This window comes from Hevea brasiliensis, chromosome 9 (assembly GCF_030052815.1).
Source record: "Hevea brasiliensis isolate MT/VB/25A 57/8 chromosome 9, ASM3005281v1, whole genome shotgun sequence".
Lineage (NCBI taxonomy): Eukaryota > Viridiplantae > Streptophyta > Magnoliopsida > Malpighiales > Euphorbiaceae > Hevea > Hevea brasiliensis.
In genome coordinates this window covers 92,828,479-92,968,157 of record NC_079501.1, presented here as the reverse complement: position 1 = coordinate 92,968,157, position 139,679 = coordinate 92,828,479, and the positions used below count along the sequence as shown (strand labels likewise).

The window sequence follows — 139,679 nt, the reverse complement described above, 5'->3', positions numbered from 1 at the left end:
CAAATGTGTGATTGAGATAAATTGGAACCCAACACTACCTATCAACATATAGTTTGGAAAGCCATTCATTTCTTTCCAACCTATGCTTCACAACAAACTCATTCCAATTTCTCTCAAACATCTCGATGGTTAAGCTATCATATATTAAAGCTTTAAACTCAAGGCATGCACTGTCATAATCAATAACACCCCTAAACTTCTCAGGTACTTTGCATAATATATGCCACAAGCAAAATCTGTGTCTAGTATTAGGCATCACCTCCCTAATGGCTTTCCTCATGCTCTCACATTGATCTGTAATAATAGAATTAGGATGAAAATCACCCATTCCTTCAAGCCACGTTATGAACAACCACTTAAAAGTGTTTACATCTTCATGTGAGATCAAGGCGCATCCTAATAAAATAGATTGCCTATGATGATTTACTCCAATAATGGTGGCAAATGGCAACTTGTATCGATTAACAAGGTAAGTATTGTCAAAACTGACAACATCATTTTCTAGTCCACCTGCTTGAACTTCAAGCAACCTAATGCTTTTTGTGGCTCTTATGCCAGTTATATTGTTTGCCTCCAATCTCCTCTTCATATCCATATTCAGTGACTTATGAGCAACCATCAATCTAGACATGAAGGTTCCAATTCATGATTGTGACTTGAAATAACTTTTGAAATCTGCCACATTCCATTTTCTCTTAGGATTGCATTAATCTTTACAGGACAATTTATCCTCTTTGATGATTTTGCAGTAATTGCTTTCCTTCCTTTATCGCAATTAATTATTTGATATTTATGAGATCCACCCCGTACATTATCTGCTGATCTTTTGAAAACACTAAAACCTTTCAATTTAGCATGTTCTTTATAGAAGTTGAACATAGTGCTGAGACAAGGGAATAACATCCCTGTCAGAGGACCCTCTTCAATAGCATCAGTGTTTGCTACTGCTCCAATGCCTCCTTCATTCATATCTTGATCACAAGCTGATTCATCTTCCTCCACATCTTTAGCGAATAAACTATCATCTTTACTAAAATCAAATATCTCATCAAAAAGTTGCCTACGGTATGACTTTCCCTCATTTAACCCCACCATCATAAAATCAAAAAAACAGAGAGAATGAATCAACTTTAAAAATAAAAACAAAGAATGAAAACACTTTAAGAAAGGCAAAAACAGAGAATGAATTAGCCTTCTTCTTTGTAATCTAATCCATTACATTAGCTCATCACTGCTGCATGTGTTAGCTCATATGTGCATACATTAATGCAATAGACACACTCCTCGAATCATCAGTTCTTGAATGGTGTACATGGCTGCAAGCAATAATAGCTTGTTGCATGCACGCTTTCCTTTGCATGAGCCATGAAATGAGCTACCTCACTAACTCCAAGCTTTGAAGCCATTTTTAAGCTGTTTCCTCTTTTTCTTTGAAGGGTATAATAGTAAAATTAAATGTATTAGTACCATTTGAGCTAGCTCAAATTGAGCTATTTAGCAGTGCTCTCTCTCTCTCTCTCTCTCTCTCTCTCTCTCTCTCTCTCTCTCTCTCTCTCTCTCTCTCTCTCTCTCTCTCTCTCTCTCTCTATATATATATATATATATATAATTTGAACATCCTTGCAAAGTGTGAAGTTTCTTTCTGTACCATATGAGCTCAAAGGCCTTGTTTGGTTGGGAATAAGTGAGTTAGGAAATTTCAATTTTTCAAGAAGTGTGAAAAATTGACTTGTTTGATTGGGAGTAAATGTCCTCTTCTAGAAAAGTGAAAGGCTATCTCTAGGAGAAGAGCAAAAAAAAATTTTTGAGGGAACCAACATTATTAATTCAATACATTATTTAATTACACTTATTCCCTACATATTTCTTATTCACTATATATTTTGAATGATTAATATTGTATATTCAAAAATATCATAATAGAGTGTAATTAAGTTATAATTTTTTTCAAGAGTGCTAATACTTTAGAAAATTTTTGAATATCTTAATAAAATAATATAATTATTTTTTTTTTGAAAGGCCAATAGCTAAAATAAAATAATTTTACTTAAAATAAATTAATTTTTTCTCTAAATATATATTTGTATACAGGGAAAATTTTAAAGGGTTGGGAGGCCAAGGCTCCCCCTAGTCCCCTCCTCCCTCTGCCTTGGCTATCTCAATTTCTCAGGAAGTAAGTTACATACCTTAAATTAGTAACTTACTTCCTAGAAAGTGGAGTTCTCATAAAATAGTTCATTTAAACCAAACAACGCCAAAGTTTAGTAGCTTAGGAAAAGTGCGTAGAAATTAAAGATCTATTTGATATCATTGTTAAAATCATTGTTGAGAAAAAAAATATTTTCTTTAATATAATTAAAGAGTATTAAAAATTAATTTAAAATTAAGTTTAATAAATTTTAATTATAATAGTATCAAAGTAATAAAATTATTTTTTTAAATTATTTTTTTATTAATATTGTGATTTTTTTTTCTAAAAAGCGTTTTTTTACCCTCAAATTATAATTCCAAACGGATCGTAAATCCATACATTTTGAACTGCTTAAGGTTGTTAACTTCACACTACTAGGAATTTGCATATTTAATAAATTAACATTAATAAAAATTCAATTAAAAAATGTTATGAATGAACTAAAATTTTAAAAAATATATATATATATAATTAAAACTTTGCATCTTTTTCATCATTTAATTTTAAAATTAAAATAGCAAGCAATTAAACTATATTTTATAAATGTTGAACTTTTTTTTTATATATGGCATGGTATTTTTGACAACACTTAAAAATTAATAAAGAGAAGTTATTTTTTTCATTTAATTTTGATTAATATTCAAAATTATGATATTGTAATATTGAAAAAGATTTCAATATTAATGAATTAAGACTGCTTTTTATTATTATAGAGGAGCTACCTATATGCAAAATATGAGAGAAATAAGGGACTAATTTTACGAGAACGTGTGTTTGTGCTTGTTCTCATTGCATAAATGTTTGAATAAAAGTACTATTAAGAATAACAATTAAATAAAACAATTAAATTATTGGGAATATTCAAGTATTAAAATTTTCACTTCGAAAAGAGTTCGATCAATGAAAGACATATAAATAGAAAGGACCTTTAAATTCATTGTCTTAAGATTTTATGTTAGATGTGATATTAAGTTCATGAGTGTGTTCTTTCATAAGGCTTGTGAAAAAGAATTCTCCTTATAAGTTTTGAGCTTCCTAGATCTCTAACAAATAGTATCAGAACCGATGGTTCAATAAGAACAAATATGGTGACGGTGATTGGTAATTCCCATAGTGTTTTGACATGTGGATGGAAGAGTCGAGAGACTCCTAATGTAACACCCCAAAATTTTAAATTTTATTATTTTATGAGTATTATTGATATTCTAATTTTATTTAAATTTTAAGAAATTATTTGAGATTTTTCGGATTTTAAAAATCGGGTTCGATTTTCCGAAAATATAAACTTTGATGATTTTTAAAAATTTATTTAAAGACCACGTGGCAAAACTAAAAATATATTTGGAGTCTAAGAATTTTTTTGAGTTTTCTGGAATTTTTTCGAAATTTTTGGACCTCGTTTTCGATCTCGAGGCAGAGTAAAAATTCAAAATTTTGTATCCTGAATCGAACCGACCGAATCGAACCGGACCGGATCGGACCGGTCGAATCGAACCGGTCTTCTTTTCTTTTTCTTCCTCCTCCCAGCGTCCGGCCCTCTCTCCCTTTTTCTCTTTTCTCTCTCCTCCTCCTTGCCGCGCCGCCACCTCCTCGCCGCCTCAGCCGCCGGCGCCGCTTCTCCCCACGGCCGGCCGCCTCCTGGAACGCCGAAAAACGGCGCCCGAAGTGCAGCGACGTGCGTGCGCGACCGTTCGTCTTCCCGGCCAAAATCCGGCCGATCCGACCGTCAATCGGACCAGGTCTTGTGTCTAAACTCATCTACTCGTCGAGAGCTTTCCATAGACACCAAGAACACCGAAATCCATTGAGCGGTTTGTCCAATTTTTGCCCGGGAAGTTTTAGCCCATTTTGACTTTCGGACTAGATTTCTCGCAAACCGTGAACCCCACGAGAAAACAGAGAGTACCAGAGCGCTCCACTAGTCGAGAGCTTCGTGGGGATATAAATTTCAAAATTTTCCGACACCATTTTTCGGTGGGTCCCACAGAACTTCGCAGTATTTTTTCGAGCATTAAATGAGCTTAGAAAATTTCGAAAAATTTATGTACTAACCCTCGTGTTGTGGGTTTCATGTAGGTATCCTCACTTCGCGGAAATTCGGCGCTTGTCCGGTTCGTGAATTTCCTAGAACAGCACTTATCTAAAAGTCTCCGAATTGGACCGAGATTTTAGCTACCCTCCCATTGTTAGATGTCCTGAGCGCGTCCCCGAAGTTGGAATCGGCAAAGGTAAACCCGAACCTCGCTTTTTCGTAATTTTCTAGTGTTTAAATAGGATTAAAAATCCATAAAATATTTGTGGTAGCTCAGAAAATTATGATTCTTTTTGCAATAGCCTAGTAATATTGCTAAGGACCGCGGGGCAAAATTTTAGAATTTTTAGAGCTTGTTTGGGTAGTTTTTGCAAAAATGATCAATTATAAGGACTAAATTAAAATTTTATATATTGTGATGGATGATTGATTTGATGGGCCCAGGAGGGGCTGTGTGATGAGATTGAGTTGTGGATATATGGGTTGTGAATATAGAAGTGTGTTTTGAGCCCTTTTGCAGGTTGGGTAGGTCTAGGTATAGGGAGACTCACGATTTTCGGCACGACTTAGGACGTATTTGGTCTTTTCTTGATTTGTATCGAGTCAATTGTATTAAATAATTGTAATGTAATTGTCAGGTGAGCCGGGACAGCCTTCTTCCTCTGCCCAGCCGCCACAGTGATCGTTGTCAAGTCTGTGAGTAAAATATTAATTTTAATTGTAATTTCACTACTATTATATGTTCAAGCATGCCCATGCATCACTTATATGCATATATTTATGTAGTTAAACTCTAGGCACGATTTATGTTGCATTCATAACTGTGAAAGTGCCATGTATGTTGTTGTGGTAATTTGGAGCAGTGTGCGTGCGTTGGCGTGCGTGTGATGTGGTGTAGATTATGGATAGGATGGGTAGTCACGGCTTGAGTTCTTCACTGGGACCCGATCCTTCGGGGGTAGTCACGGCTTGAGTTCTTCGCTGGGACCCCGATTTGGTTTATTAAGCGAAAGTCTAGCTTGAGTTCTTCGCTGGCACCAGGTTGGATTTAAGAGAGCTGTATAGGGGATCAGCTCTCATATATTATAATTGATATTATTGGGTGTGTGAGTGCTCCAAATTACCTTTTTGATGTTATGATGTGAAATTATTGCTGGTGTTGCATTTCACTCTACAGGGTGCATTAGTTTTAGATAGTTATAGAGATTATGGTTAAAATTGATATTTTACTCTCTGAGTCGAACGCTCACTCCTGTTCAATATTTTTCCAGGCCACAGGAGGATATTTTTGAGGTTAACCTGCTTTCTCCCTCGCAGGTCGATTATTAATGTTTGTATAAACTTGTTAAATCTTAGAATTTTCGCATGTGTTAGAAATGTTTATTTGATTTGGGTCTGTAAACTAAATTGTTATTTTGGACCTGTAAACTTAATATTCTATGCATGTTTGATGGATTGGATGAGGGAGCTTGTGACACCCCTTACCCGACTACAGTGTAGCCGAGCAAGTTATGCCACTCAGTGTGCCGGAGCACTCTATTTTATCTTAATTCATTTTTATCATAGTTTTGAATATAACTTGTGAAATATAATTCATTTTAAGCCATTTATCGAAATTATTATTTATTTGAGGTTCCGAAAATTTTATATAAAATCAGGCAGAGTACCGGCTAAAAATGGAGAAACTGCTCTTCTAACTCGTGGAAAAACACTTCCTATATTCATATTCAATCATCTCAACTCCATTTGTTATAATCTCAACATTTTTCAACCATTCATTTCTCAATCATTCATCTCATTTGATCCATTTGCATCACATCAATTTACAACAATTTCTTAACAATTCCTCTATTTGTCCTTCATTCATTTCACATCATCATTAGACTCAAATCATAAATAAATTCTCACATGTGATTTATAATCACAATTTACAAGTACTTACATTAATACAAAATTATATTACATTTGTTTCAAATACACATGATAAAATAAGAGTTTAATTATAAAATTTACAAAAAACATAAAATACAAAATGGGACCTAGTGTCCTACCAATGCATCAGAGTCTGTGAGGTGACACGGACACTATGCAAAATCAGTGAACCGCCTTACCGAACTGGGTCTCACTGGGCCCTCTGTCCAAATCTTGACCTCCACGTTGCAAAGCGACGCTAAGCATAAAGCTTAGTGGTGCCAATAATACAAGAAAATATAATATGCAAATAAAGATAATAATTTCCTTGCTATTGTGTTCATAATAAATGAATAATTACTAACTTATTGTTTAGTTGAGGGCTATTCATGTTTTATGATATTAACTTCTTCATGCATTTCGTTAATTATTTTCTTCATGATCTTGAGCTTCTTTGTATTTTTGGTAATCATTCCTGATACTTAATTTTCGTATTTTCTTTAATGATCGGTTCAATCACGCTTATACTTTTCCATGCCCAAGTAACCTATCTTCGACGATCGGATCGATAACGTCGTTGGCACCGACACCGCGGTGCCTCGCCGTCATACCATGGGACGCAGAACGCCTACCACGTATGCAACAAGATGGCTAAAAGCCATGATATCACATAATCGCATAAAAGCCATGAATACGTGCATAAAAGCCAGAATACGGGCATAAAGCCATGAACACAGCATAAAGCCTTTCGCGATCGCTAAAACAATACCCTATTGGCATGCCAAACTATCCAAACCAATCACATTAGGCCTACTAGGCATTTTGCATTTTTAAGTTTCACAATTTTTGAATTTCAAGTTTTCATGTCACTATTCATTTCATTAGTCAACTAAAATGTTGACTTTTGCATAAACAATAGGTACATTGGTTTTAATACTCCCAACATACCACATTTTGTATTCAAAACTTGTTAGTTTTGGTCACTTTCTCAAAGCTTAGGTCATTTTGGCAAAATTACCAATTTTTGGTTTTGGTGTCACTATTCACCTCATTGGTCAACAAAAATGTTGACTTTTGGATAGAAAATAGGTGTATTGGTTTTAACACCCCAAACATACCACATTTTATATTTAAAACTTGTTGGTATTGGTTGCCAATACCATTTCTAAGCTTAATGCTAATTGAACAAAATTTTCAGATTTGGTGCTTCTTCTTTATTGTTCCATTTGATATTTCTACAGTGGGAATTTGAGGAAATGGTAAACATGAAAGTTGTTCCTTATTTTGTCTAGTTGAATTTCCTTTTTTGAATCACTCCATTTGGAGTTTTGTAACTCCAGATATGGTCCAAAAACCACAGCTGGCCGGATTTCCAAAACTGCAGAGTTACCATATCTGATAACATGAGAACAAAGGATCGTGATTGCATTTTTGAATTGGTTCTGGCCATAATTTGGGGAACATTTCTTCATGAAAGTTGTTTGTCTATGTCTTAACTTGTTGCTGTAAAAATTTCAGGTCAATTGACCATTTCTACAGTGAGTTATGGCCAAATGAACAGTTCATTTGGTCAATTCTGCAGGGGTTGTTGCAGGGTGTCCGGATTGGGGCCAAGTTTTGGTCCTCTTGCTTTGGTCTTTTGGGCATGGTTTCTTCAGCAAAAATGTGTCATTATAAGCCTAGTTTCATGTTCAATTGGCCAAACACCAATTGGACCAACACAGCCCAAGTTATGGCAGTGCAAGTGGACTGAATTTTCATCCCTCTCATCTAGGCACTGCAACTTCACTTTGAAATCCTATTTTTCAGTCCATTTTATGGTCAACTTACCTAAGATGGTCACTAATTTACCATTAAAATGTGCTCTAACAATTTCCTAAGCCAAGTCAATTTTCACTCCCCAAAACCCTAGCTTCACATTAGGTTTTCTACAAAATGCCTTAGTTAGCATACCAACTTATTATTCTTATGTTTATAAACTTCCTACATGATTCTAGTTCACTTCAAGCTCATCAAAAACACTCCTTCCTATTCCTTCACTAAGGCAGCCAAAACTCATGTACACATACACATGAATTTTGTTCATTTAAATTACATTTTCTTACTAAATTCAAGTTCCATTTCATGAAATTAAAGAGTTTTAGGTATATAGTGCACTAACCTTGAATAGGGTAGTTTTTTCCCCAACTCAAACTTCTCTTTCTTTCCTCTTCTTGGCTGCCAAAAGCTTGTTTAAGGTGTAGGGTAAAATTTTAATGAAGTGGGGTTAGGGTTTTATGGTGAAACAAGGTAAGAAATTAAGCTTGCTTGATTGAACATCAATGGAGGGAGGAAGAAGAGAAACTCACGTTTTTGGCTGAAGAGAAGGCAGCTGGTTTTTGGTCTTCCTTGGTCTTTATTTAGCTCTTTTATTAGTTAGTCAAATGGTTACTTAATGGTGATTGGTTGGCAATTTTAAATGACATCACAATGATGTCATAAATAAGCTTTTTCTTCACTTTCTTTTCTTTCCTCCACTACTCATCTTCAATTTAATTTCTAGTAATGTTTATCCATATTTTATGTCATATTAATTATTTACTCAACTGGACAAGTCGGCCAAAAATCACCTCTGAAGGCGAAATGACCAAAATGCCCTCCGTTTGGCTTAACGGGTCAAAATTATCTGTACCGATTGAAAATTTTTTCTAAATATTTTCTTGGCATTCTAATGCCATAGGAACCTCAATGACCCTTCTCTGGAGTCCCAAAAATTATTTTATGAATTTTTCCCCCGGGTCTAGGGCTCCTCGTTGCGAGAACCGCAACTTCCCTCTGGTTACCCATCGCTTGGGCACCGGCTCATTTGATTTAGTTGTATTTTATTTCTAACATTTTTACTAAATTTTTCTTATTAATATTTGAGTTAATTATGGTTCCTCGCTTTAGTTTAAATATTTTTTCGGAAGTTCTAGCTATCCGGACTAACACCGTCACCTAAGTGATCTGTGCGTAATTGCTACCGGAGGATGTTCTGGTGAGCTCCCATTTATTTTTATGCTGATGAGTATGTAGAGGGTGAGCTGAGCTCCCCAATTGAGTATTTATTGTGTTCATAGGTCGGGTGAGTCAAAAACTCCCCATTGAAAGGTCTATTTTATGGCCGGACTCTGTCCGGTTGATTTCTTGAAATTGGGCCCAAATGGGCCTTAGAGTTGGGTTAGTGAATAGTTAGGCTTACTACGGGCCTCGGGGGCTTTAGGTCGCCTGTGTCCTAGTCTTGGTCCGCCCATAGGTTGGGTCATGACAAATGTGGTATCAGAGCTTAGGCTCCAGATTCATAGGGAAAAATTGTTTAAGTGTTGGGAAGAGTCTACTAGGAGTCACATGCGGAAAATAGGGTCCACATTCGTCTTGCATTGTCATCTTTACTTCTAGTTTCCGCTTCATATATTGTGTGTAAGTATGAGTCTATAGAGCTGTGTAATGAGTAATTTTGAATTTTGTGGGCTAATGCTGCTGAATTTCAGGAAAATGCATAGAAGCAGGAGAGCTGCCACTGCACCAGAACCAGATGTGCCTGACGAGGTGTTGGCATAGGATGAGGCGCCTGCCCCGAGGAGGCGGGGTAGGAGGCCAAGAGCTGCTCAAGTAGAAGAGCAACGCCACTGCTCAGATCAGTCTTTCATGGCACAGGGTCCCATGGACCCCATGGCAGCTACTCTAGCTGGGTTACAGAGAACCATCGATATGATGGCGCAGTATATGGTCCACCCTCCACAGCAACAGCAGTCCACCGCACCAAGAGGGGAACCTTACAAACAGATCATAAATTTCAAGAAGTTGGTGCCTGGTACTTATGATGTGTCAGAGGATGCATATCAGTTTTTGGATTCCTACAGCATGTGCAGAATGCATTGCAGCTTGATCGATAAAAGACTAATAGAGTGTATGCAGCATGTCATGGGGCCTATGCTTAGACAGTGGATGAATGACTACATATTACCTCGGATGGAGGGTTTGTCGTGGACTCAGTTTGTGGAACTGTTCATCAATCAGTTTGTGCCAGAAAGCTTCAGGGATCAAAAGTAGTGGGCCTTTGATGCCTTAAGATAGAATGGCAGGTCTGTAGATGAATATGCTACAGAATTTCTGAAACTGAGCAGGTATGCCCCTACAGCAATAGCCACAGAAACTATGAAGGTGAAGAGGTTCCTAAAGGGGCTTGACAGGAGGTATGCAAACCTGGCCATGATGTCTGATCAGTCTTTTGATGTGGTAGTTGATCGAGCCAGACAGATAGAGATTAGCTATGCTGTGGATGACAGCGGAAGAGCAAAGAAAAACAAAGCAGAGGGTTCTTCAGGTGCTCCCCATATGGGTGCTCCAGATAGTGGTGGCCAGAGTAATTACAGAGGAAAAAGTAGGAACAAGAAGAGTGGTTTTAGACGCAAACCTCGAGGGTTCGCACTGTGGTACGGATCCAGAAAGGGTCAGTCAGGTACAGCAGCTGGGTCGAGTTCAGATCCTCCTTGGCACCTTGTGCATAGTGTGGAAGAGGACATTCAGATCTTGTATGATGGGTTCAGAGTATGCTTGTGTGTGGCCAACTGTGTCACTTTGCTAGGAATGCCCCATGTTCAACGAGCCACGATGGGGTCACAGTGGTTCTCATGCAAATGTTCCTCGTCATTGTATCCGGTGCTTCCAAAGATGGGAGGCCGATTCATGGCCAACAGGGCCGAGGACAAGGGGGACGTGGATTTGGAAGTAGATCAAGAGGTAGAAGTCAGTATCAGGGTTTTGCCACTCAGGGTAGGGGTCAAGCTCGGGTTTTCACCCTGACCCATCAGATGCTCAGCTTCAAATGCGGTTGTGGTGTATTCTTCTGGTCTGTTCCTATGAGGCTCATGTTTTAATAGATCCGGGTGCTACGCACTCATTTGTCTCCCCTGTGTTTGCCATGAGATTGGGTAGGAACCCTACAACCTTAGAATGCCCTTTGTCGGTAGCTACCCCACTTAGTGACAACATAGATGTAGATATGATTTTTCCGGGTAGCCCAGTCGTAGTGGATGGAAAGATTTTCCCAGCAGACTTGGTTCCTCTACCAGTAATGGATTTCGATGTAATCTTGGGGATGGATTGGTTGGCAACTCATTGTGCCACTTTAGATTGCAGGAACAAGAAGGTGTATTTCCACATACCCAGTGTGGAAGAGTTTAGCTTTGATGGTGACAGGAGCGTGGCTCCATATAACTTGGTGTCAGCAATTAGTGCTAGAAAGATGTTGAGGCGTGGATGTCAAGGGTATTTGGCATTGGTGAGAGACACCTCTGTAGGAGGTGTCAACATGGAAAATGTTCCTGTTGTCAGAGAATTTATGGATGTCTTCCCTGAGGAACTTCCAGGGTTGCCACCAGGAAGGGAAATAGAGTTTTGCATTGATGTTGTGCCGGGTACAAGCCCTATATCAATGCCGCCTTACAGGATGGCACCAGCAGAATTGAAAGAGCTGAAGGAGCAATTACAGGAGCTTTTGGATGAGGGTTTCATACGTCCGATCACTTCACCCTGGGGTGCTCCTGTTCTATTTGTGAGAAAGAAGGATGGGTCATTGAGGTTGTGTATTGATTATAGACAGCTGAACAAGGTAACTGTGAAGAACAAGTATCCACTTCCTCGGATCGATGATCTGTTTGATCAGCTCCAAGGGGCTAGATTCTTTTCCAAGATAGACTGCGATCGGGCTACCATCGCTGAGAATCGTGAATGAGGACGTGTCCAAAACGGCATTCAGGACAAGATATGGTCATTATGAGTTCTTAGTGATGTCTTTTGGACTCACTAATGCACCAGCAGCCTTCATGGATTTGATGAACAGGGTGTTCAAGCCATTTTTGGACTGTTTTGTCATCGTATTCATAGATAACATTTTGGTATACTCTCGGACCGAGGAAGAACACGTGTGGCACTTGAGGATGGTGTTGCAGACTTTGAGGGAGCACCAGCTATATGCCAAATTTTCAAAATGTGAATTTTGGCTAGAAAGCATCTCATTCTTGGGACACGTGGTTTCTAGTGACGACATTCAAGTGGATCCCAAGAAAATTGAAGCTGTAACTGATTGGCTTAGGCCTACAACAGTCACTGAGGTGCGAAGTTTTCTGGGTCTAGCTAGTTACTATAGGCATTTTATGCAAGATTTTTCCAAGATAGCGGCTCCCCTAACTAAGTTAACTCGGAAGAATGTTCCATTCATTTGGACAGATGACTGTGAGAAGAGCTTCCAGAAGTTTAAGGAGTTTCTAACCACCGCCCCTGTGTTGACACTACCTATGAGTGGTGAAGGATACACTGCATCGTGACGCCTCTAGAGTTGGCCTAGGGTGTGTTTTGATGCAGAATGGAAAGGTAGTGGCTTATGCTTCAAGACAGCTGAAGAGGCATGAGCAGAACTACCCCACCCATGATTTGGAAATGGCGGCTGTAGTCTTTGCACTAAAAATCTGGAGACACTACCTGTATGGTGAAGTGTGCGAGATATACACCGATCACAAGAGTTTGAAGTACATCTTCCAACAGAGGGATTTAAACTTGAGACAGAGGAGATGGATGGAGCTTCTGAAAGATTATGATTGCACTATCCAGTACCACCCTGGGAAGGCCAATGTGGTAGCAGATGCTTTGAGTAGAAAATCTTCTGGCAGTTTGGCGCACATTTCAGTAGAGAAGAGACCGTTAATTCAGGCAATATATGAGTTGATGGATCAAGGTTTAATCCTAGATCTTTCAGATGAGGGGGTATTATTGGCTCATTTTTCAGTGAGGCCAGACTTGCGAGACAGAGTTAGAGTTTCCCAGCACAGAGACCAACAATTGATGAAAATCATAGAAAGAGTACAGCAAGGTGAAGGTGGTGAGTTTGGTTTACAATGATAGCGCCCTTATGCAAGGTTCTAGGATATGTGTGCCCGAGGTGGACAATCTCAGAAATGAAATCATGCAAGAGGCACACTATACACTGTACAATGTCCACCCAGGCTCCACCAAGATATACCATGATGTGAAGGATAGCTATTGGTGGAATGGCATGAAGAGAGACATAGCAGACTTTGTGTCCAAGTGCTTGACTTGTCAGAAGGTGAAATTTGAACATCAGAGACCGTCAGGGAAGCTGCAAGAGCTCCCTATCCCAGAATGGAAGTGGGAAATGATTATTATGGATTTTATGACTGGGTTGCCTCGTACCACGCGAGGATATGATTCGATATGGGTAATTATAGACCGTCTAACCAAATCAGCTCACTTCTTGCCTGTGAAGACTACATATTCTGTGGCACAGTACGCCCGACTCTACATTCGAGAAATAGTCAGATTGCATGGAATTCCGGCTTCCATAATATCTGATAGAGGGCCCCGCCACTTCTCGCTTTGGAGAAAGTTGCAGAGGCACCGGCACACAGCTGAACTTTAGTATTGCTTTCCACCCTCGCATGCATTTGACAAATCAGAAGGACAATCCAAACACTTGAAGACATGCTTCGCATGAGTGTTTTAGATTTTGGAGGTCAATGGGATGACCAGCTAGCTTTGGTGGAGTTTGCCTACAATAATAGTTACCATTCTAGCATAGGAGTAGCACCCTATGAGGCACTATATGGAAGAAAGTGTAGGTCCCCTCTGTGTTGGACGGAAATGGGAGAGGCAAAGGTGCATGATGTAGACCTAGTGCGGTACACTTCAGAGGTAGTTCCTTTAATCAGGGAACGACAAAAACTTTTCAAAGAGGCAGAAGAGTTATGCAAACCCCAGACGGAGGGATGTGGAGTTTGCAGTAGGCGACTATGTATTTCTGAAGGTTTCTTCAATGAAGGGAGTCATGAGATTTGGAAAGAAGGGCAAGTTGGCACCTCGGTATATCGGACCTTTTGAGGTTACTGATAGAGTTGGAGCAGTTGCCTATCGGTTGGAGCTACCACCCAACCTTTCTCATGTTCATCCTGTTTTTCACATCTCCATGCTCAGGAAATACATTCCAGATCCTTCTCATGTACTACATCCGGATGTAATAGAGTTAAAAGAGAACTTGACATTTGAAGAGCAACCTGTAGCCATAGTGGACTACCAAGTAAAACAGCTAAGATCAAAACAGATCCCTATGGTTAAGATTTTGTGGAGGAGTCAGACAGTGGAAGAGTGCACCTGGGAGTAAGAACGGGACATGCGTAGCAAATACCCTTATCTGTTCAATGTGTAATCTTATACCTTATTCTGCATTGTGTAAAATTCGAGGACGAATTTTCTGTAAGGGGGGACGAATGTAACACCCCAAAATTTTAAATTTTATTATTTTATGAGTATTATTGATATTTTAATTTTATTTAAATTTTAAGAAATTATTTGAGATTTTTCAGATTTTAAAAATAGGGTTTGATTTTTCGAAAATATAAATTATGATTTTTGAAAATTTATTTAAAGACCACGTGGCAAAACTAAAAATATATTTGGAGTCTACGAATTTTTCTGAGTTTTCTGAAATTTTTTCGAAATTTTTGAACCTCGCTTGGCCCCGAGGCGAGTAAAAATTCAAAATTTTGTATCTAAATCGAACCGACCGAATCGGACCGACGGATCGACCTGGACCGGTCTTCTTTTCTTTTTCTTCCTCCTCCGCGTCAGGCCCCTCTCCCCTTTTCTCTCTTTTTCTCCTCCTCCTCCTCCTGCCGCGCCACCTCCCTCGCCGCCTCGCCACACACGCCGCCTCTCCCCACGGCCGCCGCTCGAACGCCAAAAACGGCGGCGGTGCGACTGCAGCACGCATCGCTCGTCTTCCCGCCAAAATCCGCCGATCCGCCACCAATCAGACCGGGTCTTGTGTCTAAATTCATCTAATCGTCGAGGGCTTTCCATAGACACCAAGAACACCGAAATCCATCGAGCGGTTTGTCCAATTTTTACCTAGGAAGTTTTAGCCCATTTTGACTTTCGGACTAGATTTCTCGCAAACCGTGAACCCCACGAGAAAACCGAGAGTACCAGAGCGCTCCACTCGTCGAGAGCTTCGTGGGGATATAAATTTCAAAATTTTTCGACGCCGTTTTTCGGTGGGTCCCACAGAACTTTGCAGTATTTTTCCGAGCATTAAATGAGCTTAGAAAATTTCAAAAAATTTATGTACTAACCCTCGTGTTGTGGGCTTCGTGTAGGTATCCTCACTTCGCGGAAATTCGACAGTTGTCCGGGTCTGTGAATTTCCTACGCATGCACTGCTACGTAAAAGTCTCTGAATTGGATCGAGGTTTTAGCTACCCTCCCATTGTCAGATGTCCCGAGCGCGTCCCCGAAGTTGGAATCGGCAAAGGTAAACCCGAACCTCGTTTTTTCGTAATTTTCTAGTGTTTAAATAGGATTAAAAATCAATAAAATATTCATGGTAGCTCAGAAAATTATGATTCTTTTTGCAATAGCCTAGTAATATTGCTAAGGACCGCGGGGCAAAGTTTTAGAATTTTTAGAGCTTGTTTGGATAGTTTTTGCAAAAATGATCAATTATAAGGACTAAATTAAAATTTTATATATTGTGATGGATGATTGATTTGATGGGCCCAGGAGGGGCTGTGTGATGAGATTGAGTTGTGGATATATGGGTTGTGAATATAGAAGTGTGTTTTGAGCCCTTTTGCAGGTTGGGTAGGTCCTAGGTATAGGGGAGACTCTGCCGGATTTTCGGCACTACTTATGACGTATTTGGTCTTTTCTTGATTTGTATCGAGTCACTTGTATTAAATAATTGTAATGTAATTGTCAGGTGAGCCGAGACAGCCTTCTTCCTCTGCCCAGCCACCACAGTGACCGTTGTCAAGTCTGTAAGTAAAATATTAATTTTAATTGTAATTTCACTATTATTATATGTTCACACATGCCCATGCATCACTTATATGCATATATTTATGTAGTTAAACTCTAGGCACGATTTATGTTGCATTCATAACTGTGAAAGTGCCATGTATGTTGTTATGGTAATTTGGAGCAGCGTGCATGCGTTGGCGTGCGTATGATGTGGTGTGGACTATGGATAGGACGGGTAGTCACGGCTTGAGTTCTTCGCTGGGACCCGATCATTCGGGGGTAGTCACGGCTTGAGTTCTTCGCTGGGACCCCGATTTAGTTTATTAAGCGAAAGTCTGACTTGAGTTCTTCACTGGCACCAGGTTGGATTTAAGAGAGCTGTATAGGGGATTAGCTCCCATATATTATGATTGATATTATTGGGTGTGTGAGTGCTCCAAATTACCTTTTTGATGTTATGATGTGAAATTATTGCTGGCGTTGCATTTCACTCTACAGGGTGCATTAGTTTTAGATAGTTATAGAGATTATGGTTAAAATTGATATTTTACTCTCTGAGTCGAACGCTCACTCCTGTTCAATATTTTTTCCATGCCACAGGAGGATATTTTTGAGGTTAACCTGCTTTCTTTCTCGCAGGTCGATTATTAATGTTTGTATAAACTTGTTAAATCTTAGAATTTCTGCATGTGTTAGAAATGTTTATTTGATTTGGGTCTGTAAACTAAATTGTTATTTTGGACCTGTAAACTTAATATTCCATGCATGTTTGATGGATTGGATGAGGGAGCTGAGCTCCCATTTATTTTTATGCTGATGAGTATGTGGAGGGTGAGCTGAGCTCTCCAATTGAGTATTTATTGTGTTCACAGGCCGGGTGAGTCAAAAACTCCCCGTTGAAAGGTCCATTTTATGGCCGGACTCTGTCCGATTGATTTCTTGAAATTGGGCCCAAATGGGCCTTAGAGTTGGGTTAGTGAATAGTTAGGCTTACTACGGGCCTCGGGGGCTTTAGGCTGGCCCAGGTCCTAGTGCCGGTCCGGCCCATAGGTTGGGTCGTGACACCTAATAGGTCCAATAGAGCAGAAAAGTACTCTTCTTAAGAAGAGCGACCGATAGAGTACAGAATCTTGATACATGTGATGGCTCTAGCATGGCTCTTAAAAGTGTACACTTAAGTGGAGTTAGAGGAGTAATTGGACTCTTGATAACGCCATAGTACTCGAGTTAAGAAAAGGCTTTCGTTTGAGGCAATTTGAGGGAAAGCAAGCCTGTATGGAATCTCAAGCACTTTAGACTCTCCGAATCTTTAACAAAAATATATATACTAATTGAATTTATTTTTATTCATTATTGTCTCCCATAAAAAATCCTTATTCTACACGTATTATTTATTATAATTTTAATTTTTTATTATCTTAAAATATGAATAAAATTACTAATTTTATTGGATTTTAACATGCAAATATAAATTATATAAACAAAAATAAATCATAAATTTATCGGTATTAGGCTTCATATACAACTGCAAGAAAAAAATTTTCTCCAATTTTCATTTTTATAACAGAATATTTGAAAAAAGCGCAGACTTTTAAAAAATAAAATCCAACTGATTAAATATTGACTATCGCTTTTGTTTAATTTTTACCTTAAAAATTAATCTTTTAAAAATAGCGATTATTTTTGTAAAATTTTGTACATCTACTTTTTAATTAATGTTCCCTAATTGCAATATATATATATATATATTTACAATGTATCTTAATAAAATTATTATTACAAATGTTATTTGTATCATTTATTTTTCTTTATAAAAAATATAAATATATATCACAACAAATTTTCTAAAAACATTTATTTCCTCTATATCTACATGACATTTGAAAGGTATCATTTCTATATATAAAAAAAAACTGTTAGACTCACCATTTAATAAAATTATTATTTTCATTTATTACATATTTGAATAAAATGTCCATTATAATAACGTTTTCAATGTTCATTGACACACTTCTACTTGCTTATAATTCCTTTTCCTCAATCGGTGAAGCATGATGGGATAATTTGGTAACAATATATATAGAGACATATTAAAAAATAATATATATATATATATATATATATATATATATATATATATATTATTTTTTAATATGTCTCTCCACTTTTATAAATAATTTAAATTTCACACCAAAGTAATAATTTGTTTTTGCATACAATAGTCCATCTATTTTGACTTGCTTCTTCTAATGATATCAAGTTAACTTTGATGCTGTGGTTAGTAAGAGGGAAAGATTGAGATCTCTTGCAGCTGATCGTGAGGATCATTATGGCTTTCACATAGATAAATCCTTTGATTTTGAAAAGCCTTGCCTGTCGAGAAACTTTATTTGTTGTTAGAGATAAAGGGTTTCAAAATGTCATTGTTGATGAGGATTTAGAGGTAGTCATTAAGGTTCTCCAAAGAAGTGAATGTTTAGATCTTACAAAAGTACCAAGGATCCCTTGATTTTGAAAAGCCTTGCTTGTCAAGAAGCTTTTTTTGTTGTTAGAGATAAAGGGTTCCAAAACATCATTGTTGATGAGGATTTATAAGTAGTCATTAAGGTTCTCCAAAGAGGTGCTACTTCCTCCACCCCCCTCCCTCCAACCCTAAAGCATGCAAGTATCTAAGGATTTATTTGAATGAGAGTGAAATAGGAGTAAACAAAGGTAAGGGATGGAGAGTAACCGATACATATATTTTTGTTTAAAAATGAGTAAATTAATAGAGAGTAAAGGTAAACAAAGATAAATTTTATCCTCCCTTTATTTAACAAATTTTTCTTAATTTGTAATTCTTTAAAACAAGTGCTATTATTCTCTATGCCTCTATGCCAGATAGTTTTGTTTCGCTTTCCTATTGTTTTCATCTTTAAAAAAAAAAAAAAAAAAAAAAAAAAAAAAAAAAAAAAAAAACTTTAATTGGATTCTGGACCCAAACCCACGGTGGCGAAGTCTAGCCATGGCTAAAACCAAAGCCAAAATGAGAAGGGAATAGCCATCGGCCAAGGCCAGACTAAAGTAGAAGCTGGTGGTTATGGCATATAAAGAAAAAGGAGAGAAGAGAATAGAACCCAAGAACTATGGTTGTTGGGGTCCATCACACTTCACACGCACACAGGACAAACTTTAACCAGGTTGGTTAAGTTTTGATCATGCACTTGAGTTTAGGACCGTTTGCGAAAGGTACGCTGACGGTCAAATAAAACTACAGAGATAAGAGATAGAGCTTCTTAGTTTCCACTTCCCTATGAACACATTACACACACTCTCTCTCTCTCTCTCTCCTGTTTTACATATACGGTGTAAAATACACATATATAACATAAAAGCTAAATTATTTCACCACAAGCAGAAGCCTCCTGTTAAAAAAAAAAAAAAGCAGACGCCTCCACTACACCTACCGTCACTCTCTCCTATTATTGTCTAGAATTCTCCATTCCCCACATTAGCCCATTTCATCTCTCTCTCTCTCTCTCTCTCTCTCTGTTTTCTTGCCTGATTTCAAGTTCTCCACTCTTGTGTACAGTTAATTGCTCGTCTTTTTTGCCATAATCTTTGTATAATCATGGCTGTTTTAGTGTATTTGGTGCTTTTACTGGCACTTGCTGGCCATTCAAGTAAGCTTTTGGGTTATTATTGTTCTTTTTTTTTTTTGAGATGGATTCTTGATCTTCTCTCTTTAATAACTTGGGTTTTTTTCTTTTAGTATGATTTAGCTGAAAGTAAGAGAGTTAAGAGAGTTCTTCTCCTTTTCTTTCTTCATCTGAGGAAAATTTCTCACCTAAAGTTTGTTTCTTTTCTTCATTTTTTTTAAGAAATTTGGGAGATGAATCCTCCTTATTGAGAAAAGAGATTCAGAAGAAGAGACATTTGATTTTTTGAGAACTAAACTGTCCATTTTCTTGATTTGTGCTTGTAGGTGCTGCTACTTACTGCTTATGTAAGGATGGGTTAAGTGATGCAGCACTGCAAAAATCCCTGGATTATGCTTGTGGAGCTGGAGCTGACTGCACTCCAATCCTTCAAAATGGTGCTTGTTACCAACCCAACACCGTAAAAGATCACTGCAACTATGCTGTTAACAGTTATTTCCAGAAGAAGGGTCAAGCTGTTGGGAGCTGTGATTTTTCAGGAACTGCTACTACTAGTGCTAATCCCCCTTCAAGTAAGTCCTGTTACCTCTCCCCCTGTGTTTTAATCAACCATCCATCCATCATCCACATGTTAAGTAACTAATTAATTTTCTCCTTCTTCTACCTTCTTGTAATTTGCAGGTGTAGCTTCTGGGTGTGTGTATCCTACAAGGTACCCCCTTTTTTGTTTTTCCCCATCTGAAGAGAAATTTCTCACCATTAAAGCTTAGATTCTCTTTGAAAACAAGAAAAAGAAACTTTTAATCTGTCTACAAAGTTCATTTTTCTGGTGACGGGGAATCAACAAACTGATGAATTTACCAAGAATCTGATTCCTTTCATCTCATCTGTTACTTTCTTACCATAAACACCAATAATTTGTTTTGGTTTGCTTAGGTGAGTCCTGGTTGGTAGAACTGCCAAATTTCCTTCATTTGTGTGTGAAAATTATTGAACTTTGAACCCCCACATGTTAGATTTGAAGCGGGTTTATCTTGCATCATTAACATGTGTGTGTTTTTTAACCTTTTCTTTTTCTTAGAAGCATAAAGTAGATCCAAACCCTGCATTGATATTTTCATAGGCCAGGAGGGGTGGGGGGTCTTTATAGCTGTGAGCTGTCATGATGTTGATCTTTCATAAGTTGTTTGTCCTTTTTCTTGTCAATTTCTTTCTGATTCCTTATCTCAGCTTGACATCTGTTCTCCACAATCTCACATTTGATTCCATATGTTATGATTTCCATATGTTATGATTTCCTGAAATTCATGTATTCATTACATGCCCTGAATCCTGATAAAGTATTTTGATAAATGGATACAGGATAATTTGCTTGTATGATCAAATATTATGCTGAGTTTTTCTTTCTTCTTTACAGCAATACAGGGACAGGCACCACTGCCCCAACAACTAGCACGGGCACGGGCACTGGCACTGGGACAGGAACTGGAACGAGCACAGGCACAGGCACAGGCACAACAGGAATAACTCCAACTTTTGGTTTGGGCCCAGCAGGAAGTGGTACAAGCATTGACAGTAATGGTGGTGTGGCTCCCATTGAAGGCACTAGCATGTTCTTGGCTTCACTGAGCCTCTGGTTTTCAGGCCTGTTTTTGTTGTTTTGAGAATGAAAGCTAAAAAAATAGCAGGGTGGGGCTTGATGTGTGGAAGAGATTTTGCCGTGGCATGGATGGGGCATGTAATTTTACAATGGGAGGATCAGCAAGAGGCAAAACCCCCACTTGGGTTTTAGGTTTCTTTCCTCTCTGTTTAAAAAGCTGGGAATTTTGATTTCCTAATTTTTTTTTTTTTTTTGTTCTTTTGTATATCTAGAGAGGCAGTAGTATTTTTTTTTTTCTTAATGAAAAACTGGTACTCATCTACCTTATTATGTTAATTTATTCTAAATAGAAAAGTTCAAATTTATTAGAGAGAGAATGGGGGAATCTGTGAATGCTTGCTCAATGGGACAAGTTGGCAGGTAGATCAATGGATTCCTTGGCGTGCATGGCTGTGAAATTTTCAATCAATGATGTATTGATAATTTTTTTGTTCAACATTTTAGCACAAGAGATGAAGAAGACTGCTGAGCTGCTTACCAACTAGAGAGCTAATTTGGCAATGGGATATAATTTGGTTTACCATTTATCTGAAATTTTAATATATTGAATAATTTAATATTTATTTGTAATTAAAATTATAAAAATTAAATTATTTTATATGATAAAATTAAAGAAAATAAATAATTTATTTGTTAAAAGTTAAAAATTTAATGGAATATGGTTTACCATTTATCCGTAATTTTAATATATTGAATAATTTAAAATTTATTTGTTAAAGCATAGTATACTATAAAATTGAAAAATTAAATAATTGATTTTTTAAAATTTAAGGGTTAAAATGTAATATAAAATAAAGTATAGGGATCAAATTATAAATTTTTCATTAGCAATATATATCACTTGATAATGATTTGTGGGTAAATTTAATTTCAAGGGAACAATAATTACTATGATTTGATGAATCTTAGATAAATCAAACATTTAACTTGTAATTCTGGGAAGCTATGAATTGAAATATTTTCTATCTGAAAGCATCATCAGTCCAAAGAAAGAAAAGACTCTTCCCATTTGTATTTTTCTATTTAAAACTATATTATGACTAACTATAAATATTATACTAAGTTTATCTCCCTAGTGTTCAGTTACAAATCACTAACATAGGAACTGAAAGTCTTCCAAATTGAAGGATTATTTTATTTTATTTTTTTATTTTAAAAAATATATTAATTAGTCTCTGTATTTTTATTTCATTTTACTCTTTAATTAATATATTTAATGAAAATAGAAATTACTGTTATGAGAACTAAATAGTTTAGGACTTTAGAAAATAGAATGATTATATAATTGTATTTTTCAAATTATAGGGATTGAATAAAAGGTTTCTTGGAAAACATTTTTAGCATTTTCTAATATTTAGTGCATTCAGAAAAATTAGTCAATGAAAAAATATTTTCCATTAAAAATATTTTTCATATATAAATTATTTTTCGTAAAATAAACGGAGTTTATCACGGAAAATAATTTGTATATAAAAAATATTTTTCATTGAAAATAAAAATATTTTCTGTTTGTTTGGTTTACAATGTTAAGTTAATTATATATATTTATTTTATTTGTATATAAATGTGTTTATATTTTAATAAGATTATCAAAGTTTATAAAATGAAAAATGACTTGTTTTTTTGAAAAATAAAAGTTATTTTCCTTAAAAATGACTTAATTTTCTCTTTGATCAGGAAAATATTTGCCATTGACCAATTTTTCAGAGTGTCCCAAATGCCAGAAAATACAAAAAATATTTTTCAAGAAAATATTTTTTGAGAAACAAATGGAGTTTAAGTAGTTAATTTAATTAAAACAGAGAGATAAATAGTAATTTTTCCATAAGAAAAAGAAAAATTGATTTACCAAAGTAAAACATGACTCGATCAAATAATAAAAGAGAGTCCAGTGGTCAATTTGCATTTCTTGATGATGTCTTCTATACTCTGAAAAGGATGGAAATCCAGTGGTCAATTAATGAGTTACTTTTCTTTTCTAAGTATGAGAAAGAAAAGAAGATCAGTTGATTCCCCTAAATCTCTCTAAATCTCTCTACATGAACTTTTCTGGTGGCAAAACTTGGAAAACATTTTTTCAATTCTTGGAAGAGAAAAGAGATTAGCACATATTCATACCAACTAGAATTTCAAAGCTCAAGCATTTAAATAACTAATCAGAATTGAATTTCTCATTTGGACAAGAGTACAGACTTGAATTTCTCATTACCATATCACAATCATTATAAGCAACTTGAATTTCAAAGCTCAGAGATTTGACTAACCAATGTAATCTGTATGCATGTGATAATTACAAAAAAACAATTGATTAGAATTGAATTTCTCATCTTGGCTAACAATATAAAGGCCAAAATGCAGGCTTTGCAAGAGCAGCAGAGTTCCTATAGAATCCTATATCCCAACCATATCATCAAGTCTGTGATTGGATTCAAAATTCAGTGTAAAAATAAGCCATAAATAAAATTAATCAAACCAAAGTGCAGACCTTCTCTACCGAGGAATGGTTTGCGCATCTTCATAACAAGCTTCTCTAACAAATTCAATGATCAATTTTGCAACAGAATCAGGCTTTTCCACATGAGGAATATGACCACACTCTGGTATCTGTCGTATGATTGCATTTGGAAGTTCGGAGTGCAATCTCTGTAAATGTAAATTCGTTAATTTAAATTTACAAATGTGGTGCATGACAAAATTTTCAATTAACTGAATGTCAAATAAGTTAGTTGAACAGAAGAAATTTCACACTAATATGTCCATTCTACCAATTGCCTAACATCCATATTTCTAAAGCATTCTGCATAAATTGTTCCAAGTTCTTCACCTTCAAACATATACATAAGAAGAAGTTCTGTGAATACTAACCACTGCTAGTTTGTTGCTAATAATTTGGTCATCCTCACCCCAAATTATAAGTGTCCTCTTCTTAACCTGTAGAAATCAATAAGTAGTACTTAGTTGAGATATTTCGATGCAATCAAGGGCTCATAGAAGTTTGTAGGTATTAGGGCATGCCAAGATATTCGCTTTCTCTAAATTTCACTTGCATATTCTCTACATGTTTCTTTAAACACTAAAGTTTTGTTTGGAATAAATCATTTGTCAAAAAAGAATTCAATTGAATTTCCATACAATTATGCTTGATTTCTATTTTTTTGAAAATGAGATCTTTTTAAAGTCAAAAAGAATTGAATTCTTTCATTTCAAGCATGAGAATTAGCAAAAAAAAAAAAAAATCAATTGAATTGAATTCTTGCAAAATTCTAAATTCCAAACAAGAGGTAAATGCATTTGGACAAGAAATTCTGTAGAGAGAACATAAGAGGCTTCTTCAAATGAAAAGTATCAGACTTGGCATGGTATCCCCCCAAAAAGCCCAACAAAATTCAGCAATATTGTAGGCCATGGCATATACGTAGGTAAGCAACGCAGACGCTATATAATATGGTTGAAGGACTGACAGTTCATGCAGTTTGAAGGACATCAAATAACTTGCTGCCTTTTGACAATTGACAAACTAAAATTTTGCAGGTACCTTCTCTATCTGAGCATTGACATTATAACCGCCGCTAATCATAAAATTCACAGTTGCATCCTCCCACCAAGGATATAAACAGTGTAGGCGGCCCACCTATAAACAATCAAAGGGATAATGGCACAATTATTTCCACCTTCACTCTTGCAAAACTCTAAATAACAGGAATATAACATAGGTTAAATCTACCCCAATTTTTTTTTGTCATCCTAACGTGCAATAGAACCCTTACTTTTCATTTTGTTCAGTTGTATAACTTTATTTTTGAACAAATAGACCCCCATCTGAGAACAAAATAATATATACAGAAATATAATATATGTGTGTGTGTTTGTGTGTGATGATGCAAAAATATTTACTTTAATATTGTTAGTATCAATAAAATTTGTTTACTGACTCATTAAAAAGAAAAAAAAAATCAATTTTCTGTTTGGCTGCCGGGAAATAGAATTTTTCTAGCAAAACTCATTTCTCTCCACTTCCTCAGCAACCAACATTTTGAGAAGTGGAATATTTGGTTAAAGTATAGTGCTTCCTAATGCATTTGAGCTATAACATACAATAACAAGATGGCTTCACTTTTAGCAAGTCTATTATGAGAAGAAACACTTGTGTTCATCCAATTTATGAGAAGAACCACTTACATTCATCCAGTCAATGCTGGTGCTTAAAGATATACCATTGAAGGCCAGAAAATTAACATACAAGCGGAGGGGGACACTCTTCAATAAATAAACCTGAATAGAAAAGAGTACTTGTGGTAATTGCAATAATCTAAAATACAATTCAAAAGAGCTAAAGGAGGGGCAGAGAGGCATGGGGGAGAAAAAAGAAAGAAAAAGAGGTATGTTTGTTGGGTTCTGGGTGAGGAATGGGGAGGTCCACACAGTAGGACCTGAAATTCAGGCAAAATGTGTTTATCATTCTTTTTCTCAAAATGGAGTGCTGCATATACTTGATAAAGGAGATGGACTGAATGGACTTCAGTGGACAGATAACTTATGCAGAAAAAGAAATTACTGGGGATTCAAGACCCATTAATTGAATAGAACTCATACCCCAGCGTATGCTAATGCTCTTGGTAACTTGGCTAGGTCTCCTGTGCCTTCAGCATACACACTTGCATCAATGAAAACCAGTTTCTCTACCTGAAAAGATAACCCAAAAAATATCAGCTTATGGCCATCAGATGCAATATAACTTTTATCACTTTCTTAAAATATTTACATTCTTTAGGCACAAATGTAAATGCTCAGTTACTGATAATGTATTCAATATTTACAGCTTCTGGATGGTTGACAGCAAAGTCAATTGCAACAGCAGCACCAAGGCTTGGTCCAACCAAGATGATGGGCCTCCTTATGTGGGACCTCCAAAACTGCAGTCAGTATGAAGTGAGCCAAGTCAATCTTAGAACACTGTAAAAAAAGTGAAAATAATAATAAATTGTTCAAATACTCGCTGCTTTAAGCCTTGATCCCCATCCCGACTTCATCGAGGGAAAAACAAGGACAAAGTCACAATTTGGAAACTCCATGACAGAGCATCAAATGTCATTCTATTTATTGCATGGTAAATTTGATAGCATATAAGCTGATATATTGTGGAGTATGTTTCTATGTTATGGTCTGACCTTGACATAAAATTAAACAGTTTCCTTAGATATATTAGCCAAGAATATGAGAAATTTTGCTTCATATATCCAAGTCAAGACTCAAAATGATGAGAAAAATTAGACGAAGTACCTGGTACAAGTGATTGCGCTTAGACGCAACATCACATGAGGGCAGTCTTTCTGGAAACCATAGGGGGAAAAGGGGTTATAATTTGGGCCAAGGAAGAAAGAAAGATATATGTAGAATTTCAACCACATGAAAACGTGCTAAGGCATGCACAACAAACCTAAATCAGAGAAACCCCAACCAAGAATGTCAACAGCCCAAGTCTCCATGCCAGCCTCCTCAAGCAGTGGAAATGTATATCTCCATTCTAAACAAGAACTGAATTATAACATGTAGTGAACTCTAGAGACACATTAATCAGCTACTCTTTTTCTTTTCTATTTTTGGTGAAACAAATTGCAATATTGAATACATTATTAGAGACCTGTCAAAACCATGGAGCAGAACCATTGGACTTGTCTTGCTTTGTACCAAAGGCTTGACACAACTGCTCATGATACATCTCTCTGAGAAACTAACCTACATTTTGAGCAAGAATACTGATGTTAATGAAGATACCCAATTTGAGATGTCTTCCGAATTAGAAGTAAGCAAGATGAAACTTGAGACCACAGAATCATGGCAGACTGGAAATAGGTGAAATTTTGTTCAGATTCACAAACTCTGATTAGATAATAGACAGCCAAAAAGACCAAGAAATTTGTTACGTAAAAATTAAACACAAATGTTACGTTATGTCAATTTTCATCAAAGTCTCCTACTAAACAAAAAAATCCAAGTCCCAGCTTTTAAAAACCTCAAAAAATCGACATCCTTATTAATTGCAATCAAAACCCATAAAACTATAGCCTGAGACATTCAAGTTAAATCATTTCATCTATCTACTGGAACCAAAACTAAATCATTGGCAAGGCTTGGAAGTTGGAACAGTAATAAAAGCAAAGGCTATTACACACAAGTCAAGGAGAAATGGATTTCTGTCCTCTGGCATTACTGAGTATATTTATTCTGAATTCTATCGCATCCAACTACCTTATCAGTAACCTTTTACAGGCCAATACTCAAATCTCAGAGACAAAAGAACATGCATCCAAAGACCGAAAAATCTGAGAAGCTATCAGATAAACTAATCACTAAAGAAAGAGCTAACAACGAAAAAAAATATAAAAAGAAAAATGAGTGTACAGGTAGCCTTTCGATTCTTGAGGCTAGCTTTCTTGCAAAAGGGTCTTTGATATTCTCAACTTCACTGGGCAGAAAAGAAGGAAAATTTTGAGCGAAAACTGCCAAACGCTTTCGGGCTCTGCATTTTCTGGGCATTAACAATGCAGGAGTAGCTATAAGGGCGAACATTTTCTTGGCACCCGGGGTTTCTCTATCCCTCCATCGTATATTACAGGCTCTACGAGAACAGAGAAGTGAGATAAGTCGTCTGAGAACCAGTGCCGTTTGGCCCATTCCAGTGGACTGCGTTTTGCCTTATCGAGTATCTTTGAACGCTATAATTCATCCCTTCTCACGCTATTTAGCGGCGCGTGTGTTAACCATGCTTAAAATTCTTGGAGCCATATAGCTGATTCCAACAATCACAGCACAAAAACACTGTTGGGGTTGCGTGATATTTGACTTTAACTCTTTTAAAATAAGTTAGTTAAGGCAATTTATTCAATAAAATGACTATATTAGCATATTTTATTAAGCTAATTGGGACTATTTTTTTATTTATATATTATAATTAATATAATTAAATGAGAGATTGATACAATTACTCGATAAGAAAGTGACCATTTATAATTAATTGATGACTGTTCATTAAATGATTTTAAACACAAATGAATATCAAGACATCATTATATATAATCATCATATTTTTTATGAATTAACTAGCTTATAGTTATTTTTATTTAAATTAATTTAAAAATTTTAATTTAAGTTTAATTTAATTAAGGTTTAATAATTTTGTAAATTGAGAAAATTTAATTAAATTTTTGATGTGGAATATTTTTTGAGTTGTTAAAGTGTAAATCAGAACACCATTTTCCAAATTCCTTTCTTCGTTGAAGCAGCGAATATTAATGATACATACAACGAAGACCCCACGAAACGACTAGGGTGTTTCCGAGCCTATTTTACATTCCATCCAACGGTCACGATTCAATAATACGGGATGTATCAATCCATCCGATTTCTATATTAGTGCTCCATCTCCATTTTGACAGAGGAACTTTTACCCTCCATGGATCAACAACACGCTACAGCAGCTGCAGCTCCACAGGCTCGTCCGCCGCCTCCCAACGGCGACTTCTCTCCCATTCTCACCGTTTTTGTCCTCTTTCTCGCTGTCCTCTCTGTGGTAATCTCTTCCTCTGTTGCCATACTCTCTGTGTGCTTAATAATATTACACTTATTCAGTGCTTGTTGTATTCCCCTTTTTGAGTAATCCAGTTGTGATTAAACTCTTCTTCATTGGCTAGTTCCTTTCTAGGGCTTATATGTTCTCATGACTGGATATTATGTGGGTTATTTCATCTTTTAAGTGTAGCAATATGATGTTCTTTGTACAGTTTGATGGGTGATGATACTATAATCCTGTGGTTTATTACTTGGATATTGCCTCAATTTTGCACTGTTTTTGTTTCATTGCTGTTTCTGGATTTATCATAGCCCAAAATCATTCTTAGAAATGTATAATTTCTGAAAAGTGATTACTTTATCGCTTCAAATATGCCCTCTTTAGGTCTTAGTTCGGGTTGTCATTTCATTGCAGTTTTCACAAAGAACATTTTCTAGAGCCTTGAATGAAGCTTTTGGATTTTATATGACCAATACGTTATTCATGGATGAACTTTTGGTGACTCAAATTTCCAATTTATTGATGCCTGGGGCCTTCAGCATACATCAATGTTATTACATAATGATAATCTCATTGCAACATTACCATTTATTGCTTTGATCATGGATGCTATATTCCTGTTTGCTCTTGGAACAAAATATCTATCGTTCTGGACTTTTGTTGATTGCTTTTTTTCTTTTATTTATTTTCTATGGGACGAAAGACCAGAGTGTCATGAGGCCAACTATACTGTTGGACTTAGAAATAAATTGACCGGGAGTTTGGAGCTAAGAAAATAGTAAATTGGCGCTGACATCTTTGCGGCATTGGCTTTTAGTTTTAGCACTTGAGATGCCATGAAAATTGAATTTGTTCTTTCTTAATTTGCTGGTTTCTTTCTGGTTTATGAAAATCTGGATAATTTAATTGTAGAAATGTGTTGAATTCTTATAAGTTGGATTGCTGGAATATCTGTTCTGGAAATTTGTAATGTTTTATGGTAACATCCCAGATGATAATTCCATCATCGTCAAGTATTAAAAATAGCTTATCCATCTTGCACCAAGTCCCAGAAGGTCATGTTGGGGTGTATTGGAGAGGAGGTGCCCTTCTAAAAACAATTACAGAGCCAGGTATGAATGTGTACACTCTTTATTTAGGATTTGCTTTCTGTAGTTTATAGCATTATGATCATGGACTCATAATTTAGTTTTCAGGTTTTCATCTAAAACTGCCTCTGATAACTCAATATGAGCCTGTTCAAGTGACACTTCAGACAGATCAAGTAAACTTTGATTTCCAATTTATGATGACCAAAGATTCTATTGCCACAATGATAATTGAATCCTTCTTGTGTCTTAATATGCAGGTGAGGGATATTCCATGTGGTACTAAAGGGGGTGTCATGATTAACTTTGAAAAGATAGAGGTAAGAACAATGATATACTCATATGCAGTGTCATAAAAAGCTCAAGGCTTGACGTTTTAACCTTATGTGCACTCAATGATATCATAATTCAGGTTGTTAACCGGCTTCGTAAGGATTATGTATATGAGACACTGCTCAACTATGGTGTGCAGTATGACAACACATGGATATATGACAAGATTCATCATGAAATCAATCAGTTCTGCAGCTCTCACTCTCTCCAACAAGTCTACATTGATGTGTTTGACCAGGTGTGAAAGATTGCTAAATGAAGCATAATTGTAAAATCTAAGATTAATTTATAGTGTTGATTAGCATGCAATTGTATGTTGCATACTCTTTGCTTCTATTTTTGTGATGTAACTTGGCATATGGAAGGAATCCCACTGGCACGGTGGTTAAATTTTATATTTTGTTCTTTTGCTCCATTATACTTTTTAGATAGGCCATGTACCTTTTGGTAATATCTGCATCATGAAAAAGCAATACTTGTGAACATCTTGTTGCTTCATTCGTGCCATCTGTATGCTTGTGCTTTGCTAGAGATAGAAATCATATATGCATTCTAACTGCAAATTGTCATGGTTCGATGAACTGTGTTTTATTCCAAGCAGTGTTATTAAGGTGAGAGGTGACACTAAGGTGGGTGAGAGGAGAGGCGAGGTGAGGGCCTTTTAGAAGTGAGGCACTTAGCCTATATATATATATATATATATATATATATATAACACAAAAATATCATACTTTTAACAAGTTTAATAAGTAAAAAAGCATTGAAAAGAAAAAAAAATATATTATTTGCCCTACATGTAACATAAGAGAAATAGAAAGCAAAAAATAATAAGGTTATAGAAAGGAAATGAAATTTGAAGAAAAATTAATTAACTCCACTTTATTAGGGTTTAGGGAGAAATAGGAGAGGAGAAGAGGAGAGGAGAGAAGAGGAGAAAAGGAGAAGAAAAGAAGAGAGAAATACCTGGTCTGGTGGAGTTCTTCCAACTGAAGAAAAAATAAACCCTAAAAAATAATAAATAATAAAAAAACGTTACTTTGAAAGAGGCCTTGCCTCTCTTGCCTGGTGCCTTAGCACCTAGGAAGAGAGGCACTCGCCTCTTGGGACTAGGGTGCACCTCAATTGCCTCACCCAGTGCCTTTAATAACACTGATTCCAAGTTGCTTTAAGCTTATTCTCTCTTTTTTCTTTTCTTCCCTTATTCTTGTTTTATTTATATTGATAAAAGTGTCAATTTCAATTTTTTCAGATTGATGAAAAGATGAAAGATGCTCTTCAAGTTGATTGCACACGTTATGCTCCTGGAATTGAAATTATAAGTGTGCGTGTCACAAAGCCTACCATTCCAGAAAGCATAAGAAGGAATTTTGAGCAGATGGAAGAAGAGCGCACTAAGGTATAGTTACGCTGTTCCTGAAGTCTAATCAAATTAGTTCATTCTTCATTATACTTTTCCTTAGATGATCAAGTTGGTTACTAGGACGTGTTAAATGTGATCTAAGGTTTTATTGAATATGAGGTTTGACTCTCTCTCTCTCTCTCTCTCTCTCTCTCTCTCTCTCTCTCTCTCGCCCCTTGTCTCAGATATTGGTTATGTATTCTATGTTGGAAGTTTTTCTAGAGATGTATTGTGGTTTTAGAAGATTTGCTTGTATTTGAATATTACATTACCCTATCCGACTAGGCAACTTGGATGCTATGGGGGCATTCAATTTTACATTCCCAAGTCTGTCTATTCTGAAAGAGTGATTTCACATGTGTTTATGAGAAGTCATGCTTGTAAATGCATAAGCAGTCTTTTACTTCTTCTTGTGTATTACTGTACAGGTTTTGATTGCTATTGAGAGGCAGAAAGTAATCGAGAAAGAGGCAGAGACAACAAAGAAGATGGCTATAAGTGAAGCTGAGAAGAATGCCAATGTGAGCAAGATCCTAATGGAGCAGAAATTGATGGAGAAAGACAGTGCAAGGAGACAACAAGAAATTGAGAATCAAATGTATATGGCTCAGGAAAAAAGCCTGGCTGATGCTTCCTTTTACCGGTGAATCCACTTAGATTGGTTTTTCTTTCTTTATGTTTTTAAGCATTTTTAAAATGATTTTATGAAGGCAATAATTCACTGCTTGCTCTCTATTTTCAGCGTGATGAAAGAAGCTGAAGCAAACAAGTTAAAGCTTACTCCTGAATTTCTTGAACTGAAATTTATTGAAGCTATATCTGATAATACAAAAATTTTCTTTGGGGATAAGGTTTTGATCCTTCTATCTCAAAATTTAACATAAAATTTATCGAGGCTATATCTTAAATTAGCTGGGTATCTTCTTTTTTGCAGGTGCCAAATATGGTTCTTGACCAGAGACTGCTAGGCAATTTCCTGCAAAGGGTTTCTGGAGGGATGGCTAGAGAGGGAAACTTGGAAGAGGGACCAACAGAGAGATAAGAAGCTTAGACTAAATTCAGTAATCCGTCCATGTTTTGTGTGTGTTTGAGTTGATGTTTTGGGTGATCCCTTATGTTTTTTGGCCATTACTGATTTCTTTTTTTCTTTTGAAGATACCAGTACAACGTGTATATCACAACAAATTATAATTATAAAAATAATTTTTTCCCTCCGAAGATAAGAGTGCATGAGTCCTGATATACATTGTACAAGACAAAGTAATCAAGTAATGGATATGTAATTTGTAACTTTTGATTTTGGCAGCTATTGTTGATGCTTATAACTATGATACTGGTTATTGGATTGAACATATGCAAGTCTTCTCTTCTCTTTCTCCCATTTAGATGTATTTGTATTGTGTTAGATCCCCCATTCTTCTGTGGTAATTGCATTTAAGTGAAAGTTAGTGATGCGTAGAGTTGAGAACGTTGCAAGCTTTATGGAAACAAACAATAGAGTATCAACCATGTGAAAAATGAACAGAGCTTGTCAAATTATTGTGTTATTTTTTTAAGAAAAAAAATTTTCATGAAGTGGCAAAATTATACCCAAAATTAGTTCATTCAAATTGGTTTTTTTTTTTCTTCTTTAGGAAAACTCCAATTTTTATATAACTATTCATAATAATTAAAATAAAATTTAACTTGTTCTTCACAAGCTCTGAACTTCCAAGGCATCAATTTCTTTGAAAATATTTATTGAATCATTTTCTTTTATAAGCAAACTGCATGTAATATTGCTGATGTTTCAAGTGAAGAACAATTTTGTGCCGCTTTGACATCCTTGGAATATCAATTAATGACTATATATAATTATTTTTATAAGAATTACAATAGCAATGTTATACATAGAGACTTGGCAGTAAAGCAATGTTGAACATCATTCTATGTTCTCTTTTCTATCTAATATTCTTTGTTCTTTATCACACTATTAAGAAATGACAGTGTTGTGAAAAATCACACCCACATTAAATAAAAAAAACAAAATTTAAAGTGGTTTGACGTAAGCCTACTCTACTAAACAAATTCACTATAAAGGAAAATATAATTATAATCACTAATTATTTTTTTCACTCTCAAAATTACTCAAATAAAACTCACGGAATTCAACACAACTCTCCACTTTATGGGCTCTCTGCAATATATTTCATATAATGGTCAACTAACTATTCATATATATAGACCACTAAAACCTAGTCCTTTTAGAACTCTAATTATTAAATTTCATAATTTAAATTCTACTAAATTTCCTAAATAATTATACTTCATAAATTAATCATACTTTTTAATTCCAATTGGACTTGGACTCTAACAATCTCCACCTCCAAGTCAAATGAAATTAGTCTTCACAATTTCTGCAAAAATCAATTTTCTCTTTGGTATTTCCTTGCACTCTTAATTTTTGATGTTGTCTCTTGCTTCCACTTGCATTCTTTCAATCAATGTGCTTCCTTCCAATTTGTAGATTCTTTATACCAATCTTCTTACCCTTTATGATCACAAGAGCATATCAGCTAACTCTCATGACTCCATCATGAATCGAACACCCATAACTCAAAGAATCAAATTTATCGAAGGAAATGAAGTTCCTTTCAAATTTAGGAACATATCTCACTTTATCGAACACTTTTACTTGATCAAATTTACTTGATTTTCACTCTTCCAATACCTTCAACTTCTACCTTGTTCCCATTGGTTAGCTTCACCTTTTCTCCTTTCTTTTCTTCAATCACATCAAACCATTCATTTTTTGAGCAAATATTGAATGGGCAAGTAGAATCCATTAACCGCTCATCTTATAATGGATCTTTTGCCTTTTCCTTATCATCATCCACATTCAAACATTCACTATCAATACCATCATCCATTGCAATTGTAACAGTTCCTTCTTTTTCTTTTCCGCGACTCCTTTTGAATTGTTTAAACTCTCCAAGATCTTCCTTCATCTTCATACAATGGTATTGAATGTGGCCCTTCTCATGACAGTAGTAGCATTCTCTATCCTTATGGTCTACTCGTGGTCTCGAACTCAATCTACTATTCCTTCTCCAATTGTTTCCACGTGAATTGCTTCTTCTACGATTAGAACCGGTAACAAAAACTCCATCTTCATTGCTACTACCTGTCTTCTTAAACTTTTCATCATCCAAGATGACTGCGGTAACCTCCTTCACCTTCAAAGTCTCTTTCCCAACTGTTAGAGCTGTCACCAAGCTTTTATATGAGTGTGAGAGAGAGGTTACAAGCAAGAGGACTTTATTTTCTTCATCAACCTTCATATCAACACTAGCCAATTGGGTAATTAATTTATTAAAAATATTAAGATGATTAATCACATCAGTACCCTCATCCATTCTGAGTTGGTACAATTCCTTCTTCAAGTATAAACATTTTGTGAGTGATTTTGACATGTACAGCTCTCCAATTTCTTCTACAAAACAACAAAGTGAGGTCTCCTCCAATACATTGTACTTTATATCTAGGGCTAACGTCAATCTAACAGTACTCACAGCCCTTTGTTGAAACTCCTCCCAATCATCATCTTTCATGGTCGTTGATTTCTTCTCATTTAATGCTTTAATTAATCTTTGTTGTACAATGACATCTTTCACAGTGCTTTGCCATAAACCAAAATTATTTTTCTCATCGAACGGCTCCAACTCAAATTTTGTGCTCGCCATATTTGACATCTCTTACCACAGCTCTGATACCACTTATTGTGAAAAATCACACTCACACAAAATAAAGAACACAAAATTTAACGTGGTTCGGCGTAAGCCTATTTCACTAAATAAATTCACTATCAAGGAAAAATAATTACAACCACTAATTATTTTTCTCACCCTCAAAATCACTCAAACAAAACTTACGAAATTCAACACATCTCTCCACTTTATGGGCTCTTTGCAATACATTTCATATAATGGTCAACTAACTATTCATACATATAGACCACTAAAACCTAGTCCTTTTAGGACTCTAATTATTAAATTTCATAATTTAAATTCTACTAAACTTCCTAAATAATTATACTTTCTAAATTAATTATACTTCCTAATTCCAATTGGACTTGGACTCTAACAGACAGTTGAACGTCTGACCTTGGATACACAAAGTGAGCCTGATCTGTTCCCTGAAGGTACTCTTTAAGCATCTCAGGATGGTACTCCAAATTATCTAACTCTCTTATGTCATCTTTTGTCAATTTCCTCTTCTCAAATTGAAACTCGAGCTTTGATATTGGTTGTCTTGATGGTTCAGGCTCTTAACTCCATCAATTGAACCTCTTCCTTCTTCATTGGCTACTTGTCTAAAGAATGCATCTGTTTCTCATTTATAAATGCCATATTTAATGTCTAGGGAGTAGCTTCTTCATCTGCTTCCCCACTCTTAATACTCTCCTCATAACCTTAACTCTACTCGTATGAAGCTTCATCTATGTCACTAACTTGATCTGTGAAGTTTATGCCAACCTGTGTAGATGATGGTTTCTCTTTCCTATACAAGTCCCTTGAAGGAACTATGCTGCTATCAGATTCCAAGACAATGGCATGCAGCCTCTTCTGTTTATTTTCAAGTGCTGCCTCTAGTTCTATAATGCGTGCTCTGAGTCTTGATTCAATTACCTTGTGAAGACGCAAGCTCAGCTCCTGAGGTGAAAGAACACCGCTTGCTGTTTGAGTGTGAGCAGAGGAGGTTCCACTTACATCATGGTCTGATTCAGATAAATTGAAAGGTTTCTCGTTGGCCTTGTCTGGATCAAAATCTTCAAAGTTAGAATCCTTCTGTAAGCAATAATAAAAGCAGATCAATCTAGTTAATCTCATGGACAGATAAATAAAGTCTTACAATCACAGCCATGGTGTGTCATCTGATCTAATGATGTTACCTGAAAAATACTCCCCATGCTACTTCTTTTCATGTTTAGTTCCAATCTCTCTAGTTCAGCTTCAAGCTCTGCCTCAATTTTACTCATTGCTTCAGAGTTCTTCATCTTCTCATTCTGTAGTTCTCTGCTGTCAAATTTTGTATATTTATCTGGTTCCTGGTTTTTGGAAGATGCAGTAGGTGTGCTACAGGAGGAATGTTCATTGGATTTCGAGCCCTCGTTGGCGTTGGCAAGCTCTTTCCAAGTTAACTGATCTTTCGTTTCGAGTTCCTCATGCAATTCATGAATCAAGTTCTCAGTCTGCTTCAGCAGTTCACATAATTTGTCTATTTCTCTGCTGTTATCACCAATGTTTGACATCATGCCCATGGTTATCCCCAGGAACAAAAAAAGCATACCATCACTGGAAGACCCTGAAGGAAATAAAACTATAGGCATAATTTTCAAGTTCTCACAACTTATTTCTGAACATGTTCACTAACAGAAGAAATCCTTGCATTATTTTCAGGTATCTAAACACAGATCTATGAAACAAAAGAGATTAGTACAGAAAACAACCTCGAAGACTTCTACTTGACCTGCTCAATCTAGTCTGTCCCATTCCAATATGCTGCTTCGATTTTCTTGGAATCAACTGTTGAGTTTGTGTTTCTAAATCCATCTCTTTTCCAGTAGCATGGCTACCTCTGGTTATCAGATATGTTTCTGCTGATGGAAGTGGATTATACACATACTCTTCTGATCTGCTTTGCTCCCTGTACAATTCAGCAGCATGATAACACTTCAAAAAATTAAGTTGTTTCATGATATACCCATTAGAACTTCCTTTTGTTGCCTATCTTTTGGTAATCTTTGAAAAGAACCCACTTCTTCTATTAGAAATTCAGGTAATGATTCATTAGACAAGTTGAAGACGTCACTCCTCCTTTTATTATTCCCATAATTCTGTAACAGCAGTTCACCATCAGTAATGCTTCGACCTGCAGCTCTTGTATAATCTCTCTGTAAAGGAAAATTTGTTGCTGTTTCTTTAAGGGAGGGAAGTCTGCATAAGGGGCAAGTTCTGTCACGAATTTGCTGCAGTAAGTTCCAGGGATGGGAGTGGCTGTGACTGTGATTGTGAACCTCAAAAGAACAAGTTTTCAATGAGCTCTCTGTTATTCTTGATGTAGAATTCTTCAAGTAATTAGCTTTAGCTACATATCCAACACCAGCAGTTGCTGCAACTACCCATAAATCCATAGTCTTTCTTCCTTGACTAAGAAAACGAAACAGAGCAGTTATGGTTACCTTGTAAAGTAGACACAATTGAATACAAGTTCAAGGGAAAATCCATCAGGAGAAAGGAAAAACAAAAAGGTTTGTAAAAGATGCTGCTCAACGTCAGAGCTGCAGCTTCAAGAAGTTGAAAGCCGGGGCACAAAATGCATACAAGATTTGTCCCACAGACTGAAAACTCCATATTTGGCAGTATAGATCATTTCTGTTATTCCAAACCACTTAAATTGCTATTTATCCAAAATATGAAATAATAAAATATGAAAATACCATATTTCTAAAAATACCATATTTATAAAAATATAAGGCATGAAAAATTAAAAGTAATATATTATTTTGAAATATATAATTTGTATTTTAGAAATAAAAATAATTCAAATTTGACCACCTTACAAATATTAATTTCAATAATTTAGTATATATTAGGTTAAAACTCCAAAAATAAATTATTTTTTTTATTTTCTTTTTTTATTTCTTTATTTTTTATATTTTTAGTATATAACTCTTTAAAATTATAAACAAAATTCCATCTTAAATTTTTTATTGCATAAACCAATCCTTAGTGTCTATTTTAATTTTTTTTCTGAAATTTCTTAAAAAAAATTTGACATTTAAAAAAAAGAGGAAGTTCTGAGATTATATATTGAAAAAAAAAATTGAAATAACTAGTTTATTATTTTAAAATTACAATATATTAAATATAAACTAAAATTTAAAATTTCTGAAAAATATTTTTAAAATAATTTTTAATTAATAATTTTATACATATCTATGTGAAAGCTAGAACTTAGAAAATGATTTATAAAATACAAAATCATTTCTTATTTATTCCCAATAAAATCTCTAATTTGTTGATTTATAGTAATATAATTAATTTTATAAGCCCCATAAATTTTGAAAGTGTTCATAGCTTTTCATTGGATAATTAAATTTTCAAAACTGATAAAATTTTTAAAATTTTAAAGATCCTTTTTATAGCGATTACAAATTGATCAAAATTTCAATTGTTATTAATGGCATAAATTTTCAATAATTTACATAGTAAGTTATTTAAAAAATTTAAAATATTATAAAAAAAATTTATAAATACTGAGATATATAAAAAATCCAAATTTAGAAAAACAAAAATCTTGAAAAAGACAATTAGCAGAGAAAAAAAATAATATCATTACTAGAAAATGATTATGACTTTTTATATTTTTTAAATTATTTTCTAAATATGAGTATAATATTTAAGATAATATCTTTAGGCATACTTTTTTTTAAAAAAAATTAACATATTTATTATTATATTTGTTAATATAGATATATCTTTTAAATCATATATGTTTTTTTTTAATTGAACTTATATTATAAAGATATTATGTTATTATATTTCTATAAAAGAATATTTAGAAGAATTAATTAATAATCATCAGAGAAATAAAATTTTAATTTGATTTAAAGAGATATATAATTATTCAAAATTTAATATAAATTTAAATTATATATACCATATTTAACAAAATAATATGATTTTAAAATATATAATATTAAATTATATTATTACGGACAAATGGATATCACGACATTGCTCATGGCTGATCAACAGTCAATTGCGTCTCAAACAGGTCCTTCGCCAACTACAGATTCTATCAGCGACACTACAGGCCCTACCACTGGGTCTCTCCAAGCCCAAAATTCACATGTGAAAATCCCAGAAGATGACCCAATCCTGGATGATAATTACCTAGGAGCCCAATGCAATGTGCCGGCAAAATGAGTACCTAATTTAATGAAAATACTTAAAAAATTTCCACATGGCATATTAAAAATTATAAAATTATACAACCTAACTTAATAAGGATATTTAAAAAATTACTATTTGACATATTAAAAAAACCAAAATTATTATAATTTTAAAAAATAATAGAAATAATTTGTTATTAATTTATTTCAAAATTTAAAATAAATGCTATATATATTTATATTTTTTTATCAAATATAAAATTGTATCAACTTATTAAAAAATTTATTTATTGACACTTAAAATCAAATTTAATGTTATTTTTCTTAAATACTGGATATAGAGATTATTAAAATTTCCATCCTTTTTCACTTATTAAAATTTCAAATAGAAGAACAAAATAAAAATCTCAAAAAAAGCAAGAAAAAAAAAGATTATAAATTGAAAATGATCATGACTTTTTATATTTTTTATTATTTTTTAAATATTAGCATTTTATTTAAGATAATATCTTTGAAATATTTATTATTTTTAATCATAAATAATTTTTTTAATTGTAATTACACTGTAAAGATATTATATTATTATATTTTTACGAAAGAATATTTAATGAATAAATAATAATCATTTAAAAATAAAAATTTAATTTAATTTTAATAGGTATATAATTATTCAAAATTTTTAATATAAATTTAATTATAATTTTCATTTTTAATTAAGAATTTTCTCATTAATAAATTTGATAGTATATTTTTAAAAATATATAATATAAAAAATAAATATTAAATTATATATATTATTAAAATAAAATAATAAACACACAATGTCAGTGAAATTTCCTGATAAAGCTTAATTCTCCACCTCCAATGACAATACCGAATTATTAATTCTCAAAATTAAAATAAAAATTATTTAAAAAGTAAAAAATAAAACAAATACCATATATTTCAACAATTATAACTAATTTCAAATCATCAAAAATCAAAACTAACAAATCATTATTATTAAAATAATATATATTAATATATAAATTAATATAATAATTAAAATTTTTATCATAAAAAATAAATAATTTAATCTGTTTAAATTAATTTAATTTATGCTAAATAAAAATTAAAATATATATATATTTCAGTGCAATGAGCGATGAATGAGTAGTAATAATATAAAACTGACTCTAAAGGGATCGATTCTGATTCACTCTGCAATTTTATATTTTTGGCGAATCTCTATTTGCAATATTTTAAGCTTTTAGGAAGATTCATTGATACAAAACACTTGCACCTCGTTCTTCTTTTCTTTAAACAAAAAAACAAAAAAATTCGGTTGGTGCTTTGATTTTTCTTGCATATATATATATATATATATATATATATATATATATATATATATTATGTCATCGTAGAATTTATTGAATATAGTGAATGATTAATGTTAAAGAGCATCTGGGTTTCTGGGTTTGTGCTTCAGAAACTGAATATGGTATGCTTTTTCTTCATGTACTTCAGTGTTTGAGTTTTTGTTGAATAGATATTGGATGCTATTTATGTTCTTCAGATGTATATTTCTGATTCTTTATGCTTTATTCTGTAGTATTATTGTGCTTCAAGATTCCTATTTTCTCATCTGTTTTCTATTGTTCTTTTAGTTGGATATTCGTTCTTGTATAATTTTTGAAGACACTATGAAAAATTACGATGCTTCTTTTTCAATGGATTCTTAAATTTTTCAATTTTTTGTTTTCAAAGCAACTTCACATTCCTTTCTTCCTCAACGAATGATGGGTTTGCTTAATTTGGCCACCAGAAGGCCCCATGATGTATGAATTCTTAACTGCTTGTTGGGTTTGCATTTGCAGGAGTTTTTAGGAATACCCACTTTGATTACTCTTCCAATTGAGAAGATTGTCTCTGGTGGGTTGAAAATGTACCTGGTGGAGAGCAAAGGAGGAGCCATAATATGCATGCTGCTGTCTTTGTTCTTCTTAGGGACATGGCCTGCTATTTTTACTCTGCTAGAAAGACGAGGTCGTCTTCCTCAGCATACTTACCTGGATTATTCCATCACAAATCTCCTGGCTGCTTTATTTTTTGCTTTAACTTTTGGTGAGATAGGGAAGAGCACACCAGAGAAACCAAATTTTATAACCCAACTTTCTCAGCTGAGTGTATGTTGAGCCAATTACTTTCACAATTTCATCTTTTGTTGATTGTTCCATGCTTTTTTGTTTTTTTGCAATGGCATAACACCACTTGAATGTGATATTTGAATCTTCTTGTGTGATTGATGCAGGAAAATTGGCCTTCAGTCATGTTTGCAGTGGGTGGTGGTGTGGTGCTTAGCATTGGAAATTTATGCACACAGTATGCTTTGGCTTTTGCTGGTTTATCAGTGACAGAAGTGATTACTGCTAGCATGACTGTTGTAATAGGTTTGTCTGTGTCCACATGGTGAAAGAATTGTATCTATTTAAGTTTACAGTTTGTCAATTGACTAATTTTTTATTCCCTTTTTAATCTTTGGTTTGGTTATAACAGGCACAACCTTGAATTATTTCTTAGATGAAAAAATTAACAAGGCCGAGATTCTTTTCCCTGGTGTTGGATGCTTCTTGATTGCAGTCTGTCTTGCTTCAGCTGTTCACTCATCCAATACAGCTGATAATATAGCAAAGCTCAGCAGTTTGTCAAGTGATTACAATCTTGGAACAGAATATGCCTTTTCTAATTTCCCTCTTTATCTCCTATTAAATTTCTGATGGTTAAGAAATAATTCGTTTATTGATCCATGTATTTTGTGAATGTTGCAATGTTGCTTATAGTTTATTGTAGTGCTTGCAAAGAATGAACCAGTAGTAGCACTTACATGATATATGAATTTCATATCAGAAATTGTTACACTTTCTTTAGGTACAGAGGATCTGGAAACTGGAAATGATACTGCAGAGAATGTGAAATTTGGAACGGCAGACTTCCTTGTAGAGCTTGAGAAAAGACGAGCGATTAAGGTTGGTGACCTACATTTATTTTATGGTATTAACTTGAGAATTTATGTCTTTGACCTTCTGTTTGCTGCATGCAATTCTCTTAATTTGGTAAACTACAATATTATCTCACAGCTAAAGCTGTCATATTCTTGCAACTAACACTGTATTTGGGTTAAGTACAGCATGGTTTATTAATGCATCGTATCATACTGTACTTTATTGCATTGTATAGTTTTTATTGTTAACATGTTTGGAAAGATAATATGGTACGGAATGATTTAATAACATTTTCTTGTTTGGTTATATGCTATGGTATGGTATAATAAGTATGAAGATTAGTAATATACCCTTATTGCTATTTTAAATATATAAAAAAGTTGTTTTAAACTTTGCTTGTACTGTTTTAAAAATGATGAATTTTTTCCAGAACCAAAAAGTTCAATGTTGATTACCCAATTGACAAAATAGGCAAAATAGCCTAGCTATACAAAATGAAATCACTCACTAACAAACAAGAAAATAAATTCTAGAGCCAGGTAATAAAAGAATCAGAAAACCAAACCCAACAATCAAACAGGAACAAAAAAGGATAATTACTAATAAAAACTCACACTGTTATAAGTTTGGACTATATCCACACCCAAAATTGACGGCTAAAGTAAGAGTAGAGAGGGGAATTGAAGCCTAATTGCAGACCTACCAAAACTTGAGAAGGGGCTGTGTAGGAGACCTATGATATGAGAGACGATGGAGGACTGACGTATGTGAGAGACTGAAGATTTTTTGTAGAAAAGAGAGATTGAAGATTTTTTATGGACTAATTGTAGACATACCAAAGCTTGAGAATGGGCTATGGAGGAGACCTGTAATGTGAGAGACGATGGAGGATTGACGTATGTGAGCGACTGAAGATTTTTTATAGAAGGGAGAGACTGAAGATTTTTTATGGAAGGGAGAGACTGAAGATGTGGAATAAGAAATGTTTATAAATAAAAAGAATAGGGTATAATTAGAATTTTATAAATTGTGTGAGTATAAAATTGGAATAAAAAAATTTTAAATCATCTAAAATCACCGATTTGGTGGTTTAAAAATATGTGGTAAAATCATGGTTAATGAATTATCACTTTACAACCCAAAACCACCATTCTCCAAGAACAATCTTTACAAACAAGTAGCATTATCATACCATATATTATGAAACCATAGGAAACTATCATCCAAACAAGGGGTAAATATTGATGTCTCTACATTATAAGAACATTCCTTATTTCCTTTGTCTTTACTTGCAGGTTTTTGGGAAGAGCACTTTGTCTGGACTTAGCATAGCCTTCTTTGCTGGTGTTTGCTTCTCATTGTTCTCACCAGCTTTTAACTTGGCAACAAATGATCAATGGCACGCCTTGAAGAAAGGGGTTGCTAAGTTGGTTGTCTACACTGCATTTTTTTGGTTTTCAGTCTCTTGTTTTGCACTTGCCATCATTCTCAATGTTATCTTCCTTTATCGCCCATTGCTGAATTTACCCAGATCATCAGTGAAGTCTTATCTGAAAGACTGGAATGGCAGAGGTTGGGCGTTTTTGGCTGGTCTCCTTTGTGGTTTTGGAAATGGTCTCCAATTTATGGGTGGTGAAGCTGCAGGATATGCAGCTGCAGATGCAGTTCAGGTTTGTTCTAGTGCATGCACAAATGAAATAATCATTTTGCTGATGATTCTGAAAATTGTTTATAACTTCATTTAGTCAGTGACAATCTTGATTTTCACGTAATTATGTTCAACGTAGAGCTGAATGACGAAAAATGATTTATATAGGTACTCCAACTAATTTAAAATTAAGGCTTAATTGTTGTTATGTGTTTAACAAAGAGAGATTAGGTTTCATTTGACTTATAGTTTCACCAAAACTTTCAATTTTGTGGTGGTCATTTCAGGCACTACCACTTGTTTCCACTTTTTGGGGCATAGTTTTGTTTGGAGAGTACCAGAGATCATCAAGAAGAACATATGTATTACTAGCCAGCATGTTGTTAATGTTTATTGTAGCTGTTGCAATTCTAATGGCATCAGCAGGGCATCGAAAGTGAGCTCAGAACGTCATAACATGCCTGGAAACTGTACAGAAAATAGATTATTAAGCAGTTCCATGGTTGATCAGACAGTCAATAAAAGAAGTCACGTAAAATTTGTTAATACACCCATTGGAAGGGAGCTGCTTCCTAATTCAAGAAAAGAATCCTGGATTTCTGTCTATGAAATTATAATAAAGCAATAGTAACAGATTGGTTTTTGGAGGGAGAAAGGTAGACAAGAACACTAATATTGGAATTCTTGAAGGATCTTCTGTCAGGAGTTGGTTTGTCTTGATTTATTTAATAAATCCTTGAGTAGAGCCCATTACTGTGATGCTTGTACTGGTTTAATCTTGTTTTCTTCATTTTCATCTCTCTTTTACATCACCATCATCACTTCTATGCTTCTCAAGAACAGGAGATTCAAATGTTCTTAAAAAATTTGAAACGAAAAGACAAACATGGGAATTCTCTTTATTTATTTGTCATGTTCTTAAGAAGATGAGCTGTGGCATGGAAAATATTTAATGAATGGGATGGCTGTTTGTATTACAAAATAAACATTGGTATTGCGTACAATCTTATGACTAGTAGCTGGAGCTGAGTGTTCAGTTAATCAATCTGAAATAAATCAAGTGAAAATTCACAATTTATCAAAATTTTTAGGTTTTTTTTATACATTTAATTTCCATTTGAGTTTGAACTCGAAATAATACAGTCTTTAAAATAAATTTAATTGCAGAAATCTTTAATTTTAGCAATTAATAGTTAGAGAAAATAATTATTTAAATCATAAAAATTAAAGAAGTAATGGCAATAAGAAGATAATTAATTACTTTACATAAAAAATAGTAACTATTAATGATAAGGCAAAATCTTTTTATAAAAAGCGTCACCTGTTAGCATCATTCTAAAATTTACTTGTTATATATATATATATATATATATATATATATATATATATATATATATATATATATATGTAAGAATTATTTTTGCCCATGACTAATAATAATTTTAATATATAAAATATTTTTAATTTATATATATATATTTTAAATTTAATATATGAAAATAAAATAATGCTTTAATTTTATTATTAATTATTCCATACTATATTTGTATTGCTTTTATGCAAACTAAATTTTTCAGTGCAGATTTTATAATAAAAATAATAAAAAAATATAATAATATAATAAAAATATTGATTAAAATATAAAATAATTTGAGATTCATTAAATTATATAATCATTTTCATCAACTCAACTCAACTAAGCTTTTATTCAAAAAATTTGGGGTCGGCTATATGGATTCGCTTTTTCCACTCTGAACAATTTTGGGTTAAATTCTCAGAAATGTGTAATGCTTTTAAGTCGTGTTGTACTACTCTCCTCCAACTCAATTTAGGTCTACCCCTTTTTTTCTTTCTATCCTCTAACATAATGTGCTCTACTTGTCTAACTGGAGGCTCTGTATATCTACGTTTCACATGACCAAACCACCTCAATCTCCCTTCTCTCAACTTATCTTCAATTGGCACCATCCTACCTTTTCTCTAATACTCTCATTACGGATTTTATCTAGTCTAGTATGGTCACTCATCCACCTTAACATTCTCATCTCTCCAACTCTTATCTTATATGCATACGACTCTTTCAATACCCAACACTTACTACCATATAACATAGCCGGTCGTATGGCTGTACGGTAAAATTTTCCTTTCAATTTATTGGGAATCTTACGATCACATAAAACTCCCGTGGCACGTCTCCACTTCAACCATCCGGCTTTAATCCTATGACTAACATTTTCCTCACATCCCCCCATCTACTTGAAGGACTGAGCCTAAATATTTAAAGTGATTACTTTGTAACAGTACCACTCCATTCAAACTAACTCCTTCCTTATCACCAGTTTAGCCTTCACTGAACTTGCATTTTCATCACTTTAAAATATTAAAAAAATTTATATCCTCTTAATATATTAAAGAAATATAATATATTTAAATATTATTTTTATTTAATAATATTAATATTATTCTAAAAAACAATATTAATAATTTAAAAAGTAAAAAGATAATAAAAAAAAAGAATTTTATGCATGTACTATATAAAATTATAGGTATACACAATAAATATATATTAATATATTATAATTTACCTAATAATAATGGTTACATAATTTGAAAATTAATAACTTAATTATAGTTGAAAGCAATTAAATAACTAATTAACTGAAAATAGAGAGAATTCAATGAAAATTAAATAAATTATTTTTTATAAATAATATAAAACTATATGTCTTATTAAAATAAAACTGAAAATATATCTCTATTAATTACATATTAAAAAAAATAAAAATAAAATAATATTAATAAACCAAATCAACCTAATTGAATTAAACCAACAAAAAATTTTCAGCAAGTCAAAACAAACCGAATAAATTTGATTTGATTTAAAATTCACCTTGAATTTTTTTGAACTTATTTCAGGTTCGATTCAATTATGTTTGGCATTTTTAACTATAATTTAAGTCTAATAAAAATTAATTAAAAAATATTTTTAATTTTGTTTAATTCAATTAATTTTTTCCTCAAAAATCAAATTAAATTAAATTAATTAAATTTCTTAAAATTAAAACTGAACTACACAGTATTATAAGAAGACAAAATTAAAATTCTAAATTAAATCAGTTGGGTCGATTTTAATTTCTAGGGTTTAATATTCCAACAAGAAACCTATTATTCATCCTACTAATGGCAATCAACTACTAATTAATCACAATAAGGGGCTAGAGTTGACCCGCAATCCCACATTCGTGTACACATAATAAAGGAGGTAATCTTGCATTGCACGTCTAAACCATCTTGACAATATACATGATACCATAAATTTTAAATTAATAAATAAATTAACATTTTAATTATACTTAAAAAGTCTAATAATATTCTCAATTTTTATTTTAATTTTTAAGCCTTTTATTTCATTAATATGATCCTTTAATTAAATAAATTTTATATTTAATCTATATAAAAATAAAAATCTAAGCATTTAAAAATGAAATAAAAATTTAAAGTGATGCTGAATTTTTCAATGAAAATATATTATATAAAAGAATTCAATTAAATTTTTATAAAATTATGTTTGATTTTTATTTTTTAAAATTAAAAAAATTTATTTATTTTATTTTAAATATTAAATTAATTAAAAAGAATTTAATTAAATTAAATTATTATAAAATTCTACGTTAAAAAAGGAAAATGATAAACCATAAAAGGCAAATCTTGGATGGATTTCAATCAGGAAGTACTTATCAATATTTTGTATGATATTCACTGTATTTACTAAATGTCATTTTCCATTTTATATTTTTCAATTTCAAGACATTTTTTTTTTTTTGCTGATAAGACATTTTGTTTTATTTATGATACTTAATTAAATGAAATACCAATTGATATAATAAAAATTTAAAGTAAAAATTTTGACCATTTCCTATTAAAAATAATTAATTACGTTGAAAGTAATAATAATTTACTCATATAAATATAAAATTTAATTTTTATAATTTAAAAAAAATCTCATGTATATATAAATAGATTAGATTCAAAATTAGAATTAGATTGATTTAATTTTAAATCAAACTGAAATTGAATGATTTGATTTTGAATTTAAATAATTTTTTAAAAGATTAAAAATAATAATAAATCCTCTGTTTCTTTTAATTTATAGAAAATTTCAGTGTTTAGAGGTAATAAAAAAATTTAGTCAATAAAAAATATTTTTTAAATTAAAAAAATAATTTTTTAAATTTTAATAATATATAAAAATATTTATATAAATATGTTTCATTAATTTAAAATTATAATTAAATAATAAAAAATATTTTTATGAAAAATATTTCTTAAAAAAATAATTTTCATGAAAAATTTTTTTATGTATAAATTAATTTTTTATGTGAGTGCAGTGTAGAATTTGCCGCGAGTATCTGATCGCACGCGTTGACTTAAAAGACGTAGGAGCCAATAGCCAATATGAGCAGCAAGTAGCCAGCACGGACCGGCGACGCAAAGAAAATGCACTTCCCCAGCAAAAGGTCGCACTTTTCCGTCTATCTCACTTTTCCGTCTATCTTTTATCTTGCAGCTGTTTTCAACATTTGAAGATCCCCTTCTCTTATATTGTCCTCTAAAATTATTAATTAAAATTTTATTTATAAATTTTTGTGTATTTTTTTATTTAATTAGAAAAATATTTTTTTATTAATTTATTTTTTTAATATTTAAAATTTTAAAAAATATTTTTATGAAACAAATAGAGCTTAAATGTCATTTTTTATTTTAAGACATATTTATTTTATTTAAATGGAATGATGCGTAATCAAATGAAAGAGCAATTGATATTACAAATATTTTATCAAAAATTCTTAAATACATTCAGAATAATAGAAATTTACTTCCATTGTATTAAAAAAATAAAATTCTCATAGCTCTGGTCAAAAATTGATTCAGAATAAGAATTAAATTATTATGAAATTGGTTTAATTTAAAATCAGACTAAAATCAATATGAATCATATTGAAATCGATTGATTTAGTTTCAGACCTAAATCAATTTTTTTTTCTCAATAAAATAAAAATTTTTGAAAAATAAAACGGTTGAATTTAATCAAATCAAAATAAAAAATGTAATTTTAATCCTTTTAAACTTTGAATCGAAATAATCAATTTTAGTCTGGCTCAATTCACAGATTTTTTTTTATAAATAAAAACTTTAAAAATTTAAATAGTTGGATCTAATCAAATCAAAATCAAAATTGTGATTTCAATCTTTTTAAAATTTGAATGGAAACAATCAATTCTAGTCTGATTCAATTTATAGGCGATTCCTATATATAAATATGAGTAGCACTATTTTTTTAGTTTACTGAAAATATTTAATAATTTATTTAGCTAGGTTAATCTAGTTAGGGTTGAGCAGAATTTAGTTCAAATCGAAAAATCAAACCAAATCGAGTTAATTAGATTCAATTTGTTCAGTTTTAAAATTCAATCAGTTTGATTCGGTTTTACATTATAAAAATTTCAGTTATTTTGATTCGATTTGATTTTGAAGAGAAAAAAATTTGTTAAACCGAACCGAACCGAATAGCAATTTATATATTCAAATCGAATCAAATCGAATAGAATTGATTTTTGAATTGATTTATTTTTATGAGAAATTTATGAATTATATTTAATTATATATATATATATATATTAATTATATATATATATATTAATTATTTAATTTTATTGATTAATAATTATGAGGTTCAAATCAAAGTCAAAATTAGATCAAATAACATGAAATCAAGTCTAAATTAAAAAATCAATCAAAATCAAAACTGATCGATTTAAACCGAACCAAAATAGAACGGTTCGGTTCGATTTGAATTTTCATCCATTTCTATTCGATTCGATTTTTAAAATTTAAAATTTAATTTTTATAATTTAATTCAGTTCGATTTGGTTCGATTCGATTCGAACAGAATGCTCACCCCTAAATCTAATTAGTAAAAATGGAAAAAACCTCTTTTATTAATTAAAGTTTGACTTTACTTTATCCAACTTAATATAGTCTAACGACAGAAAGTATGTTATTTAATAGACTCAAATTCGAGTCTTTACTCATCCAATTTCTTGCTAAAAAATGTTTGGCTTTACTAAAAAAAATTTTAAAATTATTTATCAGGAAAGAAATATTTTATTGTTCCAAGTAAAAATTAAATTATTTTATATTTTTAAATTTTTATAATTTTATTAAAATTTAAAAACACATATATAAATAAACTCATTTTATTAACATTATAAATAAATAGTGAAAAAAATTTTTAAAATTAAAATTTTTTTTAAAAATATTTTTTATATAAATTATTTTCTATAAAATAAATAAAGTTTAAAAAATTTAATTTTAATGTGCAAAAATTTATCGTCTCCGACTGTAATTAAAAAAGGAAAATCTAATAAGGTCACAATAATTGAAATGGTTGCGCCAGGTGCGGACGTATCTTTTGAAGATGTTGGCGGTAGGCAGTAGGAAGCAGATTATCGTAGCACGTTTGACTTGGAAAACGTAGGAGCCAATAGCCAATAGGAGCTTATGAGCGGCAAGCAGCCTGCCCAGACCGGCAACGCAAAACGTTAAAAACTGCATCTAACACAGGCATTTAGAAGAAGAAAATGCACTTCCCCAGCAAACTCTCCCTCTTTTCCGTCTATTTCTTATCTTGCTGTTGTTTTCAACGTTTGAATATCAACTTATCAGAATGTCTCTCAGTGTCAGACTCTTATTTAAATGATTCCAAATTCATACTCAACCAGAATCAGAATCTGTATCTTAATCACGGGCTGCTGGTTTACTCAGATTTCCCACATAGTTTCTTTAATTTTGTATTGCTCTTTGGTGCATTTCTCTTCTTCGAATCACATCATTGGTATGTTGTTGTTTTGCTTGTTTGTTTGGACATGCCGACCAACTGGGTTCTTTCATTCAATTGCAACTATTTTTCTTTTGTTTTTCTTGGATGGTGTTGCCTTCTTTTGATTCTGTGATTTCTTTTTCTTTCTTCTTTAATTTGTTTTTCTGCGCATCCTCTCTTTTCTTGTTTATTATATAGGATCTATTCACGCCTAATTTTCATATCATGAACACGTTAATTGGGTCTCCATAAGTGTGGAATAATGATTTTTGCTTCTCATTGATGTGATTTGACTCCAGTATCTTTTTTTCAAGCAAGAAAATTCAGTGGTCTGGGTTGGTCTGATTTTCAGTGGTTTATATATTAAGAAAATTTAATGGTCTGGGTTGGTCTGATTTTCAGTGGTTTATATATTAACAAGCCACCCGATTTGCTGCTTTTATAATTGGAAATTTCGTCTATTTTGCAGGATTTTTCAGGGATATATGCTGTTTTACCAGGCAGAGAGGATTATCTGTCTCTGAAGATGTATCTAGTGGAGAGCAAAGGTGGAGCCATAGTATGCATGCTATTTTCTCTGTTTTTCTTAGGCACATGGCCTGCTATTATGACTCTGCTAGAAAGACGAGGTCGACTTCCTCAGCATACTTACCTTGATTATTCCATCACCAATCTCTTGGCCGCTGTAATTATAGCTTTCTCTTTTGGTGAGATTGGCAAGAGCACACCTGAGTCACCGAATTTTCTAACCCAACTTTCTCAGGTATTAGTAATTTAGAGCATAAAGATTAAGCAAAAAGTTATGCTATTCTGCTTAATCTTTACTAGTAAGTGGTTACTGGGTAGTGCTAAATTGAGCCAATTAGTGTGCTAATTCTATTATTTTATATTATTATTGATTTGAATTCTGCTAAGGTGATTAGTGTAGGCTCTACGAATATATGTTAACTTACAATTTGATTCTCCAGGATAATTGGCCCTCTGTTATGTTTGCAATGGCTGGTGGAGTGGTGCTTAGCATTGGAAACTTATCCACACAGTATGCTTGGGCTTTTGTTGGTTTGTCAGTGGTGGAAGTCATCACTTCTAGCATAACTGTTGTTATAGGTCTGTGTATTGAAATAACTTTGACACTTTTATTACATTAAGGCTTTAATTTTTCTTACCCTTCTGTTGTTCTTTATTTTTTTTGTGACAGGAACAACCTTGAATTACTTCTTGGATGACAAAATTAATAGGGCTGAGATTCTTTTTCCTGGGGTTGGTTGCTTCTTGATTGCTGTTTGTCTTGGTTCAGCTGTTCATTCTTCCAATGCAGCTGATAATAAAACAAAGCTCAAGAATTTATCAAATGACAACAAACTTGAAACGGTGTATGTATTTTTCTTGCTTTGAAATACATAAATCAAAACATTTGATGGTTTGGAATGGATTTCTAATTTTTCCTTTCGGTATGTTCCATGTCTAGTAGACCTGGCCCAAGGGCTGGTTTGGGCCGAAACCGGCCTAAACCGGATTGCAGGGTCCTCGGCCAGTTCAATTCCGGTTTTGATCAAATCTAACAGTTGATTCTTTTTTTTAACATTTTTTCAATTTTCATTTAAAAAAAAAAAAAAACTTTTTGGGAGAGACTTTGGTTAGTGCTGGTTGAGATTTTATGGGGAAAAAATGTTCTGTAACCTCATTTTTTCTGTTACTCATTGGTTGATGATATCGAGCTGATGCCACCATGGAATTTTAACCTTCTTCCAGGGACACAGGTTCTTCCACAACCAAGGAAGAATTTCCAAACAATGGTATGGAGTTTGATGGAATTCTACCGCAATTTCTTTTTGGCTTATTCTGTTAGTTTGACACTGAAAATGCTCTTTTTATTGTTATTATTGCTCAGGAGCAAAGGATCTGGAGAATGGAAATGCTCCTTCAGGGAAGGCAAAAGCTGGAACTGCAGCTTTCCTCATAGAGCTTGAAAACAGAAGATCAATCAAGGTTTATTGCTCAATTTGATTATTTCTGTTAATTTAGTGTCCCATCACCCTTAACTATTGCATTACACAAAATTGAGGGTTTGGCTTTAATTGCAGGTGTTTGGGAAGGGTACTTTGATTGGACTGGCTATAACTTTCTTTGCTGGTTTTGCTTCTCACTCTTCTCACCAGCTTTCAACTTAGCTACAAATGATCAATGGCACGCCTTGAAGAAAGGGGTTCCTAAATTAGTTGTCTACACTGCATTTTTCTGGTTCTCAGTCTCCTGTTTTGTACTTGCCATAATTTTAAATGTCATTTTCCTTTATCGGCCTGTACTGAACCTACCCAAATCAACATTGAGGGCTTATGTTAATGATTGGAATGGCAGAGGCTGGGCCTTCCTGGCTGGATTATTATGTGGGTTTGGGAATGGCCTTCAATTTATGGGTGGTCAAGCTGCAGGATATGCAGCAGCAGATGCTGTTCAGGTTAGTGTCTTTATCTTTTATGAACACGTAAGTGTTTGTTTTGCAGATTGCTGATGTCTATCTTGGAAAACAATAACGAGTGACCCAATGCATGAAGCATCTCACATGTTTGGGATTTAGGAAAGGTTGATGTATGCAACCTTACTCCTGCTTTCCAGAGAGGCTATTTTCATCGCTCCAAACTGTGACTTCTTATCTTGAAAACCAATGTTCATGCTTAAGTGTCTTGTAATTACCTACCAAATTGATGTAATCATCTGACATGAGGTGTTAATTTCAGGCACTCCCACTTGTGAGCACATTTTGGGGCATAGTAATCTTCAAAGAGTACAGAAAATCATCAAGAAGAACATATATTTTGCTGACAAGTATGTTGTCCATGTTTATTGTGGCTGTTGGGGTTCTCATGGCTTCTTCAGGCCACCGGAAATGAGTACTCAGTCGTAATGTTATCTTCTGGGGAGTACATAAAGCTTAGATTATTGAAATGGTTGATAGGGTAGTCTAAAGCAGGCAAAGGCTGAACCAGCTTGGTCAATGTTTATGTCAGCAAATCCATTGTTTGGGAGATCCTTCCCGATATTTAATACACGGATCCTGTGTTGCTTTGTGATTGTAATAACTGGAAATTGAAATGATTGATGTACATATCTCAGATAACATTAGCATTGTCCACTAATTTAAAATTAAATTTAATATGTTTTTCTCTTTGTAATTCCTTTCATCCTATTTTTCTTTAATATAACTTGCCTTAGACCTTTTTAATTATCGTTAAATATTTAATTTAAATTTCTTGATTTCTTAATTTAAACCCTAAAATTAAGAAATTTAATTTCTTATTTTTCTTAATTTTTAGATTAAATTGAGTGTAAATTAAAATTTCTCGATTAAAGTAGACAAAATAAAAAATGGGCCAATAAAGCTCTAGAGTGAATTAGATAAAAACTGAAAATAGACTAATTGAAGTTTCCCAATAAATCCCAACTTATCTGAAGATCCACTGAAATGAGTCTTTAACCTAGGATTTATCTAAATTCTTGCAAAAATTTTAGTCGATATAGGTTGGGTTTGTGCTGTTCTTTGGTGTCAATTGAAGAGATGACGATAGTTATTAAAAGAAAATAACTGTACTATGTAACTAACATATTGCTATAGTTACTTGATTTTATACAAAATTATAAAAAATGAAATGATTTAATAAAATTTTATAATTGATATTATGAAATTTTTGTAGCTGATAATATTTTCTATAAAATAATTAATTATGAAAAATTTATTAACTTGACAGAAAAAAAAATTCTCACTAAAAACATATATAATATTTTTGTAATATTAAAAAATATTAATTATAGATAATATTAAATAAAGTATAATTATCTAGAATTTTTAATTAAAATTTAAAATGTTACAAAAAATATAATTATTTATATATTTTTTATTTGAAAAAAAATTATTTTTTTTGTTTTAGTAATTTTTTTTAATTAATTATTTTATGAAAATAATATTATTTTACAAAAATTTCATGAAATAAATGGGAAAATTTTGTTAAACTATTTATTTTTCGTAATTATAATATGACTTAGTAAATATAGAATACAATTAATTTTAAAGTTAAATGTGTCATTTTAAATAGTTGAAAACTTTTTTAGATAAAAAAAAATTTAAGAATTTATTTGACTTTTGGACAATAATTTAAAAGTCAAAATAGACTTTAAGTACTACTTTGTAATTCATTATACAAAATTAGTTTAGTTAATAAAAATAAGAATTTATTTTTTAATCAATTAAAGCTTAATTTTATTAAATAATATTTTAAAATTATTTATTAAAAATATATTAAATCAATAGAAAAAGGTGCACCGCAAAATCAATTAGAGAGAGTTTAATTTTAATGGGTAAAAATTTATTCAATAAAATCTCCGACGATATTAAAAAAAAAGTTAAATATCTAATAAGCTTATATTTGTCAATAAAAATTTTCTAAGTAAAACTAAAAACACAATAATTGAAATAATAGGGTGTAGTTGGGACATACTTTTTAAAGATGTTAGTGGCAGCAAGCAAGTGGAAATTATAAAGGATGTGTTTGGTATTTCTGTTTAGAATTATTTTTAACAAAAATATTTTTTTAAATATATCAGTTAAAATATATAAAAAAATAATTTAAAAATAAATTTGATAAATTTTAATGATAAGAATATTAAAATAATAAAATAACTTTTATAAATTATTTTTTATAATAGCATCTAAATGATTTTTTTTTAAATAGTTTTAACCATCTAATCTCAATACTAAACAGATATTTCGTTTGACTTATAAATTAGTCAAATGTAAAATGTCATAAGTAAATTAATATTTAATTTGACTTATAAGTTAAAAAAAATTTTAAATAAATCAGAAGTTATAAATAAAATATTTTTACTTATGACTTATTTACTTATTTTAAAATTATTTTTTAACAAAATAAAAAATTATATTATCCTAATAATTTTAAAAAAATATCAATACAATACTTGTTTTAACAATCACAATACTTAATGATATATCTTTTTTAGTCATTTTAATAAATTAAGTTCTTTTTAAATAATTTTTAATTAAACACTTAAATTATTTAAAAGCTAATTTTAAAATTTTTATAAAATAATTAACTATTTATTTTTAAATTAATGTATAAATTAAAAAATATATTTTAAATAAAAAAATTAAAAGTAAGTCAAAATATACAAGAGTATTAAATTTTAGTATTTTTTAATGCTCACATAGATTTTTTTTTTTTTTGTCACACATGGCTCAGTGATGGTGGCTTATTAAAATCATGACAATTTTAACAATGTCCTTATTTCCATATAAGCTACACACATATTATAATCAATGTAGAATCCCAAAGAACTAGCTCCTAAGCATGTCTGATCTACTTGCAAACCTCAATCAAAGCCACACCAGTACACTTTGTGATACCCCTTACCCATCTACTGTATAGCAGAGTAAGATATGTCACACAGTGTACCGGAATACCTTATTTTAATTCAACTATTTTTATTCTTCCTAATTTATTTCTTTCATAGTTATGAAGTATAATTCGTGAAATATCATTTATTTAAGTCATTTATTGAAATTATAATATATTTGAGATTCTGCAAATTTTATAAAAAATCCGGCAAAATGTTAGCTAAAAATGGATAAAACAGTTCTTCGGAATCTATGAAAAACACTTTCAAAATTTTCAATCAATCCCAAACTCCATTTCATCAATAAAATCCCAATATTTCTCATATATACTCCCATTGTCATTCATTCATTTCATATGAAATTCATATAAAAGTCACAAATAAATATTCACTTATTCATTCATAAACACAATTTCCATAATTAAAATCAATACTAAAATATATTACATAAGTCTTAATTACATATGAGAAAATAAAAGTTAATTACAAAATACCAAAATAAAACCTAGTGTCCTACCAATGCACTGATGACAGTGAGGTGACACGGATACTATGCAAAGCTGCAGAAGATCTCACCCAGTCTGTGGTCACTGGGCTCTCGGTTGGTCTCTCCAAAACCTACGCGTGGCAAAAAACAACGCGCTAAGCAATAATGCTTAGTGGTGCCAATAATAAAATAAAAAGAAATAACATAAAATAAATATGCAGTGTATGTCCTGATGTCTTATGCAGACAATTTTTTCGATTATTATTAGTAATCTTATTTATTTTGTACTTGTTATATTTATAATTTTATTAAATTTATTTACTTTTATTTTTGGTTGCCCAAGTAACCTATACCGGATGACTGAACTGGATAAATGGGTAAACTAGCACTGGATATCTAGTACCTCGGGCCATCACACCATCGGTCACATATGCATCTCCCGGTGTGCAATAGAACAGCTAATAAGCTGTAATAACATTAGGCACAAGGCCAAGTATCAACACAATGTCAGAATGGCTAAAAGCCATAAAATCACAGAATGGCATAATGCCATGTGTAGTACTGCTAACTGAACCCTATTGGCATGCCAACCTATCCAAACCAATCTTGCTAGGTATATTAGGGCATGTTACACTTTTAAATTGTACAATTCTTGAAATTTAAGTTTATGTGTTACTATTCATTTCATTTGTCAACTAAAATATTGACTTTTGCATAGACAATAGGTACATTGGTTCTAATACTCTCAACATAGCACATTTTGCATTCTAAAATTGTTGGTATTAGTTGTCAATACCATTTCTAAGCTTAGTGTTAGTTATTCAAAATTTTCAGATTTCAAGCCTCATATTTTCTATTCCATTGGTCATTTATACAGTAGGAATTTGGCAAAATTGTCTTCATGAAAGTTGTTCCTTATTTTGTCTAGTTACATTTCCTTTTTTGAATCACTCCATTTGGAGTTTTGTAGCTCAAGTTATGGCCTAAACACCATAACTGGCTGGATTGAACAGAATCCAAAATTCTGGGCAAAACTAGTTCTGTCAGATTTGATAACATAAGTTTGATTGGCAATTTGACTAAATTATGATCAAAATTTGGATTTGTGTTCTTCATAAAAGTTGTAGTTATATGTCTCAGCTTTCTGCTGGTAAAATTTCAGGTCAATTGGACCTTTCTACACTGAGTTATGACCAAATGAATAGACACTATTTATTTGGTCATTTTGCCCAGGCAGAATGTAAGTCACCCGAATTGGGGCAATTTTTAGGCTAACTTAGTTTGGTTTTCTGGGAAGGGTTTTTTCACCAAAGTGGTGCCATTATGTGTCTAGTTTCATGTCGAATTGGCTTTGCACCAATTGAACCTATACAACTCTATTTATGGCTGTCCAAACCTACTGGACTCACAACCAATCCTGCAGGTCACCAAGGGCAGCATGCCTAAGGTTAACTTCGTTATCCTTACTCACTTCAATTCCTTCTCACACACATTCAAATGGTCACTAATTGACCATTATAACATCATTTTGTGTCCAATTATATCTACTCACATATTTGAGTTTCAAACCCTAACCCTAACATTCTAGAGTTATATTTTCTTGCACTAAACTCATTAACTAATGTTTTAAGTGATACAATCATATCAAGGGCAGCCCATTCACTCATTTAATCCAAAGAAACCATCAAGACCACAAACATGTTTATCTTCAATAAACTTACACATATCCTAACTCAAATTTGCATTCTAACAAAAATTTAAAGGAAAGAATCAAAGATTTGGTCACTAACCTCTTTTGCTAACTATTCCAAGTCTTCAAAACTTCCTTCTTTCTTCTTCTTTTTGCTGGCTAGAGGTTGTTCAAAATGTAAGATCACTTTTTTGTGAAGCAAGGTAGTGATTTCAAGGTGATTTGATGGGTGGTTCCAAGCTTACCTTAAGCTTTCATGGAGGTTGGGTTGAGGAAATGGGTTATGGCTGAAATGTTGAGGAAGAGAGGAGCATATTGCTTTTCCAATTTTTGGTCTCATTTATCCTCTTTTATTAGTTAATTAAGTGGTTATCTAATGGGGATTGATGGGTAAGTGTTTAATGACATCATATGATATCATAATTAGCATTTTCTTTCATTTTCTTTTCTTCTCTTCTCTACTCATTTTCAATTTAATTTTTAGTAATATTTATTCACATTTTATGTCATAATAATTATTTACTTAATTGGACAAATCGGTCAAAAATCACATCTGAAGGCGAAATGACCAAAATGCCCTTCGTTTGGCTCAACAAACTAAAATTGTCTGTACCGATTGAAAAATTTTTCAAAGAATTTCTTGACATTCTAATACTATAAAATCCTCAATTACTCTTCTTTGGAGTCCCAAAAATTATTTTATGAATTTTCTCCTGGGTCTAGGGCTCTTAGTTGCGAGAACCACAACTTCCCACTCGGTTACCCATCGCTAGGGCATCGGCTCATTTAACCTGTTTGTATTTTATTTCTAAAATTTATCTTAAATTTTTCTTATTAATATTTGAGTTAATTATGGTTCCTCACTTTAATTTAACTATTTTTCTAGACGTTCTAACTGTTCGAACCGACACCAATCACTGAAACAATAGAATATATAAAATTGGTACAGCGAGAGTGTTACACACTTAGTCATACCTTTTATCTTCATTCAGAGCCACACCAGGACACTTAGTCATACCTTTTATCTTCATTCAAGATCACCCTTTTTTTTTTTTTTCCTAGAGTACTCTTATAGATTGGAATCCTTTCATCGATAATGAAAAATAAATCCCACGTTTATGTGGATGAGATAATAAATGCTCCAAGTCGTTGAATTTGCCACAAGCAAGTTATCGTGAGCACTTTAACTTGAGAGACGTAGGATCCAATAGCCAGTATGAGTAGCAAAGTAGCCAGCGCTGACAGCCAACGCAGAACGTTAAAAACTGAATCCAACCCTGGCATTTAGATCCCAGGAAAATGCACTTCCCCAACAAACTATCCCACTTTTCCGTCCATCTTTTCTAGTGCTGTTGTTTTCAACATGTGGAGATCCCATTGTCAGAAGGTCTCTATGCGTCAGACTCTTATTTAAATGATTCAGATTCATACTCAATCAGAATCAGAATCAGAATCAGAATCAGAATCTGCATCTGAATCACAGGCTGCTGGTTTACTCAGATTTCCCACATATATAGTTTCTTCAATTTTGCATTGCTCTTTGGTACATTTCTCTTCTTCAAATCCCGTCATTGGTATGTTGTTATTTTGCTTGTTTGTTTGGATATGGCAACCGCCGATCAACTGGGTTCTTTCATTCAATTGCAACAATTTTTCTTTTGTTTTTCTTGGACGGTGTTGCCTACTTGTTCTTTCTTTCTTCTTTAATTTGTTTTTCATGTTTATCATATGGGATTTGTTCTTGCCTAATTGTCATATCATGAACACGTTAATGGTGTCTTCATAAGTGTGGAATAACGATTCTTGCTTCTCATTGATGGGATTTGACTCTATTATCTTTCTTTTAAGCAAGAAAATTCAGTGGTGGTCTGTATTGGTCTGAGTTTCAGTGGTTTAAACATTAACAAGTCACCTGATTTGCTGCTTTTCTTTTAACATATTAAAGGACCATGAGAAAATCAATAATTGTAAATTTCTTCTATTTTGCGGGATTTTTCAGGAATATATACTATTTTACAAGGCAGAGAGAATTATCTGTCTCCAAAGATGTATCTAGTGGAGAGCAAAGGTGGAGCCATAGTATGCATGCTATTTTCTTTGTTTTTCTTAGGCACATGGCCTGCTATTATGAATCTGCTAGAAAGACGAGGTCGCCTTCCTCAGCATACTTACCTTGATTATTCTATCACCAATCTCTTGGCTGCTGTAATTATAGCTTTCTCTTTTGGTGAGATTGGCAAGAGCACACCTGAGTCACCAAATTTTCTAACCCAACTTTCTCAGGTAATAGTAATTTCAAGCATAAAGATTAAGGAAGAAATTATGCAACTTGGCTTAATCTTTACTAGTAAGTGGGTAGTGCTAAATTGAGCCAATTAGTGTGCTAACTCTATTATTTTGTATTATTATTGGTTTGGATTCTGCTAAGGTGATTAGTGTAGGCATATATAGTATCTTATAATTTGATTACTGCAGGATAATTGGCCCTCTGTTATGTTTGCAATGGCTGGTGGAGTGGCCCTTAGCATTGGAAACTTGTCCACACAGTATGCTTGGGCTTTTGTTGGTTTGTCAGTGGTGGAGGTCATCTCTTCTAGCTTAATTGTTGTTATAGGTCTGCGTATTGAAGGAACTTTGACACTTTTATGTGTACTTGTAATTGTAAGGCTTTAATTTTTTTACCCTTCTGTTGTTCTTTATTTTTGGTGACAGGAACAATCATGAACTACTTCTTGGATAACAAAATTAATAGGGCTGAGATTCTTTTTCCTGGGGTTGGTTGCTTCTTGATTGCTGTTTGTCTTGGTTCAGCTGTTCATTCTTCCAATTCAGCTGATAATAAAGCAAAGCTCAAGAATTTATCAAATGATTGTCAACTCAAAACAGTGTATGTATCTTTCTTGCTTTGAAAGACATCAAAGCATTTGATGGTTTGGAATGGAATTTTCATTTTTCCTTTAAAATATATTCCATGTCTAGTAGACCTGGCCAAAGGGGTGGTCTGGGCTGACACCTGCGATTAGGAGAGCTGAAACTGGATTGCAGGGTCCTCAGTCAGTTCAATTACGATTTTGATCAAATCTAACAGTTGAAATTTTTTTAACATTTTTTCAATTTCTTTTTTTTTTCAACCTTCTCCCAGGGACACAGGTTCTTCCACAACCAAGGAAGAAGAATTTCCAAACAATGGTGTGGAGATTGATGGAATTCTACAACAATTTCTTTTTAGCTCATTCTGTTTGTATGACACTGAATTTTGTATGTTCTTATTATTATTGTGATTGCTCAGGAGCAAAAGATCTGGAGAATGGAAATGCTCCTTCAGAAAAGGCAAAAGCTGGAACTGCAGCTTTCCTCATAGAGCTTGAAAACAGAAGATCAATCAAGGCTTGTTGCTCAGTTTGGTTATTTATGTTAATTTTGTGTCCCATCACACTTAATTATCGCATTACCAAAAAATTGTGGGTGTGGCTTTAATTGCAGGTGTTTGGGAAGAGCACTTTGATTGGACTGGCTATAACTTTCTTTGCTGGTTTTTCCTTCTCACTCTTCTCACCAGCTATCAATTTAGCTACAAATGATCAATGGCACACCTTGAAGAAAGGGGTTCCTAAATTAATTGTCTATACTGCATTTTTCTGGTTCTCAGTCTCCTGTTTTGTGCTTGCCATAATTTTAAATGTCACTTTCCTTTACCGGCCTGTACTGAACTTACCCAAATCAACATTGAAGGCTTATGTTAATGATTGGAATGGCAGAGGCTGGGCCTTCCTGGCTGGATTATTATGTGGGTTTGGGAATGGCCTTCAATTTATGGGAGGTCAAGCTGCAGGATATGCAGCAGCAGATGCTGTTCAGGTTAGTATCTTTACCTTTTATGCACACTAGTAGTAGTATTTGTCTTGCATATTGCCAAATGCATGAAGCATTCCATACGCTTTGGGGATGGTTGATGTAAGCAGCCTTACCCTTGCTTTGCAGAGAGGCTGTTTCCATAGCTACAGACCACTAAAGCCACCTGTTATCTTGAAAACCAATGTTCATGCTTAAATGTCTTGTTATGACCAACCAAATTGATGTATTCATATGACAATGGATGTTAATTTCAGGCACTCCCACTTGTGAGCACATTTTGGGGCATAGTGATCTTCAAAGAGTATCGAAAATCCTCAAGAAGAACATATATTTTGCTTACAAGTATGCTGTCCATGTTTATTGTGGCTGTTGGGGTTCTCATGGCTTCTTCAGGCCACCGGAAATGAGTACTCAGTCGCAATGTTATCTTCTGGGAATTACGTAAAGCTTAGATTATTGAAATGGTTGATAGGGTAGTCTAAAGCAGGCAAAGGCTGAACCAGCTTGGTCAATGTTTGTCAGTAAATCCATTGTTTGGGAGATCCTTCCCAATATTTAACACTTATCCTTTGTTGCTTTGTGATTGCAATAACTGGGAAATGAAATGATAAACGCATATATCTCAGATATCATGAGCGTTGTCCACTTTGGTCCTTCTTCTCTTCAAGAGGTCTTAAACGTTCCGGTTGGCATTTTAATAACTGAAAAACCTTCTTAAATATTAAACTTGCAGTTTAATTCTTATATTTTAAAAATTAAGAAATTTAATATACAATTTATTTTTTACCGTTAAAATTATGTTAAATTACCATTAATTTTATAAAAAATATTAGAATGCCCTTATCTTTATTTTCAATTTGAAAATAATTTTATTTTTAAAATTTTATTTTATTAATAATATAGTTCTTGTATTTTTAAAATTTGGATTCCATTAAATTAAAAAATCTTAAATTTAAATTATTAAAATATAAATTAATTACTTTGGTTTTTAACAAATCATCTATATATTTTATAAATTGATCCTTAAATATCATAATTATATACAAATAAGTCCTTATAATTTTATAAAATTTTACTAACCATAAAATTTTAATATTAGAAATTAACTTATAAGTTTATTAAAATGTCAATGACTAAATTTCTTGATTTTAAAGCCATAGGGACTAATTTATACGTTTAACCAAATGTCAAAAACTAAATTATTTAATGATTTAGGGATGACAACGAGTAGGATACATGTGAAAATCATCGTACCCGAATACGAAACTGATTAATATTATCAAAATCCGAATCCATCCCAAACTTGATTAAGATTTATTTTTAACTATCCGAAACCGTCTCAAGCCAGATTATTATTATTAGAAAAAAAATTCAAACTTGTTTAATTTTATTTTTTTTAATTAATATTTTGCATAAAAAATTATTTTGATTAATAATTTATATTTTAAAAATTTAATAATTTCATAAAATATTTGAATTCCATTTTATATAAAATAAAATATATAAAAATTTATAAATATTATTATAAAAATATATATTTTATATTTAATTAAATATTTATATAAACGAGTTCGGGTAACGGATACCCAACATGTAAACCCCGAACCCTCACGGGTATTATTTTTCAAATTCAAACCAGTCCCAAATCCAATTATATAATACCCAAAAATATCTTATTAAGGTTTAGTCGGATCGGATACCTGCAAAAACTCGACCCCTTGCCATTCCTAATATGATTATTTTGTGATTATTTTATTATTATATAATTTTCAAATTATTTATTATATTAAAATATATTTTAATCAATAAAATTAATTTTTAATATAAAATTTCAAATAAAAATAAATGTAAATTATAAATATATTTTATATAATAAATAAATAATATTTAAATATAAAATTTAAATCAATAAATTATTTTATTAATTAAATAAAAAGTTAAAAATTATATTGTAATTTATCATTATTTTCTCAAATTTAATTTAGTCATTATGACTACAATTATGACAACTAAATAAGTTTTGGTTATAAGATAAACAAAAAAATTTTTTGACTACAATGATAAAAAGTCTAAAAATTTTAAATTTTTTTTATTTAATAGACCATAAAAAAAATTTATAAGATATTAGTAATAAGTTTGAAAATTAAATAATTTTTTAATAATAGCATTTCATTAAAAAAAAAATTCACATACTAATAACAACAGTTAAGGTTATGAAGACTAAAGCATTCATATTGGACATCTTCTGAAAAAAAAAAATATATTGGATAATTTTGCACACAACAGTTATTCAACATTCTTTTGGCACATGTCTAACATGCATTCATATATATAAGAAATATTATAATATAGACATTGATGGTGGAAAACATATTTTAATCTCTAATATTTATTTAAAAAGTTTATTAGTATCTAAATTTTAAAAATGCTTTTATCTCATACTTTAATTTAAAAAAAAATAAGAGAAAATTATTAGAAAAATCATGTAGTTTCAATTCTTTTGCAATTATACTTTATATTAATTAAATTATCAATTAAAACCTATACTTTTTAATTTTTATTAATTATATCCCATCATCGCTTATACCGTTAATTCACCAAAGGAACTATCATATAAATGTCATGGTGCCAATAATAGGTATAACTAGTATAATGTTCACACTATGCATGAATAATTTATAATTTTTATTTTTAATTATATTTTAAATAAGATAAATTATTATTATTAAATTAATTTTAAATTAAAATTTTTATTTTATTTTATTTAATTTGAATAAATTTTTACTTGTTATAATAATAAAATTTTAATTAATTTACAATATAATTAATTAAAATGCCTATTTAATTTCTTTTATACATATATTAAGAGTAATTTTCATGATTATTTCGTTTAAAATATAATAAAAATACTTTATTTAAAAATTAGTTTAAATTTTATAAAATTTTTATATTTTATCTCATAATTTATGTAAATTAATATTTATTTTTTATAAATTATAGAAAATATATTAAATTAATAAGAAAGTAATATTATTTTAAAAATATATAAATATAATATTTTTTTGTTATTAATGTAATAAAAAAATTAAATTACTAATAATGAATTGAATTATTTAATTTTAATAATAATGAAAATATATAACATTATTATTAATTAAAAATAACATTCTATTATATTATTTTTAAAAAATATTATATCTAAGTGTAAATTCTTTTTTTATTAATCTGATATATTTTTTATAAAATAATTCTTTAATAAAAATGGTTATCACTTTACATAAATTTGTAATATAAAATAAATATATTTAATAAAAATTAAAATTTTAAATTATTGTCATTTTATATTAATATAATAAATATTAAAAATACATACTATTTTTTAAAAAAAAATAGATTCTATAATTTTAATACTTTAACTTTAATTGTTTTTAATTGTTTTAATTTATAGGTAAATTTTTTATGTAATTATATTTGTAATTTATTTTTAAAATTCCACTTCTATATAAAAATATAGTGTAGAGATCATTTATTCATAAAAATATAGATATTAATTAAAATTTAAAAATAATTCTATTGAAAATTAATTATAATAAAATATATATAATCAAAATATTAATTATCATTGCATTCAATATATAATTATAATGAAATAAAATATTCAAAAGTTTATGAAATGTTAAATAATAAATTTATAAAAAATTAATAATTAAATAAATATTAATTAAATATATTTAAATAAATAAATTTTAAGAATGATAATTGACTCTTGAAAGAAATAATAAAAAAATAATACAAGTCAAAAAAATAAATTTAAGAGCATTTAGGTGAAATAAAAATACTTGGTGAGAAAAGAGTACCTAATATGTATTAAATATCTAATATGACATACTATATATTGATAAATAAATGAAAATCATTTAAATAAAAATTAATTTATAATTAAATATTATTTAATTAAAAAAGGTAATAAATGTTCAAATTTAATTTTTATAATAGTAAAGTATTTCCTATTTATTTAACCATTTCAATTAAATAGTCATAAGTTGGCTATAATGATAATAATAATAAGTATTAATTAATCTTAGAAGTAAAATAAAAAAATATTAAATTATTAATATAAAAAATAATACATACTAATTATAAATAAGTCAAATCTCTATATTTTATTTTTATAACTTTTTATATAAACTACACATTTTATCTGTTAAATTTTTTAATTAAAATTTCATAATAAAAATAATAGAAAATAAAACAATATAATAGCAATATTTGTTAAAGATACAATATAATTTAAGATTTATTAAATTATATGATACTTTATTATGAGATCACAGATTAATAATTAATTTTCTTTAAACTAATGGTCATCAATTATCTTTTATTATTATTATTATTATTATTATAAAAGGTAACATATGGTAAATAATATTTTTGTATAAATGAATTTATAAGAAAATAATATAATAATTTTTAAACATCATATTTAATCATAAAAAAGTCTTAATTTTTAAAATTAAATTTTAAAAAAAATAATAATTTAAATCATAAATATTAAGTTAATATTATAAATAATAATAAAAATTAAAGGAGAAATAAAAAAATAATAATTAATATTTATAAAATAATACAAGCAATTTTTAAATATTATATTTAATTACAAAATGTTTTAATTTTTAAAAATTAAATTTTAAAGAAAATAATTTAAATTATAAATATTAAGTTAGTATCGTCAATAATAATGATAATTAAAAGAAAAATAAAAAAATTAAATAATAATTAGTACAAGTGAGAATATTTATGATTGATTATAAGATTACAAATTAATGATTAATTTTTTTTAAATTAATGCTATCAATGACTTTATTATTATTATTATTATTATTATTATTATTATTATTATTATTATTAAGAGTAATATGTGGTAAATAATATTTTTGCATAAATGAATTTATAAAAAAAATATAAATAATTTTTAAATATTATATTTAATTATAAAAGGTCTTAATTTTAAAAAAATTAAATTTTAAAGAAAATAATAATTTAATTCATAAATGTTAAGGTAACATTATAAATAATAATGATAATCAAAAGAAAAATAAAAAAATTAAATAATAATTAGTATAAAAGAGAATAATTATCAAAAGTAACTTTTGATAAACTTTTCAAAAAAAGTGTCACGTATTATTTTCTTGAGAATACTGTATATATTAGAAAAAGTTGAAAAGTTGTAAGATTTTATTGATAATTTAATTAGCATATGACATAATTATTTTTTTTTATAATTTCTCCTAAAATTACTAGTAGTTTATTTTAATTTATGTGAAATTTCAAATTATTTTTTAAAATTGAAAGTTTATTAACAATTTAATTTTGACTAATCTGATTGACTTGAAAATGCTCCTATGTGATAATCAAAGAAAATTCTCTACACTTTAGCAACGGAATAAAAAAATCTATTACTAATTTTCCAATGGATTTAAACTCCATTACTAAATTTGACATGTTAATAAAAGAAAAGTATCTATAATTTAGCAACAAAATAAAAAAAAAATGTTGCTATTAAAAGAAAAGCATCTACGATTTAGAAAAGGAAATAAAAATTCCTTACTAATTTATCAACAAAATGAAAATTCGTTACTAAATGTAACAACAAAATTTAAATTTATTAATAGTTGGAAAATCTCAACAAATAAGCAATGAAACTAAAAATCCATTGGTCTATTTAACAATGGAATTACAGCCTGTTTGGCATTGAGTTTTAAAGGCTGAAATTATTTTTCTAAATAAATGCATCATTTTAAATGCTATTGAAAAAAATAGTTTAGAAAAAATTATTTTATTATTTTAGTATTCTTATAATTAAAACTGATCAAATTTAATTTTTAATTATTTTTTAATACTCTCTGACTAATATATTTAAAAAAGTGATTTTCTTTACAGCAGTTTCAACAGTAATATCAAATGGGCCCTTAAACTCTTTACTAAATTAGTAATATATTTTTATTTCCATTAATAATTCGAAAGCGTCAATTATTTAACAAAAGGAACAAATCTATTAATTTCTATTGCTAATATGGATATTTCTTGTAGTGCATAATCAAATTTAACAAACACAAAATCAAAAATGAAATCGATTCAATAAAATCAGAATCAAAACTAAAATTGATTGATCAAATCCCTAATCAAATTTTAAAATTTTAACAAATTGAGAATCAAAACTCTCAAATAACTCTATTTTATCCTTTTAAGTTTGTTTTATACGAGGGTAGAAAAGTAATTTCATTTTTTTTAATTGATGCCATCGTAGCAAAATAATCGAGAAACCAATTATTTTTATCCCAAAAAATCATATATTTATTTCTATATCTTTTTAGAGATAAATAATTATTTGTCTCATTTATTGTTGTCAATAAATATAATTAGATAAATTTATATTTGACATTAATTTAATTTTAAAAAAAAAATATATTGGATAATTTTTCACACAACAGTTGTTCAACATTCTTTTGGCACATGTCTAACATGCATTCATATATATAAGAAATATTATAATATAGACATTGATGGTGGAAAACATATTTTAATCTCTAATATTTATTTAAAAAGTTTATTAGTATCTAAATTTTAAAAATGCTTTTATCTCATACTTTAATTTAAAAAAAAAAAGAAAATTATTAGAAAAATCATGTAGTTTCAATTCTTTTGCAATTATACTTTATATTAATCAAATTATCAATTAAAACCTATACTTTTTCATTTTTATTAATTATATCCCATCATCACTTATACTGTTAATTCACCAAAGGAACTGTCATATAAATGTCATGGTGCCAATAATAGGTATAACTAGTATAATGCTCAAACTATGAATGCATAATTTATAATTTTTATTTTTAATTATATTTTAAATAAGATAAATTATTATTATTAAATTAATTTTAAATTAAAATTTCTCTTTTATTCAATTTAATTTGAATAAATTTTTTATTGTTATAATAATAAATTTTTAATTAATTTATAATATAATTAATTAAAATATCTATTTAATTTCTTTTATACATATATTAATAGTAGTTTTCATGATTATTTCATTTAAAATGTAATAAAAATACTTTATTCAAAAAATAATTTAAATTTTATAAAATTTTTATATTTTATCTCATAATTTATGTAAATTAATATTTATTTTTTATAAATTACAGAAAATATATTAAATTAATAAGAAAGTAATATTATTTTAAAAATATATAAATATAATATTTTTTTGTTATTAATGTAATAAAAAAATTAAATTACTAATAATGAATTGAATTATTTAATTTTAATAATAATGAAAATATATAACATTATTATTAATTAAAAATAACATTCTATTATATTATTTTTAAAAAATATTATATCTAAGTGTAAATTCTTTTTTTATTAATCTGATATATTTTTTATAAAATAATTCTTTAATAAAAATGGTTATCACTTTACATAAATTTGTAATATAAAATAAATATATTTAATAAAAATTAAAAATTTAAATTATTGTCATTTTATATTAATATAATAAATATTAAAAATACATACTATTTAAAAAAAAAATAGATTCTATAATTTTAATACTTTAACTTTAATTGTTTTTAATTGTTTTAATTTATAGGTAAATTTTTTATGTAATTATATTTGTAATTTATTTTTAAAATTCTACTTCTATATAAAAATATAGTGTAGAGATCATTTATTCATAAAAATATAGATATTAATTAAAATTTAAAAATAATTCTATTGAAAATTAATTATAATAAAATATATATAATCAAAATATTAATTATCATTGCATTCAATATATAATTATAATGAAATAAAATATTCAAAAGTTTATGAAATGTTAAATAATAAATTTATAAAAAATTAATAATTAAATAAATATTAATTAAATATATTTAAATAAATAAATTTTAAGAATGATAATTGACTTTTGAAAGAAATAATAAAAAAATAATACAAGTCAAAAAAATAAATTTAAGAGCATTTAGGTGAAATAAAAATACTTGGTGAGAAAAGAGTACCTAATGTGTATTAAATATCTAATATGACATACTATATATTGATAAATAAATGAAAATCATTTAAATAAAAATTAATTTATAATTAAATATTATTTAATTAAAAAAGGTAATAAATGTTCAAATTTAATTTTTATAATAGTAAAGTATTTCCTATTTATTTAACCATTTCAATTAAATAGTCATAAGTTGGCTATAATGATAATAATAATAAGTATTAATTAATCTTAGAAGTAAAATAAAAAAATATTAAATTATTAATATAAAAAATAATACATACTAATTATAAATAAGTCAAATCTCTATATTTTATTTTTATAACTTTTTATATAAACTACACATTTTATCTGTTAAATTTTTTAATTAAAATTTCATAATAAAAATAATAGAAAATAAAACAATGTAATAGCAATATTTGTTAAAGATACAATATAATTTAAGATTTATTAAATTATATGATACTTTATTATGAGATCACAGATTAATAATTAATTTTCTTTAAACTAATGGTCATCAATTATCTTTTATTATTATTATTATTATAAAAGGTAACATATGGTAAATAATATTTTTGTATAAATGAATTTATAAGAAAATAATATAATAATTTTTAAACATCATATTTAATCATAAAAAAGTCTTAATTTTTAAAATTAAATTTTAAAGAAAATAATAATTTAAATCATAAATATTAAGTTAATATTATAAATAATAATAAAAATTAAAGGAGAAATAAAAAAATAATAATTAATATTTATAAAATAATACAAGCAATTTTTAAATATTATATTTAATTACAAAATGTTTTAATTTTTAAAAATTAAATTTTAAAGAAAATAATTTAAATTATAAATATTAAGTTAGTATCGTAAATAATAATGATAATTAAAAGAAAAATAAAAAAATTAAATAATAATTAGTACAAGTGAGAATATTTATGATTGATTATAAGATTACAAATTAATGATTAATTTTTTTTAAATTAATGCTATCAATGACTTTATTATTATTATTATTATTATTATTATTATTATTATTATTATTAATAATTAATATTTATAAAATAATACAAGCAATTTTTAAATATTATATTTAATTACAAAATGTTTTAATTTTTAAAAATTAAATTTTAAAGAAAATAATTTAAATTATAAATATTAAGTTAGTATCGTAAATAATAATGATAATTAAAAGAAAAATAAAAAAATTAAATAATAATTAGTACAAGTGAGAATATTTATGATTGATTATAAGATTACAAATTAATGATTAATTTTTTTTAAATTAATGCTATCAATGACTTTATTATTATTATTATTATTATTATTATTATTATTATTAAGAGTAATATGTGGTAAATAATATTTTTGCATAAATGAATTTATAAAAAAAATATAAATAATTTTTAAATATTATATTTAATTATAAAAGGTCTTAATTTTAAAAAAATTAAATTTTAAAGAAAATAATAATTTAATTCATAAATGTTAAGGTAACATTATAAATAATAATGATAATGAAAAGAAAAATAAAAAAATTAAATAATAATTAGTATAAAAGAGAATAATTATCAAAAGTAACTTTTGATAAACTTTTCAAAAAAAGTGTCACGTATTATTTTCTTGAGAATACTGTATATATTAGAAAAAGTTGAAAAGTTGTAAGATTTTATTGATAATTTAATTAGCATATGATATAATATATTTTTTTTATAATTTCTCCTAAAATTACTAATAATTTATTTTAATTTATGTGAAATTTCAAATTATTTTTAAAATTGAAAGTTTATTAACAATTTAATTTTGATTAATCTGATTGACTTGAAAATGCTTCTATGTGATAATCAAAGAAAATTCTCTACACTTTAGCAATGGAATAAAAAAATCTATTACTAATTTTCCAATGGATTTAAACTCCATTACTAAATTTGACATGTTAATAAAAGAAAAGTATCTATAATTTAGCAACAAAATAAAAAAAAAATGTTGCTATTAAAAGAAAAGCATCTACGTTTATCAACAAAATTAAAACTCGATACTAAATGTAATAACAAATTTTAAATTTATTAATAGTTGGAAAATCTCAACAAATAAGCAGTGCAACTGAAAATCCATTGGTCTATTTAGCAATGGAATTACAGTCTGTTTGGCATTGAGTTTTAAAGGCTGAAACTGTTTTTCTAAATAAAAGCATCATTTTAGATGCTATTGAAAAAAACAGTTTGGAAAAAACTATTTTATTATTTTAGTATTCTTATGATTAAAACTGATCAAATTTAATTTTTATTTATTTTTTAATACTCTCTAACTAGTATATTTAAAAAAATAATTTTCTTTACAGCAGTTTTAACAGTAATACCAAATGGGACCTTAAATTCGTTACGAAATTAATAATATATTTTTATTTTCATTAATAATTTGAAAGTGTCAATTATTTAACAAAGGAAACAAATCTTTTAATTTCTATTGCTAATTTGGATATTTCTTGTAGTGCATAATCAAATTTAACAAACACAAAATCAAAAATGAAATCGATTCAATAAAATCAGAATCAAAACTAAAATTGATTGATCAAATCCCCAATCAAATTTTAAAATTTTAACAAATTGAGAATCAAAACTCTCAAATAACTCTATTTTATCCTTTTAAGTTTGTTTTATATGAGGGTAGAAAAGTAATTTCCTTTTTTTTAAAAAAAAAATTGATGCCATCGTAGCAAAATAATCGAGAAATCGGTTATTTTTATTTCAAAAAATTATATATTTATCTCTATATCTTTTTAGAAACAAATAATTATTTATCTCATTTTTTACCGTCGGTAAATATAATTAGTAACAAATGCCAAAATAAATAAATTTATATTTGACACTAATTTAATTTTAAAAAATAAATATATTTATCTCTAAAAATAACTTTTATGTATAAAAAATTTGTCTCTTTTCATATTTTTACAAACCATATTATTTGCCCCTAAAATTACTTTTAGAGAAAATTTTTTTTCTTTTAAATTTATTTTTAAAATAAAATAAATTTTTCTCTAATAATTTTTTTTTATAAATGATTTTTTCCTTCTTATATTAATTCCTCCATATTTCTAACTATTAATAACAACATATTTATTTATTTTTATTAATATATCATTAATTTTAATTTAAAAATAATTTAAACTAAAAATATATTTAAAATAAATATAATTTAATTAAAAATAATTATTAATGGCCCACAAAATTAAAATCCCACTTATTAGTATTTTGAAGTGAGAAGAAAGGAGGCATCCTTTTAAAGGAACAGCCAACTCCTCCCCCACCTCTGTGAAAATGAAGTGAAACAGATCTATCTAGGGGTGTGCAAACGGAACCGAACCGAACCGATAAAATCGAAAATCAAAAATAAAAAATTTTAAAAACCGAACCGAACCGATTGATAAGAGAAAACCGAACCGAATCGAACCGATAAATATCGGTTCGGTTCGGTTTTAAACCGATCAAACCGAAATTTATAAAATTTCATATTTTTAACATTAAATCTAAATAATAAAAAAATAAAAAAAAATTAGAAATCAAAACTCAAAAATCTTAAGGTTCGGTTTTCTTTGATTTCAGTTAGGTTCGATTCAATTTGATTCGATTTTTTTTATTTCCTATATATATTAATAATTTCGGTTCGGTTCGATTTTTTTGATTTTTTTATGAAAATAACCGAACCGAACCGAACCGATTAATATGAAATTATCAAAATTATAAACCGAACTGAACCGATTAAATTTTAAAACCGAACCGATTGAACAGAATTAATCGGTTCGGTTCGGTTTTTTGGTTTAAACCGATAACCGCACACCCCTAGATCTATCATGCATAAAGACTAATTTACCCTCATAGTTTATGTTATCTTACCTTCTTAAAAATATGTTATTTCTACTCTTTTTTTTTTTTTTATGCATCTTCTTAAAAATCTATTGTCTTCTCTTCTCTTAAATCCATACATATTTATGTTTTCTTTGATTTTTCACTTCTGAGTTCTTCTCTATCAACTCATTGCTCAACCTAAAAGTCACAATTTCTTTCATTTTCACTTGTGGGTCTTCAATCTGAGGTGTGAAAAGCAACCCCAATATTAAAGTAAGGATTTTAGAATTTTTATAAACCTTTAAAAATTTTCATTTTTCAATATTAATAGATTGGAAAGATTTTCATTTTAAAATCTCTAAATACTTTTAAATTTTTTTTTATTTCCTCTTATATAATAAAAAAAAATTATAAAAATTCAAAGTTGATGAAAAACTTTGTTTTAATGAATCTTACTTTATTTTATATTCTCCAAACAGAGTGTTAGTTTTAGCTTTATCAAAAATCAATTAATAAAAACTTAAAAAAAAATAATCTAAATTTTAATAAGCAAAAAAACTAATTATAGAAAGAAAAATTAATAAAACTTGAAAATTTATATGAATATGTATTTTAATTTGATCACTAACATTCTTATAATCCTAACTAATTTACTTGTGAAAAATTGAAATATTTTTTTAATTTTTTTAAAAAATGAAAATTAAAATTTTTTCCTTATATGTGCCATTTAAAAAAAAAACTGAAAAACTATAATTTTTGTGTCATAGTAGTTCAAATTTAATTTAAATTAAAAAAATTCCTTATATATTATCAGAAAAAGAACATACTTTCAAAGAGCCTATATTTAATTTTTTTTAAAAATTATACTAATTAATTAATAAATCTTAAAGTATTCTGAAAATTTATTTTTTTTTTCTTAAAGATTAATATATTATATAAAAAATTAAGATGCCTATAAATTAACGAAGGCTATAATATATGCATGTATATACACAATTAATCTTAGATTGAAACTCAAGACATACAAATGTAATTATCTAGATTATAATAATATATATTATCTATAAAGCCAGCCTTAATTCTTTGTTTATTGCATATATTTTATATAATAAAAATTAATAAAAATTGAAATAACATAAATTATCTAGGATATAATAATTTATCACTAAAAACATATAAAAAAATTTCTTTACATTGAAAAAGTAAATTATTAAACTAATTTCTTTATATCGATAATTAAATAGAGTAGTATTAATTATGTTTAAATATAAATACAAAAATAATATTAAATAGGAATAAAGACTTTACTTATATTAAAATATTTAAATAAACTATATATAAACTACACATACGCGACATTACTATAATATTATCTTTTAGAGACATATCTTGAAACAAATAAAATATTTATTGCTAATAATATTAAATAAAAACATTTTCTAATAGGAATAAAGACTTTACTTATATTAAAATATTTAAATAAACTATATATGGACTACACATACGCGATATTACTATAATATTATCTTTTAGAGACACATATCTTGAGATAAATAAAATATTTATTGCTAATAATTATTATTTAATATAAAATTTTATTAGTCTCTAAATATTATATTATTTGTTTCTAATTACTCTTGAGACAAAAACTTATTAGCTTCTAAATTGTTTCTAATAATAAATTTTTTGAGGTAAAAACTTATTAGTCTCTAAATGTACAATTATTTATTTGAAATAATTAATTTTTGAGGCAAAATTTATTAGTATTTAAATATTATATTATTTTTTTCTAATAATTAATTTTTTAAGACAAAACTTATTAGTCTCTAAATATTATATTATTTATTTCTAATTCATTAACTTTATTTATATAAGAAGTTTTATGATTTTTATTTTAATTTATCACTAAAAAATTTTTTTTTTTCATATTAAAAAATTTTAATAACTAATTAAACTCTCTCATAATTAAATAAAAAAGTGACTTTTAAAAATTAAACATGTAAATACTGACGCATGTATACTCATATTATATTATGTTTGTGTGTGTATATATATATATATAATCAATGGCTTCAAATTCCTCTACTTTATCATTATTTTTTTTTCTATTTTTTAATTACCCACTTATTTTGGCTAATCATCTGTTAACATTATGATAATTAGACCCGACCATGATCCCGTTTATACTTAAAATCAGACCAAAACTAGCCTAGTCCAATTCAAACAAAAATCAAAAGTCTAAACTAAAATGGAATATTTTCTCTCTCCTCTTGAATCCAATCTGAACCAAACTAAAAACTGATTCAATTTAATTCAACTCAACATTTTCTTTAAAAAAAATTGAAAAGAATTCAATCATCGAGTTAGATCAAACTGAAACCGAAACTAAGATAGATGCTGTAAACCAATCTCGAGCCCTCGATTCTGGGTATCAAACTTACGGTTCTAGACCAGCCTGGCCCGCTGGCCAGTTCAAATGGCAAAACATATGGTCAACAAGGTTAATCGGCAGAAAATATTTTCTTTAAAATATTTTTCATATTTTTTAATATTTAAAATACTTAAAAAATAGCCAATAAAAATATTTTTATAATCAAAAGTAAAAATAAATTATTTTTGAGAAAAATAATATTTTTTAAATAAAAAATTATTTTCTGAATTTAATAATTTTATTAAAATAAAAAAATACTTACACATATATGACATAAATATATATTATTAATTTAATATTACAATCAATGGAAGATATTTTCATGAAAAATATTTTTTAAGAAAATAATTTATATTAAAAATATTTTATATGTATATTTACGAAATAAATAAAACCTTGAATGAATTTTTTTTTCTCTTGTAAATAAGAAATGGACTAATGATTCAATTTCTTTACTGCAAATTTAGTTGTTCTCTCGCGTAACTAAGTTCACCAACCTAAGTGAAGAATAAAAAAGAAAGCCGTTAAATTCATCTATAGTTACTATAGTTACCAAAGATTGCTGGCTGATAACTCTTCTATTATCGTGGGATAAATTTTAACAATTGTCTCTGAATTTATCTAGTTGTAATATTACAGTCCCTCAACTTAAAAAAATAACATAAAACCTCATCAACTTTCAAATTTTGCATAATAAAATCTTTCTAACCTCCAATTACCAGTTTTTCAGTTAGACGCTAATCTGAACAGTTCCAGCATTGAACTTAGTTAGTATTTCTCTTTTCTCTCTCAAGCGATATGTAAATTGAATCATTTTTCTCTCTATAAACAGAATAATTTTTTATGCGTAAAGAGAATAATTTTACACTTTGCATAAGAGAGGAGAGAGAAATGTTGACTAAGTGTCATGCGAGAGCTATTCACATTAGTTTTTAACTGAAAAATCAATAATTGAAAGTCAGAAGGATTTTACTGTGTAAAATTTTAAAGTTTAGAGGGTTTTATGTTACATTTTAAAGTTGAAGGATTGTAATGTTACAACTATATAAATTCAGGGACAGTTATTAAAATTTATCCTATTATTGTGTCTAGTTTTTGAAAACCCCTTTTCAATTGGTCATCATATCACCTGATAAAAAGAAGTTGCAGGCCTCTGAATCTGATGGCGCAAGAGACTTGTAGCATGTCAAAGAAAACATTACAATGATACAGAAAAAGGCCAAACCTGAAGCTGCTATAGCATGACTTAAAATTTCATCGTTGGTTTCTTGTATGGTAGTGGAAGCTAAGACTATGCCAGGAAGCAAAGGCAGAGTTACAATTGTAAAATTATTGAATACATCTGGTGCATTAATTACTAGTATCATGTTTGTCTCACCAGAATTTTAGACTTGCTTTCCATAGATAAAAACTTCAAACTAACCCTTCAAGAAAATCTGCCTGCATAAGTTTCTCTTGCCTGCCTAATAAAAGAGATGCTCAATTACCTTTTGCTTCAATCATTCAAAGCATAACATTTCTCAGAGAAATCCAGTTCTATCAACATTTTGTTTTCTAACTCATAGACTATAATTTCAAAGGAGCTATAAAAACTACTGGCAGTAAAATCACACAATCATAGAAGGGCTGGTGCCTTTCTACCAGAAACAGCAAAACAGTATTCGCATCAGGTGATTCACTTCCACTGGTAATGTCACGTTAGCGATTTTAAATCAATGTTATAAGCATAGAAAAAAATACATAGGATTCCTGTTGGATAGCAACATTATGCAGAATTGTGACAGCTCTTTTTTTCATTTCCCCTTTTCTCTTACTCATCAATAAACTTACACTACCTGGGAAAAGGCACCATAGCAGTAATGAATTCAAAATGAATAACCTGATATTGTTAAGTATATAAAAAAAATAATAAAATAATACTCAACTCAACTCAATTAAGCCTTTATCCCAAGAATTTGGGTCGGCTATATGGATTCTCTTTCTCCATTCTAAACGATTTTGGGTTAAATTCTAAGAAATGTGTAATACTTCTAGGTTATATTGTACTACTCTTCTCCAAGTCACAAAAAAATAATAAAATAATAAAAAAACAGTAACATGCGACTATAATGCCAACAATTAGAAATTAATCAGCATGTTTTCAGTTAAAATTAAGGAAGCATTTAGTACAAGGTTAAAAAATTGAAAATTAAGTATTATTCTTGTAAATTTTAAAGGAGTAATTATTAAAGGGGTAAAAAATAATTAATGGTATAATAATTAACGATGCTTGCTAGGAAGTTAATAAAAAACTTAAAATAAAGTGTTACTTTGTTAACCAAGTCTCCCAGGGTTAACATATTTAACTCTTAAAGAGGAGTTAAATGTTAAGGAGGTTAAAAGTTAACCTATTCTTTTATAGCTTCCAAACGAACATTAATGAGAGATTAAAAGTTAACCCTCATTAACCCCCTACCAAATACCCCATAAGTAGAAACTTGGAAGCTTAAATTAGCTACTCCAGCCGAACTTGTCATCACATTACAATATTTGAATAGAGTAAATATTACAACCATGCCCCTACCGTTTGTGATCAGTTTCATTTTAAATTCCAAACTTTAAACCAGTGCAATACCTTAATCTTCATCAACTACTGCAATACCAACGATATAACCTTTATAAACAGTCGCAATATGAGGAGCCACAGAATTTTTCTCCTTGTAATTCCTTCATCCCATTTTTCTTCAATCTAACTAGCCTAGACCTATAATTATCAGAAATATTTAATCTAATACATATAGTTTGCATGAAACAGTTGATAATGTGTAAAATCCTAAAGAGAAGTTTAATCTAAGACTAAATCTTTTTATTTTTGATTTGCCTAGCAATAGTTGTTGCCTGTAAAACTGAATCCAATGCTTCTTTTATTCATAGAGCATTTTTCTTTGACATATTATTTGGAATGTTCCCTGGAAAAATGAATGAAAAATTCAAAGAGTAAAGGAAATAGGTATCTTAATGGTTTTTAGATAACAAGAACACATTACAACAATTTAAAGGTTGTGGTTTAAAATGATATCAACCCCAAAACTCAAGGACCTAGGGGCAATTTTTCCATTCATTTATATTCTCACAATTACTAGTGCCAAAAAGAAAATTTGTCAACCAAGTTTTTGAACTTGTTGGATCTAAGGTTTACATTCTTGTTCTGGTTTCTAGCTTAGAATATCAATACTTATACCACTGTGATTTACTGACCAAGGCAATTCATATAAATACGAGAGCTGCCAGGGTGCAGATACAAATTCTTGTTGGTGAAAGTATCATCGGTTTTTTTCACAAATGGTTCCATAAATCGATCCCTTACCATCCTACTCAACATGAATAAATGATATCAATCTAAGAATCCACAATAAAGGTAGGTGAGGGTACCTAGTCAACCTTATCGTCCGAAGGCCCATAGTAAAGGTAGGTAAGGGTACCTAGTCAACCTTATCATCTGAAGGCCCACATATCCAATTTGCCTTCCAAATGATGGAATGGGAAAGAAGGCGTTCTGTTTTCCAACCTGATAAACTTAACTGCCAGATTCAAAAGGAGGAAAAACAAAATGGACATCAGAATTAAAAACGGTAGAAAAATGCTAATCTCACAAAAGCAAGGAACTTGAAAAAATACCTTTTGAAGGAAATCTTTGTAATGTTTATCCATCCATGATTGGCTCTCCAAATGCACAGATGTATTTTCTTCCATAAGTTTTTCCATAACCAGTGCATGAATAAACGATTGCAAGACATCTGAAGATGTTGAATTTTTGTGCATCAAAATGCTGATGCTTGTCTTCCTCTCCACTAGCAAGTACTTTGCTAGAAAGACAAAAAGAGACGACTAAAATGAGTTTACAGCTTTCAGCTTCAAAATTCAATTGCTAAAAAGTAGCGACTAGGACTTAACCTTTCCGATGAGATCCTGCAGAACGTAACAGCTCCGTCCTGTTTAAGAATGTTTTCAAATTGTCAGCTTTATAGACATGAATAAAACTAATTAAAAGCAAATACTTTTTAGGTGCCAGTTCAAAGGAGCCCAATTGCAGACATGCCAGGAGTTGAGCCATGGTCGTGTCTGAAAAATGAATTAAAGTATTGTAACCTGTGATCTATCTTTTCAGGTGTTATTCACAACAATTTTCATGGAAGTACTGCCAAAAAATACCACTATAACATAATGTGATTCTGCAAACGTCTTTGACCATATATCTCATTCAGGAAAAATGAAGTGGGTGTGCATTGCAAATGGCTAATGAAGCCTCATGCCAGTGAAAACTTGATCAGCTAAACAAAAATGAAACTCACATTTCCTGGTGATCAAGTGAAGAAACTCTCACACCCAAGTGTACTTGCTTATGCAACAATTTAACATTCTTTGAGCTCCAAAACGTGGTCCATTTGGGTAAAATATGTTCCATCCTAGAGACCTGTTCAGGGGAGAGAGCTGGCAACAAATTCAGATGTTAGCATTAAAATCAAAGTAGCAAGATAAACGAATTAGGATAAGAACTAAAATGTATTCAGGTATTGTAAAATGGACATGAAACCTCAGCCCTTGCACAACATGCTAATTATTTTGCCTTTGGCTTGCAAAAGAATAAAATGAAGCATGTGAATGGTATAGAATGACCATTTCCCAAGCTTTTTTTTTTTGTTTTCCTTCATTCTACAAAGTTAACATCTAAGCAAACTGGATGATTGTGCTCAGGTCTGCCTAGGACATTCCCTTGGATGCTTCACCCATTACAGAGGACTGTTTCAAATTGTAGTCATCACTTACCTTGGCCTGTCTCCATGAAATGCTGCAAAAGAATTGAGCTCCTTTGCATATTTAAAGATGTCAGTACAAGGCACCGAACAGCCCTGTAGTTTGCTGCACATAAGGAAAACAAATCAATATACACTGTCAGCTGTATCATAAATTATACATGTTACCACTTTACATCTAAATACTGTAATTAAGCAAAAGGGTGAACATAATATACATAAGAGTTGGTAACTGAGTAAAACTACTTGTTTTTCCTTTAGAATTATGGAGAAGTTTGTTTTCCATCTAATTCTGCGTTAGGCAATCAGATTTAGAGACACAAGAAATGTTTAGTTCTTGCTAGTCCTTTCAGTGTATGTCTCACCTATTTTGCTTACAAAAACTACTATCTTGTAAGACAAGGCTGGATTCTTTCCAATAAAAACTCACATATAAATTTACTCATCATGGACTGGAAAAGTAAATTTATTCATGCATCCAATTTTCCTAATGGAACCTGGAAGGTAAATGCCAGGTTCCTTGGCTAGAAATACTTTTCCATATAAAAAACAATAGCAGCAGAAATTTACCATACATATGGAACAAGGTGAGAGAAAGAAACGAAAACCAGATAGCTAAGGGGTGTCCAATTGTTATGCGAGCAAGGAGCATCCCCAATGCCATGCCAGTCATTGTTGCCAGTGTTTCTTGACTTCCTTCCTATCAATATACTGGAAACAAGTTAGCAGTCACACTAACAAAAACAAAGAAAATTTGTTGAAGGCTTACATCCCAGAGTCCCAAGGAATACAATGGTACCTTGGCAGATATATCTGCTGCATTATTCTCGAGAGCAAAATGCTGTGTCAACGCAGCTCTAGTTGCACCACTGGCAACACCAGCTAATTAAAGAAACAGCACAACGAAAAAAAGAAGATTCAGTTAAATAATGATAGTGAAGGAGCATCGTTACTTGAATTATGGTATTTCTATCTAGAAAAAGTTAAGAAAAAAATTAAATTCCATTGACCGCTTCAAATTTTACAAGAGTTGTGCTGTAACTGAATGAGAAAAGATAAATAATCAATTCATCAACATACAAATGACCTGAACATCTTTGCTTATACACTTACAAAGCATAAACAAACTACAGAATTCTCCAACAAAAAATTGTCAAAATCTATTAGCAGTTTTCAGTTTGTTCCTATAGGACCTTGCACAAAAAATTTACATATTTGGAGACTTACTGAATGATCTTGATAGGCTCCCTAAGCAAACTACCAATACAAATGCTGAAGGAAACAAAGGAGATACGAGGTCCATCAACATTCCTGCAACCAATATGAGCTTTCTTGAGAACAATAACAAACTAAATGTGACTATCCAGTACCAACTGCATAGAAACTAGCATCACTAGAAATAGATTGGTAGAAGCCAATTTGGTATCAATCTGTAAGTATTACTCTGAAACTTTGAATGTGCATGCTATGAGAGAGAAAAAGAAGGAAAAAGAGAGTTGAGGACGCACCAAGATCATTCATAAGATCTGCAACCAAACGCCACATTTTGGCATTGCTATCCAGATTTGAGCCCTGAGAAGTATAGAATTTTCCAGTTTCACAGTCTAAAGAAGGATCAATTTCAATATATATATATATATATATATATATATATATATAATTTTGATACCATCAGATGAGAATGACCATATGAAGGTATTAAGTAGACATTAATATTAAAAGTGAAAGCCAGAAAATGTCTTTCATCCAAGTGCAACAAATAAAAAGCTTAAACACCTTATCTGTAAAGTTTTAGGATAAACTCTATAGATTAATGAAAGACAGAGAATACAAAAACAAAAGCATATAATAGCAGACCTGGTAAAATGTGAATAGTATCCCTCCAAGCATTCCAGTCAAGTCCCTCAAAAACCACTGTAGCAATTTCAATAAAAAAGTATTACAATTTACAAGCTTTAATTCAACAAACAAAAAGATATTTCAAGGTTTAAACTACTTTAATTCAATCATAGAAAAACCCATAAGGCATAAAAGCATTCAACCACAGATATTCCACACGAAACAGAGGTACAAGCAATCCTATACCTGAAATGTGGCGCCAATGACAGTCGCTGATTTCTCTCCAACCCCAATTGCACTTAAGAGAGCCTTGCAATGACAATTAAAAAAAAGTTAAAAAAAAAAAAAAAAGAGTTTAGACCCACCATGCCAAAACTGAGAAAACTTAAAAACGTTAACCCAATTTGAACTCACTTGTGTAGAAAGCATGGTCCTTATGTAAGTCGAAAGACCCTATAAAAATTAAAACTACCAACCACAGTTAGCAAGGATCATTACTGCCAAATCCCATCCCTTGGCAAAGTTAAGCCTGCTTATGTACATAATTAATTGCTATTGTTACCTGCAACGAATCCCACACTTGAAAAGGGACATAATCTGATGTTACACTGCTTGGAAAACCCTGCGTTTAATCACAGAATACAAATAAATAACGAAAATTTTAAAAAAAAAAATTGCCTAAAGAAATCAACAAACAGACTTGCCTCAGGTACAAATGCTTGAAGGACGCGTCTCCAAACGTGATCAAAACGGCTACCAGATCTGCAAATCATTAAATTCAAGAATGTAGAACATAAAAAAAGAGAAAGAAAATGGAAACGATTGATAATAGGGAGATAAAAGAATCGACCTTTGGATGGAAAGAGAAGGAGAAGCGGTGATAGTAGCAGTTTTAGAGAGCTTGGTTGAAGAAGAGCCATTCCATTCTTCGACTATAACGATCTCCCCTTTTGCTTCGCCTGATACACCTTCCACGGCTGACGCTCTCACCATTGGATCGTCCTCTGAAGTCTGGACTTGGAAGTCTTCAATAGTTGGGGATAATTGCACCCTGCTCCTTTAACTTTTTTTATTTTAAGTACAACGTTACAATTTTTTAGAAATTATAATTACAATAATATAGAAATATAAAAAATAATTAAATTTAAATTTAGTTATCATTAATATTTTTTTGTTAACATTAATTTATATCAAAATCAAATAGCATTTCTTTTAAATTGTATTTTAGCTATTTCTTATATTATTATTATTTTTTATTATTTAATTATTGATTTCATCTAAGTGTCTTCTATGATTATTTATTGCATGCTATTTTATCATGAAAAATAACATAATTTTACATAAATTTATGATTTATCTTATAAAATTTTTATAAAATAATTATTTTTTTCATAAAATAGTTAATTATGAAAATTTTATTAACTTAATGAAAAAAAAAATTCATGTAAAAAAATACATATGATATTTTTTAAAAATTCAATAAATAATATTTAATAAACCTAAACTTGTTCTTGTAATTTTTTAACAAAATTTACTATATATAATTCATCCCTTAATTTTTTTTTAAAATTTTTATTTGTGTTTTTTACAATTAAGAAATTTTTTTCATTAAGTTAATAAAATTTTCATAATTAATTATTTTATGAAAAAAATAATATTTTACAAAAATTTTATAAGATAAATTATAAATTTATATAAAATTATTATATTTTCTGTAATAAAGTAATTAGATTTCGTATGAAATCAAATAATAATAGAATTTCTAGCGTAATTTAATTTAGTTTATAATATATTTTATTGCTTTTTAAATTTTATTTATAAAATATTTTTTATTATATGATATTTATTTGTGCATTATTGGGAACAAATCTCTTATTTAGTAAATTACAACAAATTAATTAGTATAATATATTAATACATAATCTATATAATATATAAATATGTGAAAGGGAAACATTAGTTTTGATCAAATTATTCGTTATTATTTATAATATTTATAATTATATTTTTTAATATTTAATTTAATTTTAATTTTAAAATGATGTATTATTAAAAGTTTAAAAATATTAATGCATATATATATATATATATATATATATATATATATATATATATATATATATATATATATATATATATATATTAGTTTTTTAATACTATAATATTATCCTAACTTAGTAAATATTGAATACAGAAAAAAAGAATTAAAAAGCATCATTTGAATATAGAATTATTATTTTAATTTAATAAATTTATATTTAAATATAAATATAAATTAATAATTTGATAAAAAAGTTATAATTTTTGTATGAATATAACTATTGCATCATTTAATAGAATTTTTATTTATTTTGATTCAACAACTTCTTTTATTAAAATTTAAAGTTTACTCTTAAAAAAATAATTATAAAAAATTTAATTTAAAAATATATTATAAGTTAATTTGATAAAATATTTTACTGTACACTAAATAATTGTCTATATATTTTTTATTATAATCATTTCAATTATTAATAATATATTAATATTAGTGTATTTTATCCTATTAGCATTGTTTTTTTTTATTTTTTTACACAAAAAGAATATTTTAGTTATTAATTTATTATTTATAAATAATTTATTAGTATTAATATATTTTTCAATATTATTTTAAAAAATTTTCTCCATATTATAAAAAAAACAAAGTTATATAAAAATAATGTATATCAAATAAAAATTAATAATATTGATACTTATTAGCATAGATATGTATAATTAATTTTGTTAAATAATTAAAAATTAAATTAAAAATAATTAGAAATAAGAAAATAGCATTATGTGAAATTATATTAAATTAAATTTAATTTATTATTATGTGTATAAACTCTTAAACAGTATTGAAAAAAGTTTAGATTTTTTATGTTAATTATATATGTTTTATAAAAGTTATAAAATAGTAAAAATTAATTAGTCTTAGTAAACTCAACATTTATAAACTAATAAAATAACAAATAGCTAAATTTATATATTTATAAATCACTTATAATTATAAAATTATATTATAATAATAAATTTTTTATTATAAATTTTATCTCTACAATTTCTTATTTTCATTAATATATTTTCATTTTTATTAATTTAATCTAAAAATAATAAGTTATATATTATATAAATATCATAAAAAATAAAAAATTTATTATAGTATTATAATAATTAATATATTATAATAATTATATATTATATAAAAAATAAATAAAAAATAATATATAAAAATATTAAATTACGAATACAATGAGTATATAAAACATATAATACAAGTAATATAATATATGTGTTGCTAATAATAGTACAAAATGATCGTTTAATCTTAAATTACTATATAAATATATGTAAAAAGTAGAATCAAATAAATCATAATCTATATAAATAATAGAACCAAATAGGATATTTTAAAAAGATATATATAGTATAATATATTTAAAACTAAACGGATAAAAGATTTTAAAAATATAAATCAAATTTAATAATAAATAAATAGATTTAATTAATTATTAAAAATTAATATATTATTAAAAAACTAAAAATTTATATATAAAAAATTAAATTACAGATACATATAATGTGTAACATAATATTTTAAAAAATAATTTATTGTAAAAGATTAAATAAATAAGTTATTATAATATAAAATTTTTATTATACTAATTAATGTTAGATTATTATTATTATTATTATTATTATTATTATTATTAAATTCGTTCAACTAAAATATATAAAATTTAAAATAATTTAATATCATGAGCAAAATCACATACAATATTAATTTATCATTTTAACTTTTGAACAATAAATTCAACTATTCATACTTTTTTAAACATATATATTATTTTATTTTTATTATATTTAATTTAATAATTAGAATAATTATAATATATTTTGATAAAAATATCACTAATTAAAAATATAATAATTTTTAAGTCTTCTTTAGAAAAATCTTCTAAAAAAAAATTGAAATTAATAAATATTTTTATTCATAAAAATAATTAAATGATTATAATATTTAATATTATATATGCAATAATTACAAAGTATAACCTTCAAAACCCTGCTGCTGAGAATCGCAGAGACTTCGAATCTGCAAACCATTGATCACAGAATGCGGAGAAGAGCTGTCGCCTTCTTTCCACAGAGACGTTTCTTCTCCTCTACCTCTGAGAATCCTACCTTATACTCCTTCTTGCAACCCTCCGTCTTTGCACTGAAAAAATCTCCAGCGGCAAGCACAGTCCCTACCGGTACCTTTCCTGACCCACCAATACCAACGCCACGCACTTTATCCCTAGACTGCATAAACACCCTGGAATCCACCATCCATAAGTCTGTCCTCACCGGCGACACTGATGTGGCTTGGAAATCCTTCAAGTCTCTCACCGCTAATTCTGCTTTCCCTTCCAAACCTCTCACTAACTCCCTAATCACTCATCTCTCCTCTCCTGGTGACACCCTCAATCTCAAAAGGGCGTTTGCTGCTGTTGTCTATGTCATGGAGAAGAACCCGGAGCTGTTAGATTTTGAAACGGTCCAAATGGTTCTTCGTTCGATGAAATGTGCCAACACTGCTGCTCCTGCTTTTGCTTTAGTCAAGTGTATGTTTAAGAACAGGTATTTCGTGCCTTTTGGATTGTGGGGTGGTTTGCTTGTTGAAATTAGTAGGAAGAGTGGTCAATTCGTTGCGTTTTTAAGGGTTTTTGAAGAGAGTTGTAGGATTGCCATTGATGAGAAGTTGGATTTTATGAAACCTGACTTGGTTGCTTGTAATGTGGCTTTAGAGTGTTGTTGTCGCAAACTTGAGTCTGTTACTGATGCTGAAAATGTGATTGAGACAATGTCTGTTTTGGTTATTAGGCCTGATGAATGGAGTTTTGGGTTTCTTGGTTACTTGTATGCATTGAAAGGACTTAAAGATAAGATAAACGAGTTAAAGGGTTTAATGGATGGGTTTTGTTTTTCCAACAAAAGGTTGTTTTATAGTAATTTGATTATTGGCTATGTAAAGTCTGGGAATTTGGATTCCGTTTCAACAACTGTTCTATATATCTTGAGGGAAGAAGATGTGGAGAATTTAGATTTCAGTGAGGAAACTTATTGTGAAGTGATAAAGGGGTTTCTTAAAGATGGAAGTCTCAAGGATTTAGCGCATTTGATCATTGAAGCTCAAAAAATGGAGCCAGCAACTATTGTGATTGATAAATCATTTGGATTTGGTATAATTAATGCTTGTGTTAATCTTGGATTATCTGATAAGGCACATAGCATTCTTGATGAAATGAATGCTCAAGGTGGTTCAGTTGGTCTTGGGGTCTATGTGCCAATCTTGAAGGCATATTGCAAAGAGAACAGGACAGCTGAAGCTACTCAACTGGTTATGGAGATTAGCAACTCGGGGCTTCAGTTAGATGAAGGAAGCTATGATGCTCTGATTGAAGCATCCATGACCAGCCAGGATTTTCAGTCAGCTTTTACTTTGTTTAGGGACATGAGAGAGGCAAGAATACCTGACTTGAAGGGGAGCTATTTAACCATAATGACAGGATTGATGGAGAGCCATCGACCTGAGTTAATGGCTGCATTTTTGGATGAAGTTGTTGAGGACCCTCGAGTTGAGGTGAAAACTCATGACTGGAACTCGATTATTCATGCCTTCTGTAAAGCTGGGAGGCTAGAAGATGCAAAGCGAACTTTTAGAAGAATGATATTTTTGCAGTTTGAACCAAATGACCAAACATATTTGTCCTTAATTAATGGGTATGTGACTGCTGAGAAATATTTCAGTGTTTTGATGCTTTGGAATGAGGTTAAGCGAAAGGTTTCAAATGATAAGGAGAAAGGAATTAAATTTGATCAAAATTTGGTTGATGCGTTCTTGTATGCTTTGGTTAAAGGGGGTTTCTTCGATGCAGTGATGCAAGTAGTGGAAAAATCTCAAGAAATGAAGATTTTTGTGGATAAGTGGAAGTACAAGCAAGCATTCATGGAGACACATAAGAAGCTCAAGATGTCAAAGTTGAGAAAAAGGAGTTTCCGGAAAATGGAAGCGCTCATCGCCTTCAAGAATTGGGCTGGTCTAAATGCATGAACATCAAGTGTGCCTGTGGCTGTGCTTCGGTATTGCTTAAGCCTTTCGCTTACCACTCAGGCTGTGCTGCTTATAATCATATTGCAAGTGCCTGCTTTCTATTAAGTTTGTTTAAATGTTTGAATATAATGAGCTGAGTTAACCAAGTCTCAATTCTAAACCTGTTGGGATCAGCTTCAAGGATCCTTTTAGCAGAGTGGATTTTGTACAAACTTTCAAAGCAGAAATGAAGGTTTATGGAGAATAAGTGCATTTCTGAAATTGAGCTGTTTGAATGAATAAATGAATTGAAGATGTGCATTGCTCTGGGGGACTGAGTACTCTTCTAAAAATTTGCTAGTCTTAATAACCTTGTTAACAAAAAACAAGGTTCGCACTATGAACATTGGTAGCGTTTGGTGTCATGAAAGAAGCTTTGTCAAATTGAAGCTCTTATTCAATTATTGGATCATCTGAATAGACAAGTTCTTGGTGATTTTTAGCTTTGTTTGGCCGCTGGTTATTATGCTGATTTTGTTGAATGTCTTCACAGTAAGATGGGGGTCTGACTATTTCAATTAGGTATGATACCTTTTATGTTATGACTTGAGGAATTTAATGATGATATGTCAATACAATAAAGCTAAATCCACTAATGATGGAGGAATCAGATGAAGTAATCACTTGTAGAAAATTAATTTTCTTCTGGCCGTTTGGGAGTTCTCTCGAGCTGTTGAATCTCAATTGGAGAGACAGTGAGATAAACCTTGGAATTTTTTTTTCAGGTAGCATTTTGTTGCTGTAGCATTAAATCTGTATTTTGCTCTACTATGTACAATTGTTGTTGAAGTAGTTGCTCAAATTCTTTTGATCAGTGTGAACTGCTGTTGTTTTGTACATCGCATGAAAAGAAAAATAGATATTCTGGCCCTAGGCTGTCTGGCTGGGCAGTAAAAATATTGCTTTTCTATTAATAAAGTGTTATATTTTTTAACCCATGCTAGATGATGGTTGAATATTTATGCAGAATTGTTTCAAATAGAATTGAATGGCAAAAAAAGGATTCATAGTTGATGGTTGCTAGTTACACTTTTCACTTTTACAAGTTTGCCTTCTTTCATTTACTATTTCATGGGTCCACAATTAGAAATGTGTATTGCTTTATAGCTAGAAGCCACTTGAAGTCTTGAAGAATGGGTTCTCTTTTTGGAGAAAAAAAGGAGAGAGAATGTTGAAAGTAATCACTTCCACCGAAAATAGCACTTTCTATTCTTTTTAAATATCAACTACTTAAACAACACTCTCTAGTTTAGTTTGCTCTGTATTTCAAGTTCAATAATTTCACAACTCTTCCAACGGTTCACAAATGGTGTCTGCCTCAAATGCATTTATGTCCTTGTACATTCCCATCTTCCTAATCCTCCCTGTAATTTTCTCCATCTCTACTGCTGTCCATACTATCCCACTAAATGGTACCTGTCTTGATACTTGCGGCACAATACCTGTGAAGTTCCCTTTTGGCACTGGATTTGGATGTGGACACCCTGACTTTGCTAGATACGTGAGATGCAACTCAGGCACTCTGGAATTTTCTACGGGCACTGGCATTTACACCATCTCCTCAATTGATTACCCAAGCAACACTTTGATTGTCACAGACCCTCTCATGTCAACTTGCAGTTCAATGCAGGACTCAGGAAGCTTTAGCTTGGATCGGGCTAGTCCATTCACTTTAACAGGAGATAATATCTTTGTTTTGCTAGGATGCTCTACCACTTCTCCTGTATTTGACCCAAAAGAAGATTTGTGCGACACAGGGTCAGGTTCTCGTGTTTGTAGAGGATTATATTCTTGTAAGGGAGTCTCAGGAATTGGGTTGCCACAGAATGCACCGATATCTACATGCTGTGTTTATGAGTCACCTATTCAACTTGCAGGCTACACATTGGATCTTCCCAAACTCCAATGCTCTTCATATACATCAGTATACAGTTTTGGGGGCAATGAGGGAGATCCGATGAAATGGAATTTTGGGATATCTCTACAATATAATGGTTCATATTATAGTAATATCTGCAAGGATTGTGAATCTAGTGGGGGCTTGTGTGGCTTTGCAGGTTTTGATCAGTCATTTGCCTGTATATGCCGGAATGGGAAGAATACAACCACCAGTTGCTTTGCTCAAGGTTAGTTCACTGTTCACGCCATTTCTTTTTATGTTCAATCATTAAACTGGTCCAGCAGGGCTTGTGGGCTGTTCTTCATTTATTTTTTTCTCAGCTTGAATTTGTGTATCTGAATTATGGCCTTGATTGAATAGGGCTTGCCTGGAGCGGGACATGGGGATCAAAAGTTCAAACCAAGTTCAGTCTTGCAGGTGGGATGCCTTAACTTTTGTCAAACTCTACTTTTTATGCTGATTACTTTTTGCAACAAAAGTCTTCTCATACTTGAGATTTTTGTCATTGGCTACTGTAGTGCTTTCCAATGCCCTCTTGGCCCTTTCCTTTTCCCTCAATTATATCAGGGACACACACTATAGCGCCTAGCCTGAGGGTGTTAAACTGGTCAAAGAAAAAATAATTAAAGAAAAACAAAAAAAAATCTTTAACAGTTGTATGGAATCCTGTTGTGTTGGTGGTACATGTACATGCGTGTGTATTGCCCTACTAGTGTGCTACTAATAGCAAATCTATTAGGAAATAATAAAAAAATAAATTGAGTGCTGATTTCCAGATGATGACAGAAAATTCCATAGGCCTCCTTTGATGACAAAACCTAAGTTGTGGAGCCTATAGCTATTTCTCTAATTCATAATTTATAATGTCTTGAAATATTGCACAGAATTTTCCTTGTCAAAAATCAATCTTTGAATAAGTTTTGACTCAGTTGCAAAAACATGCCATTCATATGTATAAATCGTTCTTCCACCATGTTATTGCATCTTTAAACAGTTGAACAAATCATATATTCAGAACTCTTCTGAAAAAATTGCATGCATGAAGTCTTGCGTTAATAAGCAGTTTTCTTAACCGTTCTTTTTGTTTTAGTAAAATTATTATTTATTTTTTTTATTTTAAAAATTATATTAATTAATTCTCATATTTTATTTTAATTTACTTTTTAATTCCTTTGATTATTTTAAACGTTAATTTAAACTTCATTCAATCTCTATAATTTAAAAAACACAATCATATAGTTCTTATAACGATAATTTCTCTTTCATTTGAATATATTGATTAACATAAAACTTAATTTAAATTGAATCAAGAGACTAAAAAGTAGATAAAATAAAACTATATAAGCTAACTAATATATTTTTAAAATAGAAAAATAAAATATTTAGTTTCATTAAAATAGAAGATTAAATAATAAATTTTTTTTTTTTACCCAACTTCTATGCATTTGTGTTTCTCTAACATTTTTCCAATCTTTCTTTGGGTTTGTAGGAATTTGCCTTCTATGGCTTGTGCTTTCCATTTGAAGTCGGTAGAATGCTTTCAAAATTGTATGGCACAAAAAAGTCAAACCAAAAGCTTCTCGCATTTTGACTGATTGCGGTGCTGTAATTTCAATTAATTTCTACATGAAAAATATTCTTAAGCAGGTTCTTGATTTTGCTTTGTTGAATTTGTGTTCTATCTTCATGTTCTGGATAATAGCTGCAAACATCTAATGATATGCTGGGTATGTCATTTTCCCCTGATTAGAAATTAGAATTTTATAAGAATTTAATTTAATTATTTTTTTTTAATTTTCATATTTAGAAATTTAAGCAATGTTTGATAATATTAGCTGTTTTAATAGTTTGTTAACTATTTTATAGCTGTCAATTATTTTACTAATTCTAGCTATTAAATATTAATGATTGGTGATTAGTTATTTATATAGTAATTTAAAATAAAGCGTTCAGTAAAAATATTGGTTAAATTAGCTATTAAAAGTAAAAATAGTACATTATCAATCATCACCCTCAATAGTAAGAAACAAAGATCTTCCTTGCTTGCTATTTCCAGCTGCAGAGTAAAAAATGAGGAATCAGCCCACAATTTAGCTACCGGATTGACAATTCACAGTATTTGATTTAAATTATCCAGAAGAGAGTTTCAACCAAGGATTAATAAGTTCAAGAAAAGCATTCAAGCAAATGACCATATAATTGAAATAATCAAATTAATATATTAGATATGAGAATTCATACCAGAAATTTTTAACTCCGCATGGCATAATAGTGTGGAGCAAGCTCAGTCAACCATAAATAATCGATTCTAGTTATGTTGCGGATATACTTGTTAGTGGTTTGGACTAGTTCATTGAAAATTATGCATTCTGCCTTTGACTGGAATAGTACAGAAGAAGGGTGAATCTGCACTACCTGTCCACTTGCCAAAGCCCTGCCATTTAGTTCAGCAACTGTGAGAGGTTTCTAAGTAAAATAGGAGGATAACAACAGATGGTTGGATATAATGAGTGACGAGTTACAAATCCTAATAAAGGGTATAAACAGGTAATAAATATTGAAGGATCAGCCACATGAATTTTAGATGTTATATCAATGCATATTCAATACCTGTATGTTCCCTCAGGCTGCTTCAAAGCTGCATTAAGGAAAAATGAAGCAGCAAGGCATCTGCGGAATTGAACCAGGTCATCTCCGCAGGACGAAATACGAAGACCCATTTGTTCAACATGCCCTCGAATTTGACTGCAAATGAAAAGGACCATTTAAATTCAAGAACACCAAGTACAGGAATTACAGAAGTTCAACTTTAGAGGATCCTTTTAATTGCAGAAGCCATGTTCTCAAACACTTACAATGTGAAACATATAAGTAAAAAGAGAATAAACTACGAGGAAAAAGAAAGAGAAAAAGGAGAGTAAATAGCCAACCTGTGAATGTCACAAGCATGCCTCAGGGATCGACTATTAATAAAATTTTCTTTGCACCATTTTCTCAGAAATTTTTCATTTTTTCCATGGAGATTCTTTTTATTACCAACTTCCATATTTCTTTTCTCCAAAAGTCTATCTACTGCCCGATATACATTAACTAAAGTGAGATGGTCTCCATCTGGACTTGCAAAGCACTTCATTGCAGTTATCGCCTGGTCAACAAGAATACAAAATAGTAATGCTTAACTGAACGTATAATGAAGGTGGGTAAGATGATGGTGATAGCACAACAATTGCAATATATAAGTCCAAATGAATCCCATAAATAATGGTAAAAAGGATTTTGCAGCTGCAAAAGACCTCTTAATATATAGTTAGACACCAAGTATGATTGACATTAACAAATATCACTAGTTGGATAGAGAGAATTTACTTGGTCCAGGTGAATAATTCACTATTCAAAAACCATTCTCTCCTATTTCACTAGCCCAAGCAAGGGAAAACATAATTTCCCAGCCCACTTTCCTTCCCCAGCCTTCCAACCTTCCGAAAAAGGCCATTTAAGATCCAAACTTCCAAGAATTAAAAACTATGGAGACCCATGTTTCCATCATAGACGAAAACCTAGCATTTCCAGTTTTTCATAGAATCCATCCACGATATATTACCACCATTTCCTGACTATTTTTGCTTACATTTGTCAAATCTATTTGCTCAGTTTTTCATATTGCACAGTATAACTTCATTTGTACAAATGCATACAAAATTTTGAAGCTTTTGTCGTCCCAACAATATAACAGGAAAATCTGTTCATGCATACCTCATCCTTCTTCTCGCGAGGGGCATAAAAAATAGATTCCCCAGAGAGCATCGCAACTGTTATTAGCATTTCTTCCAAGCAGTTGAACTGACTAGCTAGGATGAGCGCTTTGGAATAAATAGGATCTAAGGGAAGCCGAGCCATTTGATGCCCAATAGGCTCTGACAACTTACAGTCATCTGTCAAAGCACCAAGCAGAAACAAATGCTCCAACGATTTGATGATAGCTGCCCTGTTCAAGTGCATAATGAACTTAGGAAATAACATACTTCTTCTACAGATTAGAGGATACATTCAGTACCAATAGTGCAAAAATGCTAACACTGCAAAAATTACTAGGTAGATTACCACATATGCAAACCAAATAGTAATGATATTTTAACATTTTTCTTTAACATAAATGAAGAGGTAACTTGATCTTGGGCCACACCAAAAAAAAAAAAAGGATTCTAGAAAAGGATAGTTGGAGATATGAAAAAGCATCCAAAATTACCTAGATGGCTTTTCCATGAAATCAAATCTAATGATATCATCAACACCTAGAGCCTTCAGTTGCAAGATGACATTTGAGAGGTTGCACCGCTTGATCTCTGGCCTTGTTGAATCCTCAAGTTTCTCAAATTCACGCTCTGGATAGAGACGAAAGCACTTCCCAGGTCCTTCACGCCCTGCACGTCCACTACAATAAGAATTAAATAGTTATTTCCAATAATTTGTTCATAAGCACAATTTAAGTTTCAGCAATTACCAAGAAGATTTTTTATCATACCAACATATTCTATAAGAAGAGAATAAGAAGCAACGAGATAACATCAATTTTTTTTTTCAATTAAGCTTCTAAGAGGACTATATAGTTAAAAGCAAACTACCTTATTTCTCAATCAACCTTATTCAAATAATTTTGTGCGTCCGACACTTAAATTCACAGAGAAAAAGTGGGCGAAGAGAGACATGTATCCAATCATAAAAAACCCAAAAACCAAAGAAGAAAGTTAAAACAGACCATTAACAATTTTCACAGTTCAAAACAATCATGGCCGTAAATCGCACATTTCTATAACCAATCCTGTCATAGGGAAGTTCAATTAGCAATGAAATGCATTTGTTAACTAAAGTCACCAATACAACACAACACTTAATATCCACTAGCAATTAAAACTTGCTCAAATGTTCTTGAAAAACATTTAAGAGACTATTTTCACCTTTTCATATAAAGAAAATTTTCCCTTCATTCCCAAGGCATAGTTCAGTAGGAATACCTCCTTTGAAGAGCCTGAGCTTTTGAAGTTGGAACAATTATCAATGATTCCATTCCTTTGACTGGATCATAGGAACGTGCTTTTACAAATCCTGGGTCTATAACATATTTGATTCCAGGTATCGTCACTGAAGTCTCAGCAATATTTGTGGCCAATATTACCTATAAAAATCATTTTATGATTATACAATATTAAATAAATTAAAGGTTTAGAGTGTGTATCACATATACAATGAGTATTAAAAGTAATGTAGACAACCAAGAGAAGATAGAAAAACTGTATCACAAATTAACTATGACAATCCACGTACTGTCTGTCCATGTATCTTTTTCTACATGTGCATCTAGAGTAGAGATAGATGGGATGGATATATGGATGTATAGTGTATGCAGTCATTATATTCAAATCATGATTGCAGAAATTCTTACACTTCATTTTTCTTCTCCAAAGATCATAATAAGCAATATACAAGTAAAAATTAACATCACCATCATGGCAGGGTAAATATACAAATACATGCAGAACCAATTATTGTATCAAAGTCACTGATGGAGCACAGCAGGAAATGTGGATCCAAACATAGTTATAGCACAAACATGCAAGGCTTATGATTTGATTACCTAAATCATTCAAAGCACAACCTAACATCAATAAATTCGAACTATAAGGGGAAAATGACAAACAATCGCCACAATCCTCAAGAAAAATTCGTGCCTCACATGAAATATAGATAACATTAATTCTACAGGACTAAACCTATGAGACTTAAGGAATAGCACAAGGGAATAACAAAAGAGGAGAAAAAAGAGATAATGAGGAGTAATTAAAAAAATAAATAAAAATGAAATAAGAGAGCCCATAGTCCAACTGAAAATATTCAAACTTGAAAAATCTTTCTAATTCCTAAAGGACAAAAAAAAAAAAGGATTGTTACAGATCAACACAGACCAAACCATCTAAACTTAATCCTGATCTAAATATTACATCAAAAACCACAAACGAAAGCAAATGGCACCTAATTCATACACCTAATAAAGGCTAACTCACATGCATTATTAAGCTACCTTACGATGCCCAGCTGAAGCTGGCATGAAAACCCGCATCTGCTGCTCCGATGGAAGGGATGAAAACATGGGGACAATTAACAACTTTCGATTGGCTTCAGGTAATTTATGAAGTTGTTCTTGCACAAGTCTTTCAACAGATTCAATCTCTTCTTGCCCAGTTAGAAATACAAGTATGTCACCAGGGGCCTCCTCCAAATGAATCTAACAAAACATTGTAAAAAAGGAGTATAAGAAGCCATATGATAAATTTGAAAACAATTGTAAACAAGGTTTATGAATCTAAGTACTAATTAAAGCACTTGATGATTAACTTGGTAAAAACCAAACTAAAGAAAATAATAAGAAAAGATTGATTTAGGTCAATTCCATTAAACCTATTTGTGATAAAAGTGAGAAACTCAATTGAGTGATGTGCAATACAACAAAGAACATGAAAAACCAAGTAAGAAAACACAAAAAGGAAAAAAAACTTTGGCAATGGAATAAGATACTCAAATTGCTTGATTAAGCACAGGTGCAGTACAGAACTAGAGAAGAGCAAATCATAATAACCTGGAATATAGTAACCAAGGTCGCATCAAGATAATCTGGCTCAGGATGAAGAGTATACAGTATATCAACTTGATGTTGGCGCCCTTCAATATGAATAGCTCTGGCACCACCAAAGTACTCAGAGAAAACACGAGCATCCAAGCTGGCGGACATTATGATTAGCTTTAATGGAGGGAATTTTCTACCATGGCATTGCCTGAGAAAACTAGTACATTGAGTACCAGTTCCTGTCCCCTTCATTGCCCTATTGTTTGACTTCTTGTCATCCATATTATCATGGTCCTTCATGAAGTTTGACCTCACATTTTGCACACTTTTTAGCAATCCTAGCAAAACGTCAGTGTGGACTGATCTCTCATGAGCTTCATCCACAATGATGACTGAATATCTAGAGAGGTAAGGATCCAACAATGCTTCCCTGTAAGTATATCAAGACTTGTATCAATTCATATTGAATAAAAGATTCATGACAAAGCCTAGATAGGGGGAAAAAAAACCAACGACCATAGACATGCAGCACCTAAGTAAATCTAAACCATTTTGCCCATCTTGACCTCAAAAATTCATCATTAACTTGTATGAAATTTTCAATAAAGTAAACATTAAAATACAATTAGATAAACCTTTCAGATTTTTTCGGAGTTCCTTTCGCTTCCAATTCTATTCCTATTCCAATAGGATTATCAATCTACATAATTCATTCTATGATTACCAACGCCTGCATAAAAAAGAATCCAACTATTGCAAGCAACATCTTCAATCACAACAATTCCCATATATTTTATCAAAGAAAAAAAAAACTTCTTTACAAAACTCTAATAGTTAAAAACAATACTCAAATTTCAACACAGCAAAACAATATTTGAGGTAATAGACATGGATTATTACCTGAGTAGCAATCCATCAGTCATGTACTTAATCCTTGTAGAGCTGGAAGTTTTGTCATCGAACCTGATGGAATATCCAACCTTTTGCCCCAATTCAACCCCACATTCCTCCGCCACTCGTTTTGCCACGGTGACCGCTGCAACACGCCTGGGTTGAGTTATCCCAATAACTTTTCCATCGTGACAGAACCCAGCACTGAATAAAAACTGAGGTAATTCTACAAATAAAATAGCGAAAAAGTATTAATTAAATTAAAAAAAAAAATCCACTAAGCAAACAGAAAAGAACAATCTTACGAGTTGTTTTTCCACTTCCAGTTTCACCAACAATGATCAAAATATCATGGGTTTTAACCTCCTCAACTAGTCGTTCCTTAACTAAAAAAAAAAAAGTTTAATGAACAAAAATCAGCACAAATTTTAGTGTGAAACACAAGAATAGAATGATAAAATAGGTGTGGAAGAAGACCTGATGCTATTGGTAGAGACTCTCTCTGCCTCTCAATCCTCTCTCTCCTGCATTTGACTCAAAGTCTCATTAATTCTAAAAAAAATTGGAAAAGAATTGAAAAAAAGGGAGAATTTTACCTGGCCAGAGAATCGGGATTGTGAGGTTTATTGGGGAAGTTAGAGTGGGGCTTTTGGGTTTGAGGATTGTTTCTGGGTCCATTTTGCACCATTGAAGGCATCACTCTTCTCTCCAACTCTGAGAAAAGGGAACAAGGAAGCGGAGGCCGAAGGGGACAGAGAGACCCCGGAGTTGCACAGGAGAAGAAAAAAAAAATAAAAGGATTTAGGATCCTATTATATTTAGTTAAATTTTAAAGGGTGAATTACAACTAATCCCTGAAGTTAGTAAAACCCACATATTAATCCTGAGTTAAGTTTAATTAAAAAAAAATAATAAATATATATTCTCCAGAATGCATCAAGAACACATTCATTGCAGACATATGCTTTCCAGACTGCACATGCTGAAAACCCACAAACCTAATGCAAGCAGCATGTCCAGCACATGCATTTCTTTTATTTATTTATTTTTTTGATGAACAACCCGTTCTTGTTCCAAAATTATAAGAATTCAGCATTCAAATAGACAATTTTGGAAAGTTGCATATGCAACTTGATCCTAGACTAGAGTGCACTTGCTACTTCACAATTCTAACATAGTGGGCATGTGAGAATGACAACTGATCCAATCTCACCTCCAAGTAAAATTCATAAAATGCACTCCAAAACTTAACTTTGAGGCTTAATCTAAATTGCATTCAACAAGAGTAGACAAAACGGGAAGCTAAACAAACATGCAAAAGCATAAGCTCAACAACAAAAAATCAAAAGCAGCAGAATATAAAAAGCCCAAAGATAAAGAAGGACAAAGCTTACCATATCTCAAATCTTCTATTCCTAAATAAACTCCCTAAATCCACAATCACAGCAAAATAGCAGCATCGATCTACTCATTTCAGTTCCAATACATTGTATGAAATAGAAAACTATCCAAAATCCATATCATCCTAATTCTCTCCATGTAAGAATTACTTAAAAAAATAAAATAAAATAAAAAACCGTCTAAGAGGGGAGCGTCTGAATCCAAAATTATAGAGCAACAAGAGATCTAACAAAAGAAATTGCATTTTTAGGTTACAGCTGCCACTTCAAGTGGTGAGATGAAGCAAAATGGGGAAATAATGTGAAGTGAAAATATCAAATCAGTAACTGTGAAAGAAGAAGAAATTGGCACAACGCTCAAAATCTAAGGTAGAAGAAGAGAAATAAAAGGGTATGAAAACATACCTTAGCGATTTTGAGGATCAGATCTGGAGAGCGGAAGCCAAAGCAGAGAGAGAGAGACTCTGAGAGCGAGAGCAGCAGTGCAACAAGTGAGCTCACAAGAGATGTATTGCAAAATAATGGTTTCTTTTGTTTGAATTTACAGCCTTTGATTAAATAGTCAATAATGGGTTTTTTTTTTTTTTTTTAATTATGTGTAATGTGAGTATAGGAACGGCAATAGGATACCACAAAAATTATCATACCCAAACTCGAATTAATTAATATTCTCAAAACTTGAATCCGTTTCAAACTGAATTAAAATTTATTATCAACTAATCCAGCTTATCCTAAATCCAATTATTATTACTTAAAAAAACTTGAATCCATTTAATTTTATATATTTTAATTAAAAATGTCTATAAAAATTATTTTTATTAATAATGTATATTTTAAAAATTTAATAATTCAATAAAATATTTTAATTTTATTCTATATAAAATAAAATATATAAAAATTTATAAATATTATTATAAAAAAATATATTTTATATTTAATTAAATATTTATACAAACGAGTTCCAATAATGGATACTAAACATATAAAACTTGAACCTTTAACGGGTATTAAATTTCAAACCCAAACTCATCCCAAATATAATTATATACTATCTAAACTCATCCGATTAGGGTTCGATCAGATCGAATACTTGTAAAAACTCGACCTACTGCGATCCTGCTCATTTAAAATAAAAAATGTAGGCACGCTCTCTTTAAATTTAATTTCAATTTTAAAATTGTGGCTGATTTTACCAAATTTAAAATATTGAATTAAATCTCTAAAAAATGAAAAGATTTGGCTTTTTAATCATTAGGCTTAATATTTTATATGTGTATTTTGATTAATTTATTTCTTTAAATGAGATAAGACCACACTCTCATGTTTCACCTATATAATCTAGAATTACTTTTTAATTGAACGTCAAAAAATTAAATTCAAAATAATATATATATATATATATATATATATATATATATATTAAAGTCAAATCTTAAAAAAAGTTTAATGAGAACATTTCACATAAATTAATAAGTATGCTTAAAAATTCTATGTGATACCTCTTTTATTATCTTTGTTTTTAAATTCATTTACAAAAATTGACTTAGCATATTAAAAAATAGTGTATCTAAATATTTTTAAATTTCAACTATTAAAATTTAAAATTATTTTTAGTATATTTTTTAAAAATTTTAAAATTTTATTAAATTTACAACATCAACATTATTTTTTTAGAAAGATACAACATAAACATTGATAAAATATATGGGAATTGTTGTGATTAAAGATGTTGCTTGCAATAGTTGGATTCTTTTTTATGCAGGCGTTGGTAATCATAAAATGAATTATGTAGATTGATAATCCTATTGGAATAGGAATAGAATGGGAAGCGAAAGGAACTCCTGAAAAATCTGAAAGGTTTATCTAATTGTGTTTTGGTGTTTACTTTATTGAAAATTTCATACAAGGTAATGATGAATTTTTTAGGTCAAGATGGGCAAAATGGTTTAGAGTTACTTAGGTGCTGCATGTCTATGGTTGTTGATTTTTTTCCCCCTATCTAGGCTTTGTCATGAATCTTTTATTCAATATCCTCATCAGGATAACCTCATCAGCTGTGATTATACATCTAATTTGTTCAAGACTGACCACAATAGCTTTCTCCCGTCCTAAAACTGCAATTCGTTATATACTTTAACCTAAACGACTCAAGCCCAATTTAAACTGTAATTATGAACTGTAACCTAAATTACAACACCCAACAATCTACTCCTTCGATCACAACTACTGATTACCAAATAAATAAATAAATAAATTTCTACAAAAAATGGAACGTTACCAGCAAAACCCAAAATTCCATCTCAAATTTATTAATTAATCAAAAGAAGAACAAAGAAACCCAAGTAGCAGAAAGGAGAACAGTACCTTATGAAAGCGAGAGAAAGTATGCAGATGTGAGGAGCCAAACAGAAGATAAACTACGTAGTTGAAGGTGGAGAGAATGAGATCTGCGCTCTGCCAAACAGAAGGAAGAGGAGATAAAACTCACAGAGTTGATAATAATCTGGGGTTAACGTTAAACAAGTTCCAGTGATTATCTCTATGATTTCCTCAATTATTATTGTACCTCTTAATCTGCTAATTGACAATTTTTTGGTGGGCCTTAATGGGCCTGCCCCTTGTTGAAGACTTTTATTTTAATCCTCTAATTTAATTTTTTACCCTCCTTTTTTTAAATTTTAAAAATACAGCTGTCAAAATTTGAATCTGAATCATGACTTTCAACATTACCAGCCATTTATTAATTAAGGAAAAATTTTTATTTACCCTATACATTTTTAATGAAATTAATTATTTAATTTTTATATTTTAAAAAATATATTATTTAATTTTTATATTTTATTTATATTAAATTATTTAATTTTTTCGTTAAATTTTCATTACTCATACGATTCAAATTACTATATGGCCTTTTATTTTAAAGAAACTAATTCGTCGATTCATGTATTTTAAAAAATTATTATTTAATTTTTTTTATTTTAATAAAATTAATTAATTGATTCATGTAATTTAAAAATAAAATATTTTAAAAAATATATTTTTGATAGGAATATAAATTTTACTATGTAAAAACTAAATTTGAATTTATATTTTTTTAATTTCTAATTTTTTAGACATTATTTATATTTTTTCTCTGTTAAGAAATAGTTTTTCTTTGATTATTTAAAAATTTAAAGAAATTGATTAATTTTTGTGTGTAAACAGTTTATATCATTTTTATTTACTGATAAGAAAATGAGAGAGAGAAGGGTGTAGCTGAGTAAAAACATGAAAAAAAAAAAAAAGGAAAGATAAGAGAGAAATATAGGAGAAAGGATTAGAGTAATTTAAATATAAAAAAAATAATTATAGAAATAAATAGTCAACGGAGTCAAATTACAGAGACTAATTAATATATTTTTCTAAAATATAAGGATCAAGTAATTAATTTTACTAGAATAGAAGGACTACATAATAGTTTGACCAATATTAACTAACAGAAAAATTGACGAAGGAATTAAATAGTTTAACGAAAATAAAATATAGAAATTAAATAGTATATTTTTAAAAATATATGAACTAAATAGTTAGTTTTATTAAAATATAGGGACTAAATAATAATTTACTCATTAATTAATTATTAGACTATTGATCCAATAACTTTTTAATTTTTATTTTTAACTGTAAAAATAAATATTTTATCATATAATTTAATAAGTGTTTGATATCAAACACTATTTTGTAGAATAAAGATTATGTAATTTTTGTATAACTCTATTTTGCGATACGTAATTTTAGTTCAGTTTTGTTATGCTTGATATTTAATATTTTTTAAATAAAATAAATTATTTATTTTATGTTTTAAATTATTTAAAGTATTTTATTATGTGTGTCCTAAGAAAAGTTAAAATGCATGTTATACCTCTTGTAAGTTTCAACGGACTTATATTGACCTAAGTCTCAACACCAAATATGGGTTTGATTTCGGATTGTTATAATAAGAATTGTTTATTTTTTGTGTTTGGACAATCCAATGAAGTTTATTAAGGACCTATTTGATATTATTGTTAAAACTATTATTGAGAAAGTTACTTTTTTAAATATATTAATTAAAAAATATTAAAAAATAATTTAAAATTAAATTTAATAAGTTTTAATCATAAGAATATTAAAATAATAAAAAAAAATTTTCAAATTACTTTTCAACAATATCTAAAATAATACTTTTATTCAGAAAAGTAATTCGAGTCCTCCAAACTCAATGCTAAATAGATACTAAGGCGTCTAAGCTTGCCACACAACTAATTCAGGGCGGAAGTGTAGAGTAGGGACTAGTGAGCATTTCTTTGCCATACTTGAGGTTGCAATTTCACCAACCACCGCTTGTACTGATTCTTTTGTGGGGGCAAATTATCATGCCTTGTTCTCAATGGCTCAAGATGATAATTAAGTGAATAGTTTGTTCTAAATATGTAGATGAATTTGTTTGGTAAAAATGTCACCTTTGAGGGTTTCTATTAGAAATGGTATACACAATAGATATACAACCATTGGCCCATTATAACATTAATGATTCACCATTTGCATATATCCTAAATAGTTTTAGGTTCATTTTTAGTTTAATTGTTTCTTTTTTTGGGGGGGTCTCTGAACTTTAGCATTTTATTCAAGAATTCTGAAAATTGCGAGCATACAATGGCAAAATTCAGTTGGTTTGTAGGTTATTTTGCTTGTTAAACTTTCATGTAATTTCTCTTCTATAATACTTTGAATTGAGAGGAACTTTTTGTATTTTGGAAAATGTGTTCAGTAATGGGACACGTGTGTAACTAGATGAGTTATGTTCTAGCCTTAATTACTTACATGCCATAACTTTAGATATCAAGAAACTCTAACATGAATTTAAGATATAAGATGTATGGTAAGATATACTTATTAAATATATAAGTCTGACATATTTATATATTAGATCGATAGTTGATCGAATATAGATAAGAAAAATCCAAAATCCTTTATCTTTTCACCCATCAATGGTTAATACAAGAAGAGGTAGAATGATTTAAGTACATTACATATCATAGCAATTTATGTGTATCTCTTAAATTCTGTATCACTATCATGACAAACAAAATACTAAATTTGTTAATATTTCTAATATATGAAAAATTATTACTTAAACATGATCCATCATAAATTCAAGATATAAACACGTAAGATCTATATATTTAATAGGTAGATCTCATCATACATGTTGTGTCTTGAATCTAATGAATCGGTCTAAATAAGAAAAATCTCTAATATACACTTATTAATATTGGGTGTGAGTTGAAAAAGGTTCTAAACTATAAAGCACATGCAAAACCTACCAACATTATTCTTCACCAGTTGTGACTTCAAACATTTCTGCCATATCTCCAACCTAAATGCAGTGAGATCACTATCAAATCTCATGCAAACAAATAAATACAATATGCAAACTGTAACAATGACGAGTACTTGGAGAACAAAGATAGTATAATATTGTTTTCCAAGATCAAATTCAAAATTATAAATAATTTTGATAGTGTAAACTTAAGAACAAAATTAAAATCCACAAAAAATTATAATAGAAGTAAATAATGAGTTAATTTAAGCTAAAATTCAATTGCATATATCCGATTTATCATAAACTCGAAATATATGATGTATCGTGAAAATTACCTATTAAATATATAAGTTCTATATATTTATATCTTAAATCAATAATGAAGTATATGTAGATAAAAATTTACTGATTATAAGTATTTTTTTTTTCTAGACCTATGCACACTAAAGTATAATGAGTTAATATATATATATATATATATATATATATATATATATATGAAAATTCTTGTATTTATTCAATTCACCATGAATAAATATAAAAATATATAAAATTTATATATTTAATCGGTGAAATTCGGTGCATCCCTGTGTCTTTCCTTATCTTTTTTTTTTTTTTTTTCTATTTCTTTGTTATTATTATCTCTCTTTTTCATTGACAGTCAAAAGTAGCTGTTTTTGGAGATTATTCCAAATTTATGGTTCCAACTATGAGTATTGTCCTCATTACCCAATAGCTTTTCATTCATTGGCAAAGCCAAAATTAGACATAAACATGGAAAACACCCAAAATAAATAAATAAATAAATAAATAAAAACTACTTATTAAAAAAACATACATGTTGATCTCCTTGATTAGATTTTTAACTCTATTTTTCATTTCCCTTTATCATTTTTATTTTCCATTTGAAAAAAAAAAAAAAAACAGAAATTCGGGATTTTTCCGTTGAGAACTGAGTTTTTATTTAATAAATTTTGATCGTTTCATTTGGTTAAAATATCGTTTGAGTGCATGATAGATTGAGGGAGGTTTAGAATTCAAATACTATAGGAGAAAAGGAGTTGTTGATCGCCGGTGCTATTCCGGCGATCATATTTCACACCGATCAAGATCATCTGGCGGCATAAAGGTAAGTTAATGACCTGCTCTGCTTTTTATTTTTTATTTTTTTTTTGAATATTTCGTTGCATGGCATTGAATTGAAGATCACAAATTATGGGTGAGAATTGTGAGGAAAAAAAGGGAAAATTGAATTGGGTTGTTCTTGTTTTCAGCTTAAATGGGCTTGGAATGTGGGAACAGAAGCCGTAAGCCATCAAAATCAAATGCAAATGTCAATGTTAATGATGGGAACGGAGCAAGTAATGTAGATGTTGTTGAGAAAAATCCAAAACGTAGTGTTCTGTTTGGAAGCAATGAATATTTGGAGAAGACAGCACCTGCAAAAGAAAGTAGTAAGAAGTCAGAGTTGAATTCAAATGCTTCTCCTCCTACTGCTGCTGCTGCTGTTAATGAATCGTCTTCATCAACTTCACCGCCAGATGATGTCTTGCCTTTAGCTGGGAAAAATTGTAAGGAACCCAGAATGAGCAGTAGTTCTTTACCAGCATTAAAAGATGAAAAAAAGGGGAATTCGCAGCATCACGAGTCTTCCAAATCAAGAGGGTCTGAAAATAGCTCTGTTGGTCAATCAATAACATTTCCTGTTCCTGATTTCATCCCTGAATCCTATCATTTGCACGTAGCTTCGATGATGCAATCTCCTCCAATGCAAGTGATGGAACGATCAAGAGGCGAAGGATATGATCCTTGCAGGATTCCATCCGCCATATTTGAAACAAACAAGACAAAACCAGTTGAATGGAGCAATGCTTCTAATGAGTCTTTGTTTAGCCTTCAATTAGGAACTAGTTTCTCCAGAGATCGTCTTTTATCGATGGAGTTTAGCAAGCCTGGAGAAGTAGAATTCCAATTTAGCCCATCCCCTTCTGTTCCAGTGGCAGATACAGAAAATAGGATTTCAGTGGCAAATCGGCCTTCAATCCCCATGGAGGAAACAAAAGAAGAAACTACTGAAACAAAGAAGAGTGAAAGTTGTGTAGCAGATGGGACAACCTCCAAGGACGCAACCAAGCCAGATGGTGTTGAAGATACAAGCGAGAGAAACAAAAAAACTTTAACTGTTGAATGGAAATCCAAAAAATCAGATGAAAGTGAAGAAAGCAATCACCCATTGGCGTTTCCAGTGTAAGTTAGTTGCCATTCTCAATCTGCAGAAGCTTTTCATATACTTAGGCATATAGGTAGAAGGATTGAAAGAAACATTTTTATCTTTAATTTACATGCACATACATGCACACTTAATCTGCAGACATTTGTGTTATTCCAAATTGACAGAGATGCCTGGATTGGGTGTCTGTGTAATTGTGAATGTAAACAAGAGATATTTAATTACTCCCCAAAAGTATATATACATAATTAAATGGAAATTCCAAGTCCAGTGCAATGTCAATTGAGGAATATACCTTTGTCTGTTGCAGAAAAAGAAGTGTGCATGTCAGTCTTGCTACTGTTCTAATTGTAGCCGGGCATTCCGCTATTGTACCTGGCCAGGATTCTACTGTACCTGGCCAAGCTGCTACTGTTCCAATTGTAGCTGTTCGTTCTGCTACTGTTTGAACTGTAGACCCAAAAGATCGTGTTGGTGCTGGTGTTGTCGTCCTTCCCCCACGTACGCTTCTCTCTCCATGCTCGTACCTGTTGGATTTGAAGGAAGAAAAACTAAGAACATATTTATGCTATAACAAGTAGAAGAGAAAAGACATAAATTCATTACTAAAAACAGAGAATTTACAAGCACAAATTTAAAGCTTTTTTCTTTCTTTTTTTCCTCATTTTGCTAGATCTCTCAAACTCTCTTTTCAACCCTTTCAAGTTCTCTCTGCACTCTCTATTTCCAGCAGCAATTCTCACTCTTTCCAGCAGCAGCATTCTCTTCCTTTTTTATGGAAAGAATGCTTTCTTTAGTTAACATAGCCCATACTTGCACCATGCTTAGATATGACTGTTTCTTTACTTGTACACGTATATTTTTACCTACTAAATCTCATCAACTCCAACAGTACCCTTTCATTTACAAGCTGTTTGTCAAACTTTTTTAGGACAAATAGTAAATTCTGTGCTATTTTGTTAATTGTACATCCATTTGAGTTCACAAACGCTTCATGGTTCTTTACCTATCATGTCCATTAAAATTCAATTTTAGTTGCATAATATAAGCTCATCAAAATTTAATTTCTGTGCAGTTTGGAAGCTGGGGTAAAAACTAATCCAAAGGGATTTGCTAAGAGTCAGCCTCTGCAGCCACCACATCTACCTGAATCAGCACCAACTTCCAAAGCAATTATGAAATCAACTTCTGGTAGCTGTTTTCATTGCTTTTCATGTTGTTCATGGAGTTGTTCTTCATGTCACTCTTGTAATTGTTCTTCATATCACTCTTGTAGCTGCTCTTCATGTTGTTCTAATTGTCACCCATGTAGTTGTTCTTCCTGTCACACATGTAGTTGTTCTTCCTGTCACCCGTGCGGTTGTTCTTGTAACCCATGTAGTTTTTCTACTTCATGTTGCCCATGTCTTTGTTCTTCGTGTTGTCCATGTAGTTCTTGCTCTTTTCATCCTTTCAGTTGTACTTCATGCGACCCTCGTAACTGCACTTCATGTCATCCAAGGAGGAGTTGTTCTTCCTGTTTCCGTCGTTGCTCTTCTTGTTTTTGTTGTTGTTGTGGTTATTGTAATCGTTGTTGTCGTTGTTGTTAAGCTTCCTTCCTATGAAATTAGGACACCTACAGTATAGATTTGCTGCTATTTTCATCATTTCCAGGCTTGTTAAAATGCAAATTCCATTTATGTATCTCTGCATTTGTTTTTATATCCTAGCTAGATCAATGAAGTTCCACGTTGTGCAGATTTTCTTTTGTCAACTTTGATTGCTGGTAAATTTGAATTAAAATCAGTAGTTCTCTAGAGGCTAGAACAAAACAGAAAGGCATAAAATGTCACAGCGATGCAGGGTTTATTTGGCATTATTGTTGAGATTAGTGAGAAAATGACTTTTCTAAATATATTAGTAAGAAAATATTAAAAAATAATTTAAAATTAAATTTGATAAATTTTAGTTGTAAGATTATTAAAATAATAAAATTATTTTTTTAAAATTATTTTTTTCAATAACATCATATTTTTATTTAGAAAAACAGTTTTAACCTTCTAAATATAATGCGAAATATTTCAAATGTAATGCGAAATAGGCATATAAATTTATCTTTAATTTTCATATCTTTAGTGATATTTAAATTAACAAGGTAGCTCATGAGCTTTCTTCTATTTTCTAAGTCTTATTTCTCTTATCCTCACCTTTTTATTTACAAAACTTATACCATGAAACTACGATACCATGTTAACACTTCGTGAAATGGCAGAATAATAAAAAATTAATAAATATATGAATATAATTATTAAAATTTTTTATAAAAATAACTATCAAGTTATAATTTTTTGAAATTCATCATATGTACATATTTATTTAACATCAACTTATTATTTCATGTAAACCATCTTACATGACATGAATTTTTACCAAACTTGTATGAAAAAAAATATATATTATTCTTTGATGGTGAACATTGCCACGTTTAGAGAAGTCAATAACAATGCCAATGGGCAAACTGTAGGCGTTGTATCTTATCGCCTATTCCGCTGGTTATGCTAATGATAAAGGATTTGACGCTCCCTCCTACCCTTGCCACCCTTCCTTTTATTTTTTTTTATTTAAATTATCGCTGCTCGTGCAGAGGTAGACATTATCGCGTATGGTGTTGAGCATTCAATTTAAATTGAGTAAAATTTCTAAAATTAAATTAATTAAATTATTATAATTTAAAAATTAAATTAAATAAAAATATAAAAAAATAAATGAAACTTAATTGCTTTAATTTATTTTAGTTTGATTTGAATAAATTAATTTTTAAATTTTGATAAATTTTTAATTTATACTTAATTTTTAAGTTATTTAATTTGATTTTAATTTTAATTTGAACCTAATAACTATTAATCAATAAAATTAAACAATTAATATACATAAAAATAAATATAATACATAAATTTTTTTATAAAGTAATTTAGTTTGATTTGATTTAACTGATTTTTTTCTCTCTAAAATTAATCTAAATCAAAATAATTCAAATTTATAAAATTTAAAATCGAATCAAATCAAATAACTTTTAAAAATCAAACTAAATTACTAAATTAAAATAATTCAATTTAATTTATTCAATTAAATTAAACAGTGCTCACTCCTAGTCACGTACTTCTCCAACGTGGCAAAATTCACCATGCAACGGCCTTTTTTTTTTTTGTTCTCACATGGATTTGGCAAAAAGCTCTCTTTACAAAAACATAGAGCCATTGGGCTGCTCATTGTCTAGCTAGAAACGCCCATTCTTGTCAAACATTTTCATTCTGATTCTTAAGCTCATGTATTCTAGCTCTGAGGTAGATTAAAATTATATTATGAAGCAAATGTATATACAACGGTTATTGTAATAATAAATTATAGTAAATTTTATGTAAATTTCAATATAATCAATGCTTATAGTGAATCGTTGTATATATATTGATTTTATCAAATAAAACTTTTATTTTTTTGGTATTCTGAAATGAAAATTACCTATTGTACATCTAAATTAGTCTAATGATAAGTAATAAAAAATATATAAAAAAAATACATTGATTCGTCTAATTAATAAGGATGTAAATTTAAAATAATAATTTTAAATACATCAAATCAATATCAAGAAATATATTCATAAAATTTTTTTAAAAAATTTATTTTTAATATATGTAAATTAAATTAAAGATATTTTTAATTGTAGATAATTAATTTTTTTAAAGTCAAGTTTTTGGCATAAAATATTAAGGCTCTTTGAAAATTACATCACACATTTCTTCTTGGGTTAACACCATACTTCAAATGAAGACAATGGACACTCACATGAAGAAGGCAAAGATTTTAGCACCAGTCATCACTTCACTTGCTTTGATTGTGGGTTAATTACATATAGTATAATGTAAAGATGGTAAATTCTTATCTACATAGAAATTATTAACACACATTGATTCATGAAACCTATTATAATTTTTAATTAATTAATTGATTAAGTATATATATCCACATATAGAGAAGATTTAGGATCTGTTAAATATTGTTGTTAAAACTGTTATTAAGCAAATCACTTTTTTAAATATTTTAATTAGAGAGTATTAAAAAATAATTTAAAATTAAATTTAATAAATTTTAATCATAATAACACTAAAATAATAAAATAACTTTTTTTTAAACTGCTTTTTAAATAAAAATAATATATCATAGTGTGGGGTGGACTACGAGTTTAGGAAGGGGAGAAGGTCTTTCCGTCCCCATCCTGCACAAATTAGTTTTTTTTTATTTTTTATTTTAACTTTGATTTGAACCTAATAATAATTAATCAATGAAATTAAATAATTTATATATACAAAAATATTTATAATAAATAAATTCTTTTATAAAACAATTTGGTTCAGTTCAGGTTGGTTTAATCGATTTTTTCCTTTTTAAAACTAAATTGAACTAAAATAATCAAAATTTTGAAATTTAAAATTGAACCGAATTGAATTACTTACAAAACTAAACTAAACTACTGAATTAAAATAATTTAATTCAATTTATTCAATTAAACTGAATAGTACTCACTCTAGTCACATACTTTTCTAAGGTAACAAAATTCATCACGGTAAATTTTTTTTTTTCCCCACATAGATTTAGCAAAAAGCTCTCCTTATAAAGACATAGAGCTATTGGGCTGCTTATTGTCTAGCTAGAAAAGCCTTGCTTGTCAATCATTTTCATTCTAATTCTCAAGCCCATGTATTCTAGACCCGGGGTGTATTAAAATTATAAAGTAAAATAAATGTATGTATAACAGTTTCACTGTAATTATAGTGGATTTCATATAAATTTTAGTATAATCAATAATTATAGCGAATCGTTGTATGTATGCCAATTCTACCAAAATAAAATCTCTACTTTTTGATATTTTGAAATAAAAACTACCTATTGTGCCTCTAAATTAGTCTAATGTTAAGTAATAAAAAATATAAAAAAATATATTAATTAGTCTAATAAATAAGGATGCAAATTTAAAATAATAATTTTAAATACATCAAATCGATATGAAGAAATATATTTATAAAACTTTTTTAAAAAACTTATTTTTAATATATGTAAATCAATTTAAAGATGTTTTTAATTGTAGATAATTTTTTTTTTAAGTAGAGTAAAGTGTTTGGCATAAAATATTAAGGCTCTTTGAAAATGACATTACACATTTCTTCTTGGGTCAACACCATACTTCAAATGAAGACCATGGACACTCACATGAAGAAGGCAAAGATTTTAGCACCAGTCATCACTTCACTTGCTTTGATTGTGGGTTGATTACATATAGTATAATGTAAAGATGGAAAATTCTTATCTACATAGAAATCATTAACACACATTGATTCATGAAACCTATTATAAATTTTAATTAATATGTCATTTATTAATTGATTAAGTATATATATCCACACATGGGTCGGTTTAATATTATTGTTGAAACTATTATTGAGCAAATCACCTTTTTAAATATATTAATCAGAAAGTATTAAAAATAATTTAAAATTAAATTTAATAAATTTTAATCATAATAACACTAAAACAATAAAATAATTTTTTTCAAACTGCTTTTTAAATAAAAATAATATATTATAGTGTGGGGTGAGCTACGGGTTTTGGAAGGGGAGAAGGCCTTTCCGTCCCCTTCCTGCACAAATTAGAGTCGGTGCGGGGTCGAAAAAAATTGATCGGGTTCTGGAAGGATCGGGTTTGCCATCCCTAGAGCTTTCTGCCACTTCCTAAGTCTTATTTCTCTTCTCCTTACCTTTTTATTCACAAAAGCTATATAGTAAACTGTGATACTATGTTAACATCTTCATGAAATGACAAAGCAGTCAAAAAGTAATAAATATATAAATACAATTATTAAAATTATTTTAAAAAAATAATTATCAAGTTATAATTTTTTGAATCCAGTATATATATATATATGTATGTGTGTGTTTGTTTACCATACTTATTATTTCATGTAGATTATCCTATATGAAATGAATTTTTACCAAACTCGTATGAAAATAAAAAATTACTGTTTATGTGTGATTTGAGAAATATTTCCCAAACCATGGCGAATTTTGTCACATTTAGAGAAGTCAATGACAATGCTAACGAACAAACTATAGATGTTGTATCTTTCCACCTATGTCACCGGTTATACTAAAGGTAAAGGATTTGACGTTAACTCCTACATACCCTTGCCACCCTTCCTTTTGTTTTATTATTTTATGTAAATTATCGCTACTCATACAACGGTAGACATTATCGTCGATACAGGTAAACATTTGGTTCAAATCGAATCAAATTATCAAAATCAAATTATTCAAATTATTATATTTTAGAAATTAAAATAAATAGAAATGTATGAAAAATTGAATCAAAAGAAATTGCCCTAATTCAGTTTAGTTCGGTTGAACCGATTAGTTTTTGAGTTTTTATGGTTTTTTTTATTTATACTTGACTTTTAAGTTTTTTTGTTTGATTTTAACCTTGATTTGAACCTAATAATAATTAACCAATGAAATTAAATAATTTATATATACAAAAATATATATAATACATAAATTCTTTTACAAAGCAATTTGGTTCAGTTCGAGTTGGTTTAACCGATTTTTTCCTTTCTAAAACTAAATTGAACTAAAATAATCAAAAATTTGAAAATTTAAAATTAAACCTAATTGAACTACTTTAATGTCATACCTTACTCCTCCGTAAGGTATAACATGATCTCGTAGTATACCTAATGAATTACCAAACTTTGCCTACCGATAACCCATTAAATATACTACAAGGGATTTTAAGCAAATCTAATTCATTTTAAATTGTAAAGTAATGTTAAAACACTATTTAAAAACCTTTAATTGAAGTTTAAATTATGAGTTAAAATTTTGGTTAATTTTATTTTCTGTAATTTTTATAGAAATTTCGGCAGAGTGCCGGCTGTAATTTAAGAAAACAGTTATTCCAAAACCTAAAAAGAAAACACTTCCAATACAAAATTCTCAATCTCAACTTCAATAGGCCTCAATTCAACACAATCTCAATACATTTTCCATATTCATCAATTTCATTTAATATATTCGATATAAATACAAAAGTCTAAATTTTTCAGGAAAGAAAGCAAAAGTAATATCATTACAAATTTTACTGTACAATTGCTCAATTAGTACAAAAGATACATATGAACAAAAGTATTTACATCAACTAATTGATAAGGGTATAAATAATATTACCGTACAAAAAGATCCTCAAACTGTACTCCCCTGTCACTGTAGTAGCTCACTCTGCTGCTTTGTCCTTTCCTTTATCTGCAACAGTAAATAAAAGCTATCGCTGAGTAATTATACTCAGTGGTACACAACTAAGAAAAATTCAGCTCATTATAAAGCATAATAAATCAAAACATAACAAATCAAAATTTCCATATCCAAAGAAGTGTTTTCCAAAATCTCAAGTTAACATGAATCATTTATTTCAAACCACATTTCACAAATCACAAAGTAAAAGTGTTGTTAAGAACACACAGTTTAGACCATAACACAAAATTTCATGATTAATGTCGTGTTGTACACCACGACAAAGCAAATCACCTCACTAACCCTTATTAATGAGGGAAGGGCTAGCTAGCTAATGAGTACTCATACATTGTCATCCTACTAACCGTTATTAATAGGAGACGTAATTAATGTCAATTATCTAACCCCGAATAGTCGTTACTATTGGAGAGTTCCGAACGGGACTGTCATGCTAACTGTGGTTTAAAAACAATTCATAAAATTTCCATTCAAATAATTGCATTTCAATTCATTTAACACAAATCATTCAGGAATTTACCCTTATAGGGCTGGCAACACACAATTCATAAAGTTCAAAGAGAAATCACAATTGTCACCAACACATTCAAACTCACAATTCATTCAAAACAATTTACAGTATTAAAATCAATTGAATAAAATTAGTTGTGTACAAACCTCTAGTGAGTCGCCTCCTTATCTTGACTCACTCTTTCCTTGTCCTTTTCGGTCTCTTTTTCTACTGAAACACAAAATCACAGTGTTTCAATACCTATCCAAATTATTTCTAATAGAAATTTCAATAATTGAAATTTTCACTTTACTTTATTTTACTTCTAAGGTCCCATAAATTGAATTCTTTGTGTTTTTTATTATGGTGGTTACTATTCATTTGATCAATTGGTCAAAATGTTGACATTTTCATACTAAATAGGTTTGTTAATTCTAATTACTCCCACATATCACATTTTGGGTCATATTTTTATTGGTATTGATTGCCAAACTCAATTCAAGGTTTTTCTAGGAGAATTGGCAAATTTTCAGTTTTGGGTCACTTACTTCTACTGTTCCATTGGACCCTCTAAAGTGAGAATTTGGCTGACTTCCCTTCATCAAATTTGTTCCTTAGTGTCCTAGCTTTAATTTCCTTTTTGAATCACTCCATTTGGAGTTTTGTAGCTCAAGTTATGGTCATTTAACCATAATTGGCCGGATTGACCAAAGTCCAGATTTCTTGACAAATTTTAGGTTCTGGCAGATTTGGTGACCCAACTTTAATTGGCAATTTGATTTGGTTATGATCAAAGTTTGAGTTTGGTTTCTTCATGAAAGTTGTTCTACTATGTCATAGCTTTCCAATGGTATAAAAATCAGGTCATTTGGATCTTTCTACACTAAGTTATGACCATTTGAATATGTACTATTCATATGGTCAGTTTTGTCCAGTGGCAGGGTACCTAATCCAAAATTGACCAAATTTTACACTAATTTAAGGTCAGTTTTAGGGTTGGGTTTCTACACAAAAATTGTAGCTTTGGGTCTTAATTTTCATCTCCAATTGGCCTCACACCAATTGGAGCAACAGAATTGCAATTATGGCCATGTGAGTGGACCATGGTCAGGCTGTCCAGATTAGGGCAGCATCACATTCAACCCCACTTAAATTTCCATGCATTCAATCAACTCCCAAACATACCAATTGACCACTTTAAACATCAATTTGGTCAATTGGCATCAATTACTCAATTTCCCCAATTTTTTCCCCAAAACACTAAGGGTCAAGAATCCTAATTCCTCAATTGGTTCAATTCATGAATTCGTGTATAATTTGTATCTACACACTCATTCAAGCATACTCACACATTTAATTCAATCAATTCACATCAATTCCCTACTCAACCTCAAGCTAGCCGAATTCATGGGGTCCCTCTACATGAATTTTTTTTTCAATTTCTTTTACATAATCAATTAATTCTTCATTAAACTTAATCAATTTCACTAAATAATTAGATTGAATTGGCTTACCTCACTTGAAGAATCTTTCTCCCAATCTTCTTTCCAAGACTCACAACCAAGTTTTAATCAAAGAAATTATAAAAATTATGGTTAAATTTAGGGTAGGGAAGCTCCAAAGTGAGTTTTAATGGAGGACTTAAGGAAAGAGAAAGAGATGAGAGAGAGAGGGTGACGGGTTAAAGATGAGGAAAAGAAGACCACATTTTTTTTTCTTAATTTGACTTTTAATTGTTAGAAATTATCCCAAAATTTTTAATTTTTTTAAAATTAAAATTTATTGCATCATGCTTGTGTCATGGATGATGTCATATCTCTTTTAAATTTTGAAATTTTCCTTTCCTTTTTCATTTTCTTCCATACACCTCTCCAATTTGAATTAGTTTTCACTATTTTAATTTCCTATATTTTATTTGACATTAAGGCCAAAAGTCACCTCTAAGGGTGAATTGACTAAATTGCCCCTCACCGGTCTGATCTGGTTTACCATTAGCATTAAATTGCTTCCTGAACCCTGATTCAATTATTTGACCTTGTTCTCAATTCTTTTCTATGGTTCTCTCATTTTCACTAGCTTCGCAATTATTTCTAGGCCTGTGGTGTCACAACGTCCCATAAGAAATTAGGGTTACGACTGACCTCACAGTCACTTCCCGGTTCGGTCACCCATCACTGTGGCCTTGGCTCATTTAACCCTTTATGCTTTGTTTTTCTTATTTTAATTTCACCTTCATGTATTGGCTTTTAATTTTTATTCAAGGCTTTTCTAGATGATACGGACATACATCTAGACATCCTGACTGTCCAGACAGACACTGCTCACCGGAACAGTGAAATATACTGACCTAATGAACATAGGGGTGTTACATTTAAAAACCAAACTGAACTACTGAATTAGAACAATTTAATTCAATTTATTCAGTTAAACTGAATAGTACTCACTCCTAGTCACATACTTTTCTAACTGTCGACACCATATTTTGGCCGATCCCCATAATCAATAAACTTTGAAATCGATCCCCAGCACTAAGTCTCTCCTTGCCATTTAACCACATTTCCGATCTCTCTTCACAGAGAATTGAATCAATGCTAAGCCCTCGTATCAGTTAAAGCCTCACCGGTCTATTAAGTCACTTACCGATCTCTCAAACCCATTGTCGAATTTCCTGACCAGTCAAGTGTATTCCTGATCTCTTTTCACAAAAGAAATTGAACTGACACTAGATCTTTGTTACCAGTTTTATTGCCGATCTCCCTTTCAAAAGTTTAAGAACAATCAAAGGTTCCAATCCGGTTTAATGAAGATCCCGATCTTAAATGTTCAAGCCAAATTTTCAATTTTAATCAAGTCCCGTTTAGCGTTGGTTCTCTACCGATCTCATGCTCATTGTGTTTTCCGATCTCTCACACTTAGGTTAATAATCACTTTCAGTTATTTCAACATACTCAGACAATCAAGTGTTCAAAAATTTAGAAACTTTCCGATCACAGCTATTCATCGAACAAAAGAGGCATTTCATTTCATTTCATTTCAAGAATTTGTACAAGTCATTCAGCTGGAGGATCACCCCCAGCCTGATCTACATTTTGTCCGTCTCCCCTCTCACCCTCAGCCTCCTCCTCACTCTCCTCACCTTCATCCTCGGGAGCCAGGTTGGCCATCCAAGAGAAGTCCTCCTCAGGATAACGCTTCTTGAGCTCAGCCAGGAGATCTTTGTGGGCATTCACATAAGCGCCGGCCACTCCAGCCACCATCTCTTCTTCTTTCGCCTTGAGTTCCTCAGTAAGGTGAGCAATGTGAGCGGCTTCATCGGTCCGAAGTGCTTGAACTTCTTCCAGAACACGGGTTCGCTCGGCCAGAACACTAGACTGTTCGGCCAGCTTGTCTTCATAGAACTTCATCCGCCCCTCAATTTCACATATGTAATCCCGAGCGGATGAGAGTTGAGATTGGAGAGAAGACATATCCTGACTCATCTTCTCGACTTCCTTGCCCAGGCGATGAGTTTTCTCCAGAACAATGTGCTGGTTCACCAAGCACTCCACGTTCAGGCTCATAGATCTGGTCAAAATGTTATCAAGTATCCCGGTCTTCTCGAAGGCAGATGGATGACCCCAGGACCTTAGCGAAGCCTGGATTTTCTCGAACCGTTCGATTCTTCTCCAGTGAAGTGAACAGGACATGGGCGCCTCGGGAAAGGGGCCTCACAAGAGGTTGAGAAGGACCCCCTTCGGTGCTCGGAACAACTGGAGGAGGTGGAGGCGGCTCTTCCCGGCGAGGATGAGATCGGATCACTTCCACCTCGGGGATCGGCGGTCCTGAAGGTTGAGATGAGTCTTCTCGTATTTCCCCGGGCTCATGCCTGGGTGTCTGCATTTCCTCGGCTCGCTTCATCTCCCGTACTTTCCGGGAGATCTCCCTCTTTCGCTTCCGGTTCTCCTTGGAGGCTTCGTCTCTTGCCATACCTGCACAAAGAAGAGGTCAGTGAGATTGCTAAGGTCCTGAGATCTGAGATGTAGGAAATACCGATGCCGAGGTCAGAGAGCGCAAGCTCGCGATCTTGGCCGGTGACCAGTTCCATTGTCCAGTGATGAAGTTCGGCAGTCACTGCCTCCAAACAAGAGAACTTCTCTCTGCTCGCCTATTCTTTCAGCTCCATCACCATCAGCTCTTCCTCCTTATTCAATACTAGACGCTTCGGAATTAAGGGGCCTTGGTGTAGCCAGCTACGAGGGAAACCCTCAAAGCCGTTCGGAATTTTGCTTCTTAGAATGAAGAAGCGGTTCTTCCAATTTTTCAGGGAGGAAGGCAGATCGGTGAAAAGCCCGCAATGTGGCTTCGCCTGGAAGAACCAGTACTCGTCGTCTTTTCGACTGGTTAATCTATGCAGCTCGGCAAATACTTTAGGCGTAGGACGGAATCCTTTAGCTCGGCAGAGGCCTTGGAAGGCTACTAAGATCCGCCACGAGTTCGGATGAACTTGGGCGATGCACACTTGGAAAAATTTTAGAACTTCTTTGAAGAAGTCATCGAGAGGGAACCGCAGTCCGGCTTTTAGTTGTTCCTCGTATATCATGATCATATCGTTCTCTTCGAAGAAGTGATCGGCTCGGTGATCGCCATGACACCGGATAAGTTCGTATGAATCGGGCCGGATGTTATACTCCAGGCTGAATGACTGCAGGTTGGTTTCTTGCAAGATTGACGGTAGCTCGTCCATAGGAAGGTTCTCTCTCCCTGAAGAAGGCGCGTGCCTTGATGATGGTGCTTGCCCCTGAGCTGGAACCGAGACCCTAGGAGGTTCAGGTCGCACGCTTGGCTCAACCACCTCTACTTCATCCGATGACCATGAAACGTGAACGGAAAGGGGGCTTGCCGCTCTCTGACCTTCGGCGCCGCTCATTTTCAAAAGAAATAAAGAACTTAAAGTAAAACAAGGATCAAAACCCTTACCGGAGCTTGATCGGTGTCGGAAGAGCTTGAAAAATCGAGAGAATTTTGGAATTGTTTGTGAGAGACCGAAAATGGCATAAGAGAGCAATTGGCTAACCCTCACCCCTATTTATACTCGTCCGAGTATTTAATGCTCACGATTTTCCAGGCAATGCATCGGTTAGCGGGACTCGCCAGCTATTCTGACACGCCTCTCGAATATTCCAAAATTCCATAAAGAGAACAGCTAATTAAAGATCGGCTGGTTGGGGATCGGTTAATTAAGGTGAATGTTTGGGAGAGCGGATCGGTTAAGGGTTGGTCAGTTAGCACATCAGAGATCGAAAAATAATCAATGCAATAATAATAAGATGATAATCGATAAAATGAAATCTTTATTTCCAAAAGATCGGATTACATCATTTGGGCGATCTCAAGAGATCGGATTACATTTCCAAAAGTCAGATTACATCATTTGGGCGATCTCAAGAGATCGGATTACATTTCCAAAAGTCAGATTACATCATTTGGGCGATCTCAAGATCGGATTACATTAAAGATCTGATTACATCAAAAGGCCGATCTCTAAAGATCAGCGGAACATCCTATCTAAAGGGCCTATGTCAAAGCCTACATTGTGACTGATCCAAAGGGTGTCACCGACCCGAACCAAGCCGCTGTCGGAACACCCAATGTAGAGGAAAGCCGCTGTCAGAACACCCAATGTGGTGAGAAGCCGAATAAACTTGGAAGAGCAACCGCCAAGGGTCGGCGGAACATTAGCAGTTTTCTCGGCCGAAATCGGTTCACCGATTATACCGGTCGAACGACTCGAGTTCGGCACGATCGAGGTCCGCAATCCAGATCGTTTAATTGGTCCAGTTCTCTCACCATCATCAGATAAGGTTATCGCGATTATTCGATCACCAGGATCGTAAATTTTCAGTCGGGGAATAAAGAAATTCATCGGAAAGGGATCAAAAGCTACAAACGTGGCCGGAACTATCACGAGCAAACTAGAACGAGAAAGTAAGAAGGGAGAGAGGAAAATCGGATGAGGGAAGTCTCTTCTGTCAGGGGTATATATAGGGAGAAATCTGGCATTTATTGCTAAGCAGAAAACGAAGCGGACGCTTCGGGAATCGAGGGGAAATTAATGCTTTGACCGGACCGGGCTTGACTAAAGGAAAGGATCGGAATGATAGAGATCGGAAGAGGGGAGACCGGTATGAAAGATCGAAAAGGGCGCGTGTCAAGAAGATCAGAAAGAGGGGAGATCGGAAGGCAAAGAGAATAAGACAAATCCCAATAACCGTCGTCAGAATCAGAGCCAAGTTAGTTAAAGCGTTGCAGACGAGATCTCCACCGCACGCCTGAGAATCACCCACAATGCTGACAGGTGCCAGAGTATGTCATGACAGTCCTGTACATCCCAATCTTCACCGTTGATCTCACTTGCAAGGACGAGTTCAGAGCCTTTAGATCAAAGGAAAAGACGACAAGACCGCGCTTTTATTCCCGACCTTGGATCGCCCAGTCAACGGTTTCGACCGTCGATTAGAAGAAGAAAAGGACAAGTATCCTGAGAATGATCTCGGCCGTTCATTTTGATTCGCTTTAATTCTCAATCATCCGATCATGTCCTTTGAAATCCTGACCCTCCATCTCCCTCAAAATAGATCTTGACCCTTCATGGAGAACGCCCGGTTCCTATAAATACCTGCATGAAAACTGTTCAAAAAAAAAGGGAAGGTTGTTACTATAGCGGAAGAACTCTGAAATTTAATTCAGATCGTTACTCTGCTTTCATAAGAAGAACTTTTGAAACCAGTTTTCTGAAGTGTTTTCTTGCAAAGGGATTTGTGAATACCGAAACTTCATTTTCGGATCGTTCATTATCCTGTGGCACTCTCACTTTCTGTCTTTGTTATCTTTTATTTCCACTCCTGTTGTCCAAGCTCAACTCCATTCAAACTCGGTTATTTTGACCCGACTGCATTTTAGTAAGGAATTCTTCATTTCAAGGCGAACCCTGGTCCTCCAGCTATCAACCTGCAGTCCTATTACATTCTGTGATTCTGTAGTTAGTTTAGTAGATTCGGCTCCCTACAGGTGAGTGCTTATATTGCTACTTCATAAAATGCTCTTCTTTATTTACGTATTTTATTCGTTCTTTTTATGTTGGTAATGTTCACCAAGTTTATACCGCATTTTAAACACGAAGACGCTCATTCTCGAGTTTATTTCTTTGCTAATCCGGTTAATCCTTATTACCTCTTAATACGGGAGTTCTGGTCCCTAATAGCGTAAAAGTAACTAAATAAAATGTAGGTAACTGTGTTTTAAGCGTAGCCTTGAAATAATAGAAGGTCTGGATAACAAGCCAGAAAAATAGTAAAGAATTAGGTCAACATAGAAAATAATGGAGAAAATGTCACAAAACAAAATGAAACTAAATATTAGCTAAATGAATAGAACAGATCGGATATCGAAAGGTAGGGGTTAGGCGACCATTCAGGAGGTCGGTAAAATTCGGTTTAATGTCCCCTGCCTAATTCCGAGGTGCCAAAAAAAAAGAACCTTCTTTCAGGTCCTCGGTATCTTCGAATGCCAAAACCCTTAACCTTAGGCTCCCACAATATGTAAGATTTTCAAGAGGTCGGAAAAGTCCTTATCCGATCCCCATCAAAATATTAAAAGAGATCGGAGGAGAGTTCTTATCCGGTCTCAATTCAAAATTTTAATAAATATTTAACAGAGATCGGAGGAGAGTTCTTATCCGATTCTCAACTCAAACTTTTAATATTTAAAAGAGATCGGAGGAGAGTTCTTATCCGGTCTCAATTCAAAATTTTAATAAATATTAAACAGAGATCGGAGGAGAGTTCTTATCCGATTCTCACCTAAAATTTAACGAATAATTTAAAGAGGTCGGAGGAGAGTTCTTATCCGATCCTCAAGCTAAAAATTAATAAACATTAAAGAGATCGGAGGAGAGTTCTTATCCGATTCTCAAATTGAATTTTAATAAAATAGCTCTTTCAAACAAAACTAACATACAACAGTAACTCACTAAGGTTGTCTCATTTACTTATGTATCTGGGTAATTCGAATTAGTGAAAAATCAAATATTCCTTTTGTCAAAAGGATTAACATTTCCATTCGAGCCCTCCTAACTAATTTATGAAGAACGTGAAGTTAAATCTACTTACCCTTATTGAGGGACAAGGTGGGGTGCCTAACACCTTCCCCACTCATTTACGGACCCCGAATCTAGAATCTCTGTTTTGAAGTGGTTTCATTTTAATTTATTTTCACAAATGGTTTTCTTTAATTTCCCTCAAAATTAAGGTGGCGACTCCTCACTCTTTCCCACTTCGGTGAGGGTTCGTTCAGGCGACCGCAAAACTCCTTGCGACACTAACGTAACAAAATTCATCGTGGAACGGTAAAATTTTTTTTCCCCACATAGATTTGGCAAAAAGCTCTCCTTATAAAGACATAGAGTTATTGGGCTGCTTATTATCTAGCTAGAAAAGCCCTTGCTTGTCAATCATTTTCATTCTAATTCTCAAGCCCACGTATTCTAAATTCGGGGTCTATTAAAATTATAAAGTAAAATAAATGTATGTATAACAGTTTCACTATAATTATAGTGGATTTCATATAAATTTTAGTATAATCAATAATTATAGCGAATCGTTGTATGTATGCCAATTCTACCAAAATAAAATCTCTACTTTTTGATATTTTGAAATAAAAACTACCTATTGTGCCTCTAAATTAGTCTAATGTTAAGTAATAAAAAAATATACTGATTAGTCTAATTAATAAGGATGTAAATTTAAAATAATAATTTTAAATACATCAAATCGATATGAAGAAATATATTTACAAAGTTTTTTTAAAAAACTTATTTTTAATATATGTAAATCAATTTAAAGATATTTTTAATTGTAGATGTCACGACCTGAACCCATGGGCCAGACTGACACTAAGACCTAGGCCGACATAAAGGTCTCGAGGCCCGTAGTAAGCCTTACTAATTCCAAATCCACAATCAAGGCCCAAAACTGAGGCCCATCATACAAATAAAATAAAATAAAATATTATATTATATTTTTATTCTAGTTAACCTAACCCGATAACTATTAAAATCTAAAGTCAGGGGAGCCCAGCCCACCCATGATACTATCAATTTTAAACTATATGCATATCATAAAAATTTCATTTATTAATATCAAAACTTAAATTAACATAGTCTCCATCAAGGCCCATACTACTGCTAACACATGTGGAGTTCTAGATATCAAATTTAGAAAATAATAAAACAAATAAATAATTATTGTTAAACCTGCAAGGAAAAAAGCAGGATACTCTAAAAAAGAACTTCTCCTGTAGCCTGAAAAATAGAGTGAACAGGAGTGAGCGTTCGACTCATAAAGTAAGATATTAATTTTACATACAATTTCTATAACTATCTATGTCTAGTGCATCCTAAGAGTGAAAATACATCATCTTCACATATTTCAAACAAATCAAGTCATAGTCACGTTAAAGGCAATCTGGAGCACTCACACACCCGTGTGTCACATCCATTCTCAACATATATATATGGGAGTTGATCCCCTATACAACTCTCTTAGTCCAACCTCTGCCAGTGAGATCAACTCAAAGCCGGACTTTCTCTTAATAACCAAATGCGGGGGCCAGTGAGATCAACTCAAAGTCGTGCCTTATCCATAATAAGGATTGGGTCCCAACGAGTCAAGCTCCTGTAACGCCCTCACTTTAGATAGTCCGTACATTCTAACGTTTGTCCGGACAGTCAGGATATCTGGAACTACACTCAAACTAGAGTGAGGAGGCATAAATTGATTGAATAAAGACCAAAAAAAAAAAGAAAAAATAAAAGAAATGAATTGCAAATGAGTTAAATGAGTCGGGGTCACAGTGATGAGTGACTGCACGGGGAAGCGACTGTGAAGACAGTTGCTGACCCCAGACCCATGAGGAACCCTAGGAAAATAATTTTTGGGACTCCAATGAATAGTTATTGAGGTCTAAATGACATTAGATGTAACACCCCTATATGCATAGCCTGGTATATTTCACTGTTCCGATGACCGGTGTCGGTCCGGACAATTAAGAGGATTAGAACCATGTTAAGACACCTAGAAAAGTCCTGAACGAAAATAAATAGTGCCGACTAGAAGGTTAAGTATAAATAAGAAAAACAAAGCATAAAAAGTTAAATGAGCCGAAGGTCATAGCGATGGGTGATCTTATCGGGAAGTGACTGCGAGGTCAATCCTAACCCTAATTTTGAACCAGAAATTGTGACGCCGCTATCCTAAGGACTATTGTGAACCTAGTGGAAAAGAGAAAATCACAGAAAAGAGTTGATAAGTAGGTCAAATAATTAGGTCAGGGATCCGAAAGAAATATCGAATTACTTGCAAATTGGATCAGACCGGCGAGGGGCAATTTGGTCAAATCACCCCTAGAGGTGACTCCTGACCTAACTACCCAATAAAATCGGAAAAACAAAAATTTTGGAATTGAGAATTAAATTAAAGAATTATTGAAAAATTAAAGAAAAAGAAAAAGAAAAAGTAAGGAAAATTGAATTATTACCTCACTTTGGTGACATCATGAATGATGTCAAAATTAAATTTTAATTACCCAATTTTTTTGACCAAGTCAAATACACATAATTACACATAAATACAAAAAAAAATTAAAAAGGAAAATCACTTTCTTCTCTTCCCATCAACTTGGCCGAGACCCTCCTTCACCCCACCTCCATTGATAACCTTCCATTAAAGCTTGATTCAAGCTTTTGATCCCATCAATTAACCCTAAATTTCCCCAAAATTTTCCATAAAACCTTGTTATCTCAACTAGAAAAGAAGATTGAAGAAGAAAAAGGAAGGAGAAATTGAAGAATTTGGAGAATTAGAAATCAAAGTTGAGGTTAGTAAGTAAACTTGAATTTTGTTGTTTAATTTCTATGTTTTTAGTTCACTTAACTTAGAATTTAACTTAAAATCAAACAAAAACCATTATGGGGGACTAAAGGGAAATTTCGGCCAGCAATAGAGGGAAATGGAATTGCAAGAATTTGATGGAATTAAAGTGTTAATTTAGTTGAATTAAGCATGTAAACAAGATCTATGCACTTTAATTTCATTAGATTACACAATTGAGGAATTAGGGTTCTTAAGCCTCTTGAAATTGGGAGAAAAATTGAAGGAAATGGTCAATTGATGCAAATGACCTTAATTGAGGTTAGAAATGGTCACTTGGGACCAATTGTGATGTGTTGGAATTGGTAGAATTAAAATGCAATTCGGATTGGGTAGGGTTCCTAATCTGGCAGCTTGACCTAGGTCCCTTTCAGGGACCAAAACTGAAAATTTACCAACCCAATTGGTGTGAGGCCAATTGAGAATGAAAATAGACACATAATGACACATTTTTCATGTAGAAACCATGCCCAGAAAATGACATTAACATAGTGAACAATTAGGTCAAATCCGGGTAATGTGCACTGCCACTGTACCAAAATGACCAAAGGAACAGTGTTTGTTCATTTGGCCATAACTTGGGCTAGACAGGTCCAAATGACCTGATTTTTGTGGCATTGGAAAGGTATGACATAGCACTACAACTTTTATGAAGAACACCAACCCAAATTCTGCCCATAACCAAGTGAAATTGTCACCCAAAATTAGTGGTCCAAAACTGCCAGAACCAATTAGGTGCCCAGAAATTCTGGGTAACACCAATCCGGCCAGCCTTAGTAAAATGGCCATATCTTGGGCTACAAAACTCTAAATGGAGTGATTCAAAAAGAGAATTAAAGATAAGACAATAAGAAACAACTTTGATGAAGGACACTTAGCCAAATTCTTACAGTAACCAGACCAATAGAATAGTTCAAAACAGGGCACAAAAACTGAAAATTTGAAATTGTCATTAGGAGACAAAAAAAAATTGAAGGGGCAACCAAAACCAACAAATTAGACACTCAAAATGTGGTATGTAAGTGTAATTAAAATTCTCATACCTATCAAGTATGAGAAAGTCAACATTTTGACATGAATAGTAACCCTGAAATACAAATTTTAAAGAACGTTAATTTAAGCATATTAGGACTAGAAATAAGTAGATATAAATTTATTGTTGAATTTATTATAAGTTGTGATACTGAAAAACTGCAAAATTGTGTGTTTCAGTTGAAAAGAATACTGAAAAAGAAAAGGAAACATCGAGTCAACGCCTAGAGGCGACTCGTACGAGGTTTGTGCACAATATAAAATTTTTCTGTAAATTTTCTTTGACAAATTGTTTTGAATGAATAAATTGTGACTTATTTGTATTGGAAATTGTGATTTAATGGAACAATATGCTTTTGACATAAATTGTTGGAAAATTTAGTGGTATGTGATGAATTGCAAATAAATGTTTAGAAAATTGTTAAGATAGTTTTGAAACCACAGTGTCATGACCATATATCTGAATGCCTCACTAGCATGACTAGTGGGAGGGAATAGTTTTGAATTCCCTCTCTGACTGAAGTGTTGAAGTGTGTGCCAGTAGAGGAAGAAATTTGAATGGGTACCCATAGTTTGAGCTAACTAGCCTTGGTATGCCTCATAAGCCTCTGGCTATTAAGATGAACAATATATTAATGGCATGATATGACTATATGTTTTTATAAAATTTATTTTGTGATTTCTGAAGTGAAAAATTATTTGACTAAAATTTTCAATTGTGTTTTGTATCTGTGTACCATTTTCAGTACCATATTTGGATAAGTGTGATTTAATTTATGCTTTAATTAGCATTTTTAGTATGTTGTGCACCACTGAGTCATTGTACTCAGCGATGGCTTTTTATTGCTGTCGTAGGTAGAGAGACTAGTAAAGCAACCGAGTGAGCTGTCGAGGATCATAGTACTACCTTTGGATCTTTTGTCGGGTATTACATTATACCCTTATTGTACATATTGATTTTGATATATGTGACTATATGTACATGTTGTAAATTGGTCTTGAGCAGTTGTACAAAACTTGCAATAAAATATTTTGGATTTTCTGATGTAAATTTAGATTGATGAATGTAAATCAATTTTTCTTTATTGGAATATAAATGAAATTATTCAATGTTATTTTTGAAAATATTTGAGTTGAGAATTATGAATTGTGGAAATTTGCATTGAATTGTGGAGATGGAGTAAATTTGTACTGAATTGAGTTGTGTTGGTGGTTGATTTTGATGAAATGAAATATTTGGAAGTGTTTTCTACAGGTCAAAATTTTTTGTTTTCTCAATTACAGCCGGCACTCTGCCGAAATTTTTTCAAAATTTACAGAAAAATAAAAATGGACAAAAATTTTACCTAACTTTTAAACTTCAATTAAACTTTTTTAATACCTGCTAGAAATGCTCACCACCTTCAAAAAAATAAGAAAATTATTTTAAAATCTCTTATAGTGTATTTAATGGGTTATCGGTAGGTGAAGTTCAGTAATTCATTAGGTATACTACGGGATCATGTTATGCCTTATAGAGGAGTAAGGTGTGGCATGTTTAGTGGTATCAGAGCAAATTTTTAAAGTATGTTTTGACTTGTGAATTTGTATATTTTCTTTGATAAGTACAACTGCTCAATGTCCTTATTTGATACATACAGTGCATTACATTATAAATATGAACTAACGGAGGGAAATCTCCTTGTGTTATTTGTCCAGGAGATATCCTACCCCCGATTTGAAATGGAAGAAGGGGACCGCTCAGTTGAGCAATCTGTAGAGGCTGAGGCACAAGAGGAAGCCCCAGCTCTTCAAAATGTAAGTGGATCAGTGGCACCAGTATGCTGCAGTTTCCTGCACAATTTGCCTAGCAGATAGCTACGATGTTCCAACAGATGGCTGGAAGTATGCCTGCTCAAGCTCCACTTCAGACACCGGTGGTGCAACCTCAGGCTCCAGCTAGACAGTATGATAAATTACTTAAGTACGAGGCTATAGAGTTTAAGGGCACAGTGGACCCTTTAGAAGTAGAGCAGTGGCTAGAGAGAATGGACAGAGTGTTCAAGAAATTGCACTGCACGGATGAATTGAAATTCGAGTATTTAGTGTCACTGCTTTAGGGGGATGTGTATGATTGGTGGAAAACCATCCCCCATAGCTTGCTAGAACCTCCAGTACTGACATGGGAAGACTTTCTCAGAGAGTTCAGACAAAAATATGTCCCAGATACTTATGTGGACCAGAAGCTATAGGAATTTTTAAGTCTGAAACAAGGAAGCATATCAGTGGCGGAATATGAAAGGGAGTTCTCCCGCTTGAGCCACTATGTAGGGAGTCTTCTTTCTATCAGCAGATAAAGATGTAAGAGGTTTGAAACCGGCTTGAAGTCCAGTATGAGGATGCAAGTGGTTGGATTTAGACATAATAACTTCTCTGAACTTATTTCTCAAGCACTTGAATTAGAAAGAATTGAGTCAGAAGGGGCACCAGTGAAAGAGAAAACAGAGAAGACAGAGAAATCAAAAAAAGAGAAAAGTGGAAAATCAGCAGATCAAAGTTCCAGTGGCAATACTGGAAAAAGAAAGAAATTTGGAGAAACAAGCAGAGGTGGAAGGTTTGGTAGGGGTAGATTTTCTAGGCAGAGACTCATTTGGTCTGGTCAACAGACGACTAGGAGTTCTCACCCTTCCCACCCTTGTGAGACATGTGGTAAGACCCATGGTGGGATATGTTATTAGGCTTTGGGAGCCTATTTTAACTGCAGGGGTATGGGGCATCTCGCTAAAGACTGTACCAGTGCCCGTAGATTTGGGCCGCCTCCTACTACTATAGAAGGGTCTATTCAGAGTTCTGCTACCAGAGGTTCACAACCAGTTAGCAGAGGTAGTGACAGAGGTCGGGGCATCACTTCAGGCAGTCAGGGTACAGTAAACCAGTCAGAACAAGGTAGTGCTCCGGCTAGAGTCTACACTATGAGACAGCAGGAAGAAGCTGAGACTTCTGACATTGTGGCCGGTACATTCTCTATCTCTGATCAAGATGTATTTGTGTTGTTTGATCCGGGTTCTACCCACTCCTATGTTAGTGCTAGCATCGTTAGTTCCCTTGCGGTTCCGTGTGCCAAAATGGATTTTGAGGTGCTAGTAACAAGTCCGTTAGGACAAGAGGTCAGAGTCAACAGAATGTATAGAGATTGTCCTTTGGTGATCCAAGGACATGTTTTTCTGTCAGATCTGATTGAAATGCCCTTCAGAGATTATGATATCATTTTGGGCATGGATTGGTTAGCCAGGCATCACGCCATGATTGACTGTAGACTGAAGACAGTCACTTTTGGTGTCCCTTAGTACGGTAATGTGGTGATACATGGGGAGAGGTAGTTATTGCCATCAAACATCATTTCGGCTGCACTAGCCAGGAAGATGATCAAAAAAGGGTGTGAAGCATACTTGGCACATGTGATAGACACCCAAGTGGGGAGTCCAGCATTGGGGGACATCCCTACAGTATGTGACTTTCCGGATGTGTTCCCTGATGAGTTGCCAGGATTACCTCCGGAAAGAGAGGTGCAGTTTAAGATTGATGTTATGCCTGGTGTGGACCCAATCTCCATAACACCATACAGAATGGCACCAGCAGAATTGAAAGAATTGAAAGTGCAGTTGCAAGAATTGCTTGACAAGGGCTTTATTCGCCCTAGTGTGTCACCTTGGGGAGCGCCAATGCTGTTTGTTAAGAAGAAAGATGGCACTCTCTACTTATGTATTGACTACCGGCAGTTGAATAAGGTGACAATAAAGAACAGATATCCATTACCCCACATTGATGACTTGTTTGATCAGTTGAAGGGTGTAGTTGTGTTCTCCAAAATTGACCTGAGATCGGGTTATTATCAGCTCAAAGTACAAGAGCAGAGTATTCCTAAAACTGCCTTTAGAACTCGATATGGCCATTATGAGTTCTTGGTCATGCCATTCGGGTTAACTAATGCTCCAGCTGCATTTATGGATCTGATGAATACTATCTTCAGACCATACTTAGATCAGTTTGTGGTGGTGTTTATTGATGACATCTTGGTGTATTCAAGGAGTGCAGAGGAGCATGATAAACATCTGCGGATTGTGCTACAAACTTTAAGGGAGAAACAACTATATGCAAAATTGTCAAAGTGTGAATTTTGGCTGAAAGAAATATCTTTCTTGGGGCACATAGTATCGGCAGAAGGCATTAAGGTAGATTCCAGCAAGATTGAAGCTATCCTTAATTGGAAGCCACCCAGGAATATCACAGAAATTCACAGTTTTCTGGGTTTAGCTGGATACTACCGCCGATTTGTGAAGGGTTTCTTTATGTTGGCTTCTCCACTAACCAAGCTACTTCGGGAACATGTGAAATTTCAGTGGACTGATAAATGCCAGCAGAGTTTTGATGAACTGAAGAGATGTTTGACTGAAGCTCCAGTCCTGACTTTACCTACCTTGGGTAAAGAATACATAGTTTATAGTGATGCTTCTCACAATGGGTTAGGCTATGTACTAATGCAAGATAGGAATGTTATTGCATATGGATCACGCCAGCTGAAACTACATGAGAGGAATTATCCAATACATGACTTGGAGCTTGCAGCTATTGTATTTGCTCTTAAGATCTGGAGACACTACTTATATGGGGAAAAGTGCTACATTTACACAGATCATAAGAGTTTGAAGTATCTGGGCACCCAGAAAGAGTTGAACTTGAGACAGAGGAGATGGTTAGAACTGATTAAAGACTATGATTGTCTGATAGACTATCAGCCAGGGAAAGCTAATGTGGTGGCTGATGCCTTAAGTCACAAGACTATGGCAAGTCTACAAGTTTCTCCTTTGTCCATGGTACATGAGTTAAGAGCATTACATGCCAGCTTAGAAATTAATAATGAAGGGCAAACAGTAATTGCATGGCATGTACAGCTAGTGTTGAGTGATCAGATTAGAATGGCTGCGCAAAATGATAAGAAATATCATAAGTTATTGGAAGAAGTCTAGTAGGACAAGAAACTAGAATTTTCAGTGAGAGATGATGGTCTCCTACTACACCAGGGCAGAATGTGCATTCCTAATGATGTTGACTTGAGACAGATCATTGTGAAGGAAGCACATGAGTCTCCTTTTGCTATGCACCCTGGTGGCACTAAAATGTACAGAGGACTGAAAGAGCATTACTGGTGGATGGGCATGAAAAGAGATATAGCTGATTTTGTATCCAAATGCCTAACTTGTTAGCAAGTAAAGGCATAACATCAAGTACCAGCTGGTTTACTACATCCATTACCAGTACCGAAATGGAAATGGGAACGAATAATGATGGATTTCGTGATAGGACTTTCGAGGACACAGAAGAACCATGATGCAGTATGGGTCATAGTTGACAGACTGACCAAGTCTGCTCATTTTCTGCCAGTCCAAATGGACTATAGCCTGGAGAGATTAGCCAAATTGTACATAGATGAGATTGTGAGACTGCATGAAGTGCCAGTATCGATTGTATCTGACAGAAATCCTAGGTTCACTTCTAGATTCTGGGGTAGTCTTCAGAGAGCCCTAGGAACTAGATTGAACTTCAGCACGGCATTCCACCCACAGACAGATGGCCAGTCTGAAAGGGTAATTCAGATATTGGAGGATATGCTGCGGGCTTATGTGATTGAGTTTGAGGGCAGTTGGGACACACACTTGCCTATGATTGAGTTCGCTTATAAAAGGATTGGGATGCCTCCATATGAAGCTCTGTGTGGCAGAAAATGCAGAACACCCCTGTGTTAGGATGAAGTAGGTGAAAGAAAGATAATTAGGCTCAAAATTGTTCAGTAGATTGAGGAGAAAGTCAGATTGATCAGAGATCGACTTAAGGTTGCATCAGATCGTCAGAAGTCCTATATTGATCTGAAGAGGCGAGACATTGAATATACAGTGGGTGAGAAAGTATTCCTCAAGGTTTCCCCTTGGAAGAAAATTATGAGATTTGGTAAAAAGGGGAAACTGAGCCCTTGTTTCATTGGGCCATATGAGGTTCTGGAGAGAGTGGGTCCCTTGGCATATCGATTGGCATTACCTCCAGAGTTAGAAAAGATACATAATATCTTTTATGTGTCTATGTTGAGGAGGTACAGATCTGACCCATCTCATGTACTACCAGTAGAAGAGATTGAAGTGAATCCAGACCTCACATATGAGGAAGAACCCATAGAGATACTGGCATATGAGGTGAAGCAGCTACGGAACAAGCAGATACTGTTGGTTAAAGTGCCGTGGAACCATCATTCAGACCAAGAAGCTACTTGGGAACCAGAGGAAGACATGAGGAGACAACACCCACAGCTGTTCAGAAATTGATACCAGGTAAAATTTTGAGACAAAATTTATTTTAAGGGGAGGAGAATTGTAACACCCTATATGCATAGCCTGGTATATTTCACTGTTCCAGTGACCGGTGTCGGTCTGGACAATTAAGAGGATTATAACCATGTTAAGACACCTAGAAAAACCCTGAACGAAAATAAATAGTGTTGACTAGAAGGTTAAGTATAAATAAGAAAAACAAAGCATAAAAAGTTAAATGAGCCAAGGGTCATAGCGATGGGTGACCATACCGGGAAGTGACTGCAAGGTCAGTCCTAACCCTAATTTTGAACCAAAAATTGTGACGCCGCGATCCTAAGGACTATTGCGAACCTAGTGGAAAAGAGAAAATCACAGAAAAGAGTTGATAAGTAGGTCAAATAATTAGGTCAGGGATCCGGAAGAAATATCGAATTACTTGCAAATTGGATCAGACCGGCAAGGGGCAATTTGGTCAAATCACCCCTAGAGGTGACTCCTGACCTAACTAACCAATAAAATCAGAAAAATGAAAATTTCAGCATCGATAATTAAATTAAAGAACTATTGAAAAATTAAAGAAAAAAAAGTAAGGAAAATTGAATTATTACCTCACTTTGGTGACATCATGAATGATGTCAAAATTAAATTTTAATTACCCAATTTTTTTGACCAAGACAAATACACATAATTACACATAAATACAAAAAAAATTAAAAAGGAAAATCACTTTATTCTCTTCCCATCAACTTGGCCGAGACCCTCCTTCACCTCACCTCCATTGATAACCTTCCATTAAAACTTGATTCAAGCTTTTGATCCCATCAATTAACCCTAAATTTCCCCAAAATTTTCCATAAAACTGTAACACCCCTCACCCGTCTACAGTGTAGCCAAGCGAGGCGTGCTACATTTGGTGCCGGAGCACCCTAACTTATCTTACTTTATTCCTTTAATAATTTGATCTCGTTATATTTTAATATCAATTATTTTTAGACGGAGAAACCAGCGGAGTTTCTCCTATTTTATTATCAGTTGACGTATTTCACTATTTACCTACTTGAAATTTTCAATAATATTTTACAATAAAAATATCATTCATGCTCATCATATTCTTCTCACTTTCAATTCTTGTAATTCACATCTCATTCATATATCTCAATTTCATATTCATTTCCATTCATGCACAATTTATATATATAAATTCTCAAGTTTCATTAATTTACATGATTTACAGAATTAATTACAGTTCCATAATCTATATTTTAACATACAATTCATAGTTTACATTACAAATAATAACTAATTATAATGTATAAAATACATAATATGATCTATATGGGCCTTATCTACATGCATTACTGAGGAGGTGACAACCTTGAACACTCTGCAGATCAAAACTCCAAAATCTCTGTTTGCTATTCGCTGGGCTTTAACTTCAGTATCTGCGCGAGGAAACAAATCCATCGCGCTAAGCATTGCTGCTTAGTGGTGCAATAATATAACAAGGAAATAATATAACAAGTAAAAATAATTGGAGCATATTTTCTACACTCAAGAATTTTACTGGGTTCATATGAAATTTTCCATACAATATATCTTTCATCATTTATGTTGCTCTCTAGAATCACTTCTTTCATAAGTTTACAATAATCATTTATATAATGTACAAATAAATCTAAAATTTATACTTATACTTATATTCTTATGAAAGTCACATTTATAATGTTATTTAAGTTATAATTCTTCTACTAGTCTTTTTATCACTTCCTTGATACTTTCTAAATTGTTTACAATAATTTCGTAATATTTAAAATTTTTAGAACTAGTTTAATTTACTTCAAATCATTCTAAGGAACAAATTTTTGAAGCTAATCTAATTTATTTCAGAACTTCTTCTCATTTATTTACTTTCTAGCATTTTTAATTGCTAATATTCATAACTTATTTTAATAAATTAGACTGCCCAAGTAACCTACGACATGCTGACTAAACTGGATAACGGGTCGTTGGCACTAGACACCGCGGTTCCTCGGGCCGTTATACCATGGGACGCGGAATGTCAACCACGTATGCAGTCAGTATGGCTAAAAAGCCATGATAATACATAATCAGGCATAAAAGCCATGAGTGTTGGCATAAAGCCATAAATACAGGCATAAAGCCTTTCGCAGTACTGCTAAAACAATACCCTATTGGCATACCAAACTATCCAATCTGACACACATGTCTAGGAAATACAAGGGCACATAATATTATTAGATATTAATATATTGTGTTTTATGACTTCATTATTTCATAATAATTTTCAATTATAATGTATACATTCATTTGATCATATATATGATCACAATTCACATCAATTATTCTTTTATATCATTGTACTCAAAGTACTCTTCCTTTCTACAATAATGAGAACTAATGTCTCATCATACATTAATATGGTTCATTTATTCATTCATTATGTTATTCATATTGATCACAATTCAAAACAATGGTTCACATGTACCATTGTATTCAAAACATTTTCCTTTTTTCATTTATACATTCAAAAATCTACTTATGTAATTACAAATTTTATATTTCAAGTTGAGTTACTAATATTATATGAATTCTATTTGTGATGGCATATAAGCCCTAACTATCTATTCACATCAATTAGGTGACTTATTTTTCATGTTTCAAGTAATCCATGAACATTTCATGGATTTCAAATTTATGGCCTTAATTTCCCTTTAACAATTTTGACTAGGATGCATAGTCCACATTTGTCATACAATTCTAAGCATTTAAAGCTTAGAATTGGTTCTAGGTCTTCATCTTAGTTTGCTAATCATTTTGATTACTATTCACCTTACTAGTCAACCAAAATGTTGACTTTTTCATACTTAATGGATATGTTAATTCTAATTACACCAAGATCCCACATTTTGAGTTTTACATTTGCTAGTATTAATTGCCAATTGTAATTTAAAGTCCCCTAGATGCATTTCTAAATTTTCAGTTTTGATTACCTAAGTTTACTGTTCCTAACTTTTCTTTATCAAAGTTGTTCCTTATTGTGTCTTCTTTAATTCCCTTTTTGAATCACTCCATTTGGAGTTTTGTAGCTCAATTTATGGTCATTTTACCATAATCGTCGGAGTGACTGCACTGCAATTTCTGGGCAATTTGGTTCTGCCAGATTTGGTGACCTAAGTTTGGTTGGCCATTTGACTAGGTTATGGTCAGAATTTGGAATTGTGTTCTTCATGAAAGTTGTAGGGCTATGTCTCACCTTTTTTCTGGTAAAATTTCAGATCAAATGAACTTTTCTACACTGAGTTATGACCATTTGAACAAATACTATTCATTTGGTCATTTTCCAGGGACAGCATGTTGGTCACCCAGATTTGGTCAAGTTTTAGGGCATCCTAAGTTTAGTTTCTGGATAGGGTTCCTTCATCAAAGTTATGTCATTATGTGTCTAATTTCATGTCCAATTGGCCTTGCACCAATTGAACCTACACAACCCAAGTTATAGCTTCCCAAACATGCTGGACTCACATCCAGACCTGCAGGGTACATTGGACAGCATACCTAACCTCAAATCCAAAGCCACAATTCACTTCAATTTCTCATCAAACACAGCCAAATGGTCACTAATTGACCATTATGACTTCCATTCACCAACACATGAACAAAACCCTAAGTTTGCTCTAAACCCTAACTTCCATACTCAACTTCCATGCAACCCATACTTCATCAACCTATCCATCACATATATACATATCTCAAACCATTTCTAGGCAAGTTTAATATCAATTAAATTCATCATACCCTCATACATCAAAGCTGCCAAAAATTTAAGTTCCCATATACTTGATATTTTCTTCAATTTCATGTCATACTAACTTGATTTAGCATACTTATAACACTTAAAGGAAAGAAGTAGGATGATTATAGCACTAACCTCAATTGCTAACTCTTCCAAGTCTCTAAAACTTCCTTTTTCCTTCCTCTTTTTGCTGCCTAGAGGTTGTTCAAGTTGTAAGATCAATTTTTTGTGAAGCAAGGTTGTAGTTTCAAGGTGAGTTGGTGGGTTGAATCAAGCTTGCTTTAAGGTTCCATGGAGGAATGGGTTATGGGTGAGGGAAACGTCTGATTTGGTGAGGAAGAAGCAGAATTATTTTGTCAAGTTTTGGTCTTCCTTATTCCTTTTAATGAGTTTAATAAATTGTGATTCGTGGAGGAAATTTAAATGACATCTTATGATGTCATAATTAGTATTTTTTTCATTTTTCTTTCCTTTTCTTTTCTACTTATTTCCAATTCAATTTTTAGCAATATTTATTCATATTTTAGATCATAATAATTATTTACTTAACTGGACAAGTCGGCTAAAAATTATCTCTGAAGACGAAATGACCAAAATGCCCTCTGTTTGGCTTAACAGACTAAAATTGTCTGTACTGATTGAAAAATTTTTCTAAGCCTTTTCTTGGCATTCTAATGCCATAGAAACCTCAATGACTCTTCTTTGGAGTCCAAAAAATTATTTTATGAATTTTTTCCTGGGTCTAGGGCTCCTAGTTGCTAGAACCATAACTTTCCACTGGGTTACCCATCGCTAGGGCACCGGCTCATTTAACTTGGTTGTATTTTATTTCTAAAATTTATCCTGAATTTTTCTTATTAATATTTGAGTTAATTATGGTTCCTCACTTTAGTTTAAATATTTTTTCAGACGTTCTAGCTGTTCGAGCCAACACCGGTCACCGGAACAGTAGAATGTACGGAATTACTACAGTGAAGGTATTACAAAAACCTTGTTATCTCAACTAGAAAAGAAGATTGAAGAAGAAAAAGGAAGGAGAAATTGAAGAATTTGGAGAATTAGAAATCAAAGTTGAGGTTAGTAAGTAAACTTGAATTTTGTTGTTTAATTTCTATGTTTTTAGTTCACTTAACTTAGAATTTAACTTAAAATCAAACAAAAATCATTATGGGGGACTAAAGGGAAATTTCGGCCAGCAATAGAGGGAAATGGAATTGTAAGAATTTGATGGAATTAAAGTGTTAATTTAGTTGAATTAAGCATGTAAACAAGATCCATGCACTTTAATTTCATTAGATTACACAATTGAGGAATTAGGGTTCTTAAGCCTCTTGAAATTGGGAGAAAAATGAAGGAAATGGTCAATTGATGCAAATAACCATAATTGAGGTTAGAAATGGTCACTTGGGACCAATTGTGATGTGTTGGAATTGGTAGAATTAAAATGCAATTCGGATTGGGTAGGGTTCCTAATCTGGCAGCTTGACTTAGGTCCATTTCAGGGATCAAAACTAAAAATTTACCAACCAAATTGGTGTGAGGCTAATTGAGAATGAAAATAGATACATAATGACACATTTTTCATGTAGAAACCATGTCCAGAAAATGACATTAATATAGTGAACAATTAGGTCAAATCCGGGTAATGTGCACTGCCACTGTACCAAAATGA

General features: G+C 31.4%; 12 protein-coding genes and 1 pseudogene across 29 annotated transcripts; 8 read left to right on the top strand and 5 right to left on the bottom strand.

Moving 5' to 3' along the window:
• Positions 1-34: 34 nt before the first annotated feature.
• On the bottom strand, positions 35-619 carry LOC131182974 (protein FAR-RED IMPAIRED RESPONSE 1-like). The gene has a single exon (XM_058152533.1). It carries the CDS (start codon positions 617-619, stop codon positions 35-37), a length of 585 nt encoding a protein of 194 aa, XP_058008516.1.
• An 18,841-nt stretch (positions 620-19,460) lies between these two features.
• Positions 19,461-21,573, top strand: LOC131183301 (PLASMODESMATA CALLOSE-BINDING PROTEIN 3-like). The gene is made up of 4 exons (XM_058153987.1): positions 19,461-19,627; positions 19,930-20,175; positions 20,285-20,315; positions 21,021-21,573. Exons 1-4 carry the CDS (start codon positions 19,576-19,578, stop codon positions 21,265-21,267), a joined length of 576 nt encoding a protein of 191 aa, XP_058009970.1. The 5' UTR covers positions 19,461-19,575; the 3' UTR covers positions 21,268-21,573.
• A 1,880-nt stretch (positions 21,574-23,453) lies between these two features.
• On the bottom strand, positions 23,454-27,954 carry LOC110647917 (alpha/beta hydrolase domain-containing protein VTE7). Its single transcript, XM_021801959.2, has 10 exons — positions 27,666-27,954; positions 26,905-26,999; positions 26,701-26,798; positions 26,544-26,593; positions 26,081-26,176; positions 25,857-25,946; positions 25,443-25,535; positions 24,799-24,894; positions 24,129-24,194; positions 23,454-23,906 (listed from the first exon to the last, which is right to left on the bottom strand). The coding sequence occupies exons 1-10, from the start codon at positions 27,936-27,938 to the stop codon at positions 23,754-23,756; spliced, it is 1,110 nt and encodes a 369-aa protein (XP_021657651.2). The 5' UTR covers positions 27,939-27,954; the 3' UTR covers positions 23,454-23,753.
• A 717-nt stretch (positions 27,955-28,671) lies between these two features.
• Positions 28,672-32,948, top strand: LOC131183300 (uncharacterized). Its single transcript, XM_058153986.1, has 9 exons — positions 28,672-28,833; positions 29,825-29,945; positions 30,030-30,097; positions 30,182-30,241; positions 30,334-30,492; positions 31,504-31,650; positions 32,082-32,296; positions 32,396-32,504; positions 32,588-32,948. Exons 1-9 carry the CDS (start codon positions 28,717-28,719, stop codon positions 32,693-32,695), a joined length of 1,104 nt encoding a protein of 367 aa, XP_058009969.1. The 5' UTR covers positions 28,672-28,716; the 3' UTR covers positions 32,696-32,948.
• Positions 32,949-35,168: 2,220 nt separating this feature from the next.
• LOC110647924 (uncharacterized) lies at positions 35,169-37,416 on the bottom strand. Its single transcript, XM_021801967.2, has 3 exons — positions 37,142-37,416; positions 36,584-36,996; positions 35,169-36,479 (listed from the first exon to the last, which is right to left on the bottom strand). Exons 1-3 carry the CDS (start codon positions 37,386-37,388, stop codon positions 36,111-36,113), a joined length of 1,029 nt encoding a protein of 342 aa, XP_021657659.2. The 5' UTR covers positions 37,389-37,416; the 3' UTR covers positions 35,169-36,110.
• A 3,497-nt stretch (positions 37,417-40,913) lies between these two features.
• On the top strand, positions 40,914-45,014 carry LOC110647925 (ureide permease 1). 5 transcript variants are annotated; one of them, XM_021801969.2, is made up of 8 exons: positions 40,914-41,069; positions 41,446-41,754; positions 41,880-42,018; positions 42,125-42,277; positions 42,497-42,594; positions 43,866-43,996; positions 44,102-44,240; positions 44,506-45,014. In XM_021801969.2, the coding sequence occupies exons 1-8, from the start codon at positions 41,019-41,021 to the stop codon at positions 44,656-44,658; spliced, it is 1,173 nt and encodes a 390-aa protein (XP_021657661.2). In that variant the 5' UTR covers positions 40,914-41,018; the 3' UTR covers positions 44,659-45,014. The 5 variants fall into 5 exon arrangements, with proteins under 5 accessions (XP_021657661.2, XP_021657663.2, XP_021657662.2 ...); XM_021801971.2 differs by having other exon boundaries at positions 43,866-44,000; positions 44,506-44,647; XM_021801970.2 differs by adding an exon at positions 44,316-44,386 and having other exon boundaries at positions 43,866-44,240; positions 44,506-44,645.
• Positions 45,015-50,707: 5,693 nt separating this feature from the next.
• LOC131168750 (ureide permease 2-like) lies at positions 50,708-54,271 on the top strand (annotated as a pseudogene).
• A 5,539-nt stretch (positions 54,272-59,810) lies between these two features.
• LOC131183298 (ureide permease 1-like) lies at positions 59,811-63,173 on the top strand. 2 transcript variants are annotated; one of them, XM_058153984.1, is made up of 8 exons: positions 59,811-60,224; positions 60,681-60,964; positions 61,157-61,295; positions 61,394-61,568; positions 61,824-61,870; positions 61,971-62,068; positions 62,165-62,539; positions 62,791-63,173. In XM_058153984.1, exons 2-8 carry the CDS (start codon positions 60,728-60,730, stop codon positions 62,941-62,943), a joined length of 1,224 nt encoding a protein of 407 aa, XP_058009967.1. In that variant the 5' UTR covers positions 59,811-60,224; positions 60,681-60,727; the 3' UTR covers positions 62,944-63,173. The 2 variants fall into 2 exon arrangements, with proteins under 2 accessions (XP_058009967.1, XP_058009966.1); XM_058153983.1 differs by having other exon boundaries at positions 59,811-60,255.
• Positions 63,174-78,069: 14,896 nt separating this feature from the next.
• On the bottom strand, positions 78,070-84,565 carry LOC110645965 (protein root UVB sensitive 3). 7 transcript variants are annotated; one of them, XR_002493070.2, is made up of 17 exons: positions 84,348-84,565; positions 84,202-84,259; positions 84,060-84,119; positions 83,912-83,950; positions 83,744-83,806; positions 83,516-83,572; positions 83,167-83,230; positions 82,886-82,969; positions 82,458-82,540; positions 82,229-82,358; positions 81,672-81,764; positions 81,197-81,335; positions 80,799-80,836; positions 80,523-80,710; positions 80,277-80,425; positions 78,244-78,328; positions 78,070-78,156 (listed from the first exon to the last, which is right to left on the bottom strand). XR_002493070.2 is itself a non-coding variant. In XM_021799246.2 (15 exons), exons 1-15 carry the CDS (start codon positions 84,488-84,490, stop codon positions 80,327-80,329), a joined length of 1,338 nt encoding a protein of 445 aa, XP_021654938.2. In that variant the 5' UTR covers positions 84,491-84,565; the 3' UTR covers positions 79,923-80,326. The 7 variants fall into 7 exon arrangements, 1 of the variants encoding a protein (XP_021654938.2); XR_009151430.1 differs by having other exon boundaries at positions 78,244-78,324; XR_002493067.2 differs by having other exon boundaries at positions 78,070-78,328.
• A 2,996-nt stretch (positions 84,566-87,561) lies between these two features.
• Positions 87,562-93,334, top strand: LOC110645964 (pentatricopeptide repeat-containing protein At1g69290). The gene is made up of 3 exons (XM_021799245.2): positions 87,562-91,777; positions 91,912-91,968; positions 93,041-93,334. The coding sequence occupies exon 1, from the start codon at positions 87,633-87,635 to the stop codon at positions 89,610-89,612; it is 1,980 nt and encodes a 659-aa protein (XP_021654937.2). The 5' UTR covers positions 87,562-87,632; the 3' UTR covers positions 89,613-91,777; positions 91,912-91,968; positions 93,041-93,334.
• On the bottom strand, positions 90,837-102,978 carry LOC110645962 (pre-mRNA-splicing factor ATP-dependent RNA helicase DEAH10). Of its 6 annotated transcripts, none has more exons than XM_021799240.2 (14): positions 100,867-100,925; positions 99,658-99,775; positions 99,539-99,585; positions 99,367-99,447; positions 99,071-99,287; positions 98,183-98,600; positions 97,628-97,831; positions 96,564-96,724; positions 95,798-95,983; positions 95,305-95,536; positions 94,482-94,696; positions 94,162-94,296; positions 93,793-93,985; positions 90,837-92,155 (listed from the first exon to the last, which is right to left on the bottom strand). In XM_021799240.2, exons 2-13 carry the CDS (start codon positions 99,756-99,758, stop codon positions 93,802-93,804), a joined length of 2,181 nt encoding a protein of 726 aa, XP_021654932.2. In that variant the 5' UTR covers positions 99,759-99,775; positions 100,867-100,925; the 3' UTR covers positions 90,837-92,155; positions 93,793-93,801. The 6 variants fall into 6 exon arrangements, with proteins under 6 accessions (XP_021654932.2, XP_021654933.2, XP_058009963.1 ...); XM_021799241.2 differs by having other exon boundaries at positions 90,837-92,141; XM_021799238.2 differs by lacking the exon at positions 90,837-92,155 and adding an exon at positions 93,446-93,607.
• Positions 90,958-91,982, top strand: LOC110645961 (uncharacterized). Its single transcript, XM_021799237.2, has 2 exons — positions 90,958-91,777; positions 91,912-91,982. Exons 1-2 carry the CDS (start codon positions 90,958-90,960, stop codon positions 91,980-91,982), a joined length of 891 nt encoding a protein of 296 aa, XP_021654929.2.
• Positions 102,979-106,687: 3,709 nt separating the features above from the next.
• LOC131183297 (uncharacterized) lies at positions 106,688-109,718 on the top strand. 2 transcript variants are annotated; one of them, XM_058153978.1, is made up of 3 exons: positions 106,688-106,934; positions 107,080-108,052; positions 108,419-108,499. In XM_058153978.1, the coding sequence occupies exons 2-3, from the start codon at positions 107,085-107,087 to the stop codon at positions 108,459-108,461; spliced, it is 1,011 nt and encodes a 336-aa protein (XP_058009961.1). In that variant the 5' UTR covers positions 106,688-106,934; positions 107,080-107,084; the 3' UTR covers positions 108,462-108,499. The 2 variants fall into 2 exon arrangements, with proteins under 2 accessions (XP_058009961.1, XP_058009960.1); XM_058153977.1 differs by lacking the exon at positions 108,419-108,499 and adding an exon at positions 109,111-109,718 and having other exon boundaries at positions 106,689-106,934.
• The last annotated feature ends 29,961 nt before the right edge of the window (positions 109,719-139,679 follow it).

What these genes read in the sequence shown, in the direction of transcription:
- LOC131183297 (XM_058153977.1), top strand. Translation starts at nt 107,085, where the DNA reads ATGGGCTTGGAATGTGGGAACAGAAGCCGTAAGCCATCAAAATCAAAT. An exon ending in CACCCATTGGCGTTTCCAGT is followed by an intron (nt 108,053 to 109,110) that starts GTAAGTTAGTTG and finishes ATTTCTGTGCAG; the next exon opens with TTTGGAAGCTGGGGTAAAAA.
- LOC110647917 (XM_021801959.2), bottom strand. Translation starts at nt 27,938, where the DNA reads ATGGGCCAAACGGCACTGGTTCTCAGACGACTTATCTCACTTCTCTGT. An exon ending in CAAGAATCGAAAGGCTACCT is followed by an intron (nt 27,000 to 27,665) that starts GTACACTCATTT and finishes CTCAAAATGTAG; the next exon opens with GTTAGTTTCTCAGAGAGATG. An exon ending in AGCGCAATCACTTGTACCAG is followed by an intron (nt 26,177 to 26,543) that starts GTACTTCGTCTA and finishes TACTGACTGCAG; the next exon opens with TTTTGGAGGTCCCACATAAG.
- LOC131183298 (XM_058153983.1), top strand. Translation starts at nt 60,096, where the DNA reads ATGATTCAGATTCATACTCAATCAGAATCAGAATCAGAATCAGAATCA. An exon ending in TTCTTCAAATCCCGTCATTG is followed by an intron (nt 60,256 to 60,680) that starts GTATGTTGTTAT and finishes GGGATTTTTCAG; the next exon opens with GAATATATACTATTTTACAA. An exon ending in GATTGTCAACTCAAAACAGT is followed by an intron (nt 61,569 to 61,823) that starts GTATGTATCTTT and finishes ACCTTCTCCCAG; the next exon opens with GGACACAGGTTCTTCCACAA.
- LOC131183301 (XM_058153987.1), top strand. Translation starts at nt 19,576, where the DNA reads ATGGCTGTTTTAGTGTATTTGGTGCTTTTACTGGCACTTGCTGGCCAT. An exon ending in GGCACTTGCTGGCCATTCAA is followed by an intron (nt 19,628 to 19,929) that starts GTAAGCTTTTGG and finishes TTGTGCTTGTAG; the next exon opens with GTGCTGCTACTTACTGCTTA. An exon ending in GGGTGTGTGTATCCTACAAG is followed by an intron (nt 20,316 to 21,020) that starts GTACCCCCTTTT and finishes TCTTCTTTACAG; the next exon opens with CAATACAGGGACAGGCACCA.
- LOC110647924 (XM_021801967.2), bottom strand. Translation starts at nt 37,388, where the DNA reads ATGAAACAACTTAATTTTTTGAAGTGTTATCATGCTGCTGAATTGTAC. An exon ending in GTCAAGTAGAAGTCTTCGAG is followed by an intron (nt 36,997 to 37,141) that starts GTTGTTTTCTGT and finishes TATTTCCTTCAG; the next exon opens with GGTCTTCCAGTGATGGTATG. An exon ending in GCATGGGGAGTATTTTTCAG is followed by an intron (nt 36,480 to 36,583) that starts GTAACATCATTA and finishes TATTGCTTACAG; the next exon opens with AAGGATTCTAACTTTGAAGA.
- LOC110645961 (XM_021799237.2), top strand. Translation starts at nt 90,958, where the DNA reads ATGGTGTCTGCCTCAAATGCATTTATGTCCTTGTACATTCCCATCTTC. An exon ending in CACCAGTTGCTTTGCTCAAG is followed by an intron (nt 91,778 to 91,911) that starts GTTAGTTCACTG and finishes TTGATTGAATAG; the next exon opens with GGCTTGCCTGGAGCGGGACA.
- LOC110645962 (XM_058153980.1), bottom strand. Translation starts at nt 99,758, where the DNA reads ATGCCTTCAATGGTGCAAAATGGACCCAGAAACAATCCTCAAACCCAA. An exon ending in AATCCCGATTCTCTGGCCAG is followed by an intron (nt 99,586 to 99,657) that starts GTAAAATTCTCC and finishes AGTCAAATGCAG; the next exon opens with GAGAGAGAGGATTGAGAGGC. An exon ending in GTCTCTACCAATAGCATCAG is followed by an intron (nt 99,448 to 99,538) that starts GTCTTCTTCCAC and finishes TTTTTTTTTTAG; the next exon opens with TTAAGGAACGACTAGTTGAG.
- LOC110645964 (XM_021799245.2), top strand. Translation starts at nt 87,633, where the DNA reads ATGCGGAGAAGAGCTGTCGCCTTCTTTCCACAGAGACGTTTCTTCTCC.
- LOC110645965 (XM_021799246.2), bottom strand. Translation starts at nt 84,490, where the DNA reads ATGGTGAGAGCGTCAGCCGTGGAAGGTGTATCAGGCGAAGCAAAAGGG. An exon ending in CCTTCTCTTTCCATCCAAAG is followed by an intron (nt 84,260 to 84,347) that starts GTCGATTCTTTT and finishes AATGATTTGCAG; the next exon opens with ATCTGGTAGCCGTTTTGATC. An exon ending in TCATTGGCGCCACATTTCAG is followed by an intron (nt 83,573 to 83,743) that starts GTATAGGATTGC and finishes AAATTGCTACAG; the next exon opens with TGGTTTTTGAGGGACTTGAC.
- LOC131183300 (XM_058153986.1), top strand. Translation starts at nt 28,717, where the DNA reads ATGGATCAACAACACGCTACAGCAGCTGCAGCTCCACAGGCTCGTCCG. An exon ending in GCTGATGCTTCCTTTTACCG is followed by an intron (nt 32,297 to 32,395) that starts GTGAATCCACTT and finishes CTCTATTTTCAG; the next exon opens with CGTGATGAAAGAAGCTGAAG. An exon ending in AAATTTTCTTTGGGGATAAG is followed by an intron (nt 32,505 to 32,587) that starts GTTTTGATCCTT and finishes TCTTTTTTGCAG; the next exon opens with GTGCCAAATATGGTTCTTGA.
- LOC110647925 (XM_021801968.2), top strand. Translation starts at nt 41,019, where the DNA reads ATGTTAAAGAGCATCTGGGTTTCTGGGTTTGTGCTTCAGAAACTGAAT. An exon ending in AAAGCTCAGCAGTTTGTCAA is followed by an intron (nt 42,278 to 42,496) that starts GTGATTACAATC and finishes CACTTTCTTTAG; the next exon opens with GTACAGAGGATCTGGAAACT. An exon ending in CAGCTGCAGATGCAGTTCAG is followed by an intron (nt 44,241 to 44,505) that starts GTTTGTTCTAGT and finishes TGGTCATTTCAG; the next exon opens with GCACTACCACTTGTTTCCAC.
- LOC131182974 (XM_058152533.1), bottom strand. Translation starts at nt 619, where the DNA reads ATGGTTGCTCATAAGTCACTGAATATGGATATGAAGAGGAGATTGGAG.